This window comes from Scleropages formosus, chromosome 24 (assembly GCF_900964775.1).
Source record: "Scleropages formosus chromosome 24, fSclFor1.1, whole genome shotgun sequence".
Lineage (NCBI taxonomy): Eukaryota > Metazoa > Chordata > Actinopteri > Osteoglossiformes > Osteoglossidae > Scleropages > Scleropages formosus.
In genome coordinates this window covers 5,412,091-5,556,269 of record NC_041829.1, presented here as the reverse complement: position 1 = coordinate 5,556,269, position 144,179 = coordinate 5,412,091, and the positions used below count along the sequence as shown (strand labels likewise).

At 43.6% G+C, this 144,179-nt stretch overlaps 1 protein-coding gene across 3 annotated transcripts; it reads left to right on the top strand.

Moving 5' to 3' along the window:
• The first annotated feature begins 33,580 nt into the window (after positions 1 to 33,580).
• On the top strand, positions 33,581 to 135,455 carry LOC108936599 (IQ motif and SEC7 domain-containing protein 3-like). Of its 3 annotated transcripts, XM_029248846.1 has the most exons (13): positions 33,581 to 34,095; positions 51,113 to 51,190; positions 97,433 to 98,553; positions 104,312 to 104,473; positions 109,258 to 109,380; positions 112,623 to 112,789; positions 116,954 to 117,093; positions 122,140 to 122,265; positions 123,357 to 123,456; positions 124,573 to 124,734; positions 127,296 to 127,388; positions 128,555 to 128,598; positions 133,462 to 135,455. In XM_029248846.1, the coding sequence occupies exons 3-13, from the start codon at positions 97,439 to 97,441 to the stop codon at positions 133,930 to 133,932; spliced, it is 2,703 nt and encodes a 900-aa protein (XP_029104679.1). In that variant the 5' UTR covers positions 33,581 to 34,095; positions 51,113 to 51,190; positions 97,433 to 97,438; the 3' UTR covers positions 133,933 to 135,455. The 3 variants fall into 3 exon arrangements, with proteins under 3 accessions (XP_029104679.1, XP_018611595.1, XP_029104677.1); XM_018756079.2 differs by lacking the exons at positions 33,581 to 34,095; positions 51,113 to 51,190 and adding an exon at positions 85,959 to 86,188 and having other exon boundaries at positions 133,479 to 133,818; XM_029248844.1 differs by lacking the exons at positions 33,581 to 34,095; positions 51,113 to 51,190 and adding an exon at positions 85,962 to 86,188.
• Positions 135,456 to 144,179: the final 8,724 nt, after the last annotated feature.

Sequence of the window (144,179 nt, the reverse complement as noted above, 5' to 3'; positions counted from 1 at the left end):
TTCTGTATATGTGGATACCTGTGGCTGGAGACTTTTGGCACTTGTTATTTAACAGAAAGAACGTAACATCACATTAATCTTCACGCCTTCATTTTTTTTGTCAGCAGCCGAACTTTACGAAAAGCACACGTTAGACCAAATAAATGCCAGATAAAACCTGGTCGGAGCTCTTCTCCGGTTTAGCATGAGCATTAAAAGAAAAGTCGTCGCGTCCTTCGCAGTTTTCAGCCACGTCTAAATTTTTCCAAAACTGCATATAAAACATTAATTGCTAGCATCGCAAAGAAATGAGCCAATTTCTATGCAGCGTCCTGGCTATTAATTTCCACACAGCTCAGAGTGATGTGCACTTGATGAGTGCATAAAGAGCTCCTTCGTTTAAAGCAGCACCAGGCACACGCAATCCTAATTACCTTCGTAATCCCAAGGCTGCTCGACCTGCACCCGCTGCATTCGAACCGCAACGCATCGCAGGGCCGCAATCCACCCGTCGCCAATAAACACCCTTAAAAGTGTTCTTTGCTGTACAAAATTCCTCAGCTAATTACCGCCTCCGCCGTGTTCCTCCCACAATGTTACACAATCGTACTGCGGCGTGTGTTCGGTCGTCTCCGAATTCTCCACCTTGCTTCTCCATCGTCACTTCTCATTAAGGAGCTATATGTGTGTGAAGAATAATTCTATGATATTTTCACTCATAGAGGGATTTCCTCAAGACGTCTGGAGCCCCCTGTGGGGGAGGGGGGGGGGGGTGCTGCCATCAGGTGCATGCTGGGTAATGTCTGATGTCGCTTGCCAGTCTTTGCTCTGGGAAGGCAAAGGGTTCGATGCAGCAGCCAATGGACTTAGATTTTTATTTTATTTCATTGCCCACGATAGTACACAAACTAAAGCTGTACAGACAAATTCTTACATGTTATTCGTTGTCTGCCACTTTTTTCTAAAGCAACTTATAATGGTAAGCTACTTATAATGGTTTACCCTTTTACACAGCTAGGCAATTTTACTAGAGTAGTTTAGTGTAAGTATGGGGTGGCACAGCGAGTAGTGCTGCTGTCTCACAGTACCTGTGCGGTGCGGGAGGATGTAGGTTCAATCCCTGCTTAGTCTGTGGGGAGTTGTTTGCATGTTCTCCCCATGTCTGCAGGTGTTTATGCCTGGTGCTCTGGTTTCCTCCCACACTCCAAAGATCTGCTGTTCAGCTTTACCCATAGTGTGTGTTCCATGGATGAGGGTTGAATAAGGTGTGTGGGCTCATAACACTACAGAGTTCAATGGAAGTTTTTTGGAGTAAAAGTGCCTGGTAAATAAATAAATGTGTGTTATGTAAGTACTTTGCTCAAGGGTACTGCAGCTGGAGTAACCTTCATAACCCAAACCTGTGACTGTTTGGGTTAGCTAGGAGCTTTAACCCCTATGCTACCAGCTGTCCTTTGAAGAGAAAGGCCTCTTCTTTGCCCCAGTCTAAAGAATTGGTTCATGTTTAACATAAAAAGCCCACAAGTAATAGCAAACCAATAAGACTTAACAAACCAGACCTTCATTACAAATGAACTGTCCCCAGTTGTGGCCATCAGCCTGGGAGATGGTGGTGTGGCATGGACTAGAGCCTGGGACATCAATGAATTGAGCAGCCCCAAAGGCAATATCCTGGACTGTACAAGGTACCATACTGGCACTATACTACATTTACATTTATTTTTTCGCCTGATGCTTTTCTCCAAAGCAGTTTACAATGTTAAGCTCCTTACAATTATTTACCCATTAATACAGCTGGGTAGTGTTTTTTTACTCAAGCAATTTAGGGTAAGTACTTTGCTCAAGGGTACTGCAGCTGGAGATGGAAATCAAACCTGCAAGGGTCCAAAGGCAGTAGCTCTTATCACTACACTACCAGCTGGCCCTAAATTGGGACATAATGTACTATATGAGCAGGAGGCATGGTGGTGCAGCAGGTTTTGCCGGGTCCTGCTCACTAGTGGGTCTGGGGTTCGAGTCCCGCTTGGGGTGCCTTGCCACGGACTGGCGTCCCGTCCTGGGTGTGTCCCCTCCCCCTCCGGCCTTGCACCCTGGGTTGCCGGGTTAGGCTCTGGTTTGCCGTGACCCCACCCGGAACAAGTGGCTTCAGACAGTGTGTGCTACATGAGATAGAACTACATTTTTAGGGTATCATATTCTGCAGACTGTGCATCTCAGTCCAAAATGTGAGCAGGGAAACTTGGCATCTGCATCAGTGCTGCTGAAACTACCACCAATGGCATTTCACTGTGTAATATGTTACGTAACTTCAGCATGTGTCTGCGGTTAATTATAGAGCTGGACACTAATAACAGGGATTTGTTTGCAAGTGTTTTAACACCTGTCACCGGCAAGTGACAAAAGCCTTCCTATCCAGCGGATACTATCTATACCCAGTGATCTGGCGATTTAAAAAATACAGCCTATTAATAATTCAAACACACCTGACAAAAAAAAAAAACATCCACCAACTGTTACAGGCTCATTCTGGCTTGTCAATTTCACTTCCGTGGAAGCTGCATGAACTGTGTCTGGGGATGTTGTGTAGGGCAGTGAACTGGGGCTGGATTGCTGCACCCTGATGGCATGTTCCTCCAGGTGTTTTATGAAGAACAATGTCCGAAGTCAGGTTCCGGAGATGCTGGAAAGGGCTGTTTGCTCCCTCAGGGCGTCCGGACCCCGTTGCCTTGGAAACCTCAGGAATCCAGTTTCCACCTAGAATGATGGCTATTGCACCTTGTAATTGTTTCCCGGTTGCGAGGTGCTGATAATGGTTTAACCATGAGAATGACTTGACGTCAACTTAGAATTACGTCTTAATAAGCTAACAAGCGTTAAGTCTTTCAGAAATACGCTTCCTTGGGTAATCACTGTTTTTTAAAATTCAGATTGTCATTTGTTTAGCCAACGCTTCTCTCCAGAATGACTTTCAACGTGAGGTTTGTATGCAAAGCTAAACTGTTTACCAGTTCTTGCAGCTGGGTAATTTTTTTACTGGAGCAGTTCAGGGTAAGTGCAGAGTACAGCATGAGCTGGGATTTGAACCTTGGCACTGCAACTGAGAGGCAACATCTTCAATCACTATGCTGACTGTTGCCTCGTTTCATTATCAATATTGTAAAGCTCTTCTTCATTTATTTCTAGGCAGAGCATGAGAGAGGTGATGAGGAGAACAACGAGTAAGACTTTTCTACCCTTGCTGCGTTGGGTTGCCACGTGCCCAAGTCCGTGCAGATCCGCTGGAGACGACAAACGTGCCCACACATATTGTGCCGCACACAGCGCCTTCCAGCAGGTGGCAGTGGAGAACAGCACGAGGCCCCTGCGCAGCACACGCGTCATCCTGACGAGTCCTCAAGTCCGAACGCAGCAAAAAGTGACGCTTATGCAAGAATCCGGCCCGTGTCCTGCCCGTGAACCTGTGGGCAGGCCTTGCGTTGGCATGGCGATGAGCGACACCCGAGGACCTTATTAGGGGGACTGGCGTTCGCGTTCCTTTCCAGGGCCGTCATCCTCTGTTCACATTAGGGAGGGGTAAGAAACACTTTCTCTGCAGCCTCTCTAGTACCTTCCCCTGCTGGAATAAATAAAATCAGATGATTTAAGTCGGAGCTTACCAACAATTCTAACAGCTTCGCTTTTGCTGGGCAACATTACGCCGAACAAGAATGACACTGTGTTTGGTAGACCCTCCATAGCCTATTTGACCTTGCAGGATGTTCTGGGGATCCACCTGCAAAGTCTCAATGGGTTCCATGAAAAAATTCTATCTATCTATCTATCTATCTATTTATGAAGTGAGCAATTAAACAGATGGAAACTACTAGTTAATCTGTTAGTAATGACTCGGATTCATACTTTTTACTGTTAGTGTGTGGACAGCTCCCAGGGCAAAGTAAATGTTGTAAAGGCCACTTCCTGAAATGCCCATAGATCAGCAACAGTCAGAATCTGAATGAGTATGAGAGTCATGTTAAACGGTTAGTGGCATACCCCCTGGGGGCAATTTCTTGTCACATCTCAGAACCTGCACCACATTTCCAAGGTTATTTACTTCTGAATGTTCTACACTGGAACCATAAAGCACATGGTCCTTGTTGAGACTAGTAACACACCATCAGGCCCTGGGGCTTTTCCCCCTGGGGGCAAGTGCTGCCACCTTCTTCTGTGGATGACAGGCAGTTTGGGAGTTATAACATTACATTTCAGCATGTGCATCTGTTGGATCAGGACTTGGACCAGATTCCTGTGCAGGTCATTTCCTCTTTCCGAGCTAAAGGCCCCTTACTTCCTCATTACGCACACAATGCCTACAATTGCTTGTCCCAAGCGCGGTCACGGCGAACCGGAGCCTAATCCGGCAACACAGGGCACAAGGGTGGAGGGGAAGGGGACACACCCAGGACGGGATGCCAGTCCATCACAAGGCAGCCCAAGCAGGACTTGAACCCCAGACCCACTGCAGAGCAGGCTCCAGCCAAACCCGCTGCACCACCATGCCCCCCTTTTACTTATGTCAGTGCAGTGTTATTATTTAATATACTGCATGTTAATATTTAATATACTGGTACTTACCTGGTACTTCTGACCAATTGCACTCATTTGAACAGGCAGGAGTTTCCACAGGAGCATTTTGTGTGGAGTGCCTTACTGAAGAGCACTACAGCAGTGGCCCTAGTAGAAGCTGAGCCCACGAGCATCATGCTCCAAGTCAAGGTTGTTAATATGCTACACTATATGGGATTCAATCATTCATTTAATGCTTGTTTCCTGATTCTCTGGAGGCTTAATGACAAGATATGGAGGTTTGGATTCAAGAGATATTTATTGCATAGTACTACATCCAACAAGGCCTAATTGAAAAGTTCTAAGACTTGGCTTCAATTCAGAGAATGCTGTACATGATAGAAAGATAGACAGATAGAGTCCCGCTTAGGGTGCCTTGCAATGGACTGGCGTCCCGTCCTGGGTGTGTCCCCTCACCCTGTGTTGCTGGGTTAGGCTCCGGCTCCCTGTATGGGACAAGTGGTTTCAGAAGGTGTGTGTGTGTATAAATTATTATTATGCAATCTAATATTAAATCATATAATAATAATAATAATAATAATAATAATAATAACAGTGCAGGGGCGCGGTGGTGCGGTGGGTTGGACCAGGTCCTGCTCTCTGGTGAGTCTGGGGTTCAAGTCCCACTTGGGGTGCCTTGCGATGGACTGGCGTCCCGTCCTGGGTGTGTCCCCTCCCCTCCAGCCTTATGCCCTGTGTTGCTGGGTTAGGCTCCGGCTCCCCGCGACCCCATATGGGACAAGTGGTTCAGATGATGATGATGATAATAATAACAACAATAATAATAAGAGCTAGATAGATAGATAGATAGATAGATAGATAGATAGATAGATAGATAGAATAAAAACTTATCAAGAGGTTTTTTTTCTAAAGGTTAAATTGTTAGAAAAGTTGTTGGTGAAGTTATTGGCAGAATTATTTTCCCGCAGGTAACTGTGACAGAGGCTGTGGAGGGTTCAGGTGCTGCTAAATTTCACACTGTACAATGAGCTGTTTGCAGATGGAAGATCAGCCCTGAAGCTTCTCTTGGATGGGACACTGGGCACTGGCAGTGACTTTCAAGGGCCATCTGTGGATGCAGCATGGTAAACGTATTTCAAGATGCTGTCTATGCTGTTTCATTCACAGAGCACTGGATGCTGGAAATTCCCGAAGAATGAAAAACGATGATTTGGAGGTAGAGGATTTTCTTAAAGGGTCTCGGTTTTTTGGAATAATGCATCTGCCTATGTCTGGAAATCACACTCTCGGTTTCCAAGTGTGAACATATTTGTAGATCTGTGAGCAGGACTGGAACAGGAGTCTGTGACTACAGAACCTCCTTCTGTCACCCTGCTGTCAGTTAGCCAGTACCTCCCTGAGTGGACATGGTCAACAGTGAGGTGGAGTGATCCAGTACCCCACTCTCACTGCTTTAATATGTTACTGCAGTCCATAAGAACTGAGGTTCAATTTTCTGTGCTCCTGCATTTTATTTAGCTCAACGCTGCTGAAAAAAGCACAGTTCTGTACACAACGGCTACAGACTATGATGTTTTGTTGGGCTTTGCCCCAAGCTCCTATGTGGAACACAGGCATCTGGGAATGGTGAATGATTTGTTTGCACTCCATTTATCCATCCCCGCACGGAGACTCCATCATTTTACATCGTCATCTGCTCTTTATTTGAATTTATATATGCTTACAACACATTAATTTATACTAATTATTTACTAAGATTTTCCTGCTGTTGCACTTGACTGCCTTGTTTCAGAGGTCAGAATAATTTTCACTTTTTCCAGCAGCAGCAAATTGGTTTTTCTGTTTATTCCCCTTGTTCCCTCTGGACAAATGCTCAGCACTTTGCTAATTCGTAAAAAAAAAAGTGCAATACGAAATAAAACTGCACTGACTGACTTAAAACACGCATCCACACACATCATAGGACATTAACGGACCAAAAGTCATCTCTTTATTTTATTGTACTGAATTGTCTGGGTGGGAGGGGGCGTGGTGGCACACTGGGTTTGGCTGGGTCCTGCTCTCTGGTGGGTCTAGGGTTCAAAGCCTGCTTGTGGTGCCTTGTGATGGACTGGTGTCCCATCCTGGGTGTGTCCCCTCCCCCTCCAGCCTTATGGCTTGTGTTGCTGGGTTAGGCTCTGGTTCACCATGACCCTGCTTGGGACAAATGTTTTCAGACTGTGTGTATTGTTTATTGCAATGTATTTGTACCAACTCATTTATGCAGAATATGACAAGATGAGTTCTCCAAACCTATGTAGATCCTGCTTTCTGTAGAATACTTAATAGAAATGCTATTGATGATCAATAATGCAGCCATGCTAGTCTAGTAGCTGGAAAAATTCTCATGGGTCCATGGAGGTGTGAAACTATCAAATGCCAAAGGCTGTTAAATGGAAACAAAGGTAGAAGGTGAGGATTTCAAAGCTGTGTCTAAGTCATAGTCGCCAAACATCCAATGGTTGGAAGAGAATTTTTTGCTGCGAATGACGGATTGGTTGTCCGTTGATGCGTCTCTGGTGAGAGGGTGTGTGTTTTTGTGGGGTTGCCTCCCCCCCGTACCTGGACATTAGCAGTATGGAAGAGAGATTATTACAGTAAGCACAATGATGTAAGAGAACAGCTTAACATGGCATTTGTTACTAATCTCCCTGTGCGCTCATGAGTGTCCAGCGACATCGTTGCAGATGCGCCAGGCGGTTACATGAAAAGTTGACACAGCAGGCTTGCCTTGGTGACCCCCTCCAACCCTACACGCCCTCCACTTCCCTCCCCAATGGAGCAGAATGCAGTTCTGCCCCTCTGCCCCTCCCAGATCACTGCAATGATGTGAGGGAGGAGGTGGTGGAGGTCAAAGTGGCAAATGTGACAACCAGCTAAGACCCCCCCCCACCTCCAGCCCATCTGCAGCATCCAGGTGACAGTGCATACTTCACCGCTGCGTGATCAGCTGCGTCTAATGCAGCAGCTACACGCCTGGTTGCGTTTCAATCCCAACCGTGACAACACAACGTTATATGACATGACAAACAAACAACGGAGGCCCTACTCATACTACTTCTGTATTCCACAGACGTGTTATTGAGCTGAAGGCAATACAGGAAACAACTAATCTTCGGCAAACAAAAGTTACCCAAAACAGACTAAGATATAACAAACGAGTTTGACCAGAGGGCTCACAGAGGACCTGAACGCTGCTAGATGCCTCAGCAAACAGTCTAGGAGACAGATGAAATAAATGAGCTCAGTGTACTGGTGCGAAAGGAGGGACTGTCTTGTATGCAATGTATAAAGTGACACGATGCTGAGGGCCGACGAGCGGAACAGAGGTTGGAGGTGAGATCTGGCTGTCTGCATGTCTTGGGATTCTCTGATGGACGGATCTCTAAAGACTCGCCCCACATGCTGACTTGCTGAATGAGGGTTGAGGCCCAGCTGAAGGGAGTCGGGGGGCAGGGCTGAAGGTCAGGATCAGCTGGCAGCTCGGCCCCGGGGTAGTTTGACTGGGTACGGCGCACTCCTCATACACGGCCCCGAGACCCTTACAGAGGCCCAGAATCAAGTCAGTCATGAGGGACTGCTGTGGGATTCCATGTTGCCAAACGTGTAGCCTGTATGGGAAGAAGAGTCAGCACATTTGAATGAATAGAAATAAATTTTATGTATGCATTTAGATTTCAATTTGAGAGAAACAACACTATGGGTACTTGTGCTATTAATGCTTGAGTTATGAATTTATGAAGATGTATATATTTCTTCTCTTTGCATATTTTTGTTGAAGGGGAGATGTGGTGGCACGGTAAGTTTGGCCTATGCCTTCTGTGTGGTGGGTCGAGGGTCGAGCCCTGCTTGGGGTGCCCTCCGATGGACTGGTGCCCTCTCCAGGGGGTGTTCCCTCCCCCCTTGGCCGTGCATTGCCGAGTAGGCTCCAGCTTGCTGCAACCCTGCCCAGTAGAAGTGGTTCTTGACAAAGGATGGGTATTTTTATTTGTATTCTCTTGTGTATTAAAAAAAAAAAGAAAACTCTTGTCGGGGAGCGAATATCACTTGCATTTCCGCATCCAGCCATTAGTTGGCGGTAAAATGCACTCAAACTGACTTGGAGTGTGAAATGGGATTAATTCAACTCACTTACACAGTGCTTATTGCTCATGTCCGGCGTTTCTGATTGAGGCTGACCAATAACAATACGAGAAATGTAGCACAATTTAATACAATAAATCAGTCAAAAATCATGATTAAATATCAGTTTGAGGAAAATATTTGTTTTTATTTTTAGTGATTTTCAGTTTCAATTTTAATTTAGCTTAAAGTTAGAAAAAAAATCACTGACAGAATAAATTTTAATGAATCATAGTTTTATCTGAGAATTTAAAAGAGCCTTGCCAGTGAATAAATCAAGAGACATCTGAATTATTAACTTTTGACTGTGATGTAATGTTTCAATTTATGAACACGTGCCAACTGTGTTTGTAAGTTGAGGACTCATGCATGGTATCTATTTATCCCTATTTTTACTATTTAAAGGTGCTGCATTCCTTTTCACTGTGGCCATCAATCTCTCATTTCCCCTCCATAAATCTAAAACAGGGAGGAGGTCAAGAATCTATCTAACAGAGCTTTAGTATCAGCATCCAGGCCTTTGCGCTGGTGATAAAAAGGGACAAGGATTCTTCTTTCAAAGACATTATGTGTGGACATGCAGGTCATTTCACAGCAAGACACCGATTCTTCTACCAGACAGCTTATGTTCAACCCAACATGAAATCCAGCAACAACCCAAGAGTATGAGTTAAGGGGATAGCTGGTAGTGTAGTGGTTAGAGCTGTTACTTTTAGACCCAAAGGTTGCATGTTCAATCCCCACCTCTGGCTCTAGTATCCTAGAACAAAGTACTAACCCTAAATTGCTCCAGTAACATTTCCCAGCTCTGTAAATAGTTGGAAGCAAATTAATGTTTTAAGTTGCTTTGGAGAAAAACATCAGCTAAATGAGTAAACTGAATTCAGTGAGGCAGCAGAATGTAGAATAGCTGAAGCCTATCAGTCCCACAGTGGGACACTGCAGTTGTGTCCATGAGCAGCATGCTTAACCTGAGGTTTTGCACTGAGAATGCAAACAAAAAATGCAAAATTAAGATGGAAATGTATGTAAATTGTCCTTGATGGGGCCTTGTACGAAACACAGCAATAGTCAGATAAAAGGTATGATAGATTGTCTTCTGGTCCTTAAATGACTCTTACTGCCTAACCCTAACTCTCTAATCCCCTAATCTAAATTGACTAAACCTAACCCTAACCTCCTAACCTTAATCCATTAACCCTAACCCGAATCCTAACCCCTAACCCTAACCCACCAAACCTAACCCAAATCCTAACCCCTAACCCCCTAACCCTAAGTCCTTAAGTCTTACAATATATCTGTAGGTCCTTCTGCTGTAAAATAATTTTCTAAGAAAAATTGGAAATATTGAAAGAAAAGTTTTTTCCAACTTATTTTTGTTTTCATTTTTTGTTTCCTAATAATTTCTTTATTTTTCAAATTCTGCAGAAGACTTTTTACCAATATCTGTGGAATCTTGCTGTTCTGCATGTGTGCTGGATGGACAAATGGACCAATGCAGTTCAGGTAACCCTTTTCCTTCTGTGTCCAGCATTAAGAGCAGCTGGCGCCGTTGTCGACGCACGCATCCGTACCCTGCGGAGGATCCGCTAGAGTCTGCATTAAGTGCAGACGGCTCAATGGAAGCAAACTGGAACTGCTGTCTTTTACTTTCTTTGCGACTGGCCACATCCCTGCTCCACACACTGCCCAGTGAGGCTTGTTGAGTGACGTTTCAACCCTAAGGGTCACAAATGCCTCTCTCTATTCTTGTTCCTGCTGTTTTAGATGGTGAAATTCCTAGAATTATTATTAAATGCTCGATGTGTCAATCTACACCTGTTGGCAGGGATATGAGTAATTCATATTTACACACTTTTCTCCAAAGCGACACTACACACACTTAAGTGTCGATTCACCTTGATTCATTTATCTGTTGCTTTTCTCCCGAGTGACTCACAATGTTAAACTCCTTACAACAATTTACCCATTCAGACAGCAACTTCAGGATAAGTACTTTGCTCAAGTATACTACAGCAGTAGGCGGGATTCAGACCAGCAACCTTTGAGTCCAGAGGTAGGAGATCTAACCACTGCACCACCTGCTGCCGCCTCTGAAAAGTGTCTGCCCATCCACATAACAGAGCGATGTAACCTTCTCACTTTCTATTAAACATCACACCAATATGAATATACACAATATATCTTGTAATCAGTGTAGTATAACAAAATATTATGATAACCTCAGTTTCATCATATGCGCGTCTGCTGAGATTACTGCCCTGATTTGACCCAACATGAATTTTCCTCGCGGAGAAACACACACCTGAACGAGTCTGAAAATGCATTGCATTCTTGGTTCTTGGGTATTTTGAGTCTTTGTTTTCGTAAATATGATTTAATCATATTCTCATCTCTCCGCTGTCCCTTTTCCCTCTCTTGTCTCTCTTTTTCCACCTTTTTTTCCACATCTGTTTTCAGGCAGGCAAAATTGCCTGTGATTCCTCCAGCTGTTGCCATGGATACCAAGTGCATGGCTTTTAAAACTCTATATCACAACCAGTGGATTAACATTTCCGTACGTTCTCCCTCTATTTATTCTGTCAGTTATATATATAGCAAATGATGCGTGCCTCTCTAAATACACGCGCGCACACATGTTACATAACTATAACAAGCCAAGGTTATTATCCTCTCTTGCAGGGACAGGGTGCATCATTTGCTGACGTATGCTGGGGTTGTTGTCAGTGAGGTGGGTCCAGTTTTTTTTTTGTACCTGGCTAGCGCTTCAACCATGGTATTTGCCGCATTTTCTCGCTTCAGCTGTGCCCGTTCCAGTTCAGCCGTGCGGGTGAACAAACAACACATCCGTTACGTCGGCATGACAGTCATGGTTTGAACCATCCACAGTCTACTAGGTGTCACTTTCTGATTAAGTGTTCAGATGACACATTTCACATGCAGTGTCATCACATGAAATGGATGTATGGCAATAATGACTGTGTGCAGTTATAAGGATGAGTGTGCTCGCTTATTTCCTGTGAAGGTAATTGCTTTACACATATGCAGGGTGTTAGACACAACTCTGGCCCCATCCATTCTCCACAGAGCTGGGCAGATGGAGAAAACATGTTATTAAACACAGAGCGTAATACATCGAGTGGTGAGTGAAATGTCCAATGTCTTTGTCATGAACCACAGTGACCGTACTTCCAATGATCCCCTCCTGAGTTCTACTTGTCCTATTGTACTACACCCCTGTCTACAGTGCAATTGGAACGACCTTCAAAAAGGAATCCTGGATCAAGAAGCTCGCCGCAGAACCTTGTTTGTTTGCTTTTGCTCATAGTATTCTTGAGTCCGGGGGGGGGGGTGTGGCCGATGCCTGCTCTGTGGTGGGGCTGGGGTTCGAGTGCTGCTTGGGGTGCCTTGCAATGGACTGGCGTCCCGCCCTGGGTGTGTCCCCTTGCGCCCTGTGTTGCCGGGTTAGGCCCTGGCTCGCCGCGACCCCGGGTAGGATAAGCGGTTTTAGACAATGTGTGTATTCTTGACTCTCAGTTTTTGTTGTGTCTTTTGTCTTAAGATCTCTCTTAAGGACAGTCTTAAGTTTTTGGAAGCACCTTCTGCAAACAAACCTTTGCACTTGGAGTCAACTTCAATTTAGCCGTCTGCGTCATTGTAAGGGAAGTGATTCCCCTACTAAAGGTGAAAGTGAGGGAAAGGCAAAGGAAAAATAAGCGCTCGGAATGGGTAACGCTTGAGGTTTGGGTCTTAAAATTACCCAGCTAAATAATACTTAATTAAAATTATACGTACCTTAACGTAAGTCGCTTTGGAGAAAAGTGTCAGCTAAATGAATAAATGTAAATGTTCCTCACAATCCACCCAAAAGTAGCCGGACGAGTAGCTTGAAGTCATGCTAACACCATCTTGATAGTTCGGGGATGCAGAAGGATTTTTTCATTACTGAGAGGAATGCAAATTACAATAGTAATACAGTATTATGTAACAGATGAATACAGCCCTTTGGAACAACCATCACATGAATAGAATGCTAATATCTCCACTTAAATTCAGCTGAGATTATTTATTTGGCTGGAAACAGGAACATCCCAGAGTAAAGCCAAAAGGAATGAAGTAGAAACGATAAGGGAGATTTCTTTTTATAAAGGAAATGTATGCAGATGTAATGGGGGGGGGGACACAAAATGAGGTGGTCCCCCCGCAGCCTTGGTGGCGTTGGGGCATTTCACCCACAGGACCCTCCGGGAGATGTTTGCAGCCATGCGTCACAAACAAAAACGTTGACTTGGCCGACATGCGCTGTGATCCGCGGGGAAAAACGCAGACCACAGTTAAGTGAAATCATCAATCATGGCATTAACTGTCGTACCGCCGCCACACCCCCCTTTCTATTAACTGCCCTAGGATGAAAGAGCTTTTTCACTGATGGGTCTCTGGCCTGGTTTTCCTCATTTGTTTTCCTTTTCTACTCGAAAATGCAATTACGGGGCCACGATTCTGCCGGGTGCTCGCAACAGCTCGTCACTGACGTCAGGAAGTGTTCAAGGCCTCTGTCAGCCTTGGGTTTGACCGTGCAACACCGCTCTATGGACCTGCCATCATTTATGTGTGGGTCGGTGACCACACGTTCATATTTATATCCCAAGGTCCCAGCTACTGTTCCACAATCAGCGGCATAGTTACAGTAGCTATTAATTCTAAAACGTTTAAGAATTCTTTCAAGTCGAACTTCAAAAAGGTAGCAAACGCCGTTTTTCGAATGACTGTGAAAGTGCAGAAAACCAGGGCTTCCACCAAGTGACATGAACATCATAAAAGTATGTTTGTTTTCCCAAAAAAGTCTATTGAATAAAAAATTACGCTGCTACTTTGCCGAAGACGACCTTCTGCTAATTTAAGCGGAGCATTCTGCAGTATCAACGTGGCACCTCACCCCGAAGCAATTTTCCGAAGCAAAATAAGAAATCCACGTTAAACCGTTAATAAGATTCTACCGCAAGAGGAACCTCTTTCACCCCTTCTGAAAAATATTCGCAAGCCAACAAGCGAGCATCTCCTTAGCTCCTGCGTTTAATTCGTTTTTCTATTTGAGCATCGTTAATTCTCTTGACCTACACTCAAAGGGTTAACCGTTTCATTGTTGCTGGTTTTACAAAGTCTCATTGTGTCCATATAAACTGCTGTAGTTGTTTTTCCATAAAGCACACACAATATGGAAGACACACAGCGGTTGAAGCCACATGCCCTGAGGGGGGTCGCAGTAAACCGGAGCCTAACCCAGCAACACAGGGCGTAAGGCTGGAGGGGTAGGGGACACACCCAGGACAGGACGCCAGTCCATCACAAGGCACCCCAAGCAGGACTCGAACCCCAGATCCACCAGAGAAGAGGACCCAGCCAAGCCTGCTGCGCCATCGTGCCCGATAAGGAAGACACAAAACACAAATTTCTTTCATGTATTTACACTAGTGCAGCTTGTAAAACATACCAACAACCTTTGTTCAGTTCGGCAGACAGGCAACATTTAATTAAGTGCATCATTTTTTGCACTTTTCGTACGCAAGATGGGACGTCATATATTTAAGTGCATATTTGTAAATGCAACCTGCAGCAGTAAACCAGGTATCTCAGGGCATCAGTGCATCTTAAATAAATCATTTATTGTTGACTTCATTTGCTTGCTAGGGGGAAACACAAGTGGAGCTATGTTCCATGATCGAGGGAAACCAAACACGGTGTTTTGCATAACCACAGACTCTTCAGATCTCTCCTGGAAAATTTCATCTTGTTCAAAAAGGATCATGTAAAGGGAAAATATATCACCTTGGGACCTTTTCTTTCTTTCCCCTGATGCTCTGGTTACAAGTGGTTTCCAAAAGCTTATGGCTGGGGCACAGTTTCAAGATGGTCTTTGATGTTCAATATGAAATGTGAGGCTTGAAGATGCCTTTCAGCTTTGATTCCTGGTCTATTACTGTTCAAGACTTGTATAGGCTGTTCCGTTCTCAGCTGACTCCTTGCTCACACTTTCTTTGACACCGAAACCCTCCAAACCCAGTGACACCATACCCCACACCTCATGATCGAATGCCCTACAGCTGAAATAAATGCAATGCTCTCAGGTACGGAGGGTGAAATCTCATGTTGAGGGCTCTCTAGAACCACACCCAAATGAAATACCCAAAGTAAATGCAGTTTCCTGCATTTTTCTACTGGAAAATGGCACAAAAATGTCATTATCTCTGGTGTGAGACAATATGGGTTTGATCCCCACTCAGTCTGTGTGGAGTTTGCATGTTCTCCGCATATCTGTGAGGGTTTCCTCCGGGTGCTCTGGTTTCCTCCCACAGTCCAAAGACATGCTGCTCAGGTTCCTCATAGTGTGTGAGTGACAGAAAGAGTGTGTTCCACGGATGTATGGATGAGTGACCCATTGTAAGTAGTGTATCTAGCAGTGTAAGTCACCTTGGTGAATAAAGTGTGTGGGCTAGTAACACTACATAGTATCCATTGTAAGTCAATTTGGAGAAAAGTGTCTGTTAAGTGAATAAATGTAAATGTATTAGCTCACAACTGTTGTTGAAAACTCCCATAAAAAGTTGGCTGTATTCCTCAACCCCTGGAGCTGATGTAGATACTCCAAACCAAGGTGTTGCTGTAGAGGTCTTAATTTATCAGGTCTGGTTTTCAATTACAACCCGGTTGTACATAAAAGGAGCACAAAGCCCATATATCCAGTGATATCTCTGCCGTTGGAGTGGGATATATAACACAAAGGGTAAAATCAACTTTTTAATTCTGCATCCCGAGAAGAACATTTAGCTGAAACATTGTTTAGTCTGGCTAGCCAACAACAGCGAGTATCAGCAGTTTCGAATTTTGGACCCCCTGAAATAATATTTATCTACCACCCCCCTTAAAATACACACACACACACACACACACACACACATTTTCTGAACCGCTTGTCCCAGACAGGGTCGCGGGGAGCTGGAGCCTACCCGGCAACACAGGGGGTAAGGCCGGAGGGGGAGGGGACACACCCATGATGGGACACCAGTCCGTCGCAAGGCACCCCAAGCGGGACTCAAACCTCAGACCCACTGGAGAGTAGGACCCGGTCCAACCCACTGCGCCACCGCGCCCCCCCCCTTAAAATAAAATTAATTAATTACTTTTGCGATGTTTGTGGGTCTTCTCCAGGTGTGATCCCTACAATCATTACCTCTTATGCATGTGGCAAATGTGAGAGGACAATTAATGGCACCGGTCAAGTTCCATTTGGGTCTCAGAAAATGTAGTGAATTATAGCCAACTTTGTTCAAAATCTATACCTTAACAGCAAAAATTCATCAAAAACATTACAGTCTCAAGCTCTTGTAATTTCTCAGTGTAGAATCAGTTCATATTCATTACTGGATCATTCTATGGAGTCATTGAATTTTTTTTCAAAGAAGTTATTAAAAATGGCTATAAATATACATTTGTGCGAAAATGGATATTCTGTAAAATTAGCTTTTGGAATGAGTTTGTAAAGCAAAGAAGAGGAAATAGTCAAAAAGATCAGTTAATGGTAATTACTCAAGAAAAATGTTTTCAGCTTTTTAAAATCTTTGCGGTAGGACATCCAAAGACAAACTTCTGTCGTTCCACAAAGTATCCTCATGGATATTTTCTTCATGTAGTCCTTCCATTGATTTTCAAGACAAAGCTCAGGTGAAGTAGTCCTTTGGTATTGATTTAGTAGACCAAGTAATAAAATCAGTTATGAGAACAAAGGGCTTAGCAATTAAATTATTTATTTTTTGGCCTGGCTCACCAAAATTATACATGCAATGTTTTAAGATATAATGCTGTTTTCTTTCTTACCGCAAACTCAATTAAGAATCAATTTATTCAATCCAATACACTCTGCAAAACATATTTTGATGTCAAGCCTCTTGTAGCATTGTATTGGCTTTAAAAATAAAAAAAATATACACAGTGTGTGGAGATCATTCAAACTCTTTTGCCCTCAGTACTCAAATCTTCTGAGTCATACATTTTTCATTCAGGTGCTTTCCAAGGTAAAAGTTGACTCAATTAGAAATTTCTGGAATAGGTATCGTTTCTTCTGGCTTTTGAAGGTCAGACTTTGTACAGAATTAATCTTACTGGTTTCTTCAGTTAGGGTTAATCCAGGATTCCCTTGAATGCAGTGCTTGGAATTTAGTGGTAATTTCAAAAGTCAACATAACCATGTGCCATACAGGCTATGTATTTGGTTTCAAAGGGATTGACACACAGCATGTTGGGTGTCACAGAGACTATCAAAGCTAGAACTGAAGCTGCTGAGGTCTCAGATAAACAACCATGGGTCAGGAGAGGTGAGTCATAGGTTCAAGGTAGTGCAACCTGGAGTCAAGCTGGGGTCTCATCTGACCCCGGTTGGCTCACCCAGGTGAGGTGTCTGATGTCAAAATTCTCAGCGTCCCCAATTTACATCTCTAATGATGCGGCAAAGTATGTGCCAAATGCAATTAATTTTGCTTTGATATGATTTAGTACATTATGATTAAGCCAAACCAGGGGTAAATATGGATTAAGACCCCACCACCAACACATGCTATCATTTCCTATATTAAATCCGCTGCTTTAAAATGAAGCTTATTATTTAAATTTTACAAAATTGTGCCCTTCAACTTTGTCCATGAGAGGAGATCACAAATTTGTGGAAAGCATTTGTTTGTGCACCCGAAGACTCCTTTACCATGTGAGCCTCTTGCCCGAAACAGGAACTGCAGGATTTACTGATGGGGATAATGAAATTTTACACTGGTGACCTTCCATGGTTCTGTAATATGTTATTCAGCTCCTTCAGAGTGCAGTCAATAACATCATTTGAGCCCAGGACCTGTAAAAGTACAGGAACTTTTGAGGAAATGTCAAACGAAGAGAAAAAGAACAGACATGGGCAATGAATAAAACATGTTGTTTTCTTCTGCTTCGAGTATATGCTCTAAGAACATGGGAGGGCATCTTTGAGCTGAAGAAATATGCTGAGAAGGGATTCTTCCATTCTCTTATACTGCAGGTTCTCTCCTGGGACAATTTTAAAATTTGCCCAGCTGGCTGTAGATGTGATGTCAGCTCACTCTTCTGTTGGAACATCTAAGACTGCGGGAGGAGTTATGCTTTAATGCCAATCTTAGTGGCTTTTTCTCAGTTCTGTACCATGGTACTCTGCTACATTCTGAGTTCCAAGCAGCAGACACCCACTGTGACATCATGTATCATAAGATGATAGCAGATGCCTGAATGATCAGTCAGGTTGGGTTGAATGTTGGTGGAGCCTTTGCATTGTGGGCTGTGATATCAAATGCTTTTGCTACTCGAATAAGGCAAAAAAAAAAAAAAATGAACGCAGATTTTTTCCAATGAGTTACTAGAAATTTAAATGGAAAAAAATTTTATCAGCACAATTCTGCAGTGGGTAGAGCTGGACTGTAGTTTCAAATGCAGGTTCGAGTCCAACTCTGGCTATACTGAGTTTGCATGTTCTCCCCATTTTCATGGAGGTTTTCTCCCACAGTCCGAAGACAAGTACAAAAGAAAGAAAACCAAGGTGTCTTCTCCTACCTTGAACACCACATCAACGGTCCACAAGAGTCAACTTTAACTCAATGGCACCAACCCTGCTATTAAAAATGCAGATGGTTTGGTTTTTACCATTACTTCAGTTCAGGTAACAAGTTTGCTCATTTCCAGACAGTGAATATCGCCCTGTAACAGAGTACTACATACTTAATGAAGACTAGTTATTAAAATCGGTATGGGATCTGAAAAGACCAAATAAAACCATGAGTTGATGATCCAGCAACTAGGGAGAAGCGCGAATCCTCCAGCAGGTAAGACTGAGGTTTGCTAAAGAGCTGCATAGAAACCAGAGGCAATTACTGACGCATCGACATTCAAAGATCAATCATAGAACAAAATAAACTAATGAAAAACTGGAATTTGAAAGCAAGAAGAAAATAACAACAAAACAGCACTCGGTACCAAATCAATACAAGAACACAACCGGCAATTACCATTCTTGGAAATGCAGGGATCCCACACGAGCAGCCCATCTAACAAGTTCTTAAGTCCGATGAGGATCCATTGTTTAAAGTGACATTATTGACTATATTTCACATACGGTATTTAAATACTAGGAAACACACAAGGAGGCCATTAACACAGCAATCAAGAAGAATTATAGGTGGCAAGGCTACCATAAACACCATATGGAAATAAGCAAAACAGCAAAGTAATCAACCTTAGTGGTGATCTGAATGTGTAATGACCCTGCTTGGACCATCAGCCTACTTTCAAAGTCAGCAGGGGTCAATCAAGTGAAAACTTCAGAGTGGATAAATTACCATACTTAGAAATACCGAAAAATGTATCGTACAAAAACAAGATGACAAACACAAGCTAATACAGACACGCTGAGAGTAATATAATTACATGGGTAAACTCAAATCCCGATAGCTTTTTGTGCGTTTCAGGGAAGGTGTAAAAAACGCAAAGAATTTTCCTGAGAAACACCAGATTTCACTTAACGCACTTTCCCCTATGGCCCAACATACCGAGTCAAGCTATCCAAGTCAAGATTTTCTTTGTGACATGTATGGATGTGAGAAGATATTAAATAAAATAGAAAATACGGTATATACATTAACTGTCTTTTAACTTTTTTTTCTCAATTTTCATGTAGAAAATTTCTGCTTTAGTATTTAGTACTTTAGTCATTTTTGGATGCACTAGAATACGGTACCACCAGCAGTCTGGTCTGCGACGGAAACAACATGGGAAATTGGCGAAAATATTGACGAGCCGACGGCCAGCTGTCCCGCCCATGTCTTCAAAAGTGACTTAATCTCAGAACACCCAGTCCACTTTTTTTTATCCTGCAAGAGTTAATCTGCGGCATGTCAGTCGTTACCATGACCCAAGCTTCCTCTACATCGATTTCCACAGGCGAGGAAATGTAATTGCTATTGACCAGATCATAGCTAGCTCTTGGGTCATGGCGACCAATCCATTACACCTCCCTCACAGTTTAAAGTGAGACCAACCCCCTTGGCGTTGGGTGATCGGCCCAGTTTTCCCTTTGACATGTCTTTGTCCTTTGCGCTGTCATAGTTTCTTCATCTTATTTAAACTCCAAATGCTGTTGAAATGACTCCAGCAATTTCACTGATGCTCCCTCTCAACGACAAAGTTGTGGTACAACAGGTAACTATCTAAGTATTTCTTAGAATGAAAAGTTTTAATCCCTATCTTGGACAACTATGACAAGAAAAAAAGTTCTTAGATATTCCACAAACAACAGGGCTGAAGTGCATTGAAAAAAAGGTTATTCCGTGTTCTTTGCAGACAGCCGGTAGAGCGGTGGCCTTCAGACCCAAAGGTTGTAGAGTCAAATCCCACCTCCACCTTTAATACCCTTAAGCAACACACCCAGGACAGGATGCCAGTCCATCACAAGGCACCCTAAGCAGAACTTGAACCCCAGACCTGCCAGCCAGCAGGACCTGGCCAAACCCACTATGCCACCATACCCCTCTCTACACAACCACCATCACAGATATAGAGCGAAATCTGTATTCTTCACCCAAGCAGGGTTGTGGTGAGCTGGAGCTCAACCTGGCAACACAGGGCGCAAGGCTGGAGGGGGGCTGGGACACCAGTCCCTCGCAAGGCACCTTAAGCAAGACTCAAACCCCAGACCCACCAGAGAGCAGGACCTGGTCAAACCCTCTGCACCACCTCCACCCAAATACTGCAACACATACAATAATAACAACAATGCATTATCATGCGCGATTGTTTAGGGTTACAAAAATGAGCTGATACTTGAACTCAAAGTATCAGTTAAAATCATGTTCAGTTCATGACCTTCATAAGTAGATTTCTTGTTTTAGTGGTAAATGTTCAGATATAATAAAATGAACCGAGCTCTCGGAATAAGACAAGTATTAATGCGTACACAGCCTCATTGAAAAGGATTGATGACAAAATAGATTTTCTGCTTGCTGAACATACATAATCTGGTGTAAAAAAGAATTATGAAGAATGCCAGTCTGGTGAAATCAGCAGTCTTGTAATATATTTGTAATGTATATACTGTACGAAGAATGCTTTACACCAGCTCTGGATAACATTCTTTAAGCAGCCTTTTTTGTTCTCAGACGTAATCTATGTATTTTCCCTCCCTTCAGAAGAAAATGATCACCTTACTAAAGTTACCTTCGATACGCACTTGTGTACCTTTATAGTTCTAGTTCACCCTAAAATAGAAAATTTACAGTCATAGAGGTTTTCTGTCATCGGCAATATGTATCTGCATCAATAGATTACCTCACATTTTTGTTGTTCAAAATTAAATACCAAAGGCACTTTCATATTTTGGGGCATTTTTTTCATGTCATAATTATTTATTATACATTTCCTGCAACTTAACTTTGGCTCATATTCATAGAAAGGTTTTATGACCTCTGGTAAAAATGCATTATTTTCTGGCTCTTGTTTTTTTGGAAGTCAAACGTTCACATAATTTACAGCAGTTTTTGGACGAGTTCCTTGGTTGAATATACAGTGTGATTTTTTTATACTTCCTTCTGCCAACTCTAAGGTCATTTCGGAACAAACCTTAATTGATCACTGAGCTACAGAAGGACTACCTGTACAGAAGACACCGTGGATACATGACAACATTAATTACACCAGAATCTCACAGTTACATTACATTTAAAATTTGTTATTTATGTTAAGGGGGTGTGGTGGCACAATGGGTTGGACTGGGTCCTGCTCTCCAGTTGGTCTGGGGTTCGAGTCCCGCTTGGGGTGCCTTGCAATAGACGGGCATCCTGTCCTGGGTGTGTCCCCTCCCCCTCCAGCCTTATGCCCTGTGTTGCAGGGTTAGGCTCCAGCTCCCTGCAACCCCCTATGGGACAAGCGGTTTCAGATGGTGTGATGTATTTACATTTATTAATTCTACTTTTCATTTGTTTATTCTCTTTTTCCAAAGGACTATAGAACCTAGAAGAAAATGGTGCATTTTGGACTTGTCATGAATCGTCACAACTCTGATTCACAGCACAGTTAGTGTGTCCTATACTGCCATTTTTACTAGCGCTCGAGTCGTTGCATACTGTACTTAACTGAGTATGAAATACACAGGTGACCATGAGAGATGGTACAATGCAGATTTTTAGGACCGTTAGGAAATCAGGAGAGAAGGTCTGAAAGAGATGGATTTTGATGCCATTCTTAAATTCTGAAAGGGATTCAGCAGCTCTGAGGGGCAGAGGAAGCTCATTCCACCACGATGGAGCCAAAACCGAGAACTCATAAATTTTAAATTTTGGACTCCTCGTGAGTGGACCCAGCCACCGAGTGACCAGAGGCGGAGTAGCAAATCTTATTGGAGCGTAGGGCCCTGTAGGTATAGCGGTGCAGATCCATCTTGCTGGCCAAAACCAGAGTTCTCACACTGCACAATGGCCACTACATGACCCCTGTCATTAGGTGCAACTGATGCACTGCTTGCCCGCAGCTGTCCCAGCATCCAGCACAAAATGAGCTTCCTAAATGTGTCCAGTGGACAACAATACTGTGTCACATGCCGTCCCAGCTATAACAGCAGAGAGAGGAAAAGGCCACAGGCACCAAACAAATAAATAAACCGGAAGGGAGTTACTGAGAAGTATATTTCTGGAGAATTCGGAAGCTCAGGAACGACAGTGAAGTCAGATGGATGTTTTATAGCCTGGTTAATGTGATGTCATCTCGGTGTGTTTAGGAAAACGTACAGGGGAGGCAAAGAGATCCACCCGAATTATAAAACGGCACAGTCATTGCATTTGAAATCCCAGGAATTAATCACTTTCTATTGTGTTTCTGTGCTGAGCTACATCTATCACGCAGACTTTCCATAACCGCCCTAGAGGTCAAGCGCGGTCTTCTCAGAACGCCTTTTTTTTTTTTTTTTCTCTTTTCATGCAGTTCTTTTAAGATATGAAAATTGCTGTTGTTACACTATTGATTTTTTGTTTGCTCGAATGAAGAACAGGCCCAATATAAAAACTATTAAAATGCCTATAATGTGAACTTTCATCCAAACAAAAATAACCTTAAAAGCTTCTGACCGCGCTCAGATCTGTTCCCGAAGACACGCCGGAGTACTGCAACCCATCACTGTTAAACCGAAGACTTTGCTTTACCTTTGAGCCCAGCAGGGGGTGCAGCAGTTAAGGACATGGGTTTGTTGGTTCGTCTCAGGTCAGATCATCCTTACTGCTTTTGTACCTTTAACTTGAATCACTCAAGGGAGGTATTTGGCTCAGTTAGAGTTATTTATTTAGTCATAGCATAACAGTTGGTCATCCACAGACGGAAAGGAAAGACACCAGTCTATTTAGGCAGGAGCGGCACTGAACGTGCTGCTTGGACTCTGTTTCTCAGGATGGTGTCTGCACCTTGGAGCAACAGTGGCCTCATTGCCGCACAGGGATGTGGTTAATAACCGCGCAGCGCGTATTCTCGGACTGTGACTCATCTTTACTGGCAGCTTTCGCAAACGTGACGGCACATCGTTTGAAATGTGTGGTGCGGAGACCAGCGGCGTAAATAAAAGCGGCGCAATCCAGGCAAAAATGGAACATGCAAGCTGATGTGTGGTTTATCCTCAAATACCCCAACTCGAGGTTGCAGGGAAAAAAAAATTGGTTTAAGCACTTATGACAGGTTTGTATGAAACTATGTTTTGTTCTGGGGGAAAGAGGTACATTTGTAATTTTAATTGAACATAGATTAGACTACAGTGGTCTGATTCACCCTGATTGGGTGTGGTAAAGGCATGGTGTTTTTGGCCATCATACCTGTTGTCATATCCTGGTTATCATCCATAAAACATCTCTTGTGAGGATTTGGCATCACTCTCAGGGAGGTACATTTCAGTGCCTGTTTACAAGAAAATTCTTAGTCCTTCCAGTTAGGTCTGCGTTTAGTCTAGCTTAGTTTTGTTAGGTCTAGGCTGAGATTTTCATCACTATATGTTAAGGACTTTTTGACCTTAAAAAAACCTAATGGCTGAATGTAAAAAATCATTACTTGAATATCAGGTCAACACCTGTTTTGTAATGAGCGAATAAGTAAATATAAATATTATATGGAACGGTACATTTAAAAAAAAAAAAAAAGTCAAATGTTGGATGAAGCAGAATTTGTGCATTTTTTAACCTTGGAGAAAATCACAGAAGCTCTACAGAGTATTTGACCTTGAATATGAAACCAGAAGGCAGCCGGTTAATATCCCTGGTGGGACACTTTTTGTCCCCCGCGAGCAAGGTAAATGAATTATTTCAGCAGGTACCCAGCTGTACAACAAAAAGAATATCAGTACAGAAATAAACAAGGTTTATTTAAATGTAATCGGCACTTCAACATAACTAAATGCACACACACCATCTGAACCACTTGTCCCGTGGGGAGCCGGAGCCTAACCCGGCAGCACAGTGCGTAAGGCTGGAAGGGGAGGGGACACACCCAGGATGGGATGCCAGTCCATCGCAAGGCACCCCAAGCGGGACTCAAACCCCAGACCCACTGGAAAGGAGAACCTAGTCAAACCCACTGCGCCACTGTGCCCCCTAGCTAGATGCAGCCCCACCAAACAACACAACAAAAGACATCAGTCAGAGCTGTGATTCATTCAAGGGACAAAACCAGCAGCTAGTAGTACAGTTGTTACAGCTATATAAAGGTTATAGGTTCAAATCCCCAAGGTACTTGCCCTAAACTGCTCCAGTAAAGTTACTGAGCTGTGTAAAAGGGTAATAATTGTAGGTACCTTACTATTGTAAGATGCCTTAGAGAAGAGCATCAGTTTAAGGAGTAAATACAAAGGACCATTTCCAGTAAATAGTGGAGATACTGGGTATGATGGGAATTAACACACGCTTCTATCCGAAGAGCATGCTGCACACAAGAAAACACACTTTGGTGTTGAATCTGGAGAGCGGAAAAAAAGGGAATGCGGACTTCTTGGCACCTTACAGACACAAACGGGTGGACATGTCAAAAGTGATGCACTCATCACATTTCACAGCTGGCATCAGACCTTGTGAGTTTTTATCACCCTGTGGCTTTTAAAATAATTAAAACCTTGGTTATGCTAAAGACAGGGGGTGTGGTGACGCAGCGGGTTTGCCTGGGTCCTGCTCTCTGGCGGGTATAAGGTTCGAGTTCTGCTTGGGGTGCCTTGCGATGGACTGGCGTCCCGTCCCGGGTGTGTCCCCTCCCCCTCCAGCCTTGCGCCCAGTTTTGCTGGGTTAGGCTCCTGTTTGCCGACAAGCGGTTTCAGACTCTGTGTGTGTGTGTGTTATGCTAAAGAATAATTTTTGTTCAGTAACAGGAGCTCAATGCCAGCATGGTTCAAATGAAGGCAGTTGTGTTCCATATATACTGCACATATGATTGTGATTAAACTCTTTCCTCTTGCAAAGTACTTTCACCGAAAGGGTAACAGTTCGCAGCGGGTTGGACGGGGTCCTGCTCTCCGGTGGGTCTGGGGTTCGAGTCCCGCTTGGGGTGCCTTGCGACAGACTGGCATCCTGTCCTGGGTGTGTCCCCCCCACCTGCCCCCCAGCCTTACGTCCTGTGCTGCCGGATTAGGCTCCGGCTCCCCGCGACCCCATATGGGACAAGTGGTTTCGGATGGTGTGTGCGTGTGTGTGTGTGGGTAACAGTCTTTTTAGCTTTCGCGGTGATCCGTCTGCACGTCAGATATTGGCATTTTTAGCTCGCATAGCAAACATCAGCTGTTTGAAGTGAACCCCATGACACAGCTGTCAATAGCAGTGCAGACCTACTACCGTACTTAACGGTGGGCGCCGGACAGCACGGCCAGCCTTCCTCTGACTTCTCCGCAAAAAATTTTTCGCTTTAACAATTCAGCTCCATTTGCTTCAGTTCCAGCAAGATTAATACGTTTCTGCTTTCAGCACAGCAGACGTGCTGAAACTGCAGGAAATTACGGTCACCAAACGGAGCTGTTGATCAGAGAATTTCTGCTCGACAATGCAGTCCTGACAGCTCGATTGCTGCCCTGAGAGTTAGCAGAAGAAAATGTCCCCCTTCCACAAGCCATCCATAATAGTGGCGAATCTGAAATTTGCTTATAAAAAACACACACACACATTTTCGGAACCGCTTGTCCCATACGGGGTCACAGGGAACCAGAGCCTACCCAGCAACACAGGGCATAAGGCCAGAGGGAGAGAGGACACACCCAGGACGGGATGCTGGGATGCCAGTCCGCTGCAAGGCACCCCAAGCGGGACTCGAACCCCAGACCCACTGGAGAGTAGGACCTAGTCCAACCCACTGCGCCACCGCACCCCCTTATAAAAAAACATTTCATATTTAATATTGAGAGAACACATAGAAACAAGTGGAGTATTTTGAATAAACAGTCACTAATCAGAAAATAACTATGCATACAGTGCAGCTTGAAAGCATTGTGAAACCCCTTGTGTCTCTTACTTCTACCACAAAATCATCATGTTTCTCAAGTGACATAACAGGTGTGTAGTGACTAGTTCCGTATGTTATTTCAGAGGAAATCATGTGCAGTAGAAACACGTAAAAGTGCAGGTGGAAAAATAAGCGAACCCAAAGTTGTATGGTTACAAGTAGGTCAGTATAATCAGGTGTGTAAATCATAACCATTCATTCATATATTAATTTTAAGATTTACACACACACACACACACACACACACACACGCACACACGCACACACTTTCTGAACCGCTTGTCCCATACGGGGTCACGGGGAACCAGAGCCTAACCCGGCAACACGGCGTAAGGCTGGAGGGGGAGGGGACACACCCTGGACGGGACGCCAGTCCATCGCAAGGCACCCCAAACGGGATTCAAAGCCCAGATCCACCGGAGAGCAGGACCCGGTCCAACCCACTGCGCCCCCTATTTTAAGATTTAGATTTTATTAATTTATTTTAATATTTTATACAACAACAATGATCATTCCAATAGGTTCCACTTATGCTAAAGCAGCACTGTATATCATATATGTAACACCCAGCTATAATTTGTGATAACTTCAGTATTTTTTTGTCTTATTTGTTGCAATAAGTCAAAAAAAAATTTCAAAATGTTTAGAAATAAGACTCCAAAACATTAGTTCTTCATTCAACCCATTTACCAAAAAAAGAACAGAATGGCCTTTAAATTATGCCTCTTCGTCTCCTTGTGCTCTCGTTAGGCACGACACTAAACCTGCTCGATTTCTAACGGCGTATTAGTGGATTAGTGGCATATGATTGTGGCTGAATATTGCGCTCATTTTCAATGCTTCTGCAACGCTGCTGCTTGGACGTGATCCTGATTTAGAAGCATTTTTAAAGAATTGCTACGCAGCTCAGCAGCAACATAGCTATGTGGTTATCACAAACTAATGAGGTTGGTTGGGATTTAGCAGCATATTAATATGATACATTAAACCACTATTGCTTTCTTTTAAGGTCTTTTTGATGTAAAGGTGAAGTATACCATGATGAGGTATTTGGGACCCTTAAAGGCAACTTCTAGGACTTAGCAATGGGGATCCATAGTCAGAGCTGCTGACCTCAGGTTCAGATCCTACCTCCAGCTGTAGTACCCTTGAGCAAAGTACTTACCCTAGTTTATTCCGTTAAAAATACCCAGCTGTATGAATGGGTAAATAATTGTAAGTATCTTTGGAGAAAAGTGCCAACTAAACAAGTAAATGCAGTAAATAAGAAGCTCCAGTTGAGTTTTGGTTCAATTTAGGAAAACACAAGGAATATTAAACTGATACCCTTTGATTTAATATTTCTACACTATTGGTGTACTCAGTTTGCTTTTACTCCCATCTGTGTTTTACAAAGGTCAAGGTGATATTCATAAAGTTAACATTTATGATTTTAGTTATCATTACAGGTCCTGAAATAAAACTACTTTAACTTTGGGAAAAGAAACCAAGTTTAATGCAATTTTCCACAATGTGAATTTATCTTTTGTTCCATTTCAGCAAGAAATTATCTCATGCTCTGCTCAGTTAAGGCTGTGTTTGTGATAAGAATGCCTTTGTTTCGCTGGTTACTGAAATTAATTACCAGTAATCTGCTCATGCAGAATGTGAGGATGCTTTAAATTCAGAAATACTTACCTTGAATGACTAATTCAGTGAGACAAAGTAATACATTGGAGAAGCCTGGGAGCAGTTTGTAATTGTATCTTCTGTGAACTATGAAACCAAAGTTTTTTTATGGGTTTACGTTCTTGAGAAGTAATATCTATTAGCAATGTACAGCTCTGCAAGAAGGATTTTATTAAAAAAAAATCTCTCATCAATTATTGCTGTCTTTCCAAAATAGTAAAGCTTCACTTTTAACTTTCATATTAACATATTAAGTTAGAAATGCACAGATAGTTTTTGTTTTTCTTTGCACCTCAGTAATACTGTCTCAACACATTTTTAGTTCAAAATAATAGGAATTCCTTATAATGATCAATTTGCATACACACGCATACACACACACACACACACACACACACATTTTCAGAACCGCTGGTCCCATACAGGGTTGCAGGGAACCGGAGCCTAACCCGGCAACACAGGGCGTAAGGCCAGAGGGGGAGGGGACACACCCAGGACGGGACGCCAGTCCGTCGCAAGGCACCCCAAGCGGGACTCGAACCACAGACCCACAGGACTGTGGTCCAACCCACTGCGCCACCGCACCCCCAATTTGCATACAGCATAGTGAATAATTTGTTTAGGAGATAAATATCGTATCTAACACTAAAAAGTTAAAGTTGCATAGTTTCTGGCGGATTACCTACATTTAGGCAGGTAGCATGTAGTGTAATGTTTAAAGATATTAAATTGTAACCTGAATGCTGACGGCTGAGAATATTTACCTGAAGCTGGCCCAATAAAGGGGTGGTGTTGGACTGTGTTGGACTGGGTTCTGGTCTCCAGTGGGTTTGGGGTTCTAGTCCCGCTTGGGGTGCCTTGTGATGGACTGGTGTCCCGTCCTGGGTGTGTCCCCTCCAGCCTTGCACCCTATGTTGCCGGCTTAGGCTCTGGCTCCCCGTGACCCCGCTTGGGACAAGTGGTTTCAGATGATGTGTGTGTGTGTGTGGTCCAATAAAAACACCAAAAACAGTATAAATGGATAAAATGCTACAAAATCCTCTGACTAAAGCAGCTATACAAGGAAACACAGATATGATATGGTAACCAGACTGTTGTTCTCATTTAAATCATTAGGAAGAGTATAAAAAAGGATATTTGGGAAAAAAAAAAACCCAAACATGTAATGCACACAATTTTCACTGTACCGCCCCAGAGGACATTTGTGTTTGGAGTCTTGACACGCTGACAAGTCGAGGTAAGAATGTTGAGAGTTTAAAAAAAAAAAAAAAAGACCAAGAAAGTGAGGGATTTAGCGGTGGAAATATGATAAAAATGACAAAAATAAAGTGAACCTATTTTTAGTCGGGGCCTCTTCTTCAGAAGACAGTTCCGAAGATTGGGTTTCAACATCGTAATCTATTTTGCAGGTCTCCTCTATATTTTATCCACACTGATGCCAGTGCATAATAAAAAGCACGGGGAAGTGCTCAAGCCCAGCTATACTGACCGTCGTCAGCTGTAAAAACCCCCTTTGGATGCAGGACATCTTCAGACCAGCTGCGTTCTTCCGCACAACTCCATAGATGAGTGTTTGGTAAGTCTGGAAGGGAAGAGAAAGAAAAAAAAAAAAACACAGGAATAAGTCAAACAATTCCCAGGGGCTGCGAGAGATATTTTTTTTTATTATTTTACTGTAGTTTAATTTTCAGACACAAAAGGAATCTACGATGTGTCCGAGCCCATTTCGTAATAATAATGACATTATTATAATTTTAAATGCTTCTCAGTTGTGCTGTTGAGGGCCTTCTGCCTTTGTTAGGTATCTTTACATGAAGAAGGGATCTCACACACACACACACACACACAGTCTGAAACCGCTTGTCCCATGTGGGGTCATGGCAACCCAGAGCCTAACCTGGCAACACAGGGCATAAGGTTGGAGGGGACACACCCAGGACAGGATGCCAGTCCATCGCAAGGCACCCCAAGCGGGACTCGAACCCCAGACCCACCAGAGGGCAGGACCCGTCAAACCTGCTGCGCCGCTGTGCTGCTGTGCCACCGCACCCCCTTTTGAAGAAGGACCTGAAAAAGCTTTTTCAAAGCACGATTCACGTCGCCACCCACAGCCCCAGGGCCGCAGAGGAAACGCTGATTGTTTTCTCCCTGTCCATTTCGCTGGGGACAGAAATGAGAGTCCCCACGCAGACAGAAGCGGAGCCTTTCTGGAACCGTGAATGACAGAGCTCGTTATGCGAAAGGAGACGCGAGTGCCGTTCGCTTTGCCCCGCCGACGCTGAAAACCACCAGTTCACGCCAATCCCGGTGTCGCTCACGCAGGCGAAATTGACAGGTTAATGGACCAAGGACGGCGACGGACACGCGATCCTATCAGAGGGCCAAACAGCTTGACAATGCAGAAGAGGAGTCTGTGATTAAACCTTTTATACTCTGCTTAATGGGTGCAGGACTTTAACTGCGGCTCCCCGATCAACGTCCGTTGCTTGTCAGCCAAATTTTCTCCTGCACATGAGCAAAATTAACATGCATAATAAATCACCAAAAAAGGCACACTTTGGACCAGTTTAGCTTTTCTGGGAGATATAAATAAAATATCCTCAGCAGTTTGTTGTTATGCTGTTCTCACGACTACTACATCACATTTCTGCCTCTTTTATTATTTATTATTTTTTCTGACTTACAGTTTGGCACAGTTATGCAGCTGGAAATTTTAACAGAGCAATTCAGGTTAAGATCCTTTGTTTAAAACACCGCGGCAGGATCTCCGGGGATGGAATCCTTCAGGTTGTAAAAGCACTTTGTTACTACACCCTGCCTCTGTGCACTTTCCACTTTGCACAGCGGTGAATGTAGAAAATATTTAAAACAGTCCTATGAAGGATTGGTAAAACAATCCAACTCTGAGGCTTTGAAAATGCTCGTTTGAGTTAACGAGTATAATCTATGGAATTTTTTTTTTTTTTTCATTGTATCTCAAGAATATCTCTTGCTTTTCCCACCATAAACATCTGGCATCAAACAAGCGCAGTCTATTTTTATAGGTTTCACAGATTGCGCAAAGTAAAAAATAGCCTTTTGCTCTATATAGCTGTCAGCGCATGTCAAGTAAATATAGCTGATTACGTCATTTCCAGGTCATCAAACGGTAAATGAAGTTTAATTGAGTCACTGGGTCATTAGGAAAGGAAATCTCATGTTTTTGAAGGTTCGTGTCGCTCTTAATTCTGCTGCTAAGCCGCCCTCAGATGGGCTGTGTTTCAGTTCCATGTCGGGCTTCCGGACCTTCTTCCGTCTCCCTTCTTTTCCAGAATTTTCAGTTTTTCTGCGGCGGCTTTCAGGGACGCTCAATCGCCCGCATGCTCTCCACGTCATACGTGTGTGTCTGTGTGAAAAACATTTAGTAGGAGGACCTGAGAAGCAATAATCTTGCGCGAACTCACAGCAGCTCTCTTGCTGGAGCACTACACAGCTCATGAAACACCTATCAGGGAAGTGCTGCAGTGGGTTTCTCCAATTGCCTGTGGGCTTCAGAGAGCATAAATTGATTCCCCCCCATAGAAAATAACCCTGCATTCAGCTAATATGTTTGCTGTAGAGTTTAATGGCACTGCACTTAGCAGCAGCGGAAACACAGACAAAGGCGGTGGATAATGGAGAGAGAATCAGAGACGAGGTTTGTTAGAACTACTGCCAGGTGGTGTCGAGGTTTCGGTTATAATGCGAAGAACGAGGATGTCTGTTGGAGGAGGTCACCTTCGCTGTTCTTGAGCCGCTCTCGCGCACCCGCTCTACCGAGGAGGGAAGCGACAGGGTTCTTCGACGCTGTTGGAACTGCTCCTCATCGCTGATCAGCAGTGTAGGAAGTTTGACAGATTCATAAATCTGAAACTTTACAGCTGTGTTTGACGTCAGCGCTTCCCCTGTCTCGTGGTCCCCTGGCGGTCCTGGATTCGTCACCTCTCTGCGATGCCTCTTTCGAAACTCTCGGGGCGCAACACCGAATAACACCTTGTTCACCTCTTCATCCTGTGTTTTCAAAAGCCATATTGTGTAAAAATATTTAAGCATGGACCTCCAGGACCTTGAAAATGTAGCAGACAAACACTGACAAATGATCAGCCAAGCATATCATTAAGTACACAGAATGAATAAGTATGAGTAAATAAATGACGGTTATGTAATATTAATAAAATGGTGAAACGGTGTGACACATTGGAAAGGGACTGTGCAGGAAGCAGTCGTGGGTGGGCCATGTTAAAACCTAAATAAAAAAGTAATGTCAGAAAACTATCACAGGCAGTGCAATCAAAATGAAGGAAACTTTTCGAATATGCAAATATGTCATTATGTGTTTATTCCTATACGAATATTCAGGTGTAATAAAACCGAAAATTTAAAATCTATGGTATTGCTAATCACTATTACAACAGGTGTGACAGTCTCTCTTTTTCAGGATTTCTAACTATAATATCAAGAAAATGCTGTGCTCCGGCATACAGTGAACTTAATTTGTGAATTTGCCCAGTTTTGATCTCCATCATATGCATGTATTTCAGCCCATTAGCGGAATATTACATTATTTCAAAAGAATGCTTGGTTTGTGTGTTTTTCATTTTAAAATGTAAAGGCTGGAAAACGGTGTTTCAATTCATGGCTTAAAACATTAATTAAAGGTGTTTTATGCTGTGCGGTTACATGATAACTCTTCATACAGCTAGTGCCTTTTAATAAATTTGAACTCCGGTATCATTTGAAAACAGCAAATTAGCTGCAGAGTAACTGCGATGATTTGCAAATTTGTTCAAAATTGTGTCAAAAGGCAGAATGTATTTCAATACACCGCTAACTGCGTTTAACTGAAAATATGGACACGTAGCGCAGGATCTAAGAGTCCGATTTTTAGGAATTTTATATTTATACTGTAGGGATTTGTATACACACTGGTATGTCACTGGAGCTGAAATCTTTTTTTTCTTTTTTTGAGACTGTAGAATGCAAATATGAGGATGTGAGAATATGAAGATATGTTAAATAATTAGAAAATGAGAATATGTTTGCAAAACCCCTCCAGTGACCCAGTACCATTCATACAGCGCAGCACTTGATAGGTCCAATATACTGTATGCGTGCATCCAAGTGCAGTTTTACATAATGCCATTGCTATATAATTTCAGAGTTTGGATGCAAAAGTGTGCACATTTTTCGCGGCGGTGCCGCCTGACAGAGGACGGAGGGGTGTGTGACGAATTCACACACTAAGAAAGGCAGCGCGCAGTTTTCCTTCGCCACATGCATACATCAGCTAAGAGCTGTCAGTGCAGAAGGCGGGAAGGAGTTAATATTTTATATTAGTGGCACGCTTGGCTGATGTAGGCGTTGACATCACCCTTGTACTCCAGCTCCTCTTCCAATCCCAGCTCAGCGCATCACTGTAGCATCAGGCGCATTTGGAGCATCTCCAGCGGGTGCGCAGGAGAAGAGGGGCAGGCTGCTCATCGCATCCTCGCAGTCATCCACCTTGAGGAGAGGACAGCTCGAGCCTGCACTTAGGCGACCGGAGCAGAGACCCCCCCCTTCCCCTCTTAAATATTTTGAAAAAAGTATGGAGAGCCTGTTGGATAACCCCATGAAAGCTGTCCTCTACCTGAAAGAGCTCACCACGATCGTGCAGAACCAGCAGAGTCTGATCCAGACCCAAAGGCAGCGCATAGACGAGCTGGAGAGGAAGGTGGAGGAGCTCGTCGGCGAGAACCGGCAGCTGAGGGAGCCGCTCCTCCTCCAGCATCAGCATCAGCATCAGCATCAGCACCAGCAGCCGCCGCCACCGCAGCAGCAGCAGCAGCAGCAGCATCAGCATCAGCATCACCACCACCACCACCACCACCCGTCCCCGCGCACCGCCAGCCCGCAGCCGCCGCTTCTCGTGCACCCGCACCCGGCTGCCAAAGCCGCGGCCGCGCTCCCCGCGCACGGGCAGCCCGCGCCGCCGCATCCGCAGCTGCAGCTCGTGCCCACGTCGCCGCCGTCCCCGCAAGGCGCGCAGTCGAGCCCCGAGTCGGCGGACGAGGACAAGAAGAGCCCGTGCTGCAAGTCGCTGGTCCCGCAGACACCGACGACGCTGTGCCGCTCCGTGGGACTCGCGCGGAAAGCGGAGTGAGTCCGTGATTATTCCCCCCACCGTTCGCACCCGTAGCGGAGCGCGTAGGTAGTTCGAAAAAGGCCAGTCCCGCAACAACAAACTTTTCCCGCCTTTTAAATGATCGCTTCCATGAACCCTTATCATCCGCAGTCATTGTCTTGTTCCCAGATCAGTCCGTTCCGCGTGTGAAATGTGAGCGTAGTTGGCTCTAATAGGAAAATTCTTAACAGGATTCACATCGACACTCACTGGGGGGCAACATTCATAGGAGGATTCATAACAAAAGGCTAAACGTGACTAATATTAATGCTCCGAACAGGGGTCGTGATGAAACACTTGTTGGGGGTCTCTGAGCTTCATCGCTCTTCATGGAAACACTGAAGCGTAATAACAACTCATGTCTTCATGAAACCATGCTGCACCTTTTTAGGGAATTATTGTTATTATGAGCATCTTACATGTGCCGTGTGAGTGGAAAGGACCGTCTTCGGATGGAAATTCTTCTGCATCACTGTCATTATGAGCACCGATGAAAGAAACAGGCCATTAGACCATTCTCTAAAGTGTGCTAATGTCATAGCCATGGCTTATTATTTCTCTTATAATTTGAGCCTCTAATCCCCTCTTCAAGTATAAATCATAAGCCTTTGACCATTAAACTCTTCTATTATTTTCCTCCCTAAAAATCTCTTTGAGTAAAGCAAAATTATAAGAAATATGAACTTAGATTTAAAAAAAAAAAAAAAAATCAAGCAAATAGTAAATAAAAAAAAAAACATCCATCAAGATAAATCACGATATATGTTCAAATAAAATACATGACTAAAGTTACAATTCCAGAATGAAAGAGGGATTCTTAGCACAATTAGGCATATTTTTACATATATGTATTGCTAAATCAGCATTTCTTGTTATCCGGTGTAACGAAAAGAGTACATTATATACAGGGCCCAAGATATAAAATTGTGACGTGAAATCTTTTGAGTTTTGCAACTTTCAGCTCTCTTTCCGAGGGCAGATAGACGAGTACATGGTGACACGCGGTCCCACGCAATCTCAGGGGCTGCTCCAATGAACAAGTCCTTCGGTTCTCTTTCACCAAGTCTCTCCTCAACAAAGAACCCTTTTTAAACTGCCAAAGTGACAAATGGGTTTTGAACCAACCTTGGATGCAAATGGAAACAGGAGAGGGCAGAGCGGGAACATTTTACGTTCAGGCTGGCGTTAACGATTAAATCATAAATTTTGTTTTAGGGGTTTAAGAAGTTTTGCGCTCCTCTGCTTGAGTTCTCAGTGGTTCTCCGTGTCGGAGGGAGACTGCAGACAGTGGCGTAACAAAGCGTGGAAGCACATCTCATTAGACTGCCTCTTTGAAGGTCCTGTCGTGGAGCTGAGCCATGCCTCGGGCTCTCTGGTGGAAGAGGTTTATCATAATCCTGAAAAAAAGGAGGAACATTCCTGGAGAGGCCATATGGCTGTTTTTGCTGTTCTCTGACACTTCAAACCTCAGACCACTTATCCAGGTTGGGGTTACAAATGTACCGTACGGTTGCATGGAATAGCATTGACTCATTTTAACACACCTTCCCTTTCCCTTTTGTCGAGCCCTTCTATCGTTCTTTATCTGGAAGCATTCGTCTTAAGTTTCAGGTGTCACGTTATGCAATTATTATTATGATAGTATATATTATTTTAATCATTTATGCTTGACACCCTTGTAGATTTCTTTTATCCTGCATAATCTGGTCATTAATGTGATTTTTTTTGGCAATAATTTGTGGTCTTAAGTCATTTGATCTGAAACTCGTTGTGTTTGTTGGTCGTCGTTGCCTTTATATTGTAAAAAATACAGCGAAAGCTCATAAGCTTGTCTCGTAGGACTCGTGGTATTAAACATTAATTCCGGAAAAAAAGTGTCTGTGTGCAGACAGATGGAGCAGATATCTCCATCCATGAAGTTTTCCAACACGTAAAAATCGTTTGTTTATTGTAACTGGCCTGACGAGCACTGCTGTTCCTAAATTCGCTGATATCACGTGGAGACTGTTTGTGTGGAAATGAGCCCCAAAGTCTATACATTTTTAGCATTATTTTTAATTGTATCCCGAGATTGCCTTATTGTTAATGCTGATTAATATTGGTGCTGGGGGTTAAGAGCTTCATGTTCCATTCAGTAATTAAATACCCGAAGCTATAGTACTAATTTTTAGGGTTTCAAAAATTCCTGTTTAAAAAAATCCTAAATCTCCTGCAGTAGCTCAGTGCCCAGTGTTCACACATTATATGCTTGCTCTCAAGGTTTATTCTAGATTCGAAATACAGTCGAAAGAAGGCTTACCTTGAAAATGCCAAACAAAACTATGTGTTGGATGTAGAACAATAACAGTACATAGATACCAGCAGGTTGTGGGGTCGAATTCTTTGCTTTGGTACTCACTGGATGGACCACGCAGACCTTCACCTGGGCTCATTACGAATGCTGACACTCTTCTGCTGCTGCGTGACTCCCCACATTACCTGACAGGTCTTAGCAAGGGTAAAACATGGGCACCGGCAACGCAGAAATGATATATAATCTCAGTTTCCCACTGGCCAGCATGGTAGCGTACATTTATTACACTGGTACGGGTCACTGTTTTACTGCTGCTGGCCGCACGTCTGTAGACTGAGTATACATCAGCAGATGGTACGGAAGCACAAAAAGATGAATGTATAGACCTTGACGTCCCTGAAGAAACAACAATGTTGGTCAGAAATGTCATTTGCGCTGTGAAAAATAATTGAAAGCAAACATTTAACTATAATAACAATCCTTCTTTTTTTATGTTTAGAATGTTACGGGATGTAAATCTTGTCTCCTGACACCAGCCAAGCCGTAAACCTTCGCCCTCAGCACAACACATCAACACGTGCCGTCAGCGTCAGGAACGTTGTTTTACACTTGCTGCTCGCTTTGATTAGCTCCGTCAGTATGGGACGAAGTAACGGAGAGCGCACAGACCCGTGGACCTTCGGGGACGGGTTCCAGTACCAGGGAGTGCCATCGATGCTTGAATCCTTCTGCCGTGCAGCGGTGCCTGTTTAGCACTTTCTAAGTTGGGTGTTTGTTGTAAAAAACGTCCTTGTCATGAATTTGCCCACAGGTATGTTGTCAGCATCAACAGGATTTTATTTTACTTCATTAAACCAAAAAAGACTTACTATGGGGGTATAGGTGTGTTATTAGGGGTAGCAAGTTGTGTGCTGGCTAAGGGCATTGAGCTTTAACCTGCAGTTTGCTGGTTCAAGTCCCTCTAATAGTAATGTTATAGTATTACTATTAGTGTAATGCTAACAGTAACACTAATATGTTTTTTGGTCTTAACTATGGCAAATGACTGCATATGAAGACACACACAGACTGAAACCACTTTTGCCAAGCGGGGTCACGGCAAACCAGAGCCTAACCCAGCAACACAGGGCACAAGGCTGGAGAGGGCACACCCAGGATGGGATGCCAGTCCATTGCAGGGCACCCCAAGAGGGACTTGAACCCCAGACCCACCAGATAGCAGGACCCAGCCAAACCTGCTGCGCCACCGCACCCCGGTCACAGGAAGACACTACAGATATATTAATGTTTGAAGGCATTGTATTCTGTCCTGCTTCAGATCTTTGTCTCTTTCAAATGAATTTTCCTTAGCAATAAAAATTCATTCGTATGAAACAGCCTATAAGGAGATGGAAACGGGTTTATTCTACATCAGGCTTTACACTTGTGTTCGGGAATATTCCATTGTTTTAAGAGGCGCAAAATAAATATTAATTGGTTCCAAGTGAAATGGCCTTTGAGGACGTGTGAAGAAACACAGTGTTCCAAGAAGAAGTTTGGTTTGAGGGGCTGTATAGATGAGATGGGGGGTAGAGCTCTGAAGGAACCCTTCATGGGTTAACCGTATGTCTTAACGGAGAAGCCAACTCCGAGAATCCCTATTCCCCATATCACACCCCCTACTCCACAGGGGTAGTCTCTCTACTCTCCCCAATTGCCCCCCACGCCCTGCCAGCCAATCCCTACCCATTTCCCATGGCGCTCATCTTCCCTGACATTGAGCTCCAGCCAGAACAGCCGTGTGTGTGCAGACTGGCTGCACCCGATCCGTCTCTGTTCAACCGGATCTGGGCCTCGGCTCCTGTACCCCATCCAGAGCCGGCGCTCGCCAACTCGCACCATGTGCCTCCACTGCTAATCGGGACCGCAGGGTTCTCTCACTCCTCCGTTGTGTGTCTTCCAGTAAAGCACACCTGAGGTGGCCCAGAGTAGACAGGGAAAAGAAAAATACATTGATAATCATTCATGTGTTTAAAAATGCGATTATGGGTGGGTTGTTCTCGCTAACCTTTCTCGGATAAAAAGCTGCCCCAACCATGTTCTGTGCTTTTGTAATAGTGAGAAATGAAAAATCCATCTTCTATCCCTTTTATTTCTTTTATCCTCTATCCCTTTTATTCCTTTTATTTCTGCCTTATGCAGATACTCGTGTGATGAACGTCGGTTCATACGGTGGAAAGAAACTAACTGCACTTAAGAATCGCACGTCTGCATCTAAGTCTCTTTCTCTTAGTGTGAAGTACACGTTGTATTTTCTATGAGTTGTACGTCGCTTTGGAGAAATGTTCAGTCTGTTGTGATCTGGGCTTAGAGGCTACAGGTTGAACGCTCGCTTAGTACCCTTGAGCAGGGTACCTACCCTAAACTGTGCCAGTAAAACTTACCCCACTGTAAACATGGGTAAATCGGTGTAAGTAGCTTAACGCTGTAAATTGCGTTGGAGGAAAATGTCAAAAAAAAAAGAGTAAATCTAAGCCGTCGCGCAGTTTGCTTTTGATTAAATTTCCCCTATGTGTTGTGTCGCAGTGTGTTTTAAACTGATGGAACCGGAAATTAGTTCATTATAAAACATACATTTATTCCATATGTATATGCACAAACCTTGTTTCTGAAGGTATGCACTTTAATTAAGACTTGGCGGTGAAGGTGGAGGAGATCCGTGTCGGCAACAGCGCTCTGGAGAGGGGAGCTGGAGAGCCTCATCTTGGCCCAGAAGGGGGACTGAGGGACTTCGTACAGATCATTTCCCAAAGTTAGGGCTTATCCGGGGTGGACGCTTCCAGTTTTTGTGCAGGCTTTAGCATAAACATTCAATTAAGGATTGATTTCTACTTGCGACACTAATACTGGAGAACTGGGACAAAATGCAATGTTTTTATGCAGCATCAAGACCGCATTTATTCGTAAAAATGAAAAAAAAAAATTGTAGAAAATATAGCGAGTCCCAAAGAGACACATGTTTCATGCCCCAGTTAGCCTCTGAAGCGAGCTCTAATCGGCTACTTTCCAGAGATCGTGGTGAGATGAAGGGAGAGAAAGAAACGGCACTGCTTGCCGGCCGCCGGGGTCCCCGGTCGAACCTTAGCCTGTGCTAATATAAGAAACTGCCATTTCCCGTAGCGGTGGTTTTGAACAACCCGAGTGTCCTTTCGTGTGCCTACCGTACACAGCTCCGTTTGGCATCACTGAGTCATTTGGTGGCACATCATGAAGGTAATACAGTTCTTGACCAGAATTATGCTGTTGCTTTATTACTACAGGTAACTCCATTACTGCGCCATTATTTAAGATTACCCCAGCCCCTATTGAATTCAAACCGTCTTTCCTGCTATTATTCAGACTGCTAACTCAGTGCCATGTTTTACAACCTCATGGGTTGAGGAAACATGTCTTATTATTTACTTGTGTGCCCTGGAAATTTCACGTGCAGATTTGATTGGAATTTTAACAACCCGCTCGAATGTCAACCTGACGACAATGTTGTGAAGCTGGTGTAACATCTCATCTCAGTTCCAAGGTTTTTTTTCAGGTTAACTGAGGAAATTGACATAACCGATCAGAAATTCCTGATTAAACACTACAGAGTTTTTTTTCTTAACTTTTATTGAGTGAGTAGTGCATGGTGGTGCAATGGGTGATGCTGATGCCTGAGCTGCAAGGTTGGGTGTAGGTTCAAATTTGGTTCAGGGTGTGAGGAGGTTGAATGTTTTCTCCATACTTGCAATCCAAAGACAAGTGAAAAAGGTAACAGTAAACCACTTCCGTACCCTCCCTTACCATGAATACCGTGCAGGTGGTTGCATGGTTGAATCCAATTCGGTGGCACTTTCCCTGTCATTATTATGAGACCTTTTACACTGTTAACTGACATGAGCTACAACTGTCTGTTGTCCCATTATTCAAGCCATCAATATCATAGATTCAAGACTTAAAGCAAAGAATGTTATTTGGAAACAACCGCAAAGAGCTTGTGAAATATTTACAGCATATGGACTCAGTCATTGGTGCTTCTTGACAGTTTGCCAAGTTTGCATTTATCTTCTGTCAGATTTTCAAATGCATAAGGATTAGAATTTAGGCAAGTTCTCAAAGTTAAAAAATGCACAAAGAGTTGCCAGATATAGAAATAGAACGCTGTAATGTAAGCATATTTTACCATACATAACACTGATAGTAAGTGCAATGCCCATAGTCCATTGGGACTCCGGCGTTGCATTCGTAAACTACTTTGCAAGCGGGACGTTAGGAATCTCATCATCGGTCATTGTTCTCCCCATCGCCCAGGAAATGTCAAGTGTTATAGCATTTTGACCAAGACAAATGGCAAAAATCATCTGCTCAACACCACTGTGCAGGACGAGGTGATCGGAGTAGACAGGAAACGTCCGATCCACTATTCTTCCAGCCTTTGCCCCCAAGTCAAGTATTGTAGGGGCCTTTTCATTCCATAGCCATCAACACACATTGAGTGTCCTGTCAAAAGCCTGGAAAACTGTAACTGGGTGGTGAAAAAACAGTATGGCTCGTTGTTGGCGGTCACGCAACCATTACGGAGTACATAAGGGATTATGGGTGAAGCAGCTGGCTGTGGGAGGAGGGGCTACTGAGCGTGGTATACTCATGCCCTTGGACACATATCTCAGTTATTCATACCTACGCACGCATCTCTGCCAGGCTGCGCCACTCCGGCTTGAGGGCACCTCTCGTAAACCCACCCCCCCCATCCTCTGAGCCCTCCCTGTCGTAAGATCGCGTGGGCGGCCGTTACATCATCGAGGGCAGTGGGAGGGACCCGGCCTCTTAGCGGCTGACGCTCTGCAGCGGGAACATTGTTTGGATGGGATGAAAAGGGCAGATAATCCACCAGGATCCACGGGCCATTGTACGCGACGCTTCCAAAGGGGGCGGCTCTGCGAGACAGGCGTCCGTAATCCGTCCATCCGGACCCGTGTGCCGCGTGGTGTCCGCCATCCCCAAGGGAGGTGCTCGGAACATGTCCACATTGCCTCATTTGAGTTTCCTCCTGTTCATATTTGATGTTTGCAGCGGCCTCCACCGCAGCAGATGGTCACAGCTCATATTCCAGGAACCGACTGATATTTATTTCAACATAATTTCTAAGAATATGTAAGAACAGAAAGGGTGACCAGAAGAGCGAGACGGCTCCTGCTTGTTCCTTTTGCAGAAGCCCGTAGAGCTCGTTTTCGGCTTTGTTTTTAAACATTAATCACTGAGTGAAAAACATTACCGAAAGAAGTGCAAGAGTGCCGAGGTCGCGAAAAACAAAACAAAAACAAAAAAAAAAATTGGATTGAGAACATTTTGCATAGGAACATTGGTGAGCACAGACAGACCGAGTGACTAGTGATACCTCAGTGCTCCTCCTCAGTTAGATGCACCACTTCCCGACCATCATCTTTCCCATAATCCTCCTGCGAGAGCATCAGAACAGCAATAAGGTCAGGCATCAGCTGTGGGATGAAGGATAGTTTCCTGCTTCGGTGGCTCCTCCTAGCGTCCCCGAACCACTGACAGCCCCGCCCACTGTGCCCCAGCAGCACCCGACAAGAGAATAAATCAGTTTAAGCCCCTCAGGCCTGCCTTAAAGAGCCCATCTAATGACGGCCTCCTCCAGCCTGCCAGCATTAATGACCAGGTCTGTTCCCCCTGCGCTGGAACAGCTGTTAAGAGCGAGCAGGGGTCAGGACCGAGCTCTCGCCTACAGTGATGTCAGCCATAAAGATTTCAAGAAAGCTCAACTCAACCCTGGGTTCGAGAAAGCAAGGAAGGGGCAGCTCACGCGTGCTGTGTTACAAAGACGTGAACGAGGGGGCGGCCTGCCTGGACGCTGGGACAAAGACCGGTCTTCTTGGGAGACGCTCTACAGTTGAGATCATTTATCGAAGGACGTGGTTTGTGTCATAATCAGCACAGATCGCCTGAGCTGAAGGCATGAAGTACAATACAGTAATACCTCGCCCTACGTCGTTAATTGGTTCCGAAAGGCGCGACTTAAGCCGAAAAACGACGGAAAACGAAATTACCCCTAAAAAACCAATTTAGACCCCCTATAAACCCCTAATAAGCATTCCCCTTAAGTGTATACACTTAAATTAATGGTAAAGAAAAAACAAATAACGCGGCGGAACTCGACTTTATCGAATACAATATATTATTTTATATATTTTAATGTTTGTTTTTATTTGATTTTACACTTTTTTATTGTTTTTAAGTGATTTTTTAAGTTTTTAACAATTTTTAATATGAAGACGAATTGTATTTTTCCATATATATTTAAGAAAACACAGACGTAAAGTGAAAATCGACGCAACACGAAACGACGTAGGGTGAGGTATTACTGTATGTAAGATGAACTGGACGGAGGGCGAAAAGAAGAGCTCAGGAATTATGATGAACGCAGACAAACTGCAACGATCCATGAAATGATCCACGCAACCGCAATGAACGTTGTTTCGTTTCACTGTGTGCTGTTGTACATGGTCCAAATGACAATAAAGCCTCTTTTGACTCTTGACTCTTGGCAATGAAAAATAATCTCAAGGTTTGCGGTATCATTTTATCAATTAATTATATTGACCATTCGACCCAGAAAAAATGTCATGACTTTGGTGCTTAATGTCGTTTTGCCCTCATAGAAATATATCCTGTAAAAAATGAGTGCGTTCATTATTTTAATGATGCAAGAGGTGCTCTCTCATTTATTCTGAGCCAGTCTTGTTGGGCCTGATGTTGTGGACATTTGCGCTGTTCCCCTCAGTGAAACAAAAACATGGAATGGTTCTGCTTCTCAGACACATTGAATTCTGGGATCAAACTGGGTTTGATAGAATGTCTGAAAATGGAAAGCATTTGAATTTGTTGGAACTGTATTTTTTTTTTTACAGCAAGAATTATCTTGCCGTTTTTGTTTTGCTTGTCATTGTCCTGAGTGGAAAATGCTTAAAATAGATGCTTTAGTGAAAAATATGCAAATGGGGAAAAAATGAGGAGCCTTTGGTGCTTCGTGTTTTGACAATATTCAACGGAAAATGCTTCTGCTGCTAAGTAGAGCAGACTTTTCTAGAAAATCACATGGATGTTCTAACATTTTTCCAGCGATCAAAAAAAATCTGTGTGGATAGTTATAAAATTCCTGTAAGTTAATGTCACCACCATGCAATTTCTGCCACTGAAATAAATACATTAATTAATTCTGTATTCCGATGTCCGAGGAGACCAAGCAGACTTTGATGCAGCGATAGGAGGAAAACTGTGTTACCGCAGAGCTCTTGAAATGCACGATAAAAAAGCAGATAAACACAATAAACAGGACATAAAACACTATAATATGAACCATTACAGTAAAAACGTACGGAATCATGTTATCAAAAACTGTAATAATTTCCATCGATAGGAATGTCAGTAACCCTTCTATGCCTGATCCTGGAGAACCTTCCTCCTGCACCAACATTGGACGACTTTACATTTAACCCTTTAGCAGACTCTTTTCTCCAAAACAATGTACAATGACTATTAACTATCATTTATCTTACACCTTTATCTTCAGCACGTTTACCTTTAAAAGTCTCTGACAGTGTTAGATGCGCTGCCGTAAACTCCCTACAGTGATCCATCCATCTGCAGTCACGCACACGCAAGGGGACCAGTTAACCTGATGTGCATGTGTTTGGACTGTGGGAGGAAACCAGAACCAACCCACAAGAACATAGGGAGAACATGCAACATCCACACAGATGGAGTCAGCTTCGAACCCCCGTCCAAGTGTACAGCCCAGCTGTTGGGGGGCACCAGCCTGCCCATGGGAGCTGTCTGCTTCTGCATGCAGGCTGACAACATTTAGACACGGATGCGTGGTGTCTGGTTGAGGTGCTTCTCAGGAGGGTGGCGGTGTTGCCAGTCACAGAAGGGCTGCCTACGTGCTGCATGTTCCATGTGTTAATATTCAGGTGCCGTGTCTAATTCCGACTCTGCAGCAGGCCCGCGGCGGCTCGGCGGGGTGGCGGCAGCAGCTCAGACCTCGGGGCTGGAGGTGGGCGGCGATGCAGGCTGGAGACACAGAGGCCAAGCCGGCACATCAAGCACGGTGCCCTAATGCGACGCCTACGATGGTCGGCAGTCTGGAAAAAGCACTCGTTTGATCGCTTCAGTAAAAGGAGAATAGGTTGCACTGGTGCATGGCGTCAGTTCCACCCAGTCACTTCCCATAGGAGAGCGAGCTGGTTTATAAGCGTGGAAATAACGTTGTCTAAATCAAACCCCCCAATCCAGCCTGATCCCCGGCGCGCAGTGCTTTATCAGCGATTATGAGCCTTTCCTTAGTCTCAGTCTATCCTGCTGCCTGGTGGATGTCTCTTCTTGTATGGAGGGGTGTGGTAAGAAATAGTAGAGTGTTTGGGGGCAGCAGGTGGCATAGTGGCTTGTAGGGTTTGAATCCCGCTGTAGTAATGGTCCATTCTTGAGCTGCATTCCAACCAGCAAATGCCAGTTTTGCCTCCATCCTTCTTTCGGGCAGCAGGGGGCGCAGTGGTTGAGCTTCATAAAGCAGAATATTCTAATTCTAGGGTGGAGAGAACATATACAGTACTCTGCAAAAGTCTTAGGCACTTAGATGTTTCAAAAATATTTGTTGCAGACGGTGATTTAATGTCTTCCGCGTTAGTGTCAATGGGAAAGAGCATATTTTAGATTTCGAACCATTCCTTTTGCGAAAACTTACACTATTACAGGAAGGGTTTTGTAGGCTGTTGAAGAAAGAAATCACACACACAGCCAGTCCGCTGCAAGGCACCCCGAGCGGGACTTGAACCCCAGACCTGCCAGAGAACAGGCCCCGGCCAAACCCGCTGCACCACCACACCCCCTTCACGTGTGGCTTACAAATATAAATAAAAAATTAAACAGTTCCTTGAAGTCTAAAGTTAGCATCCGACAGCTGCAATGAATTAAGAGAAATAAGGATGACAACGGATTCAGGGATTCATGAAAGAGTAAAAAAAATCACAGACAGGCTACTTGACTTATTATTATGGGGTAATGGAAGAGAACAGTTAAATGATCGTTTATGAACACATGTCATGCTTTCTCACTCGGTGCCCATGTTCTTAATTTCAGGAAGTCAGTCCATAAATAATCCACTTAATGAAGAAAACTGACACAAAGCCAAATGAATAATGTCCATCTTAAAAAAAAAAAAAACCCGGTAAAAGTGGTGGCCTCAGAATTCCAACGGCTGAAAGCCATTCTGCTTCCCTTATGAAATTATTAATGTCACCGCTTGCCTTTAACCCTAACTGAAGAACGGCCGCACCTCTCCACCTTTTAAAAAGGCACAAATTAAACAAGACAAAAAATAACTAGTTCCCTCCAGTATAAGGACGTGTTTGGGGCAGATGAGCGTAACGGGGCATGCGGAGATGTGACGCGGAGAACGCTCGGAATGCAAACGCAAGGTGCAATTTAAAAACGCAATTTGTTTTGGAGTGATAAAATTTCAAACATCCCAAGACTAATGCTGCTTTCATGTGGCTCTAAATGATGTATTTTTGGCTCTACAGTGTTTATTAGGTTGTTTTACCCTGCTGAAGTTAATGGGATTTTTGATGAAAGCTCCGCCAATTTGTAAACAAATTGCATTAAAAGGCCCGACACCTCCTCGGCGCGGTCCGAGGGCTCCTGCGGCACATGCCAACCCTGGCACCGGCCAACTCAGTATTCCAGCACCGCCGCCAGCGTCCTTTACCTCTAATTATGGTACGGCAGCGGATCCGGCCATCACGAGCTGCACTTTCGAATTGTGGCACGTGGCTTTCAGCCTCCCTGCATTTTACATTTATTCCACTTAACAGACACTTTTCTCCAAAGCGACTTCCAATGAGCTCTGTGTAGTGTTATCGTCCCACACACCTTATTCACCAAGGTGACTTACACTGCTAGATACACTACTTCTAATGGGTTACTCATCCATACATCAGTGGAACACACTCTATCACTCACACACTATGGGGGAACCTGAACACCATGTCTTTGGAGTGTGGGAGGAAACCAGAGCACCCAGAGGAAACCCACACAGACACAGGGAGAACATGCAAACTCCACACAGACTGAACAAGGATCAAACCCATGTCCTCCTGCACCACCCAGGCACCGTGAGACAACAGCGCTGCTCGCTGTGCCACCGTGCCGCCCATATTGTGCTTTTTTTTTTTTTTTTTTTTTTTAAAAAGACGTGCTGTTAAAAAGCAACTTTCGGACAAGCTTTCCTTGAGTGTTGGCTTGAGCAGCAGCCAGGACTGCAGGACTTTCCGTGGCACCATTAACAAATGCATAATACAATGAGGCCTGGCAGATTAGGGGCTGATGTACATCTCCTGTAATGCCGGCGAGGAGGTCGTTCGGTCCGCGCCCCGCCGCTAGATGAGTCTCTCTAATGCAGCGCTTAAGCTCCTGATGTAGCTGCAGTGACTCTGAGTGCTGGAGAAGAATAATGAAGAGTACGCTGACATTGTGAGTCAGGAGGAGCACTCGATGCGGGCTGTCCTGTGCACTGAGACTGTGGGGCTCAAGAAACAGTGGCTTTCATTTTAATACACTTCATATTATGTGCCACACGACACGCTTAATATGACTGAACTTTATAGTCAGGCTCTTCTGAAATTTGTTTCGCACCACAGCGGCTCTATCCTTCACACACGACGACCCATCACACATCAAGGGCGAAAAACACAAAGGTATAGGGGAGAAATTATGAAATAAACACTCAAAGACCTATTTGAGAAATGTAATTGCTTGGGAAACAACAGAAGTCTTAAAGCTATCGAATCCGGACCTTACAACTCCAAATCATCTGTTTGAAGGCATAACTAAGTATTTGCTGCATGGCTCATATGAGGAAGAAGAATATATAAAATATAAAGCTATTATTTACATAATTTATATGTATCTCACATTAAATAGGGGGGCGTGGTGGCGCAGTGGGTTTGACCGGGTCCTGCTCTCTGGTTGGTCTGCGGTTCGAGTCCTGCTTGGGGTGCCTTGCAATGGACTGGCGTCCTGTCCTGGGTGTGTCCCCTCCCGCCTTATGCCCTGTGCTGTCAGGTTAGGCTCCGGCTCCCTGCAACCCCACATGGGACAAGTGGTTTCAGATGATGTATGTATTTTTCCCTCAAAGACCTTCATCATGGGATGCCTACAGAGCAGCCAATCAGTTGATGCCATAACGCCGTCTCGGAACACCGATCTAAGGTCACTGCTCCGTGGCGACTGGTTTGGATGTCCTACTTGTTTTTAAAAGTGCTTCTCAGTCTTCTGACCTACAAATTACCTTGTCAGACTTGCATTCACATCACAGGTAGTGTAAAGAGGTTAAAGCAAGACACTTTGGTTCAGAACACTTGTACACCTATTACACAGGTAACAGGATTGTTCCTACTGTACACACTACAGACGATTTAGAGTCACCACTTCACCTGAAATGCAACTTTTAACTGGGCGATCGCAGTTAGAACCTGCAAACTCTACACAGATTGATCTGGATTCAAACCCACACATAAGCATCCCATAGACTATGAGATGGCAGTGCTACCTGCTGTGCCACTGTGCCACTGTAGTTTACATCTTCAATTAAAAATGTTACATGTTGCTGTTCTTTTTTATGTTATTTTCATTCATTCACTCATTCATTCATTATGAGTGATGTTTTAATACACATTGAAGGTATTGAATGACTTGTACAAATTTTTATTAACAACTTGCGATTTCTCTGAACTTGCAGAGTTAGTAAATATTGTTTGCTTAAGCAAGAAAAGGGGATATAAATTGTAATAAGGGTTAGTGTTCATGGAAAGGAAGCCAAACATCCTCACAGTTGATGTGAGATTGAAACGGAGCTCAGATGCCAACCAAACCTGTCAGCACAACATTCTTTCTAAGCTGAAGGAGAATTTCCTTAACTGACATCCCACTTAAAAACTGGAAACATCACCGGAAGAGAGAAAAATGCAGCCATGACTCTGCACTTTCCTAATTTACCAAAGCATTAATACAGCATTGTTGTAAAATTCTTTGAATTGATGAAATAAACAGATTTTTTTTTTCTTTTTTTTTTTTGCTGCGTAAACATCATTTATCCCTCACGCAAGTGCTTTTCCGTCACAGATTTATGCTGCTCGTTCAGCAAACGGAACAAAATCCGTAACGTCTCTGTCTGTGCGAGTGCGCCTCGTACAAAAGGCACCGTCGCTGTAAAGCGGTTGATGGAAAAGTTATAATTTGTCAAGGTAAAAAAACCCGACCGTTCATCCAGACACATTTAATGAATAAGTGCTGGAACGACTTTTTTTCCCGTGCTCTGCGAGCTTTAACTGCTGCCATTTGTCTGACGCCCATGTGACTCCGGACACCGTCGACTCCCCCGTTACAATTAAAATCCCATTGTTGTGTCACGGTCATTGGAAAAAACACAATTGCGACCCTCATTAACAACGATAATTAGTTGGGCTCGCCTTGCCGTTTCCAGGTCCGATTGGCCATCGGTGGTTCTTTTGCCAGCGAGAGGGAGCCTGGCTTTATCAGCAGCTTCTGCACTGTGCCTTGGTTGTGGCCACTGGCCATGGACATTTGGGTGTCCATACCCGCACTCGCTGTGTCCTCTCTTAATAAATCCCTCTAAAGCCTACACTGTGCTTGTGACCTGCCTGGTGGGGGAAGCAAAATGTGGTGGTAGTGATGTGGGGGGTCGGGTCATGCGTGGAGCAAATAGCCTTTTTTCTTTGCGGCAGCCTGCTGTCTGTTTTATTGGCCACGCTCCGTGACATTGTGAGTAATCTAGCGAATCCCTCCCAATCCATTTCAGGTCGCTCTGCCGCGCGTGTCAGGGTTCGGGGCTTGGGGGTGGTGTGGGGGGATGCCACGAAAGGACGGGAAGGCCGTGCGTTTTTCTGCCTTCTGTCGTTTCTTCGAAGGACGATGCTTTCGCAGCGGAACGGCGAAGGGCTGCCAGGGCCCACACTGAAGTAAGCACCCCTTTTAGAACGTGGAACCTGTCGTTATTTATGTCTCGGGAAACGAAGCGACCGATTACCTCCGCTCGGAGCCTTGCATCGAGGCGGCTCAGCAGGTGTCCTCTAAACCGGTGCCGTCAGGACCATCTGCTCCTCGCCTTCCTCTCCGGGTCTGGAGATGCTCCAGCGGTCGCTGCGCCCCAGGCCTGCAGGCGGTGGAGAATCCAGCATGGGGGGCGGTGGCGCGAGAGGAGCCACCGCAATGTCGCACATCCACTTGGACGCCGAATCTGTGATGACGCCGGCGTTTCATTTCGACATCCCGGTCCAGCACTTCTTCACCATGAGAATCAGATTCAGGAAAAAAAATGCTTCCAAATTGAGCGTACACCTCTACTAATGTTCCCAAAAAAATCAATTTTGAGCATCCTCACGAAGACGAGATTTAACAGTTATTTTATTATGATTTAACGAGTCATTGATTTACTTTCATAGTAGAAGCGTGGTAATATTTCACCACACTGTCTGCACACAAGAGTGGATTGAGGGCATCCAAGGCGTCCTCAGACAGGAATGTTGGGTCTCGTGATTGGCAGAGATGTGAACTGAAGTCCCCCCTTGGTGACTGGGTGCCTTTTACAGGGTGAAGCACATTCCTTCCTAGGGCTGAGAGACGCGTGTCCTGAGATGTGAGCCCTCCGGCGGTCACAAGGCACATCCGTGTGCTCCGCTTCAAATGCCACCCACTCCTCAGTCTTTCCAAGGTCAAGGTCATCCCTACCCAACTGCAAGCCAGTCCTTGCTGTAAACACCGAGTTAGAGCATTATATTCCCTTCCATCCCATCAGGATTACTGTCATTTTTCTTCCCGTTCTCGCCATGCCGCTGAAGGGTTGCAGTATCATTGAGATCTCCAGTTTCTCTGCAGTCTGGCCAAGCTCCAATGTAACGCTTTGCAAATCATATAAAGGCACGGTCCCCTTTCCTGAATGTCAAGGTATTCATTTTCATTCATAAGAATCTGATATGGTTCTTTCCCTCATTGTCCGCTTCATTTGGCATTCTGGGTACGCTCTGCCTTCCTCGTACTTACCTCCGCTGAAGGGCGGTCCAGACGCTGGAACAAAAGAAAGCAGAAGGTGACCGTCTCTGGAAAACGTTACTGATACAAGCGTATCACTAAAAGGAAAGCAAAGTCTAAATTATATCGCGTTTATACACACAGACAAACATTTTATTGCTTTTATGATCGGCACAGAGTCACAGCAACATATAGGTTGAGGAATGAAGAGTTGCACCGAGAAATTTTTTAATATCTTGCATATAATTTGTTAATTATGTATTTTTTCCTTTTGTAGCGGAGGTTAGGATGCGTCTCTTCTCTACGCCGTTAGAACTGTTTAACGCTAAGTCAGGCTGAAGTGTAAGTGCACAGAGTGCGGCATCTTGCTGCTCATTTGTTTGCAGTTTTCAGTGTCTGCACTTATCAGAACAGTGGCTTGATCCTTGTTACAGTGATAATCAGCTTACCGTAACTCCGCAGCTTAGCTCATTATTCATGATAATAGTCCAGTTGTGCCGATGTTTTATCTCATGGCGCGGATACTGACGGCCAGTCCTTCCTGTTGTGTCCTTCCGCAGAAACCAGACGGTCCTCCATCAGTTCTGCTGCCCTGCCCCAGAGGCTCCAGAAGGAGACATCTCCAGCTGTTCCTCAAGGTAAGGGGGTGATTCCTGACACCGGAACGGCTCAGTGGTTGTCATTGTGCGTCCTGTTGCCAAAAAATGAAAACGTGAAGCTCTCAGCATCGCAACTGCTCTCATTGCATCCATATTGGAGTGGTTGTAAGTCTCTGCGTTCGTTCCCCACCCGTGTCTTACCCATCATTCTTATGATCTGCACATGCACACACAAAAATGCGCATACTATTTATCTGTAGTTCTGAAATATGTTAAATAATAATAATAATAATAATAATAATAAAAGCAACAATGAGGAAAACTGCAGATTTGACATATACTACTTTCTTCTTATAGGAATCTTTCATGCCAGTCTTTAATGGCATTAAAACACTCAGCAGTGCAACCTGCTGTTTGTGAAACAGCAATTTTTGAAGGACCCGTATACAGATGGACAAATCCAAGCAAATATTTAGTCAGTTCCTAAATTAAACAAAACCTGATTTTTTTTTCTGGCCGCTTGTCAGGAACCTCGAAACACTGAAGTGTGGAACAGGGACAACGACCACTCAAGGACGAGCGATTCCAGAAATAAATCATTTAATACATCACTTGTAAACTCAGTTTCTGTAATTATGAAATATGTTATTATTTTCCCTTAAACTTTTGCTCCACATAGGGTTAGTTGGAAATTTTTTAATTTTTAAAATATATGCATTACTCTGCTCAGATCTGAAAGTAGTATCTGTTCAGAAATTGCTTCTCCATATGAGTGTTCGTGGGATTTAAAAAAATTGCAAGACTTGCTATACTGCATAATGCCTGCAGTAAAATTGCACGTCCTGCAAAGAAGATTTATGATATAATTTGTGGTAAACACAAACAATGGATGCATCATTAAGACACAATTAAGACATATTGATCAGTATGAGAACCTGCACAGTGCAGTAACTGGAAGGTGAGATATGAGCGGTAATTAAGTCCGTCTGCGTCTGCATTAAAAAACACCTCGTGCGCCATCACCAGCTTTCTTCCAGAAAGGGCCGCTCTGAAGTCTCAGATAAACCGCGCTTTAAAAACAGTTGTATGAGCAAATGATTACTTTTTATGCAAAGAGAGTGACAATAGCCTATTCCAAGGTTCCTGTCTTGGTTTGAGCACAGAAAAAGCTATTTCTTAGATAAGCGCTAGTCGTGCTAACTTATAATTGAGATCCAATGTCCCTCTTTTTGATAGGCCCAAATAGGAAGAGATTTCAAACTCGAATTACTGGCATGGAATTTTCTCCCAAGTTGCGAATGTCAATTAGAATATCCCGTGCGGCTGAGCAGCGTTATATAGGCGGCTATGTCACCTCATCTCCGCTCTGTTCTTCAGGAAGAGTACACAAAACTGAGTTCCTCTTTAGAGGTCAGGAAGTGAGTTACGCACGAAAACGTAAAGTAGCTTTTACCCATGGATGAGAAGCACCGAGTGAAGAAGAACCGAAGGGTGGAACGCACGCCGATCCTCACGCTCAGCCTGGCTGGACTCGTGAAATGATGCGCATTGCAACGTGACCCTAGAAAATGACGGGGATAGAGACGTGAGTGTGCCCAGTGAGGCCGTGCCCGGAGCAAACCACTCCGAATGGAGGACGCCGAGCAGTGTGCGCATTGCCGGTTGCAGTTGCGTCCCCCCCACTCCCACTCCCACTCCCACCCACACCCCACATCCTTTGTCATTGTTGTTTTTAATTTCAGTGCTGTGAACTGTCTGTCAGAGGTTGCAGTCTCCGAGCGATAATTTAGTCGGCTCCTTCACGCCACCACTGCCATCCTTCGCTGTCACGACCACATCAGAACCATCTGAATGCCCTCTAACTCCTAACCCCCTCAGCCCATACACCCCTCCCACAGCGGCGCCCAAGATCATAGATCATATCAGCAGTTGCGGAGGGGGACATATCATAGAATCTTTCATCCCCTTTGAAGAAACAATGTCAGCCAAATGTGGTTCTGACAGCATCCCCACGCTGTCTTCGAGTTCTACACAGGTGCCCCTACTTAGCCCAGTGTGATGTGCTCCTCTTGAATGAATTAAATGAACAACGAATCTGAACAAGTGAATCTACGCATGGCGTTTTGGTGTGACTTGGGGATATCAGGATGATGTTGTTAGTTTTCTGAAGTGTTAATGCTGTAGAAATAAAGCACATGGTCCATCCCTGTGCAATAAGGTGATCTCACAGTGCAAGGAGCCACCAGTGGGTATCAACATTATCAAAGGACACTTGACACTTGAGCATTGTTGGGTCACAGACACGACCGTATTAAAATTAACACTGGCACTGAAGTTAGGTCAAATAAAAAAAAAAAAAACTGTTTTTACTACATTATAGACTAGCAGTGAACATCCTATATCTTCTATTTCCTCACAACTGCAAACAACTGATTTATATATGCAATGCATCTGCTATTTGGTAATGATGAGAGCTATAAAAAGCCCCAGAACCATAAAAAGTGTGGGAAAGATTGAAATCCCTCCTGCACAGAGAAGAGCTTTAGTGAAGAGAACCAATAAACCAGATGAAAGAAACATACATCTCTGAGTATTAGTAATAATTCTAATCTTCTGCCCTAAGGTGTTTGTTCCTTGAATAGCACTCATGGAATAGATTAGGTTCCAGTGAAAATCACGTTACAGTATACATTTCTTTCTTTTGTGTTGGCAGTACATAAATAAATAAATTGCAACCGAGCTGCTGGAAGATTATGATTTGGCGGCGAGCCTAAATAACAACTTATATTTTTTATTTTCTATAATATTGTCCCTCCATGAAGAACTCAAAAAGTAGCAGGAATATACGGTTAGTCCTGGATAGGGATTCTCCATTGAAAACTCTTCTTTTCTCTGAATCTGGTTATGTAATAATAAACTCAGATAAAATTACTCTCATCTCTGTATGAAACTAACTACATGGGATCTGTTCCCATCAAGCAACCCTAATGTGTCCTCCCAATTTCTATATAATTAAGTATGTATTATAGCTAACACGTTTTTTTTGTTCTCCCACGATCTAAGTTGCTATACGTGTTAGTTGCTATGCCACTTGCTATACTGTACGTGATCCCAGTTGCCAAGCGGTTTACAGCGACAAAACTTATTATCATGCCTGTTACTGCATTTTAAAATTAAAAATCAATTTACAGCAAGAGTCCAAGTTAGCAGCAGTAGGTAAATTACAATTTTTCGTAGTCCACTTGGTAAATTCTCATAAAAAAGATATTCAGCTTTTTCCAGTACAAAACAGAGATGAGGCCTCTGGTCAGATTTGAAATATAGTGCATTATAATAAATATAGAATATCCTGAAATTTCAGTGGTTTCTTTCAGTTGTATTTCCCCACTCTCAAGTGCTGGCTTTCTGTGTACAAATGATTGTTTAGAAGGGTACAAGCTGAACTTTTTTGACATGGTCCTGAAGCTTTTGTGCCTATAAATAGACATTCTTCTAAACTGGTGGTTCATGAAAACCAGCTCAAATTGGATCTTATTTTAACTGTAACAGTATCCTGCTTTTTTACCCCACAGGAAGTAAACAGAGCTGTTAAACTGTGTGTGTTTTTGCTTGTCTGCATCATGACTCAGATGCGTCTAATGCTGTTACCTTATGACCGTATGCTTGTTCGCAATAGCCGTTCATTTGCCAAGGTCGGTGGAAAGTCCGCTTCCATTCCATTTGTGATTGGAGGTAGTAGAAAAGACATCACCATGGTTTCTCAGCCCACATGTCTGTCTTTGTGTTACCCCAACTGTCTTTCAGAAATTTTCTTTAATCATCTCGGCATGTGTTCTCTTTGGAGATGGATGAAGCTGCTCGCTGATGGTTGCTTGAGGTCATCAGTTGACAGCCTTGTGTGCAAAAGTTATAGAGTTAGTTACAAGCGTTTCTTCAGTGGGTTAACCTTATTAACCACATGGGATTTATTTTGGGGCTTTAGCTTCATGGAATTATCCACACAGGGTTAGCCTTAGTGGTTTAGCACTGTTGGGTAGGTCTCATGGGATTAGCCTCAGCAGGTTAGCTCCAACAAGTTAGCCTCATTCTCATTAGATACATAAGACTTACTTTAGAGCTATAGACTCATGGCATTAGCCTCAAAGAGTTACTCTCAGGTTAACCTTGGTGTGTTAGCACTACGGGGCAGCCTCGACAGGTTAGCCTCATGGGGTTTTCCTTGTTGCATCAGCCTTAACATGTTAGCCTCAGACTGTTAGCCTCATTAGATTTACTTTGAGATTTACTCAAAGATTTACTTTAAAGCTACAGTTTCACAGGGCTAGCGCCACAGGATTAGCCTCAAGGGAGGTGCTTTAAAAGGGGCATCTGGTAGTATAGTGGTTAGAGCTGCTGCCTTTGGACCCAAAGGTCATAGGATTGAATTGCACCTCCAGCTGTACTACCCTTGAGTAAGGTACTTACCCTAAATTGCTCCAGTAAAATTACCCAGCTGTATAAATGGGTAAATAATTGTAAGTCACTATGGAGAAAACCATTAGATGAATGTAAAAGGGTTCGACTCATGATATTCACCTTACGAGGGGAAACTCTATGGGGTGTGTCAGTTCTCCAGCTTTTCCTTTTCATTGCGGCAAAGAGGTATGTGAGTTATTAACCAGTTGAGCACAGCACAGTATTAGCAATGCACAGTATTTTTTTGTGAGCCCTGCAAATCCTTGAATTAACTTTGGACACATTTTCTTATTCTCTCTTTTGTGCCTCATAAAATCCATTAGGTTCCTCAGAGACCTAATCTTTAACGGGAGAATGTCTCTAGAGATGTAATTGGCTGTGTAAATATGGCTTTGTGAGTTCAATAAATGGCTGTATTGAAATTTGCAGAACATATTCAGTACTGAACGTTTTCTCGTCTTTCTGAGAGTATTCATGTCAAACCGAGTACAGAATATAAATATGTCCTTTTATATTACTCTGTGATATTTGCTTTCATATTTAGTAAAAATTATCGTTCTCTTTAATTGACTAATTGCAGCTGTTGATAGAAGTTTTTTTTTATTGTGTCAGACTCAGCATCAAATTGCAATCTAACTGAAGACCCCTCGTGTCCTTTTCACTGTGACCGTGGCATCGTAAAGACATACTGTACATGGAAAAGCCTCCACTGGGTTGTGTCCTTCGGCTGTGCTCCGGCTCTCTTTTGGCTCCACCCGCCTAATGGAAGTGGATAAGTCAGTAGTATTTGGCAGACATGTACTATGTGTAAACTATTCCCTGATGTTGCAGCCCACCCTCTAGTCCACCAACCCAGGTTGTCTAGCAGATCAATCAATCCAATTTTTCTTGCTCTGCCACTGAAGGACTTAATTGTTTCCTTTGCAAGGTAAATGCACAGCATGCACTGTAGTTGCAGGATTATAGCAGAATTTGGTGTGTGTAATCAGACTGGAAAGACTAGATTAACTGGAAAGGTGGCCATGACTACATTAAGTGAAGGAATATGGCAGTTCTTCTATGTAACATACAAATATCTTATTCTTGATAAATTTATCAAAAATACTGAACATTAAACCTGAATAGGTCTTATGCATCAGGTAAAACCCATCTTCTGAGGGTCTGAAAATGCTCTGAAGTTTTTTTGGACAAATACTTTTACAAAAGCTTGGCTTTATCTTTCATCCTACATATTCCACTAGGAAAATTTTAATTCTCATAAGCAAATGACAATTTTTACAATTTTGTTTGGTTTTGTTTTAAATGAGACCACAAAAATTTAGTAAAATATTTGAGACCATGCTAGCTTGTTCAGTGCTAGGTATTTTACATTAACATCTGTTTGTTAAGCAGGTAACTTCTTACAAACTGAGAATTAGAGAGAAGAATCTTTTGCAGACTTGTAGTAGACTCTTATAGAGACTCAGAGAGTGGCCCACTTCTTTGGACTGCGAGAGGAAACCAAAGAACCTGGAGGAAACCCACACAAGCATAGGGAGAATGAGAATGATTTTATTGGCCAAGTGTGCTGATGTACACAAGGAATTTGCTGTGGTTCTTGATGCTTCCAGTATTTACAGACAACAAACAGCTGACACAGAATTACAGAATAAATTAATACCATATTTACAGAGAACATGCAAACTCCACACAGGCTGAACAGGGATTGCACCCACAGTCCTCACACAGCACAGGTTTTGTGAGGCACCTGTGTTACTTGCTGCAAAATATCTCCAATGCAGTAAATCTTGGGTTACATTTACACAGTTCCAGTTGGTACACAACAAAAAGCCACTGTCTGATAGCCATCTGTCCTTATTTATAGTGAACTGCTGCTTTCAGTTAATGAAGTTTATAGTTACCCAGGAGCCCCAAGTGCAGCTCTGCTAATGAGATCATCTGCAGGAGGTCCACTATGACCTAGCCCTAGAGGAAACTTGAAGGTTCTGGGTCTTCCAAGCCCCAGTGGTCTGTGATGCCATTTGGCCTTGGCATGTTGCCTGTCTCACCCAAGAGGAGACAGCCCCACTCAGTGAGGTCAGTCGAAAGATGAAGGGATAGAACAGCGAGACAACATGTAGGGTTTAGTGTTGATTCCCCTACATCCATGGCACAAGAAACTGATCTTTGCAGCACCATCTCTGACATTTTACAAACCTGACATTTGCTGTCTGCATGCAGGGGAGTTCACTCCATGTATGTGTTTTGCTGCAGTATGCATCAAACAAAGAGAGATTTCAAGAGCAGCCTTTGTTAGTGCAATTACTGTTGCTTCTCAGGATGCGACAAGACTGAATTCACGTTTACGCATCATAAAGCAAAGCATTTTGGAACAAGAATCAGCTGGAACACAAGAAACCGTGTAAACAAGCATTGCATTTCAGGCAGCAAAGGAGAAAAGATGTACTGATACAAAGTTAAATCTATGTGATCTGTTATGGCAAATCACATACAGAGCTTTGCACTGAATTTGTAAACAACACTCTAAAATATGGAAATTAGGGTTTTTTTTGGTTAAATATTCACATTTTCGTTTATTTATCTGGCTGAAGATTTTTTTCAAAGTGACATGTCCATTTATACAGTAAATGAGGACAAAACACCCTGAAGGTCATGGCCTTCTACATGCTGTGATGTCAAAATCTGGCTCCTGTTCTCCTGAGAAAGCTTCTGGTTTCCCACTGACTGATGTGCAGGCCTTCAGCGAATGGATCCCAAGGCCACTTGGATTAAATTTGAGTGTTGAAGCACCAGTCAAGAGCAGCAGCTTTGTTGATAGCTAACAGCAGTAACCATTGTAGCGATCAGCCCGGTAAGATGCTCATGATTGCTTTCACAGGGAAGAGATTGGGTCTCTTAGCTCCAAATATAAACAGACAAATAACAATGGCCATTGTTCCCAGCGATGCATCATCGTAGTACATTTCCAACTAATGCACCTTTTTTATCTCATGTCATTTCGTTTTCATCTTGTAAAGTGCATCTCAACAATATGTGGTATGATAATCAGCTCCTGCTGTTTGGTGTAATGACCTTAATTGCATTTTAGAATCAATCATGCAAAATTAGTCATTTATGCATCCTGTTTTATATTTATTTCAATTAACAAAAATGATTTCATTTGCCTTTGCAGTTTAGTTGTGTTTTCCTGCTGATGAATTTACAGTTAGTTTTGTTTTTTCCAAGTAAAAACTAACATATACAATTTCTTGTGGTAAGTGACAATTTTATGACATTTTTTTTTTTTTTTTCTTATCAAAAATAGCATGCTGAGAAGGAATTTCATCTTCCTGGTTGTCCTGAGAATATTCTGTATCTGTTTTAAAGAGGATATATAGTGTGTATAGTGTACGTACAGTTTAAATACACATTTCTCACGCGCTGTTAACTGTTTTCGTTGTTGTTGCTCATGGAACACTCACAAGTAATAAAGCATGTGGATTTAAAAGGTGAGATGCACTGTAATTCCTCCCTGCATTACATTGTAAGTGCTGTAAAAACCTCCTGCTGACATTTCCGATTTGAAGCAAGTTGCATTTTATGCTGAGATGGTTCTGAACTCTTGAACCCTTCAGTCCTTACCTTTAAATAAGAGAGTGGCTCCTAAGAAACATGATGTCTTGAAAGAGAGGAAGAACCTTTCTTTTAAATGTAAATTCTAGAGATTTCAGACGTCTCTTTGTCATTTTTGACATTTAGAAGTTTGGGACAACTCATCTGACAGGCTCAGTTTTTGAACGTTTCTGTCCGGGTCTTGTTCGATGATCACACAGGACACTATTTTAGAGGAAAATCAGAGTGTTTTGGAGGCAGCCAGCCAGTCTTCAGGGTGTGCACTGATCGTTGAGGAAGAGTGGCTCAATGTAGTAAAACAAAGTATCGCAGAGATCAGGAATGTGGTCTAACCCCTGGAGCAAGTTGGCGGCTTTGACTGAAAAAGCATGGTAGCCGAAGTTTCCTTGAACCTGAGATCATCTTTCAGAATGAAGCTCATTGACAGTTCTATTAGCCAAGCTCAAAAGAAGCAACTTGTCAGAGGGAAGGTCCAAGTCTGTTTAGGAAGAAAAGGAATGAAAACAAATAGTCGCTGCTGGCTGGAATAAAATAAATGAGCAGGTACCAGAATTTAGAGAAGGCTGAGTGCATTATAAGGCCTCTAACAGTTTCTCTCGGCTGACATTCCTTTAACCTCTATTGTGTTATATATAAGGCAAAGAAGCAGAGAAATGATAAGTTAACACATTACCAATCTTACTCTGCCCCTATGCTTTTTGTCATTATTCTTTACCTGTAATAAAAAAATCTTATTTATGAGGAATGAACCATATGCCTATACTATATTTTGAGGACTATCAGATCTGACAAATGATTGAGTCAAACACAGTGTAATGAGTTCTGTTTATGGTTTTACATATTCAGGACTGTCTGACTAAGCGACTGGAAAGTCTTCAAATTTAGAGCAGCCTATGGCCTTTTGGATCCAAGAGAGCTCAGTTTTAGCAGCAATGCCAATGGCTTAGAAGAATTGTAGACATTTTGGATGTATGGCCAGAAAATGAGCTGAGTCCCATTTCTGATATATATATCAGAAATATATATAGAAACATATATAAAATAAAGGGGGTGCAGTGGCGCAGTGGGTTGACCACATTCCTGCTCTCCAGTGGGTCTGGGGTTCAAGTCCCGCTTGGGGTGCCTTGCGACGGACTGGCATCCCGTCCTGGGTGTGTCCCCTCCCCCTCCGGCCTTACGCCCTGTGTTACCGGGTAGGCTCCGGTTCCCTGCGACCCCGTATGGGACAAGCGGTTCTGAAGATATATATATATATAAAATATAGTATACCGTCTTTTTCTGACGTTCCATGAATTTTTCCATGGCTCAGATATAATATTAAAATCTAACATAATTTTGAATGTATATTGTCTGTTGTCATATGGGAAGAGAGAGAACCGGGACGGCAGGACCCAAGTGCGAAGTTGTTCGTCTGGATTCAGGGGATAAGGCAAGTTCTCGGAGTCAGGGACAGGCGAATGGTCGGTCAATTGGTGGTCGGAGTCAGAGTGAGGATCCATGGACGAGGTCAGGGGACGAAGCAAAAGGTTGGTCGGTCTGTGGTCGGTGCTGGAACGAAGATCCGTGGACGTGGTAGGGAAACAAAGCGAAGGGGTGAAAACCGGAAGATGAGAACGGAGAACAAATGTTGAGTGTGCACTGGACGTCACGAAGGAGGGAGGTTCTCTCTGACGAGATTCCGCAGAGGTATGGGCTGAGGAGGGTCTTTTAAAGGTTGAGCAGTTAGTCAGGTGCTGGACCAGAGTCAGGTACTGTCGGTTGAGTTGTGGATGTGACAACTGTATAAAATCATGAAGAAATTCATTTCAGTTCTTAATTGTTTGTGAAAGCCAAATGATTAATTAATTGAATTATATTAATTAATCAGTTTGGTTGGATCAACAAATGTCCATGGAATTCAGAGGAAATGAGGCTGAGTGGGGTTTGGTAGCTATACTAGGCTGCTCAGCAGTGTCTGGTCTGCCACATTTTCCATCTAGTCTTGCAACCAGGAATGGTTCTGACCTCCCAAAATATTATATGTGACACAAAGTGTTGGCAGGAGAAGCTTGTGTGTTTTATCTGGTCACACCTCACTTTTAGTTTCCATCTACCTCACTCGCCTGTGTTCTTTGCTGTCACCTCAGGGCGACTTTGGTGTGACGATGCAGCCGGTGCAAAATGACCTTGACTTTCCCAGTTGCGTTGTCATGGAAACAGAGGAGGTGGCCAGGTGTAGGCAGAGGTTCAGGCAGCTGACTGCAGAGAGGGTGGCTTTGGTAGTGCCTTGTGCTGGATTGAGATGGGAATTGCCAGTGGTTGGAGGTGCTGGTGGAATCAGCTGTTCACCAGGACTGGTCTCAGTCTATGCCAGCCAAAGCAGCAACTGCCTCTCTTTTGTATTGGTCATGCGCAAATGACTCTCTGCTTCTAGCACTAGCATGGGCATTCAGTCAGACTAATACATGTGGTTACCATGGTACCTCACTTGCCGTTAATTGACAGCACTGGGACTTAACCTTGATAAGTCTGATACTTAAAACCCAATTATTCATACAGCATTACTTAACAGTTAATGACAATGCAAGAAATTCTCTGCCCAGTTTTTCTTCCTAAATAAATCCATATGCTGTATAGACAGTATAATTTTACTGCTAAAGGGAAACTATGTTTTTAATTGTTGTGAATAATCAAGTGGCACAGATATAATAGATAAGGATATCTTTCTCTGTGACTGGTCTGTATAGTGTAACACTTGCATCATAGTGGATACACATTGCTAGGAACATTGTGTGGTTCAAGTTGGTGGTAACCGTTTGTGACAGAGGAGAGATTCCTCTTATGCTCTGATGTCACTGGAGTTATGAATCTTCTTCTGAAACCCAACTCTCTGCTTTATACTGTATTTGAGTGCCTTTTATATTTAGGGGAAAACTGTTTTTTACCCACTGTAAATTATGAGTGAGCATAATATTTTTAACTGACACATTGGAGACGTTGTTATAAGAAAGATATTTCTCCAAACCTTTCAGTTGAGTTAATAAATCTTTCATCTGCATAACTTCTTTCATCTCATCTATATGTTTTGACAGATTCTGAAAGAAAACAACTTCTGTTTAAGAAATTAACTTTTGTAGAAGTCTGATATCTGATGCACAGGTCAACATCCCTATCCCTACACAGCAAGACAACCTAAAAACTAGTCTAAAAGGACAGCATCACTACTTGTTGTTCAAATGGTTGAGGACAAAGTAGAAGCTGGTTCATTTTCTGCAGCAGGTTCCTTGCCTTGATGGAAGTCATGACACATTAGGGAACATCAGAGTGAAAATCTTTTGAAAATGAGTCAGAGCTGTTCTGATTTTATTTTGTAAAATAGTTTTTCTTTTCTCCCCTATCACACACCAGTATGCAGCAGCCTTATTTAAAGTGGGATTAGTCTAATGCCCAATAGTGTTTGGGCTGGAGAACTTGAGCCAGAAGTACCCATAGACATTAAATGCCTCTAAATGAAATTGCATGGTGGGCAGCTGTGAGGCATCTTTGGGATGGTGGAAAGGTGTGGTGTATGTTTGGCATCAATGGATGGATTCTACTCTCAGTGGTCCTTTGCAGGGCTTCCATATGTTACCAATGAACATACAGCCAGATCTTGACTCCTTGCACTGCCAAACTCATCCTTTGAAGAGAAGACAGGCATCTGCTGCCTTCCCATCATCCAACCTTTTCTCAACCCCCAAACTCCCTGCCAGGCCCCTTCCTATGTGGCCCTGAGTGTTTCTGCACGTTCTGAGGAGTAAGTCACAGAAGGTTAGAGTTCTGTTACACTCCCCTATCCGGGGATAACACAGTGTTGAAGGCCTCATGCATGGGTCAAGCCCAAGCTTGCAGAGGCCCAGCTGTTTTCAAGCAGGCCTGGGAAGCCATGAGAGCCCTGGCACACCATGGGAAGTGAGGCTCGGCCAACTCAGAGCCCAGCCAGCTGCACTCCACTTAACTCAGCTGACACAGTGTGAAGCTGACATTAAAGCAGATTACAGTTTGTGGACTGTCAGGTATAATCCACCATATCATCAATGGCAAACATTTTGATTTCTTTAGATAAAAGGTAAATAAAAGGGACAATGTGCACAGGTCTATATGTAAATGTGTTGTGAGGTATGATTGCACCATTATATAGCAGTGTTCTCACTTTCACTGTCATCGATGTAAGAGGTGGGCGTGATTTAACATCTCGCCCTACCTGCCTTCCCCACACAAAACAGGCTAACGCTAGGCCATCTATCGCTGCGATTGGAGACTGTCATGGAAATAGACTGGAGACCCACAGCATGTGAGGTGGACACAACAGTTACAGTGTCATTGTTCAGTGTTTTAAGAATCACACGTGCATCTATGTCTCTTTTCCTGCTAATGTAATGCACACATTGTATTTTCTATGAGATGTGCGTCACTTTGGAGAAAAGTGTCTACTAAATGAATAAATGTAAATGTAAATGTTCTAAGGGCATTACAATGACACTTGCAAAAAACAAATAGTCAACTGTGACTCCAATTTGAACCAGGCATTTGCTATTGTGTTTACCTTCAGCAATTCCTGAATTTCTGCCAGGACAAATCAACTGAAAGAATGATATCACTGGGGAGCAGATTGATGAAGGAAATGGACAAAGAGAAAATTTCATCCAGCTGAGCATGTCCTTAGATAGCTGTGAGCTCCTAGGACATACATGAGGATCAGAAATACCTGTAACTTTCAGAATGTATCAGAGTATAACATTGTCATACTAATTTATTATAACATTTATTCATTATAGAAAACTGCCTACTCCAACAGCATAATGCAAACAGCAGAGTACACCCTGGATGGAACACCAGATATTCACTCACACATGACAATCAGATTAAATCCACTAGTTAATCTCAATTGCATGCATTTGGGCTCTGGGGGGAAAAAAAAACAATAAAAACAGATACACCTGGAAGACCCCTACACAGACCAAAACTGGACAAAAGAATATAAAATTCAAAATTTTGAGAAAAACTGTAAAGAATAACCATTCTAATAACTAAAAACTCAAGAAATAATTAATCAAATGCTAGAATTAGGAGGCGAAACCTATATTGGGATTCCATCTTCCTTTCTGTTATCAGTCTGCATTTATTAAAAGAGCCTTTAGTTGGTATACAAGACCAAACCTGGTGCTGATTTCTTCTAGCTTGGTTTTGGAACAAGCTTTATTATTTTTGAAAACATTTCAGTTTCTGGGCTCCTCAATCAAAGAGCACTTCATTGTATTCATGTGTTCTGGAATATACTGGGCTGACAACAACATCACCTCGGATTAAGGTCCAGTTGAAAGCTAACCATTGTCTTCCTTTGTGTTCTGCAAACACCTGATGAATATTATTTTGTTACATGTAAGTCACATCACAAACAAGGGCATCCCTAACCAAACAAGATGATAGATGCATATGCATTTGGACCCCTGTCCTTACCTCAAGACTGCATCACAGCTTTGGCTTACCTTTATTTCCTGAGCAGTTTTATTGAACAAACCTCCCCAGCCCAGATGGGCAAAACAAAATTACGTATCATGCATATATGATCCTGTTTGGCAGTACAATAAAAATCTGCAGAAAAACACATTTAATAGGAAGCTAATGATGTGATTATGGAAAAACACCATTAGAAAACACAACCCAGAAGCACATTTGTTTGAGATAGGTAGTTGCATATCATCATGTGGAGAGGTTGACCTCCCTGGAAATCTGACATTTCATTATGGCATCTGGTTGCTGTGGTCAACCACAGAATATACAGGATGATGTCCTTGGTGCCTTTGAAGTAAGGAAAGGACCAGACCACAAAGTGCAATCTATGTGTTGTTAAAAGTTCATCCAGTAAGGGGTCTGTGGAAGACAGACACATGGCCAAGATAGGTGGCTCATTAACTTAGCTAGTTAAACAATACCTGGAGGTAATCACACAAGCAGATATTGTAGAATGCATGGTATGGCTCAAAGCCCAGTTGAAAATGGGGCAATATGAATAATCTGACAGTTTCCTGGCTAACAGTTGGCATGACAGGGGCTTGATAAACGGCACTGCTGAATTCCAGAATTTGCAACAGGAGTTCTGGAGCCTGGGCATCTCCCTCTGGCCAAAGGAGAAGTTTGCGGGGAGACTTAATTAGTCCAGGGACCAGCAAGGACAGCCCAGTCTCCAAGAGAAGCAGGCTGCATGCCCAATATTAGAGCTGTACTGGATCACTGTGTGTTTTGCCTTACTATTTTTCATTTTACAGCAGATCCAGCACAATGAAATGTTGCGAGGCACCAAACGTTTGTGTATGTGCGTGTGTGTGTGTTTGGACAAATTTGAGGCAACAGCAAATTAGTCTCCTTGGATGTGGGCAGATCCTAATCGGGACAAAATTTTATATCTGGAATAACTGTTTTCGGAACCAGGAAATCCTTTTTGCAGCATCTGTCCTGTGAACGACTCTTCCCCCAGGACAGCTTTGATTACGGGGGACGCAGGAGGCAGGATGAGGTGTGTGTTGGGCTTTGAATGTCAACATCATCTATAGGAAGCCTTGGATACCAAGCCCCTTGTGTCCACTGACTTCACCACGTTTTGGTGATTCTGCCAGTTTTGTTCCCCTCATGATCAAAGATGGAGTCCTGCCCGTCTTTTAGTCGTCTTTTTGCCGGGCTGCGCGTTTGATGGGGTTTCCTCTAGGAACAGATGTTACACATCTGACATTTTGTTCATTTTGTCCTGTCGCTTTTTATGTGGCTCGTACAGATTTACATTCCTCAAACATTGTGTTCATGTTGTCCTTGTAACGTTCAGTGTCCTAACTGGAAATGTTAATACACACTGGACACATTTTTCAGTGTTCTTTTCACTTGACCCATTTGATCCTAGAACTTTCAGTGTTGTGCAGCCTCCTGCTACAGAGGTAGACATGAAAACAAGGTCTTAATGTATGATTCAAACTGATCACTGATTGCACCTCTTCTGGACTTGGAGAAATATGCCTCTGCAGTGTCTGGATTGTCCACCACACTGCTGAGAGATTATCAGAATCCCAATTTTTTGGAGTGGAATCAAAGGTTATACGGAACATATAGCAGTGTCCAACTGCAGGCTTTCAGGCTTTTCTCTTTCACTGATGTGTGCTGATGCCCCATCCTCCAAGTGGAGGTGTCACAGTGATAGAACTGAGGTTCTGCCAGCTGGTGCCTTGGGAAACCTGGGCTGGCCAATCAAACCATATTTCAGATTTCAGGTCTCACAGGTCAGTAACTATGTCTGCAGATTGAACCCCCCGCCAGACTGTTTCACTTCCGGACTAACTCATAAATCACTAATGTCTGAAGGAACACTGAAGGGCAAGTGGGACCATCGTGGTGCATAATATTCCACACTGGATAAGCACAGTTTTCACAGAGGGGCAGTAATATGACCCCAAGGCTGTCTGGGGGTGTGGTGGCGTGTACCATAAAGTTTTACCAGGCTATTTGTAATGAAAAGACAGGACCACAAGTAGTATGTGAGAAGCAGGAAAGTGTATTTAATGTTTATGTGTGTCAATTTACCTAAGAGCGGAATATATAAGGAAACCACAAAAAAGTCGGTATAAAAATCCTGATGTACAAAAATAAACCTAACTAGTATAATCCTTCAACTGGTGAAGTCTAGCTAACTAGCAAGCTTGGAAACAAAAAGGCTGTCAACACCAAGATAAAATGATCAGCAACTTAACTAACTACTCTGTGCTTACACATCCAAAAAGAAAACAAACGAGCAAAATAGCAAGCAACACTAACATAGAAAAAAGAGGCAAAGTATCGTTGACTGAATTACAGTCAAGGCCAACAATGAGAGCATTGTTCAAAGAGAAATCAGGGAGATATAAGAGAGATATCAAAGAGAGAGAGCTTAAAGAGAGAGCTTCCACATCCCACAGGAAGTGAAGACCCACCTCTCTGGTTCTCCAGCCAATCACATTCATCTTCCTGGGTCACAGGTGATTGACAGGTCTACTGTCTATTTCCAGTCAGGGGCAGGATGATCTACAAAAAGAGATATAAAAAATAGATGCCCCAGTGGACGTAATAGGCAGTACATGAACATCAGAACCATTCCAACTTGGGCATGAAGACAAGGGCAGTCTCGTTGTGATGGACATGAAGATTTGGACCATTTCACTCTACCGGATGTGATGAAGGCCATCTCACCGTAGTGTAGATACTAATGAAGACAGAATGAGGGCTCACTGCTGGATGTGAAAACGAGAGCGAGGCTCGACATGCCATGAATTGGATGTGGTGCCAACAGTCGTTTTACCATATTTTACGAAGGAATGAATGAAGACAAGCGTCATTTCGCTCTGTACATCGTGTCTATCAGCACAGTCAGTCTAACCACACATAAAGCCTTCAGACCTTGTCTTAGTAAATTAATCCCTCAACACAACAGTTAAAATTACATAGTTTAGTTACATTAGTAACTAAGCTTACATAGATGCATTAGTTTAGTTTAATGCTTTTATTTCCATTTTTCCAAGCCTTCAAGGTTTTATTTTCTTCTTTAGAATGATGTTTTACTTCTCACATTTGAACGGTCAAATATAACTTATTTCATCCATCCCGGCGGAGGCGCCGAATGTGTAAACAGCTGAATGAGTAATTCCCCATGGGGGCGAGTCTGCAATTTGCAGCATATGGCCAGAGACTTGCGTCTGCTTTGTGAGGCACTGGCGCGCAATGGGCCAACCCTGTGGGTTTTTGGCATCTCAACTTTGTGGGTGTAATGGGACTTTAAAGCCAATGGTTTCTCCAGAGGTATGACACGTTGTTCCTCAGAAAGCTACCCTGTGCCCAAGACTTTCTCTGCATGCTGATGGCGTGCAGAATATACTTAAGCTTCAGATGCCCAACCCCGTGTTGTCGTCCACTGAGAAGCAAGGTGCCTGATTCAGTTGCCGGCACGAGCCAAAGGACTTCGCTGCGCAATATTTCTGTCAAGATTTGTCAATATAAAGAGCAATCGAGCAACTTATTCAAGTGGAGAAAATGTTAACACAAGAAAGATTGTACACCATAAATATAAATGCTGTGTGGTAAACTGATAGTAAAAGAACTGTTAATTTTCATAGGTTACTGAAGATTTGCAAACAGTTTCTCATCAAAGTCATTTTGAGCTCAGTTTGTTTTTACTTTAAGCCAAATAAGTTTGTAATTTCTCATGAGAACCCCTCAAGAAATGTATGGAAACAGAACATTCTGTCTGTTTAATTCTGCAGTGTTAGAAGTTAAACAGAAATAAACTGCTTTGTGTTTATTACAAAACACTTTGCATTAATTTGCTGCTGTTCCAGTGTAATTGTATTATAAATAATTCTGCAAGAATTTTTTCACTGCGGTGTCAGTCACAATTACCAGAATTTTGTGGTGTTTTGTAACTACCATCTTGTCAATACATTTGTGATTAGGATTTGTGTTCTCATTATTATTATTGTTGTTATTATCTTAATGAGGGGGGTGTAGTGGTGCAGTGGGTTGGACCGGGTCCTGCTCTCCGGTGGGTCTGGGGTTCGAGTCCCGCTTCGGGTGCCTTGCGACAGACTGGCACCCCATCCTGGGTGTGTCCCCTCACCCTCCAGCCTTATGCCCTGTGTTGCTGGGTTAGGCTCTGGCTCCCCATGACCCCGGGTGGGACAAGCAGTTTCAGACAGTGTGTATGTGTGTTATCTTAATGCTACTCTGGTAGCATTAAAAAAGTCCCACCCTCAAAATTAAAATTATGGACACTTAAAGAAATTTGCTTGCAAAGTAATATAATAATCTATTATGCAGTTTTACAAAGACCCACTTTTTTGGAACCTTAAGAGTCAGAATAACCAACATGTCATGTACATTCCCCTGAATCAACAAAGGATAATACCTGGACTGAAAGGAGCCTTTCCTTAAGGTGCTTGTGGTGATTTAGAATAGCATCTATGGTTGTGTGGCACAATCAGGGCCTGTTGTAAGGCAATCCTACCTCATTCTCTTCTGGCAGCTGATGATCTGTGTTTACAGCCCAGCACTGAACAGAATTAATGTGTCTTTGATTATGGTATTCACAGCTCAAGGCTGGAAGTAATCAATGTTGTGATATGAGGTTGGCAAGCACTAATTTATGTTTTGTGGTTAAGAGAAGCAGATTTCTGTGATGGCTAATTGTTGACCAACAGGCTGCCACAGCAATTTTGCTCTCATTTTGCTTCTCACTTAGATCAGCAGTGACTGACTTTTTAGCATTTGGAGATTGATCTGAGGTGAGGAAGGACACAGGGTGCACCACTGATCGTCTGCTGACACATCCAGTGGGAGGGCAGGGTTTAAAGGACAATGAGTGTTGAACCAGTGTCCTGCCACTTTGCTGACGAATGCAAGGTGAACACTTCAGATAACCCTTGTTTGCCACCCTGGTTTTACAGCACAAAGTCATTCACTTGCAGTTTTACATTCACATATATTCATTTATCTCACACTCTTCTCCAAATTAATCAAATTATTTAATATGAGTTTCCTATTTATACACCTGGGTAATTTTTACTGGATCAGTTTCAGGATAAGTACCTTGCTCATGGGTACTACTGCTGGAGGCAGGACTCTAAATTGGATCGTTCAGATCCAGTGGTGGTGGTTCCACCCACCACACTGCCTACTGCCTCATACAATTTTGTGAAAGCTGACCTATCTGCTACCCTCATTCTGGCCCCCACAATCCAGTGTTTCTCCTGGAGATGGCATGAGCCCTATTCAGATCCGGTGCTTACAGTTGCTACTTTCTTCCAAGACGAGGGAACCAACACTTTATCGACACGCTGTACTCTGTTACGGGTGTGCAGTGGATCAGCAGTCAAAAAGGGTCAGCTTGCCATGTTGTTTCTGATGGAGCTCATTCTGACTTGATCCTGTCCGTTGACCCATGCTTGTGTGGATGCTGTCTGGGTGGGGAGAAGAGAAGAGAAGAGAAGAGAAGAGAAGAGAAGAGAAGGGAAGGGTGTTCCCAGTAGCGCAAAGCTGCTACATGTTTTATTTATGCTTTTGGGTGAGGCTGATATACTGTGCACTGACATGTTTGAGATAATATTTTTACACTGGCTCCTTGGCTGCGATGCGATACACAAACTCCACTTATCTCTCACAGTCTCTGATTCCCATAAGCAGGGAAGGACCAGGGGTCTGATGTGCTACAGGCAAGATCCAAACAGGACACTCCATCAAAAATAGACTTACCATTGCGATTTCTACATTTTCTGGCTTCACCAGAATGTCTTTGACCTTTAATTTAGACTGAAAAAAGAAAACTGCAAAGATCGACACATTACAGTTAGCCTGAAAGGTCAACCAGAATTATTCTCAGACAAATGGTCAATATGATAGCTCACAGCTATCATTAAACGTGTCTCGTTGAAGTATAAAAATTGATTTGAACTTCTCTGGAAGATCATAATTATATAAAAATGAAAACCCATGGAAGGTGTTTTTGTTGGACATGTACTGCTTGCTCATATCGTGGAAAAGGCTGTCTCAAATGCCTCACCCATAGTCCACCTAGACATTTTTTTTTAATTAATTTTCCCTTAGATGCTTTAATTGGTTGGATTTAAGATGAAATTTTTTCTTCGGCGTTAATTGGCCAATTTTGCATGTAGAATCAATGCCTATTTTTTAAAGAAGTGATCAAAATCAAAAGTGTAACATCAACAACTTCAAAGTAATTTCAAAAATAAATATAACCAAGCAATTTATTTCTGAAATTATTATTCTAAAATTGTCACATTTTAATTCTTCTGCGCGCTTTACCACCACCCAACGACCTTTTTCCATATTACTTCCTCATTACTGTTCTGTGGTTGGCTTCCTGCGACATCCGGATTTTCTCTGTCTTTCTTTACTCTGAATTTAACTGTGTGTATAAATACAAACCTGAAAATATAATCAGTTAGCTGAGGTTGCCTGTTTTCCTTCTCTGTTTGACCAACTGATGTCTGTCTACTGCCTGTGGCTGTTGAGTTTCATCGCTGTTGTATCGATTGTGACACCACCACTGGTGACAAGGTTGTGACAAGCAGGCGTCCTGGACACTATGAATAATTTATGGCTCATGTTCAGGCACACACTGTCAATCAGGCGGTTCACACTCCTGACGGCTGCCCGTGCATTGCTGTAGGAAAGAGAGTGGGTGGGCTGATGATGTGGTGCTCATTCCCTGGCTGATTTGTATTTGGTCCATGTCGACGGCCTTCCCGGGCAGTTCGCAGGACTCCATTTCACTGCAGAGAGGAAACCAATTTTCACATACCCCTCTGTTGCTGCCTGGAAAACAATCAAAATTCACTGAATTGTTTGCCCACGTGCTTTTGATAACATGTTAAGACACTGTCATATCGTGCTACAAAAAAAAACAAGATTTAAGAAAGTTTACATCAAGGCTGAAATGAGTTGAGAACATATGAATAATTACATTTAGCTGATGCTTTTCTCCAAAGCAGCTTATCATTATTTACCCATTTATACAGCTGAGTAATTTTACGAGAACAATTGAGGGTAAGTTCCTGGCTCAAGAGTACTACAGCCAGAGGGGATTGAACCTCAAACCTTAGGCTCCAAAGGCAGTAGTGCTAACCCCTATGCTACCAGCTGTCCCAGAGCATCCCTACTTCTCAGAGTAAAGTAAAATATGTGAAGGGCTGTTGGAACTCCCAAAAAGCACTGTAATCCTTCAAGGATCATTGTGTTAGTAGAGTTATGGAAGAAGCATTTCAAAGAATGGTTTTCTCTGATGGAGAAGCAGACAGGGGCAGCCCCTCCAGTTTGGCACAGGTGGCAAGTCACCACAGTGCACCTTCATTATGAAGCTCTTCCTTGCTTTGTTGTCCCAAAGCATTCATTCATGGGAACCATCACATGATCTTGACTGACATGGATGTCTGTGCATTTCACACAGTGAAATTAGCCTCTCACTCCAGTGGCAGCTTTGCTCATGAAACAGTCAAGCTGAATGTTTCTAATCTGGCAGGTGGCAGTGATTAACACTGACTGACAGATGAAAAGTGATCATCAAGGCACGAATGCAGAAAGAACCCACTGATGAAACAACTCACTGATGGACAGTCAGTCAATGAGTTTCCTCCCGCTTGTCTTGAAAAGGCTCATGCTACTATCAGGATGAGCAGACAGACCCAAATCTTCCATTCCCCTCTAATTCTGCAGCTCCTTCCAGGGAATCCCCAGACGTTCCCAGGCCATGAAGAGATATAATTCCTCCAATGTACTCTAAGTGTACCCTGGTGTCTTCTCCCAGTGAGATGTGCCTGGTATAATTCCAGCAGGGTTCGTACAACATGCCTGAATCACCTCAGCTGTCTCCTCTTGGTCCAGAGGAGATGTGGACCTACTCTGAGACATTATATTATTCTTTCTGTTAGTACCCAAAGCGCATGACCATAGGTGAGGATGAAGCTGTTGGTTAGGTGGTAGGCCAAGAGCTTTGTCTAAAGGCTCAGCTCTAGCTTCAGTATCTATACTCCATCAATCCATGTTTTGGACCCCCTCACCTATTTTCCATCAGTTGTGAACAAGACCTTGAGATGCTTAAACTCCATTAGGGGCTACACTGCATGCCAACCTGTAAAGAGCAAGCCACTGTTTTTATAAACTTACACTTGGAGGTGGTGATTTTCACACCAGCCTTTGCACATTTGGCAACAAACCTCTCGAGGACACACTAAAGGTCACAGATAGACGAGGCCAAAGGTCAAGATCAAATGTAAGCACTAGAGATGCCACCCTTAGTCTCACCATTGGAAAACCTCTGAGTTTTGATATCCTGTTTATGAAAATCACAAACAGGCATGGAGACAAAACCCATCCTTAGTGGAGTCTGACAATCACATCATACGGATTTGACTGGCTGCTGATAATATGGAGACAACCCACACTGAGTTCATACTGCAACCGGATAACAACCATCAGCTAACCCAGTAACCGTAATTCCTGCGGAATCTCCTGAACATATGCTTAACAACATAGTCTTATGCCTTCCACAAGTCCACAAAACACATGCAGACTGAATTCACATATTCCCAGGCTTACTCAAATTTGCCAACGAGAAGAGTTAGTCCATGGTTCCAGGACCCTTGCCATGGAAGCTGGGGAGTGTCAACCCCTGCTGGAAAATACCCACCTGTCCACTTTCTCAATGGACAGTCAATAGATCTATTGAGTCATTGATCCTGTTATTGAATCCAGTTTTCTTATGTTCTTATTGCTTATATATTTGAGTGACTATGCATGCCATGCATGAATGCCTTGTGATGAAATGGAGTCTTGTGAATGGCATAATCAACATCCTGCATATTTTTTCTTGGATTGGTTTTGGGTTGTTAGGAACTTAGGCTCTTGGGAATGGATGCATTGGATGGATAAAATAGATACATGGATTATAGTGGAAAAATTCACTCTTGTGTTCTGGTATTGTTGGCACCAGGAGCATGGATGATGCTAACAGACAAGCACGCAAACATTTTAATCTTACAAGGTGTTCATCAGGAATAACACGATCCCTGAACTTGTGCTGCACATAAACACTTGAGGCACCACAGCTGCCAGTTACCTGAGGTGGCATTTCATACCTCTTATTATGATGTTTCTTTACCTGAGTACAAAAGGTGTTTGTACATCTATGAAGCTAATAATGTACTGTACCCTTTCTCATTGAGCCCTGTGGGGAAGAGACTGTACCCCTATCAGCGGTGGTTCACTGGTGCCTTCACCCATTCATTTTGACAAGGAGATCAGGTAGTATCGTGCTTAAAGCCGTCTAATGTGCAGTGATTTAAAATAGCTCAATTTACCTTACTCATGAATTAAACATGCCTGGACCATAATTGTCTCAAAGCAAAATATATTTTCTCTATTTATTTATACATTTATTTGGCCTGCCTGTCTTTTTGGAGGTTATATAATAAGGGTGCTCAGATTTAACATTTTTCCCGAAAACAAAATTAAGGAGCTTGTTTAAGGGGCAGTGTTTGTCAACGCACCCTATATTGCCAGTTCTCCAATGAACATATGCCCATCAGCTTGGGATAAATGTGTCATGGTGTGTCGTTATGTTTCTTGGGAAAATCATCTGGTTGTTTTCACACCCATCTCTCAGCTAGCGAGTGTTGTTTGTCCCTGGAGCGTACCGTTACCATCAGCGCGAGGAGTGTTGAGACCGCTTCTGGGGTTTCAGGTTCTTCCGGATTTTTCTGGCTTTATTTCTACCTGCAGTGCCCCTTCTGTGACTTCAGTTGACCTCAGGTACCCTAATAGATTCTTAAGAAAGGTGTGTTTTTAATAAAAAAAAACAGAATTATTGGTTCTCTAATAGAAAAACTTGATTTATTTGTTATCGATATTTATGAGCTAATAAGATAGAAGCCATGAGTCTGACAGTTCTGGTTCCAGCCTGGCTTCGCTCACTACTGGCCAGCACTGCTCACGGGTCAGAGGCACTGGTCAAAGGGGGTAATTAAATTCTCTGCCAGCTGGCCACTGTAATTGCACAGCAGATCTTCCAGATGCCTCCCAATACCACAGAAGCTGCCTTTTCCATCCTTAGGCAGGAGGTCACGTTTAAATTAGTTCTTGATTTCCCTACTCAGAGGGATAAATCTATAACCAAACAAACTCTCAACCGAAGGAATCTATTACATATTTGTATGATGCATTGAACTTGAAAGATAAATATTCCTATAATTTACATGGGGATTTTGGGTGGACAAACGCAACGTGTTTATTCCTTCTGACTAAATCATAGCGCTGAGGCTCATTTGGGCCACGGAGAAGTGTGCCACTCTTTTTACTTTCCTCACTCTCTCTTGTGCTCTGCTTCTCTCTTTCTCTCGCATTTGCTTTTTCAAGGTGCCTTCGGGGCACGGCACAGATTTTTTATTGCAAGGCAATGAACAAACAAAATTATTACCAGTACAGTACATAGTTTTGCAGTAATTAGAAGCACAGCAACTTTGCTCAAATAGCAATAACAATAATGGCACAACATTGGTGTTAATAATAATGGTATTTGTAGTCATTATCAGCAGTATTTTTCTTATAGACGTTTTTACACCACAGAAATGAATGCAGGACATGGTGCAGTTTCCATCCCTATAATCTCTCTCGGCAGCTCGATCCTTTGTTATACAAGCTAATTTTTCCCCAGACGCTGCTGTGATAATCCACTATGTATTGAGCTGAGACCTAGCGATGCCGTCCTGCCCGCGTTCGCACACACCAGAACTGCAGAGTTCATTCTCCCTTTTCGCAGGTTTCGTTCTTTTTTTTTCTAGTGACTAGTCCAATTTTACAAATAATTCATCCCCCCTTTTCCGCACAGTTCATTCCCCTCTTCCGCGCAGTTCATTCCCTTTTTCCACATAGTCATTTTCTACGTTTTCAGCAAAGTTCATTCGTCTTTCCTACAGGGTTCGTTCCTCTTTTCTACAGAGTTCATTCCCGTCTCCTGCAGAGTTTATTTTTCAGAGTTGTGGTCCCTGTATTCGAGCAGCAGGGTTCTCATACCAGCATCACGTGCGTGCAGAAATACACCTGAGTGCTCTGGCCGGAAGGTCCCAGGCCACAGTGGCACTGCTGGAACGAGACCCCAGATGCCCCAGTCCCCAGATATCACTCAGCCGTCACACTGCAAACATTCTCCTTAGTTTCTTTTGCTGGTGAGAGGCAGGGCTGAGATGGACGAGAGAAAGCAGAGGCACTCACTGAAAGGGGTAAGGGAAGCACACGCCCACGCGTGTCGTGCGCCGCAGTGCACTGCAGTGGGAGAGGCAGGAAGCAGAGAAGGAGGAAGAGGAGGAGGGGCTTCACACAGACACCAGGTGGGTGGAAGTGATCTGGGATGGCGGTCAGAATGTGCGGAAATTCTGCCACCGAGCAGACAGTTCCACTACCCAAGTGGGAGGCACAGCGCCCCTTAGAGGAGGATCAAAGACAAGGACAGAAGGAAGTGAGGAAAGGTGACACTGATGAGTGCTTGCGCTCACTTTCTGTGCCTTTATTTATTTATTTGGTCAAGGTTTTCATGGGCCCTGGAGCGCTGTATGTGACACGCCTCTCTCTGGATCATCCCGTGCTGTTCAGCCAAGGGTTATTTGGTTGTGGTACTTGGATGTGGAGATGATTTTTTTGTAGAACTGCGCAGGTCCAGTTGGCATCTAGTTGGAAGGAGCAGGATGGCAGGGAACATTGACTTTAAAGAGTTTAAACACAATAATGCCAGCAGGGGTTTGGTACCTGTCGTGGTCTGGCTTTGAGCTGACCACCTGGCTGTGTGTGTGTGTGTGTGTGTATTGCATTCATGGTACAAAAAAATCCCAAAGTGCCATTTGATTTGGCTTTGACAGCCCACAGCAGCAGAAGAACTCCACCTCCAGAGGCCCACCACGTCATTCATCCCCCCAAGGTCTCACACACACCTCCTCCCCCCATTTATAACGCACCACATTCCCTCAACGCCCCATTTCTCATATCTCCACCATTCAAGTGTTGGGAAACGATTTGACCTGCAAGGTGTCAAAGTTTCTTAAAGAATGTCTGAGATTCTGCTGCCAAACTAAACATGGGAAGGTCTTGCGGTTCTTTCAGTCCTTAATGATTTGCATTGTGTCTGAATTGGTATTGATATGCGAGCGGTCTGTTTTTTGTGCTGTCGGTGAGGATGAATATCGGGTAAAATAAAAGATGCATTCCATTCTAAATCGCCAAATCCGAAGGAGCCTGAAAGACATAAATTGTAACTTGAAGATAAAATAATCAGCCGATCGATGTTTGAGAGGGTTTGCTTCACGCTTATGTGTGGAATAAATTGATTACATTTGATCAGCTTGCTTTCGGTCTGTTTGCACTGAGGAATTAAGTGAGGTGTGCGGACGTCTTGATTTCAATCTGTCACAGGCCACTGTAACAGCTGTCATCAGGGTGTCAGTCCCTGCTGCCACGCTTTCCCTACCCCTGCTCAGTGCCGAGCTAAAACCAAACTGAGACAGACTGAGCAGATTAGCTAAATTAACTATCACACTGTTGGACCTTGCTGGTTTCAGTGCAGATTTTTATTTTATTTTATTTTATTTTATTTTATTTTCTTACCCAGTTTCTTGCTGCATGTTAACTGCAGCCCTAGGAAACAGTCTTTTGTTCAAATTCCCTTTATATGGTTTCCATCTTGGTACATTGGAACAATGCACAATATTCTCTTGGCCAAAGCTTACAAACACTATATGTAAAGGAAATGCAAAGAAGGCAGAACCACGAAGAGTGCAGTGAGAAAAGAGAAAGAAACCATGCAGAGGAATTACAGTTTGTCTATTATATTTATTTACCGCATTCTATACATACAGGAACGGTAACCCATGTTATACACGATAGCTTCATCAGTTTAAGGGCTTTTGGTGGATATTGATTGCTAATTTCAATGGAGTGTCAAATGTATGGATTCCAAAACCCCTCTGTGAGAAAAGCTGGAGAAGGAGAGCAGGTGTTATGTGTGCCGGACCCAATATGTCTCAACGACATCCTTCAGAGCTGGTCAGACGTTCGCAAGGTCAGACGCTTGCAGAGTGGTCTGCGTGACAGCAGCTCTGGCAGTGGAGGCAAGGACAGACGTGCACTGACAGCAGGACCAGGTGTAACGCTGCATTAGGAAGATGTTGTTAAAGACAGGTCTCATGTCACAGGGGTGTTTTTTTTTAAAATAAATCATCTTCTTCTGCTAAATGGCGCCTTCGTCTGACTACGTAACGTCATGTCAGAGCGACTGCATGGGATTTAAACTCACATCGGGTCATCTCTGGTGTGTGGATTTTGCATCTTCGCAGGCAGCATTCACACCCCTCCCATGTCGCTGGGTTTTAGCTGCTTGTTTTAGTACCTTGATCAACGACACTGCAGAGGGAGGTGGGATTGAAACCCGGGTCCTTTGAGTGGAAGCGACAACTCCAACTATTAAAGCACCTGTGGCCGCATACTAAACTCTGATTGGTCTACAAAATACTCAGATCACCAAAACTAAACTCTGATTGGCCAAAACTAAACTCTGATTGACCAACACTGAACTCTGATTGGCCAACACAAAACTCGGGATCACAGCCACAGTAAGAGTTACACATCTATTCAAGTCATAATTGCCTTGTCCTTCCTAGGGCAGTTGGCAGTGCAATGGTTATGCTTCAGCGGGAGAGAGACTGTGATGGATGTGCCTTAGCCACTCTCACTTTTGTCTCCTTCATTCATCCCCTCATGCCCTAGTTGTTGGCAGGTACACTTGAACATAATATCCCCCGCCATGAAGGCATCTGTTGAGCACATGGCATTTCAGGCCCCTCTGACGTAGAACGCTTTTTCTCGTGCCTTTCCCCAAGAGATGTGTGCAAAATCGTTTTCCCTTCGCAACTGCGCTCCATTTATTCCTGCCGTTACTCAACAGTCGGTGATAAAAGTCTTTTCTGCACTGGATCTGTGACCCCAGGGAAATAACGAAACATATGACGTCCAAAAAAGAACAAAAAAGAACGTGTCACTATTTTCTGTTTTCTGGCATGATTTAAAGGAGAGAGAAAAAAAAAGGGTCTTAATTATTCTCACTTGAGTTGTGCAGCTATTCAGTGAACCTCCGACTGGCTGAAGGCTGAAATGGGTGACAGATATCAGGGGCTTGAATGTGCCAAAGAGCTGAATGGGTAGGATTCCCAGCAAGGTGAGAAAGTGCAATGCAACGCCTTTTCTGCTGGAGCCAGAACGTGGGTGGTACTGCCCTGATGGCAGGGTGGTCTTCATCATCTGTACTCCGCATAGAACAGAAGACGGTGGTCCTCCTGTTCATACGCAAATCTCACGCGCTGGCCATCGTGCAGCAGCGTTTACAAGCCGTGCCGCGGCCATCCTGTTCTCACTTTGAGCACAGCAAAGCGAAAACATACAAAGTCGTGGCTTGCCCGAGCATAGGGTCGAATGCTAAATAGACAAGCGCCGTGTGCAGCGAGGCCTCGAAATGAATTCCATACATTACTCACAGCTCCGTACGGGAAAAAAATGCCTATTTGTGCGGAATCAATTCAGAATAACTTTCCACTCGTCTCCTTGTGTCCTGCTTGATGAATGGATTAATGATTTCTTCATGGGCCGAGTCGCTGAGTCCAGAGGAAATTCAAAGGGAACTATGCCGAGCTCTTGGGTGCTTGGGGAGAGATTCAGAGAGCAGAGCTAAGTGAAGATCACTGATGTGGACTGGAGCCTCGGTGGTGCAGCGCCTACAGCCGAGGACTCGGTCACTTCTCAGAGAAGAAGGTGTTTGGTAGCGGTAAACAAACGCGAAGTTGCATAACATAAAGTGTCAGTTAGCTTTGTCACTTGCTTTGCATCTATGTGTGAGCTTGTGTATTGTGGGTAACATTTACCACAGGAAGGAAATGTGAAAAAAAACAATATGCCAGCCTATGTTTAGAGACATGCTGTGAGGTGTGAAGGTGGAATGACAAGGAATCTCAAAGGTGATGACTGCAGTTCCTCAATAGAGAAGAAATGGTGCCCTACAATTAATCAGCATGCTTTTAAATGAACTCTGCGTGTTTAAGCCCAGTGTGATCTCATGTACGTGAAAGGGTTTTTCTTGCTTTTCTGAGTATGACTAAACCTGAGAGTTTCTATTTTTTACTATGAATACCTTTTTGACCTTACCTGACGGGAGGGAAAAGGTGAAAAAATGATGACTTGTGCAAACCACTTTGACTGTCACATTCAATCTGTTTAAAGGAACGATGTCAATCAGAGGACACTGGCAGAAAAACAATGCACGGATGAATAATTTACCTGGGGAGTGGGAGATATATATAGCTAATACTGCAAACCAGTCAATTAAGGCAAAATAGTAAATGAGACACCAAGAGCAAGACATTACATCTTCCCTTTCACCATAAAATGATGTCATCGGTAACACAGTTTCCATAGTGACATCTCTTTGTCAATCGATACTGTTAATTAGCTCTTGGATTTTGGGTTAATTGCCTCCTTCGTCTAAAGATTGGTTTTATTGGTGTGAACTGATGAATGACGTGCATTTCACGTAATTTAAGGCTGGGTCCTGGGAGAGGTAAACCTGTGCGTTTGAATGAATTATTAATAATTACGCTGGTGTAACGGGGAAAAGCTAGCCAAAGGCTATGTCTCTGATCAGGTCTGATGGACAGTCTTAATAGTAGGGTCCAGCAGTGTAATCCCACTTCATAGGAACAAACTGGAGTTGCTTTCACCAAAGAGACCAAAGGAAACGTTATTACTTAGGGCTTGGTGCCTCACAAGCAAAAAGTCTCATCTTGGCTTCTTAGCTTGCCAAACCTCAGAAAGAGATACACTGCATGTCTGAGTAGAAGAAAAGAGAGGAAGGAAGTTTGGGAATCACTCACTTCTGCAGTGAAGTCTGATTTGGAGTGAAGGAGTAAAGAAGACTGCTGTTTTTCTTGTTTTTAGGTGTTTTTTCCTCTGAAAAAAAGTCCAGATTTCAGTCTCCGTGGTTCTCAGTTAAGCCTCTGATGCGGTGTGTTGAGTTCCCTCTGTCCCTCAGAACTGCCGAATCCTTTTCAGCATTTAAGCAGGGTCTTAAAAGCGGACGCTTTTCTGACCAGCTTCCCTATTAACATCTCCAGAAATGCGCACCACAGCATCGCCTTGATCATCTTTATACCTCCTATCAGACTCCGTTTTATATGCAGCTACTTGTGTAATGTGCGTTGCCAAGAAGTCATGTGGCTCTTTGATTGTGAAATGTACTTTTGTTTACTCTGGGTTGCAGGTCGTTTTGGAGAAAAGTATCTGCAAAATGAATAAATCCAAATGCAATGTAAATGTACAGTAAATATCAGCCAGGTTTCCTGTGTAGATTCTATATATCTATAGAACGACTTTCTCCGCAGTTTCTCATCAGCAATGCAACTTTTATATCTCATGGCCTGTAAAAGACCGTGCTTATAATTTATTTTTCTGTTCAAGGTGTACAGTAGATTCGTTCTCCAGATTATGATGAAATGAGAAGGTAGTGAAAAAAATCAATATTAAGTGGGTGTCACTTGGGGGAAGGTGTTCTTGACTGCAGTAGGAATGTGCTGGTCCCCTTGCTGATGGCAGCTCTGGCCTGTCACGTCCCTCCATCAGCACCCCCATCAAGTGAGGGCGCAGCAACGTGCTTGGGCTCTGCGATGAAAGATGGGAGCAGAGCGCTGGACTGACACAAGGAGATGGTGAAAGAGGCAGGGAGCAGGTGAACAACACTGTGTGCTGAAGGGCGGATGGATGGAAAGTTATGGGCAAAAGGGGGAGTGGCCAATGTGGGGGAGCAGCTGTTCGAACGATCTTGTCATTGAGGAGTTTTCGTTAATCGTGCTGATGATCAGGGTTGACAGGGCGAGATCAGAGGTCAGCATTGATAGATGACAGTGGTGCAAAGAGTAGAGATGAAGCCTGCTGGTGCCAGAGACACAAGAGGAAGCTAAACGCGTAGCTGCCTCATCCCCATGCTGTGTTCTGATGATAGAAGTGGCCATCAAAGCGACAGAGGGGTCGGAGTTGGGGCGTGGGGGAAGAAGGTGACCCCAGCCAGGCAGGCCACACCCTCCCCCCCACTCACAGCGCACACTGTCTGCGCCTCTCTGTAAGCGTGCATGCATACCAGCATCACCCTGTGCGTTCTCTGCATGTACACGCCCGCCTGTGGCTCCTGGACTGTATACCTCGAGGCGTATACAGTTTTGCCTTATGTGTTTCTGTTTTCTGTTGTCCTGTGTTTCACAGCCTTAAAAGTGTATGAACAATCTGATCTCTCTGACTTGCAGACATTACTCATCTTGCTTAGGGAGCGCATTTACGCAAGATAATTCACAAAGATTAAGATGTAACGCATTGATCCGGCCGGGGAATCGCCGTAGACTAATCAGGTTGATCACCTTGCTCGAGGCTACAACTGCTATTTTGCTCCGAAGATTTAAATTTAAACTTACCGGTCCCGAATGCAGCTAGTTGTGAACATCTCAGCACTCTTGCCCAACATGCCGTTTCATATGCTTGTCTTCAAATGTGCTTTTGCAAAAAAAAATAATTTACCGATCGTTATGACAAGCACACAACTTTGACATATGCTTATCTGACAGAATAGTACGTTACTAAATTGTCTTGCTATAGAGGAAGACCGTGTGTCTCTTAGGGTTATAGGGCCCCCTTATTTTAATACACACACGCACACACACACACACACACACACACACACACACACACACACACACACACACACACACACACACACACACACACACACAAAAGCACACATCAAGGTAGCAGTAGTACCCTGCAGAAAGACTTCTAATGGCAAGCCGTTCTTTCGGTGGAAGGAATTTGATTTAATTCTCAATATTGCTCCAATCATACATATGTACTCACACACACTCAACACACACACACACACACACTTGACTGCCTCACTTTGCAGATCTACTCCGCCCCCCTTGGGGTCCCCTGGCCTCAATTTTCAAGGCTGCCTACACTTGCTGCAATGTGCCTATTTTGTGCTCGCTGACTCGAGTCACACTGCCTCATCCTGTTTAGGACAATGCTGACGATCCTCTCCTTAACACACAAGAGGAAGGCTCAGAACAGAGGGGGAACATCAACTGTTGACTCGTCGTAATCATCTAGCTTAATTTCCAGCACGTTCCTTTCTTATCAAGGCAAAAACAATTTGCTTGTAGTCGTTGGAGTTCCATTTCTTCAACGAAAAATGACGGTTAGAAATGTCGGTAGTTGCTAGAGTTCATTATTATGTGAGTACTGCAGCTCTTATTAACCTCACTAAGTTCATTTTAGATCTCAGTTAATGTGAACTGAATAGCACAGACATATCTGCAGAGCCCTTTCAAAGGGTTTACGCCCATTATCATTTCTAAAGTGTCTGCAGTGTGACGTTGCCCATACAATTTATTTTTGATAGAGTAAATATTTTATCATCACAAAGCACACCCCTTTTATAACTGCCCCCGCTGAGGTTTCTGGCACCTTTGTTGAATCTTCTGCGACACGAGCGTGATCGACTCAACGAAGCAAGCCTCATTCCCTGAACCCCAGCCCATGAAACGAAAATCAATAATTTCCTGTACACTTTCAATCGAATAAATTTACCTTGTGGGGTGACTGGACAGACAACGGGTAACACCTTGTGTTCCTTCAGCAAGATGTGTGGCCTAAATGTCTTAGAAGAAAAGTTTGGAAAAGTTGGGAATAAGCCTCTTCGAAGGAGTAAAAGGACTTGGCCTAGTGGCTGCTGCCCACATTGTCCTTGCCATCATAGTTAATCAGGAAAAACCGAAACCTTAGATTCATCCTTGCAGCTCAGCTCCATTTTGGGGATGAGAAGACTGTCCAATGTGTCCTTCAGCTCTTCTGCCACTCGCCTTTGCACAGGACATCTGGAGATGAAGAATTTAGCAGGCAGCCCTCCTACTTTGCTCAATTTCCATGTGATCTGTTCCATCCCTCTGAGCCAACTCCAAGCCTTTCTGCTGAGGATTAGCTCCAGAGAAAAGCTGCTGCAGTCCTGGAGGCTTGGCATCAACCTACATCTATGTATGAAGACCTTTTGTGGAAGATTTAGGAGAAGCCCTTTCGCATAAGCTTACCCGTTTATTCTTAAACTCTGTCTAGCATCAGATCTGCAGATCTGATCCTTGTGCTGCTCTTTTAGAGTATATTGCATTATGTTTTATATCAAAATGTTAAATAATTCAACATTTTGATCAGCACCAATACTGCTGTGGAATGTTGAATAGCACAATGATATTAACAGTAACAACCATATTTGAAACCTCAACTTTAACACCTTAGGTAGCCTTTCCTGTTTCAACAGTGATGATATTTTCATGAGATACAAGATTGCCCTAATTTAATTTCAGGCTGATTAGGCTGTTTATTCAAGAGCTTCTTCAAAGCTGTGCGGTCCCCTTTGAGTCTCTGAACCCATGTAATCTCATGGCATTGCTGACTGTACCACCCCCCAATCCCCCGTCTTTGTCAGACATCTAATTGCATCCCAAGATGATACATGCTAAAGGAGATGACACAAGACTGGGAGGGGAGATTCTCCCTCCATGCAAAGTCTTTCCATCCCAAGAGACTACCCGGTTGGGAGTAGGAAATCCACTCCCATGTAAAGTCTCTCAATCCCCAAAGACCACTAGACTGGGAGTAGTAGATCCACACCACATGCAAATTCTCTCCATCGCCAGAGATCACCAGACTGGGAGTACAAGATCCACACTTCATTCAAAGTCTTTCCACCTCCAGACACCACCAGACCAGGAAAGGGAATCCAACTGCAGATTACTGGATGCCATCAGAGAGAAAAATAAGATAGCTCATACTCTGAAGAACATAAAAAGGACAATTGGGGCAAAGGAAACTTCTAAGAAGATGTCATAGCTCATCTAATAATGATAAACAGCTGAGCCATCCAGTTAATTGATACCAAGTCTTCAGGCAAGCACAAAACTGGAGAAAAGCAACCCAAAACCCACAATGAAATGGAACTCACCTAGACAAATTTAAACACATAATCCAAGAATACATTACTTCAGTGGATGTCTGAGTCCTATGCATTTTTAACCCAAGATTAGCTTTACAAGGATGTGGCTAATAAGCAATATGCTAAGAATTTGGTCTATGTATGAGTGCTAACCATGAGTAGAAAGACGAGATGGGACCCGAGACAGGCCATGAAAACATGCTGGTCTCAAGACTTCAAGAAATGCCGCCAGTTACGTATAGTTTAGATTGTATGCGGGTTCTCCGGCTGGACTTCCATGCTTAAAGAATCCTTAATTTTGTGAGCACTGGAAGAACCAAAAACTGTAAGTGTGGTTTCTAAGGATTCAAAGTAAATGCCTGGAGAGCTTGAAAAATGTACAATACCATTCAGACTGTATGTGCTAAAGTCTAGTTTACTTTGCTCGAGAATTTAAGAGGTGAATCGACATCAGGCAGACGTGCTCAGCTGAAGTCAGCTGCCATTAAGCCAGGAGGGCCTTTGACAAAGACGCTCAGGAAATCACAGCAGTACAGTACCTGTGCTGTAATTGAAGAGCTCAGCAGTCCCACATTCATTTTCACTTGACATTTAGGCGCTCTGGTCCTCTTCTGCCATCACAGCTGCGTAGAACCAGGAGGAGAAATATGGGAGCAGGGCACCCTTGGTGATGACCCAGGGCACGGTTCAGTCCAGCAGCAGCCTTTGCCTGCTCGCTCCCATGTGTCCTGAAGCCCACAGCGCGTGAGTGTTTCGCGGATGAGTGTCGGACGTCTGCTGTCACATCCACTGTGTGGTGTCGCCGTCGTCCATGCGCTCTGACGCTCTGAATGCCCTGTCGTGTTTGCACATGCACAAGAGGAAGGCTGAAAATTATTGGCACGCCTCCCCCACACCGCCTACACACGCAGACACACAAACAAGGTCACGCACGGCACCCGACAGCCCCATTTACAGCCAGCCACTGCCCCTAGGTGACAGAGCGCAAGGGGGACAGAGGTTGGAGGATGCAGCCTCACACTGAGTTTTCTCCTTTTCACAGCGACGCCCACCCGCCGAGCTGTGCCCCGGGGGAAGCGGGGGAGCCCGAGGGCAAGGGGGAGGCACAGGATGGTGCGGGGGCCACGCCCAGCGGAACGGAGAAGGAGGAGGAGGAGGGCGCAGGGGCCCGGGGGGGCGCGGGGCAGAAAGCCAGCCTGCACCACACCGCCTCTCCCATGAGAGTGCCGCGGAGCAAGGGGGCCGGCGCTTGCTCCCACTCCTCCACTTCCGACTACGAGCTCTCGCTCGACCTCAAAAACAAGCAGGTAGGGGGCACTCGGCGCGGGGTGCTCAAGGTCCACTCTCCCCCCCCATGATGGGACAGGGGCATGTGCAGTCAGGATGGTGGAAACATGCCAGCCCTGACAGAGTCACACAGAGGACAGGGGCTTTGAGCAGACATAGCTGGGACCCTGATCATGCTGACTGTGAGCTAGTTCTCTATGTGCTGTTCCCTGAGGCCCCCGACAGCCATCACTGCAAATCTGTGTTTTTTAAACGGACAGGGGTCCCCTGGAAGTCTGCAGTGTCTCTTTCGAAATGTAGTCTGTTTCGCGCGCCCCCCCCCCCCCATTCGTGGCAGTTACCAGCTCTGTTTTATCGTGCTATTTGCTACTTTTAGATTGCTCTCACGCTATAGGGATTCGAGCTGATGTGTAACTTTGATTTGAAAAAAGGTAGAAAAATCAAGTTGCTTGTCCTCTGCTTTTTTTTTTTTTTGTTTTGCACACAACTTGCACACAATTCTGAGAGGCTTGGGAATAACCTCAAATATGCTGTCTTGCTCAGCTGGCTCAAATGAGGCTGAAAGATGATGCATTGCCATGGTAACAGCAACTGCTAATATTGTTATTGTATGATTTCAGCTCACTTTTCACTTTTCAGTCTCAGACTGGAATCTTTCCTCTCTTCAGCCTTCATCCTTGCTTTTGGCTGGAGATACCGGTTCCTTCATTCTTTTATTTTAGTTTCTTCGTGTCAGAAGACTGCTGTAGAAATAAAGGCTTTGGAAAGATTCTCAGGACACCCCTCAAAAATCAATGCAATAAGACCTTTGCTTGACAGACTGAATGACTTTGACGATATTGACATCTTGGCTTCTTTGGAACAACCTGTGTACATGGTGAAAGTGTGTGATTGCAGAAGTTGCTTTTGGTGACAATTTTGACATTGTGTTGGTCTTGGGATAGTTGTTAGTGAGTTTCAAGTGGACTATTTTTTGACCTGAGTTCTTTGAGCGGTCCTATGTATGATGATTCCTTGGATTCCACAAAAGCATGGGAGATGTGTGGTCAGATAACCTTCGTGCCCATCAGATGTCTAAAATGCTAGACAGTAAATGTAGTGTCATGGTCCTCACTGGCCTTCGCATGAAGAAACTCCATCCTGTTTATGTGTGTTTACATGGTTCTGAGGGAGATGTTGACTTCTCATTTGCACACCATGAAGTCTTATTCCACACATACTAGGGAGTTACGGAAATGGCTGAAATCCCCACCTCTTCTCTGCTGGTTCTCATGGTTCACTATGATAGGGTCAGCCAAGTCCACAACTGGCAATCACCTTGTTCTTGCTCCTCATCCTAGAAGCTTGCACTGGAATAGATAGCTCTCTTACCAATCACCTGCAGTCTCGCCACCTTGTACTGATTAAATAGGTTCAGTCCCAGCCGTTGAGACTTGAATCACTGAGCCAGACATATGTAGGATCTCTCGGTCTTGCTAGTGCAGGTAAAGCAAGAAAACAGCTCGGTAGAAGCCAGATGACTTTGAAGCTGAAGCAAGTGACATGGACATTGAATTTCAGAGGAGGTGATTAGGACAGCCAATGACTTTTAAGTTAATATGACAGGTGCCTTTAATGTGAGGTGAGTCCTTTACCCTGGCAATTACCCAGAGAGAAGGAATAATTGGTTTTTCTATCACAGACCAGGCTGTTCAGCTGTGTGTAAGTGTGCATCTGCAAACTTTGATCCACTAGCACTTGCTTTAAGAATTCAACGTCCAATGGCAAGTCTTTAACCCTAACTATTTATGGCTCAGAGTTCATTGCCATTGCATAAAGCATTAAGTTTTTTGCAGATCCTGGGTCAGCGCGGCACATTCAATCCACCCTATGGAGCTTTTGTCTAATAAAGCATATAGCACATGTGCTTCCATTCCACAGATTCAGGTATACACTTGGCTGCTTCATTGACATGTTCCCAGACTATTGCCAAAATGATCATGTCAGAGTCGAAAACCCAGTTTATTGTGAGTTATTAATGTAGTTTTACTGCAGTGGTTTCAGCATCAAAATACATTATGTATCCAATATTCTTCATTAAAGACTGGTAACTAATGTTTCATTAGGCTTTATAATAAATTCACTCATGCTGTAATCGAATGGCGTAGTTTGATATTTATGCCCGTTCGGGGGCTTTCAGAATAAAATACAATCACTTGTTCGGTCTTCCGCTGAACTTTATTGGATTCTAAAAAAAAATTCCATTGGAGAGTCTAATGGATGTGTGTGGAGGTGCATCATAGAGAAAATGTGGCACTGTGTGGCATGAGCAGAGATGCAAGTTATGTGTCATGTTCAAGCTCTCCAGAGGACACCTTATTCTGCATCTCTGTTTCAGAGACATACTTGCAAACTGTGCCACCATCTTCATGTAAAACAGTGAAATCAAGCAGAATTTATTGGTTTTTTTTCTTCAAATCGGTCTCCATTGTCATGTGTTGTATTAATACGCTTTGTGTTTCTGACAAAAAATCAAGGGGGGGGGTTCAATTACGGTGCTAATGAGTCCACTTTGCAATTATTGTCATGGTTATCCACACTGAGATGCCATTTTGCTTTTGTTAACTTTTGGCAAGAACTTTCCGGTAAAAAAAAAAAACATGGAAGTTATGTTAAATGAATTCACCAACCCAGTTCTGAACTGCTGGAGCTCGAAAACGAAGATTAAGAAACACAATAGTAGTGCCCTTTAGTCCTTTATTTTTCTGTTGGTTCAGTATCATAAGATTCCGATGGGTTACTTCAGTTTCGTAAAGTGCTAGATTTTACGAAAACCTACAATAGGTAAAGAATTATTATTTCCCTTCTGTTTTATTTCCCTTTGCTGAATTTTGCTCCCCCTTATTTCCGTGTAGTCTCTCCCATGAAGCAAATCACCATAGCCATCCCATGCTATCTGCTCTTATCGACCCTTACTCGGTGTCATGGCCATTGTCACCAGGCAGTTTGCTAATTATGCCCATACGTCTTCATTGAGTGGATTTATGGTGAACGTACAGATCCAGAATGGTCACCGCAGAACAGAAAAGCACATCACACACTAATACAGATGCAGATGACCTTAGATACCCTCTCACTGACAAACCACTTCTGCGTTGCGTTCATTTTCATCGTGATTAAGCTGAATTTATCATTACATGGTGAGGGCATGAAGCAGAAACTAAAATCCCTTAGGCTGCATTGTGTACAAGCCTGCCATGAGATTATTGCATTATCAATCATACTTATGCACGTGTTTCTGTGCATTTTGCTGTCCTCCAGTTGCTTTAGCTGCTTTCAAGGGATTCCAGAACACGTTCTATGGTTGGTGGTGGGAGCCTCAGAGAAGCTGTCTTAGCCTCTCTCAAACACACAGTCATGTGTTACACAGCATGTGACTCCTTTGAGCGTGATGAACATCACAATCTCATGTGGTCGTCTGGATCTGCCCTGTCCCCGTGATGGTGGATGTTAGCGTCTGCGCTTTTCAGACGAGATTCTTCCTCTTTTTATCGCTGGCATCTCTAATCAGCTCCTCTCTACCTCATTAAATGGGCTTTGATAAGGTGATGAGACTCATGAATACGCATATGCAGCAAGATGTAATTTAATGCAAAACACAGTTTATTTTTAAAACATTTGTTTTAGTTGTACATGCATATTTAGACCTACCATTTGTGTAAATAGCCCTAAAACACTTGATGGGTATTGTGTTCTAAAATGTTCTGCAATGTATTTTATTTGGAATATGATATATTTACATTCCTTTACAAATGTTATGCGTGTTCTTATTTTCGGGTCATTTTCAAATATTTGCATATTTCTAAAAATTGTATCTCGCTTCTCTTCAGTATTGCTAGATCAGAACTGGTATCTGCCAAGTTTATTTGTTTTCAGACACATTTGGTTTTTACACTGTTAATTACATCTATTGTGCTTATTTTACCCAGATACCGTGAGCGTTCTTTTATGTTTTGCTGCGGTGAGGGTGTAATATAATTTCCGCTGCATTTGCACTTGATCAGCTGCGCTTCATTCTCACACCAGTCATAAAAAAAAATTATCAGTTAATTGAGTCTCCTTAATATGTACAGAATTTATCCTCCAGATGACTGAACATGAAACAGTTTTTCCATCTGCGCTGTCACTCGTGAGCGGGTGTCCTGTGATTTCAGTGTTTAGAATTTGTTTCTGTTGGATGTGTCAGTCAAGGTCATTATTATAAATCAGTTCGAAGAAGAATATGAAAATACACACACACACACACACATTTTCTGAACCGCTCATCCCATACAGGGTCACGGGGAACAGGAGCCTACCCGGTAACACAGGGCGTAAGGCCGGAGGGGGAGGGGACACACCCAGGACGGGATGCCAGTCCGTCGCAAGGCACCCCAAGCGGGACTCGAACCCCAGACCCACCGGAGAGCAGGACTGTGGTCCAACCCACTGCACCACCGCACCCCCAATATGAAAATATATCTTAAAAATTAATATTTTTTTTAAATGGCATGCTTTATAATGAGCTGCATACAGTTTTATTTTGCCTTCCATTTGTGTGTTCACTAAAACTGTATGGGGCTTTATATTTCATCTGATCACATTACATACTGTGCATTTCATACACTTCATGTTAAGAAAAGCTCAGATACAGTCAAGGATAATAATCAGATACATTTAGGGTTAGTGTTAGGGTTTGACTTTACCAAACAATTAGAAGCGTATTCAATAAAACCATTTTGCCCAAAAAGTACAGGTTTATTCAGAATTTTGGGTCTGCTTATTAAGGAATATACACAGTTCAATGATTTACCTCTTAGAACATAACCAATGGGCTTTAAGTGCAGAGCATTATAGGTAGGATTTCTTAGACTTTTAATTTAGGATGTTTCATAGTATCCTGCCCCTGGTCACTCAGATATACTATAATTCATTATGGGTGAACTGGTCATTAATTTGCAAGAAGAGCAGCATCTGGTATCATGGATGTCAGTGTTATGTACAAATATTATTAATATAGTGTCCCAGGCTGTTTCTGTGTTGTTTATCTCATTCGAAGAATACCTTGGCAACCACATCAGAATGCTCACTTAGTTACCATTTAATGCCAAAGGCTTCTCTGCCAACCTCTGTTTTGACATTTACAGAAATTCTAGCAATGTATTACAGATGAGTATGAAGAAGGGAAAAGGGCATTTGCGGTCTCTTGCGATCACCGGGAAGAATTCAGGGTTGATAAGCTAATAAAAAGAAATGTTTGCAATAAACAGGGGTTGACCTTTAGTTCCATTGTGTTTCATCGACTCCGCGTCGTTTCTGCTGAAAAGACGTCCCTGACTTTGCTGTTTCTCGCTTTGATCTCTGAATCCTACAGGGATGTAAGATGACTGTGCTTCCAGGTCAGTGTTGACCAGTCTGTACCGCCTGGACCGCAGTCTGTTTGCGCTGCCTGGGTACCGTCTATCTCAGTTTTCCATTATTTACGCTACAGAATTGCAGGGACGTGTTGGCTGCCGGCTTGACCATCTGCTGAGACAGGGCACTGTTCCCATTTGTGAGATGCTCAGAGCATCCCTGGGTCATTACAATGTGGTGTCCACGGCGTCTGCCAAGTGATCTCCCTGCCGATGTCCAACGAGGTGATCAGAAGGAGAATCGACAGTCGGTTAATAGGAGAAGTCGCATCTTCGGATGGAGCAGCGTGACTCTCACACTCTGTTTCTCTCTCTCTCTCTCTCTTTGCCATCTTCCATACCTGGCCTGGCTTTCTATCCAAACTAATCCAAAGTAGCACTAACCCTAACCCATACCTGTAATCCCAGCCTTAGTCCTAAGCTCTACCTGTACTCTTACCGCAACCCTATCTGTACATCTAACCGATATCCTAAAACAAACATATAGAGATATGTATGTGTGTATGTGTGTATGTGTGTGTGTGTGTGTGTGTGTGTGTGTGTCTGTGTGCATTTGTGTATGCTGACAGTGTCATAACTGGACCTAAATTGGTCCGTTCACTGTCTCTGGAAAATCCATAGCGAAGAAGGTAAGACAGCAAAACATCTGCTCTTCATTTAGCATCCAGTTGAAAATCCCTCAGTATTTTACATTATATTCTAAATACAGTTAAAGCTGCATATCATCCCATTTACTTGCAGATAATCTTTGTAATGAACCTCGTATTTGAAGCACGGGGGCTGGCAAACGTCGGAAAATATGCTTGCAAAATCGAGACGAAAGTAATAAATTCACAAGGCGGATATGATGTAGGTTAGAAAGTTCAGATTTCGGTGTTCGCTTTTCTCAAATGAAATTTCCTATTCGTTCAGCTTTAATTTTCTCGGAGTGACTAACTTCTTTGGCGGAAGCCTGTGAAATCGAATCTGAATCCAGCTGACGAGCAACTTTCAGTATCATTTAAAACAACGCTTAAAATGGCCTCTGCTCATGGCAAAATTTTTAAACTGGAATGGCAGGGATTGTATCACATTTGGCCATTCTCATGAGTATTTAACCCGGTAATGTTTTTGCTTACTCTTTGCTTATGCTAATTCCTTGTTCTGTTTCGGCGGAACCGGTACCTGGATGTGGGCTTATCGTTTAGGGTTGATAAAATTACACTGCCCTCCTTCCACGCCCTCCTCATATACCCTCGAGAAGCATCTCAAGTTACAACGCTGAAAAGCCTTATTTCTACCCTCTAATTTTTTTAACTCTCCAAAACCTCTTTAGATTTCACTCTAAGTGCAATCTAAATATTTGATCTTTCAAAACATTCGAACAGTTCAATGCCGCTAATGTGTTTACAGAGTGCTGCTGCTTTACCATGCCCCCTTGATTAACTCATAAATCATAATCCAACAAATTCCCTTACATGGGGAGTTCAAGAAATGTCAGTGAGCTTTCAGTCAGCGCCTTTCCCCGCTGCAGCAACAGTGTAATAACCCCAACAATCCAGAAAGTGGTCCTGAGGATGTGCCAGATCTTCTTTACATTTCTCTGTAATGTTCATAACTCTACATTCACCCCGTACAGTGAATTAACTTGCAAAAGAAGTACGTTAGGTCAGCATGGTGGTGCAGCTGCAAGTCCTGGTGTTTTCACAGCTCCTGTGCTGTATGTTCGGATCTGGGTTTGAATCCATCTCATTCTACGTGGAGTTTGCATTTTCTCCAAAGACGTGTCTTAGGTGATTTGGAGATTCTTTTCTCATAGTGAGTGTATGTGCGAGTGAACAAGTGTGTGTGATTTCCCAAGCAATGCACCGGCATCCCATCCAGAGTCTACCTTATGTGACAACCTATGCTTCTGGGGTTCTAAGTCACAACAACCTTGTGCAGGGTAACAACACACACACACACTGTCTGAAACTGCTTGTCCCAAGCGGGGTCGCGGTGAACTGGAGCCTAACCCGTCAACACAGGGCGTAAGGCTGGAGGGGGAGGGGACACACCCAGGATGGGATGCCAGTCTGCTGCAAGGCACCCCAAGCAGGACTCGAACCCCAGACCCACCAGAGAGCGGGCACAGGCTAAACCCACCTCTCCATCACGCCCCCATCAGAGTAACAACAAATTAATTAATTAACTGAAGCTGGCCAATTTTTGTCTTAAATTTCTGGAGTTATAGTCACATATTAATCAGTTAAATTTTATTTATTTTAACAAGTTTTCATAAACAAATTGTCATAGTGCGGTGTACAGGTAAGTGCGCAAGTAAGAGCAATGTCAAGTGAAGCACACAGTATGTCAGTGGCTATGTTCGGCAATAGACAGATTAAGGGCACATATTACTTATTAATAATTCATTTATTACCTATTTAATGCTAGACTTCCTTCACACTTATTGAAGAAGCCAAATGGACAGTTACCCTGAGCTGACATAGAGTGCAAAACAACAGCAGATGTCATTCCTGTCCTCCAAGAGGAGTTTTTAGTTATATTATTGTAAAAATGCATCAGAAAGAGAACAGAATACACACTGGAATGGACATTAGGCAACAGCCAAAATTCGAACTCTTTAAAATGATAACAACTGGAATACAGGCTCCTTTCTGGACTGCTGTGTGAGGAAACATATAAACATTTCATGACTCCAGCAGTGACTGACATGTAGCCTCCGTACAATGCGGCCCGATGAAGGGAATTCACATTTAATGGAAATTCTCCTTTGCAAAATACATGAGACTTCATAGATCAGCAGGCTAGATCGCCAAAGAGAAAAGGCAGAATAGCTGCTATATACTGTGCAAGGCCACTTCTAGATGGTTTTTAAGATGTTTTTGTTTATAGCTAAACATCTTCAGGTGTTTGTTGTGCACAACTGATGTTTTTGCCAGTGAAGAGGTCAAAGTATTGGAATGTGAAAATATAGAATGCATATAACCAAAGCCCGTTTTGCAGCTGTTACTAGGACCAATGAGCGAGGGTTAGGGTTAGGGTTACTTCACTCCTCAACAAACAGGCAAAGGAACGGATATAGCCATCTTATTTCTCCAAAGCTGATTCTATAGCAAAAAAATATTCTATATATTATGAATTCATTCTCATTATTTGGTTATTGTACCTGATTAATCTTTTTCACCATAAACCATTTTGAGAAGCTGCCCTCTAAAGATAGATAGATAGATAGATAGATAGATATACTTTATTCATCCCACAAGGGAAATTATGTTACAGCAGCAGAACACAACTCAGATAAATACTTGCAATATAAAAAAAAAAAAAAAAAAAAGCAGAAGCTCGTTAGATCTATCTAAAGCTTCTAGAACAAGGAATATGTTTAAAGCTATTACATTTATTCATTTAGCTGATACTTTTCTCCAAAGCAACTTATGATGTTGAGGTTACAATTATTTACCCATTTAGACAGCTGGGTAATTTTACAGGAGCAATTTAGGGTAAGTACCTTGCTCAAGTATACTACAGCTGGAGATCAAACCTGCAACCTTTGGCTCTAAAGGCAATAGCACTAACCCCTACTCTACCAGCTATTCCTTAATATCATTAATATAATTAATACACAAAAGGGTCCAAGCTATTCAATCCTATAATAAAAGCATATTCCTAACATACTATTAATAACATGTTCTTCACAATCTGCTTTGTATATTATGGATGTTATGGATATTGAACAACATCCAAATTGAAAGCGGCATGTTCTGCTGAGAAGCCGCACGGGATGAAACAATGAAACAACGCAAATGGTTTGGTAATTCGGCGAGGTTTGGTAACACTGCTAAGTTATGGCACCTCAGGCATCCTTGGTGATAAAACATGAGTGTGACACAATCCTTCTTGGACCTGGGCTGTTGAGGTGCATGTTGAGTACCAGCGGTATGTGCTGTACAGCTGGGCTTTCAGCTGTTTGGTTCAGGAAAATGAGTCTCATGACATGTTGCCAAAATATTTCCATCTGGGATGGCTGCTAATTTAAAATCACTTTTTGCCAATTATTCTCTTCACTTTTTTTCACTCTGGCAAAGCAGCAAATTAATCTGGCACGACGAACCAAGGGAGTTAAACTTTCAGTTCAGAAGAACGTCGGCTCTCGGTTTAAAGTAGACAAAGTGAAGGAGATGGCTCCACTTACAGCCTCCGGTTCCTACAGAAATCCCAAAGGTAGTGTTTGCCCTCTTTACAAGTGAGATTTATGACATTATTCAGTTTCTTACCCAGTGCCCTTATCCCCCATCCAAAAGCCTGTGACTGTATTTTTACTGAAGTGTTTGAGCTTGTGTGTCTGAAACGTGTCTGAAAATCGTATCTTTTGGGACTCAGATTCATACTTTAGACAGCTATTCCTTCAATTCCTGCAAATCTAATAGTGTACTTCTTTTTTTTTATTTTTATAACATTTCTTTACTTTAAAATACCATTATTTTAACTTAGGTTTCACACCACAACATGTTCACATTGGTTTATATTCCTTCTCCATTGGTATTTCAGCAAAAATGATCTTGCTAAGTCTTCTTCAATGAGCTATGAAGTATGGACTTACTATTATCTGGTGAACAGAATAAATTGTCTATGTCAAACCAAAATCTAAATGTGTGTGTAAGCCAAATAGGTAAAATAATGATAATGCATCATAGAACAACTCTTTTTTTTGTCTGCAACTGTATATTTTATGTGGTACATCTGACAAGGTCTGATGTTACATTTTTGATTATTTGTTTCACTGATTTTTTTTTTTCACTGCATGTTATAATGCTAGGTATATTGCTTAAAATGTTTAGAATTATTTGCGCATTTATAAAGCTGAGTAATTTTTACTTGAGCAATTCAGGGTAAGTCCCCCTAGGAACCTAAAGCAGGGGCTATAGTTTGAGTGCAAGTCAGTCGGTCTAACCATTACTCTACCAGCTGCTCCTTTCATTGGATTCATCTGTGCGAAGGGAACAAATTTATTCCTTTGGTTCGTATCCCATATTGAAAAAGTTTAGAAATTGACTGTGGCGGAATGGAAAGAGCAAAGGGCACGGAGTGGATCTGAAACACATGACAAACTAAACATAATGCGCAGGAGGAACTGGTCCAGGTCCACGTTCCCCTGCAGAACGGAGGCTGGCCCTGCAATGTGCCATTTCATTCCGGGTGCCTGTCGGCCTCACTTCTGGATGCTAATTTCTTCCTTTCTTGCTACCTCACTCACCATCCCATTTTCCCACAGTCCCGATATTTATCTTCCATGCCTCGCAGATCTTGGGGAAAAGCAAAGATTGAAATTGTAAAGCCCCAGTAATGAACTAGGCACGCAGGCCTCTATTACTCTGCGGCAGCAGTAAACTGAGAGGTTTATTGATCTTCGAAACGCTCGACACAGACTTCTGTTTGCATTCAGACTCACTCTTGTGCTCCTACTGCCCCTTTTCACAGTGTCAACAGACTGAGTCCAAACTGGACAGACCTTATGGTTATAATCCTTTTACCTTTAGAAGTTAAATTTTCAGAAAGTATGACTTTCACTTATAATAATGAAATTGTGAAATTTACAATGTATCTCAGTTTGCATACAGCAGCTGGTACTGTTTTGGAATTGAAGCCACAACCATATGCTTCCAACCCTCAGAATGTTTTTCTTGTCGAAGTATGTTTCTTGTGTTATGCTGGATATTGTGTTAAGTAGAACGTCTCTTGGCCCTCTCTGTATTTTTTCCTAGTGTACGAAATGACTTCTTCCTTATGTTCCCTCTTTTTACACGAAGCTGATTAAATTCATTTCTTCTCGTATTGTTTTCTCGTTGCCAGATCGAAATGTTAGAGCATAAATATGGGGGCCACCTGATCTCGCGCCGCGCCGCCTGCAAAATCCAGACTGCCTTCCGCCAGTACCAGCTCAGCAAGAACTTTGAGAAGATCCGTAACTCCCTGCTGGAGAGCCGCCTGCCACGGCGGATATCCATGCGTAAGGTGCGCTTGCAGAACACCGAGGGCTTCTCCGCTGAGAAGGCCCTGGTGGAGGGCTACAACTTTGTGGGCATCCCCCTGGTGAGATCTCCCTCCTTGCCAGTCACTGTGGGTGGCACACTGACTGACCTGGAGGACTCCTTCACCGAACAGGTGCAGTCCTTGGCCAAGTCCATCGATGAGGCCCTCAGCAACTGGAGCCTGAAGACCATGTGCTCCCTGCAAGATGGAGGCACCTATCAGTTCACCGAGACCTTCAGCACGGGGGCAGCTGGGGTCCCAGGGACAGGTGGCAGGGAGCTGGGGGTGGACCCTGCCACCCTGCAAGAGAGCACCCAGGGGGATGGACTTGAGAACCTGCCTCGTAGCGCCAGCAAGCTGATGATGGCCTTCCGTGATGTGACAGTGCAGATCGACAACCAGAACTTCCACATGTCCTCCTCTGTCATGGAGTCAACCTCCGTGGCTCTTGCCAACTGTCTACAGCAGGCTGGCGCCGAGACCCCCCAGGAGCCCCCGGAAGGGGTCCAGGAGACCCCCCAGGAAAGGGATCTGCCGGACCCTGAGGTGAATGATAATGAGTTTCCTGACCCTCCTCCGAGTGAGGAGATGAGTGAGGAACAGCAGCTGGCTTTGGAAAAGCTGGAGGCCATGCAAGCGGAAACAGAGGTAAAAGATGCAAAGGAGACTGAGAAGGAGCAGGAGTCAGGGCCAGAGGTGCTGGAGGCCAAGCGCACCGAGTCAGAAACGGCCGACAACAGCTCAGAGCAGATGAGCAGCAGCAGCACCTCCACTTCAGCGAAGTCGGCTTCCGAGGTGTCCTCCAAGGAGGCCCTGCAGGCCATGATTCTCAGCCTGCCCCGGTACCACTGCGAGAACCCTGCCAGCTGCAAGTCGCCCACCCTCTCCACTGACGTTATGCGCAAGCGCCTATACAGGATTGGCCTCAACCTTTTCAATGTGTGAGTAGCTTTAAACTTTTATTCTTTGCCAGCTGAGCAGTCATGTGCTGATTTCACAGCCCTATAAAGCTGGGTCTGTTGAACACCATCACACCAAGCTGCACTACAGTATTTATTCATTTGGCAAACACATTTCTCCAAGGTGACATATGACTCAGGAGGTGCAAAAGCTCATTTATCAGAAAACCTTTGCAGACGTTTCTCGGGTAGCTATCCACAGAAGTGAAAGTCAGGAAGCAAATAAGGAGAAGATTGTGGCTGTGAAATGCAGCACATGATCATGGTTGTGACCCTTCTTGATTGTTGGTATGGATTCAGCAGTGCTGAGTGCATTGGGCAGCATCACAGCAGGACTGAAACTGAGTACTATCAAGCTTTTCTTATGTGGCCATCTGTTTCACAGGAACGGTCGTAGAAAAACCAAGCTATGGTCTGATCCCTTCATGCCACAAATGAGAACTGTCTGGTGGATTACAGGTCTCCACAGCTCTGGGAGAGGGGAAGACGCCCCATCCAAACTGCTACCTTCTGTTCGCGATTGTATGTGTGCTGAAGGGAAGGTACTGGAAGGCAGGATTGTGTATGAACTTTGATGGAGGAATAACCAAATCTAAATTATTTCTTGGTGCAGATAAGCAGGTCTGGAAAGTCTAGAAATGCAGCAGATCCTGGAGCAGGTGGAACCCCAACTTATCCTCTGAACTGAGGCACTATGAAACACAAAAGACCCTTGTTCAAGGGGAGGACTTTGTGTGGAGTGAAGTTTACATATAATAAACCTTGTGATCCACTATATTACACAGCTTGTACATTATTTGATTGACTCATTGAAAATGTAGCTTAATGGTAATACATGTGGTGTAAATATGAAGGAATGGAAAAACCTTTTGCCATTTGTAAAGCAAAATCTTTATTTTACTGAAGCATTTTAAAGCATTATAGGGGTTTGTACAACATATATAATATCACCATGAATACAATTTCTGTCAAGGATTTAATAAAAATAAATGATAATTTAAGAAACGCACACAAATGCATCACATTTACTTGTCAGTATATATGTAATTATAGTGATTAACATTCAAACGCAGCGTAAGAAATGCCCATGCATTACAATTTGTTTCCAGAATACCTCCGAGATCATGTCCATTTTTATTGGGATCCCTGCAAATGTGACATCAATAAACATAATTTAAACAGATTAGAATTAATATTCAACGGATATTACCCCATATATTGGGAAAGCTGCTCATTCAGTTAATATAATGCATATATATGCTCTGTTTTGTCCAAACCCAATTGTTTTTTCTGTGATTCTGTATCTGTATGTTTTTGTTAATAATGTCTTTATTTTCACTTGTTTGTAGAATGTTTCATAGTAGATGAGGCTCCTGTAGTGGGGTGTATTACTCCAGTCTTGTTGCTAGCACCCAACCCAAAACCCACTTCCATTCTCATTCTGCTCAATCATGCCCATCCGCTAATGGATCTGGTTTTTTGTAAAGGCAACACTAAGTTTGTAGACAAGTGCGTTGAAGATACAACGGCTTCTCGGGAAGTGTTGTCCGTAAAGGAGGAGACAGGGCAGTTAATGGGTGTGGATGACCTTCCCCATCCAGGCGTTAAAGGAGCGGCACACAGCACACTTAACCCCAGCAGCATACACACACACACACACACACACACCCATACACATGCATATATAAATATATAAGTGAACCAGGGACATTAGATTCATAAATCCTATGAATCAGAGTTAGGAATTAATGGCATATTTAAAATGATCGGGCCTTAATCAGGTTAGACGGATGTCTTTGAAATCCGTCTGCAGGTCTTAGCATTAAGGTGTCATGTTAATTTAATGTCATTGATTCTTAAGAGCACGCTTAAATGTAAGGGATTAATCTGGTTCTCCTATCTCCGTTATTTTTTGCACAGATGAGCATGTCTGCTGTGTCATCTACCGTTTCAGGTCTTTACAGAAGCATGCTACAGTATTTTCTTTTATTTTGGATTATCAGTGGAAGGATCTATTTCCAGATTTTGAGCCAAACCCTTTTTCCATTTTTTTTTTTTCGTGAGTTCTTCAGCGGGCACACAGCAGCATCTTGTCTGTTGTTACAAATGATGGGGGCATTGAAAGCCCACCAAAGGGGCCTCCAGGTTACTTCCATTAGCCCTTCAAGTGGAGCAGAACAGCCGCAATATGCAGAGCAGTATCCAAAGGCTGAAGAAAGGAGCCAGATCGGGAGGCTTTCCATGACCCCAGTTAGAGACAAGTTTGGGGAAACCATTTTTTGTATTGATTTGCTTATTTTTCCGGGTTGTTTTAATTTATTATTATTTGCATTTTTTGACAGCTTGTTTTCTTTTCCTCGTTTAGCAATTTTCAATGGATGTGTGTAAGAGCAGAATCTGGGAGGATTCTGTGTAAAGGAAACGGATATGCCAGACAGCACAAAAATGTTACTCTCATGAATGTAAAACTGGCAGGACGCTTGCGGTGTGGGAGGCACCGCAACTCAGTTTTCCTCTGTACCAGGAATAGCATTTGGCAGCCATGCTACGGTAAAAATAGCAATCAGTGAATTACGAGGGATTGTTGGGTGGAGATGTAATTCATTCATGTCACACAGAAGCTCCTTTTTTCTCCACACTGTCATTGTTCTCAGCTTCTGAGAAGTTTCCACGAACAACCTTCCCCGTCCCCTAAAACTCTTTGCTGTGCTTAGTTGCCTGTCCAGTTTTTTACATTTTTTTTCAAACGGGAGAGATTGACAGGTAAAAGCATTACCTCAGTGCCCTACGAGCAAGGAGACCTTATTAGTTCCGCCATTTCGTTTCCCTAAGCTAATACCTATGACTCCATTCTGCATTCAGAGCAGATTTCGGGAGGCAGGTGGCGTGGCGAGGCATGCGGGCCCCTCCTCACATTGCAGCAGCAGATTTATATTCAAGCTGGGTTGAACTGTGTTTCCTTTCCCGAAGCAGGTAATTAAGAAAGATAAGTTGAGCTTGACTCATTTCACCCGCTAATGCACAGGGGGTCTTTTTTGGTTGTGTGTAGCCGCTGGGGAGAGTGGAGAGGCGGGGCTAGAGGAGCATCCCAAGAGGAGATGAACCCTGGGAGGGCTTTCCAGAAAGGGAATGTCTGGGATTGGAGAACTCTTCACCCAATGGTGGATCATGCTGTATAGCATGAAGAGAGGAAGGGAGGGCAGGCCGATGTTGGACTTTGAGCATTTGGTCTGATGCAGAAGCACTACAATGAGAGTTGGAGACTCATTGAATGCTTACTGGCTTCTAACCATTCTGTTATATTTGAGTCAGCCTTCTATTTTTTGTAGTCCCATCCAAAACCGGGCGGCCCACTATAATTGTTTATAAAGCAATTGTAAAACATTGAAGATCACCTACTACTGTGTAATGCCTTTTAACCAACTCCATTCCAAGTCATTACCACAAGTTCTCAATTTCTTTTGGAATTTATGGTCCATTATAGCCCATTTATTGCCCTAACAGTATTATGGTGCTTTTGCAGTCATAGACCAAAGGCCACACCAGAGTTTTCTATCTCCATGCTTTTGACTCTACACTTAGGCCACCTCTCCACTTGTATCCTTTAGCTTCTTGGATTCAGAGCATGATTACAATGTCCCTGGAGTCTTGTCACATATTGACAGAGGTGGAAAGAGGCAGGGCCCAGTGTTCTCACACATGAAGCAGCGTACACCTTTCCACTCAATGGGTAAACCATAAGCCAGAATCAGCCAGATTTTGCTTCAGCCCTCTTAATTAGCATAATGGATAAACCCAGCCCCCAGCCCAGTTTAAGCGGGATCTGAAATGAGCTCCTCTGCCTTGTGTGTCATTGGGCTGTGACAGGGAATGGTTACCTTCAGCTGGGGCCACCATGGAAAGATAAAGAATAAAAATACTGGACATGAATTACCTCTTGTCATTTCTGAGGCTCATTTTCAAGAGTTTGAGAGTGGACAACTGGTTCTCTAAGGGGAGCTGTGATTGGACCCGGGGCATCAGGAGCTTCTGGAGCACAGAGAGAGAGGTAGCGAAGTAGGCATTGAAGAGATCAACAAACCCAGTACGGGTCCCATGTAATAGTTGTATCACAAGCATGTAAATTTACAATATACAGTATGTATCTCTCTGAAAAAGCAAAAGTGAAATTTTCAGTATAGTTCTGGAGTATGAGCTACTGAAAAAAACACCCCTCTGTACCCCTACCCCTCAAACCACACCTCATGATACTTGGATGGGTCTCATCTTTCTAGGTAGGCTGGTTCTCAGTACCTGCTGGTGAACCAGGAACGGGCATTCTGCATGCTTTTGCTCAAACAAGCTTTCTAGGGGGATTGTTGTGCTGAGGGTATATCTTTCGGGTGTGAAATCCACTGCTCTGGGGGATGCTGCTGCCATATGCATTGGCTTGTAGGACAGGAGCAATGGACCCTGTTTGCCTCTGCTCTCTTCTTCTAGTCAAGCTTCAGATCCTACTGACAGACCAAGAGAGACGGAGGCGATGAAGCACATGTGGAGAGTAGGCAGTTTGTGGAGGAACAGCCTTGTCTGCTTTAATGGGATTCTCTACACATCTGTCTGTACCTTTTGTAAAGCACATATGCGAGTCTGTCTGTCTCTGTTGATGTAACATATAATCCAATGTTCAAGGCATGCTTGCCCATGGGGGAGATGACATCTTCCTGGGGAAGTAGGATGAAGGAAGCAACGTTGCCAAACACAAACTGATCCGTCTCTTTTGTGACTGTTAAACCTATAAGATGAATGTGGGCACTTAGAAGCACGTCCTACCCCCATGTGAAACACTAGACTTTGATTTTTCCAAACACTCTTCCATGGGCACCCTTGACCCGAGTGCACTTTTGCCCATTTCACCTTTCTCGGATCACCTATCATACACTGAAAGTGATTTAGGATCATCATCAGTGCCGCAGACCTTATTTAACAGTCTCGTAGAGGAGCAATCAGGATGTTGGGCTGCAGGGAGCTGTCCGTTCAGCACCACAGCTGCTGGCGGGATGCATCCGAGAGGTGTGGGAGTTCATCCTGGCCAGCCTATTCGACATGACACATGCCTTCCTTACATAACCTAACGGGAGAAGGATGGGAGCGTCGCATTAAGCTTTCTTGTTTCCTCAAGCACCATTTTGTACTAATGCTTTGAATTGTGCAACCAGATGAAACATTACAGTGAAACCCACTTTCAACGTGCCACTCTACACAGGAAACATAACAGCAGAGAGCCTGTTCCCTGCTTTCGCTGTAACAGCCCCATATATCGTAAATTAACAGCTTTATTTATTTGTTTTACCACTTTATCAGTATTCAAGTCTTTTACTTCAGTTGAACCTTTGTGTTTTGAGTGTTGATTTTTAATTAATGGGGGATCATTTAGAGTAAATGGTGAGGGGCACTGCAGTTCAATAAAAGATGTTGCTGGTTTAATACAGTTAAATAATTTGACATGCATATGAACATGACTGCGCCTATAGAGCTTAGAGCTTCACATAATTAGATAATTCTGAGCTGAACGCTCAAGCTGTGGTTATTTTATTTGAGACATTCATGTTAAATGTGCTTCAGAGGATCCCTTTGGCTGAGAAAATTGTGCACCCCACTCCCTAATCTGTTAAACGGTACAGTTGGACTGCAAAGTGTTTGTGAGGTGGAATGGATGTCAGTGTTATTCACGTCTTTCTTCTGTGTCTCAACACTGCAGGAACCCAGACAAAGGCATCCAGTTCCTCATTTCCAGAGGCTTCATCCCCGACACACCCATAGGTGTTGCCCACTTCCTATTGCAGAGGAAAGGATTGAGCAGACAGATGATTGGTGAATTCCTGGGCAACAGCAAGAAGCAGTTCAACAGAGATGTCCTGGAGTAGGTATCGCTTCACCCAACCCTCGCCCCTCCTTCCTAGACACAGTATAGTACCCAACATCACCTGTCAGAAAGCAGCCAGACTGCAAAAGTGCAACTCCACGCAACTGCAAACCTTCACTGATAGTCACAGACAGAATATGCTTAATATTCTGAAACTGTGTATGAGAGGAAATTAATATTGACTTTACAATACTTCACAACACTGGATAGGGCCCTTTGATTTTTATGCACTTTTGCTTTTGCCTAACAATACTATATGTCCTGTGAGATAAATATATATTTTCTTTATCTGATGCATTGCGGTTGTACCCTGCAGAAGAAAATAACATGTCGGTGCTTCTGAAGCTTTAAACTGTATCCTCTATGGCATCAGTGAGCTCTAGCACATTGCTGGCATCTTTTAATTAAATCTACACCAGCCTCTGAAATGACTTGATTTAAAGCAACACACACTCTATAGGAAAGCAATACATTACCAAGCTCACAGGTACAGCATGGGGTAAAATCGATGTCAGCAAAGAGAAGCTGTGCTCACAGTATTGCCTGTGGAATACTGAGCGGTGCGTCTATGTGCGTTTGGACGCGTTAAATGGCAGGGTTGAAAAACAGGACGAAAGGCAGGCATGTGGGAGTTGTGCAGGACAGCGGGACTGAGCAATGCAGAAGGAGAGTGTGGAGTGACTCCCATCCTCCCGTTGGAGATGGGTATTAACCAAGGGAGCAGAACGGTTAGAGCAGTACCAGTAGACTCCAGCTGGTGTTTGCGTCTGGACTCCTTTCATCAGCTGGGTTCAAGGGTTTCATCGGAGGTAAAATGCAACAAGATGAGCTTTTCAGAAATGTTCTGGGGCATTTTTAAAGGCAGGTTTGATCAGAATTTTTAAGATCTATCTTATTAAATTCCCAAGCAGTAAAAAAAAAAAAAAGAAGTGGTAAGCCAGACTTACACTTAATGTCCCAAACATCATTTCTTTTCGGATTTCTAAAGTGGGAACAGTCAAGCCCATCCATTACAGGTCAGTACAACTGATACCTCCTAATCCCTCTCAAAGGTGGCTGTGACAAAACATTCCCCCCTCTGCTCAGCAGGAGGACAGATTGGCAGACCTCTTGAGTCAGAGCGGTCATGCTTCATGTTGTCTCACATTTTCTTCTGAAGGAGGTTAGGCGTAAACTTCAGTGCGTGCTCTCGAATGAGATCAAAAGTGCCCCAAGGATCATGCCGTCGTCTGTTCTTACACGAAACACCGTAGGGGCCAGCCGAATCTGTCTTGCGTTCTCACGTGGATTGCCATGGTAACCTTGGAGGGCAGCTGCTTTCATTCCGTGATCATGCACGGTTCCTCCTGGTAACCTCTGAGACCTACTGCATCCTTCCAACAGCCTTTCTGTCCTCAACGAAAGAACTGTTCAGCAACAAATACGTTTATACTGTCCCAAAATCTCTCCTCTTGAACTTCTGATTTACTCTTAATAAAGAAGATGCTCTAAGAAACATCACATCATGACCTCGTCATAGCTTTATTGTTATTACCTTATTGTGTTGAGGTGTAAAATACAGACAGAGGCATAGCCTGTGCTTTTGCTCAAGGTCTGGCACCTTTTTTAGAAAGAGGAACACAAAACTATGAATCCATGTCCTCCGAACATCTGCAAACACCTGATCACATCCCATAAGGCTACAAACAAACGTTTGGGCAGAGTGCTGAGGTACTATTGGGTTAAGCCAATTGATGAATGTTTAAAGGGCACTGGAGTGATTTGGGTTTGACAAAGCCGCGAAATACTTCATGATGTCATATCTCTGAGAAGGAAATCCAGTGAATAAGCCCTCACATTGTTACATCTGACTTTGCCCTTACACTTCCCACATTGGGTGATTTCCCCTGATAAAGGCAGCCTGTGAGTAAGGCCAGTTCAGATCCCACTTTTTTCAGGGTGGATTGCTGGAAATGAGATAGTCTTCTGCCTTGAGCTCCCTCTGCACTTTAAAATGACCTGCGTGCAACGCAATGTAAAAAGTAATAAATGCAGAGGGTGCAAATGATTTCCTGTTCTTCCTCGGAGCCCCCAGTATATTCAAAATTGAGGCACAAAAGATTGTGTGTTGTGACAGGTGCTGACAGGTATGAGCTGGTAAGCCTGAGTCTTTCAGCGTGTTTCGGTGTGCTTTGGTGCCACGCTTTTCGGTAGCGTTCCATTTGCCAATTCAATCTATCATTTTCTCCAAGAGGAGCCAGAAATTAGGGTAATTAGGAAGTCTGCCATTTCTGAGTGAAATTAATTACAATAATTGTTCATATTGAGCTGCTGCAAACAAATTACTCAATTGAGCTGTAGGTGTGTTTACTGTAGTCCCGATTAGTTGAGCACGCTTATTGATTTGCGAGCTTAAAAAGAAAAAAAGGGTAACGGGCACATATTTTTATGCTTGTTTCTGGAAGGGCAAAACTGTATGCCTTGTTAGCTTCTAATTTCCCCATCAGTTTCTTCCAGCAAACACCAGTCCATATGGGCACTCGTGTTTACCTGACTCGAGCCTTCTGCACATATTAATCATGTTAGAGTAAACACAAGGATTGAAACACGCTTGTACCTGACAGAAATGCTAATTAAGATGTGAGTCAGCCTGAGGTGCAGCCCCCTTTGGTGACTCTGACAGCTATTATGCAGATGTGATTGGGTGACGTCTCCTTTGGTTTTCATTAGAGCGATTACAGTTTAATCAGCGGCAGCAGGAAAGAGCAGTCAGCCGTTTCCTCTGGGAAAAGGTTGTTCGTTTAAACGTACAGTTTCTTCCCATCATGCATTGCTGATCTGCATTGGAGGACGGAAGATCTAACTTTAGTAGGTTGAGGTATTAGCCCTTTCTGATCATCGCATTCTGATGTGGGGTCATATTGATCAACTGTGTTTTGCTCTCCAACCATCTGGACTCCCCACAAAATATCTTGCCGTTCATGTGTTGCTCTCGTTGGATGTTCCGTGTGTTCTGCTCCAGTGCTCACCTCTCTGATCATTTCTCAGTTGGTTCTTCACACAGACTTCGGTATCTAAGAAGAGATGGTATCTTTGCTCAGTTCCTAGTCTAATGTGCTATGTTTGATATAATGATCAGGTAGGGTAATTATCAGGCTTGATTGCTGACCTCTTATTTCCCTCCAGATCCTTCTGCTGTTCAATAAGTGATATTCTCAGTTAACAAAAAAAAAAAAATTCTACCATTTTCTGCAAAGCTCATCTTGAGAGAAGTGACTTTGTTTTGCTCATTTTCTCCAGGTCAGACAGTTCCGTTCCAGACTATTGAAATAAACATTGCATCCATATGAGAATTCGGTCAAGAACCTGGAAAAAAAACTGCTAAAACTGATCTCTTAATACACCGACCTTCGAAACTGTCTAAAAAATCCAGCTGATTGACCCACAAGTGTTTTGCTCTTTTTCTGACAAGGAAGTCCATCAAGCTCAGTGCTGGTTTCTTCACACTGAACTGGAGTGAAATGATAGTAGGGGCACTATAGCAACAGAGACAGATGCCTGGCACCACCAATGGTTATAAACTAAAGGAGATGCCCATATTCAACAGCACCACAGCTCTTGGGTTCTCATCATTCCCATGCAGTCACGGTGTTTTGTAGAGGAGTTTTGCGGCAGGTTCTGCCAAAACCATCAGACTGCAGCAGGGCAGGTTGCTTCTCAATGGATTCCCGGTCATTTCCTTCTTGGAGGGACAGCACTCAGTCTCTAGCTTTCTGCTTCTCTACATCACCTGAAGGCTCCTGGGCATGGAGGACTGGACAAGTGATTCAGTCAAGAATTTGGTTCTTTCTGTAACACATAGTTTTTTATTATCAAGTCCTCTGCTATGTTTTCTTCTACAGTCTGTATTTCTACCTTATTGAGCCAGGGGCGTCTTGGGGTTTCCATGTAGTGTAACACTACATTCTCTAAGAGAAGCAGTGATGCTGCATGTGCTCTCCTTGGTGATGAACTTGTGCTCTTGGAACCATTTTAGTAGAGCGGTGTTTAGATCATACTTGCTACATATACAGCACTCTAAGTTCAATAAGAATGGGGCTGTTGGTAAGTAAGGCATCGCTTTTTATGGTTGCTTCTGTGGAATACTCCCTGGAATTTCTATGCAGATTAGAAATTTTTGAAAACTTTCCCAGTTAACATTCAACGTTGTGCGATGGTTTGTGATGACTTGTGGCCAATTATTCAAATGACCCACTTGAAATAAAAAGCGGCGCATCACTAGGGTTCTTCACGTTGAAGCATCAGTCATGACTCATTTAAACGCATTTAATTTCCGTCAAAGTGAAGCAAATTCTCACTTTAAAAAGAATTTTAACGAAGGAAAATATCATTGTTGAATCAGATGGTCTGTCATCGGAGTGCCAGTCATGCATTTTAAAGGTTGTCACTCTTTCATACCTTTTGAATAGCTTTACTTTTTATATAACTTTAGAAAAACAAGATTTTCAAAGAGGTTTCACTCATTAATATTGAACACAGATTCCAAACGTTTGAGAAGAAAGAGTTTTTTCAGGTCTACATTCGAATGACTGCAGTGAACAATGTTATAGCCCACAAGTAAATTTTAGTGCCCTGGCTTCACTCTGATTCCTCTATTAGTCTATATCGTGACTCCAAATTAGGTTTTCTGTGGATTTTCAGATACAAGCTACAAAGTCATCTACCGAGAGCACTGGACTCCAGACTGTCCAATCTGTTCAGCCCTAGAAATAACATTATTCCCCTTCTTGTGTGCTCCCCAGCTGCGTAGTGGATGAGATGGACTTTTCTGGGATGGAGCTAGATGAGGCCCTGCGCAAGTTCCAGGCCCACATCCGGGTGCAGGGCGAGGCACAGAAGGTGGAGCGGCTCATCGAGGCCTTCAGGTGGGCTGCATGCGACAGCAGGTCCCACACATCTCCTTTCCTCCTTGGCCTGGTCAATGACTCAATCAGGAGAAAATGGGCTAGGCGTCAAGACCGTACCCTCCCCAACCAATGACATTATTACTTTTGCTTTGCTCAGTAGTTATTCATTTTACTTGTTTTCAGAAAACTGTGTACAAATCAGACAGGGGTGCGGTGGTGCAGCGGGTTGGACCACAGTCCTGTTGTCCAGTGGGTCTGGGGTTCGAGTCCCGCTTGGGGTACCTTGCGACGGACTGGCGTCCCGTCCTGGGTGTGTCCCCTCCCCCTCCGGCCTTACGCCCTGTGTTGCCGGGTAGGCTCCGGTTCCCCGTGACCCCGTATGGGACAAGCGGCTCTGAAGATGTGTGTGTGTGTGTGTGTGTGTGTACAAATCACATGCTCAGGGTTCTGTAAAATTAGGCAGTGCCCTGCTGAATCATAATATCCTGCATTACCATGCAAAATGGCAAAAATGCATGTAAAGCAAAGAGAATTTTTAAGCACTGATATTGAAATTCATATCTTATTCTGCATAGGAAACACACAGTATAGCACTTTCAAACCCTGCTTTGGAGGACCTGCTTTGTAATTAACTGATTTATTAACAATCATTCATTTTGAAATGTTTTTTTTTTGTTTTATAACTCCTGCACCGCGTGCGCCGTTGAGAAAAAGAACGTCTAATAAAAAATGCAGCCGGTTTAAAAATAACTTTGGTTATATAAGCGGGGCCTTTTTCAGCAGCTGCTCTCCAGAGCTACTGCCTTTGATGTGTCTGCACAAAATGCAGGAGACACAAAAAACAAGAATGAGGCGGTCGCAGTAGATCTGTCATCCGACGAATATCGCGGGCACGTCCTGTCGTGCAGGTGCTCGTATTTTCTTCTGTGGAGGCGCATCGGCGTTCACCGATTTGCGGATGGGAATTTCCCCGCCGTTCATCAATGCCGTGCCAGTGCCGCGTAAAAGAGTATTAAATCTCGAGAACACACACAGGTGGTTCAGGTGGATGTCAGAACGAGAGGCGGCTCATCATTGTTGGTAAACGCGCAAACACGGTCCCCGTGATGCTGCGTCTCAGTCAAAGAGCAGCATCTGGGTCCGTTTGTCAGTCATGTGATGGAATGAATCACCATCTTGGCTCTTGTGTCTTTGTTAAGTGTCACTACATGCAAATGAAGCTCAGACTGCCAAGCTGTCCTTCTGAACTTTTTCTTCTGACATTGTGGTTGCACGCTGATGAAATCTGAAGAATTGCCAGTGTTTACGTTCAACGAGATTAAGGTGTCACCTTCAAAGACGGTAATTGTGATAGGCTAGGAATGGGATAGCTGGTACCATAGTGGTTTGAGCCATTGCCTTTGGTTCCAGAGGTTGCAGATCTGAGCTCCACCTCTGGTTGTAGTACCCTTGAGCAAGGTACTTACCCTAAATTGCTCCAGTAAGTTTACCCAGCTGTATAAATGGGTAAATAATTATAACTTTAATACTGTAAGTTGCTTTGAAAAAAAAGTGTCAGCTTAATGAATAAATGTAATCGAGTTATGGGATGGACTGTACAATGCCTTCTGTATAAAAAGTTGTATTGCAGTGCATTTAGGTTTGTGAAGCCTACTTGTCCTCATGCCCTAGTGTAATAAGATTATTTATTGTCATTGTATACAATACAATGAAATTTAGGAAATGTCCTAATAGAGTAGGAAATGTCCCAAAAAGTTAGAATGAAACTTTTGGTAGACATGCTGACAATTTCTTTAATATGAAACAAAAGTTTAATTAATAGCGGCCCAGTTGCAGGGTAGAGGTCGGTAGGACAGAAGTGCAAGGCAGCATATTTTCCCAAAAAAAAAAAGAGCCTGAAGCTGTTATTGGAAACAAACTAAAAAAAAAAAAATCTTTTTCAGTCTAACATGTGGACTAAAGAAAAATTAAAAGAGAAATGTGAAGAGAAACCCCAGCAAAGCCAAAATGTCAATCCACGTCCCTGAGCTCCAGGGTCTTTTAACAGCAGCTGCCTCATTGTAAATAGAGGGGGTGTGTCCTCACGACTGGCCGGGTGTCCCCACACGCCGATGCATTCCGACAATACTTGTCCCTACAGTTGAGTGCAGGGCCAGATCCCCAGTTCCCAAGGAGCGTTTGGCATGCATTCTGTCCTCATTACTTTTCTTTGCACTGCAGAAACAGGTGGAACTGAAAGCATCACATTCAACTCTGTCTTTCAGTTTCTCATCCCACACTAGGTTTCCCATTCATTTCTTTGATTCCTGTCTCACTAAACGTGTTATCCACGCCGTAATTTTTGTCTTACAGCCCCAGTGACTCTTTAAAATTCACTTTAAACTGAAGTAACTAAATTCCTGACATGAGGAAAGTCAAAGCACCGCTTGCAGTTTCATTTTCAGTGACAGCTGATTTTAACTTTGCTAATTGCAATCTGCATGTTCTCTGTCGAATATGTTGAATGTTTTTATGAAAATCTATGTGTCACATTTTCAAAAAACTGGCAAACAGCTTCAAGAGGAAGCAAAAAAGTGTTAAATGTTTGGAAATAGACAAAAAAAAATACAGAAAGGAAATAATACTGTGTCGGATATCTGTCAGTATACTGTTCTCCCTCACGTGTGTTTTGTGCTGCATGTTTTCTTGATGTACATCACAATGCAGTCAAGCAAGAGGTTTGCTGATTTTCTTTCAAATGAAGTTCATGTACATGCGTTTTTCATTTTTTTATGTGTGTAAAAGGAAGAAAATCCTCAGTGTCTCACTGTAACTCCTTAAGTGTCTGTAGAGCTGCCCTACCAGTGTGTGTATTCTTCACAAAGCAAAACAACCCTCATTACAAAAGCCATTTTTCTACAGGAGGAATCTCTGTGTGTGTGTGTGTGTGTGTGTGTGTGTGTGTGGTGAGTGAGCTCTCATGAGCCTTATAGTGCCAAATAACACTCGGATCCGTATTTAGAAAACATGTTTGCAAGCACTGTATAAAGAAAAAGCAGAATATGGGCTCAAGTTGATGGATTGTAAAAAAAACCCCTGACATTTCTTAATCTACTTTTTTTGCATAACTATATTTGCATAGTAACTAAGTAAAAATCTCATATGTTGTGTACAGTGTTGAGATTCCCTCAATGTTGAGTTGTGCTTGTTGAGTACACACTCTTCTCTGTTGTACATCAGTTGATATTTCCCTGACAAACGTTCCACTTTTCTGTTGGCAGCCAGCGGTACTGCATGTGTAACCCTGACATAGTTCAGCAGTTCCACAACCCAGATACCATCTTCATCCTGGCCTTTGCCATCATCCTCCTCAACACTGACATGTACAGCCCCAACATCAAACCCGACCGCAAAATGATGCTGGAGGACTTCATCCGAAACCTGCGAGGTAAGTTTTTTGGAGACTTTTGACCTTGTGCAAATGCTGTGCTCACTGAAGACATAAGACCTTACAATAAAAAATGTGAATGATGTAATGGATGGTGACAGTGACTTGGCCACCAAGGTTGCTTGGCAACCACATTTCAAGGCCATACAAAAACTCAAAGCAGGTTCACTAGAGATTCTGTTATTAATTTGTGTTCCTGTTAGATAGATAGATAGATAGATCCACCACTCCAGCATATTGCCCAAGTTCACCCCCAGGGACTTGTTCATCCAAATGACCTACACTTCCATTTCATCAGCAATCAAAAAAATTATTTCTGGACAATTCTGATCACTCATGGCAGGTGGTGCCATCCATTCTGTACATATTTTCTGTTGAAGCTCTTTAACAAAGACTCCTACCTGCATTCCTCTCAAAAGGCTGCTTTGTCGATGCCTTTCACAACCATGTCACATACCCACCTACGTGAGCGGGGGTAGCAGAGTGAAGAGACGGATGCAAATGTTAATGAACATCAGTCATGTGCATACAAACTAACTAAGACAGTGTACAAATGCCAAAGGTATTTGGGGAAGTGTCAACGCCTGACTCAAATTGCCTGTGGCCATGGTCTGAAAAGCCTGAGCCCTGGATTTTCTCATAGATTGGGAGTGTACCTTAAAAACAGGTAGCACGTAAATGAAGGAGTTGCATGTCTTTCCACTGCACTACCCTCCACATGACCGGTGTGGCTTCATGGGAAGACTGCTAAGAAACAGACCGATTTTTAATTTTTAATAGCACCGTTTGCCACACGTGCTTTAAAACTGCTTAAGAAGAAAGGCAATAGAGTCCACTCAGATGGCTATGGCTGTGAGAATTTTGTAGCTTTCCTCAGTTAAACAACATTAACAATGAGATTTACCCAGATTTGCCCAGTTTGTTGTTAGTGACCTTCAGGGTAGTTTCAATATTTTAACATCATATGGACTCAGATATTTATAGGACAGAAAAAGTAATACTGTGTCTTGTAATTTGTCAAGAGACAGCCTTTCCTCACTGAAACATTTCCTCAAATACACTGGTACTTGAAAGTATGTGAACCCTATAGGGATGGTCATTATTCTTGTATAGCATATTAAAATAAACTTATAAAAAGAACAAATGGCTGTGATTTATACACCTAATTCCGCTTACATACTTGATTTAACCAATACAACTTGGGGTTCACTTTTTTTTTTTTGCACCTGAACTACTTTTGCGTTTCTGCTACACACACAGTTTCCTCTAAAACAACATATGGAATTGGTCACTACACACCTGTTACGTCAGATAAGAAAGACTGCTTCTCATTAAATAACAATTTCACGGTAAAACTAGGGGACACAAGGACTTGACATACTTTAAAGCAGCACTGTATTGTAAACCTGTATTTGTAAAACTTCGGTTTCCTACGTTTGGAGACACATGTGCCATCAGACAGCCCATGTCCTCTGCTGCTGAAATAATTTGGATTCTGAAAGCTCTCTGAGTTTCTAAGGCACTGGAGCTCTCGTAGCATCCTCTGCCTATCCGCACTGCATGTGCGATCCAACTTAGCATTCAGGGAGGGGCGTCTCCATGTAACGGCTGGCTGGGAGGGTGATGCAGCTGGAACTCGGTGTGCCAACCTGCCTGCCTGCCTGCTGTCGCTGATCCTGGATCTGTGGATCTTTCTAAACCCAGATAATCTAACCAAATCAAATAGAAAAGGTGCCCTGATTTGTTCACATCCTTCTGTTGCCAACCAAAATTGCACGCCTATCCCCCACCCCCACTAAACGGGAGGGAGAAAATTGCTGAACTGCTTTCAGACTGAACAGAAGACAATATTTTAGATATAGATACAGATATTGGATGTATAGATCATTTGTGCAAATCATTACTCTTGTAAATCTAATAGCATCAAGGATAATGTGAGTTCCTCCTCTTGTCATTTCACTCGTCTCCAAATACAAGCTTGTTTTTAAATATTCAGGGCATAGGTCATCGTGGATGTGTGAGGTCTTCTCAGATAAGCCGTGAACCTCCGTTTAGTGGGTAGGTGTGTCAAGCTAAATCCAAATTTAGAAAACAGTTATTTTTATGTAAAGAATTGTCTGATTTTGCCTTGAATCAAACTGTCAGCACAGCAGGCACGGTGGCACAGTGAGTAGTGCTGCTGTCTCACAGCGCCTGGGTGGTGCAAGAGGACATGGGTTTGATCCCTGCTCAGTCTGTGTGGAGTTTGCATGTTCTCCCTGGCTCTGTGTGGGTTTCCTCTGGGTGCTCTGGTTTCCTCCCACAGTCCAGAGTCACCCATAGTGTGTGAGTGACCGAGAGAGTGTGTTCCACTGATGTATGGATGAGTGACCCATTGTAAGTAGTGTATCTAGCAGTGTAAATCACCTTGGTGAATAAGGTGTGTGGGCTAGTAACACTACATAGTATCCATTGTAAGTTGTTATGGTGAAAAGTGTCTGCTAAATTAAAAAATGTAAGTCACCTTTCTCCATTTGAAGTAAACATGCTGTACAGTTGGCCTAATTTATAAAGAGCACCTTTAACAAAAAATTAGCATCATGCTCAGATCCTGTGGGCCATATTAGAGTTGTTTTCACACTTTCAGTTTACTCATAACATATCATTTAGATGTATTCTGATTAAGCCGGATATGTTGTACACGCATGTTGTAATTAGTCATGGTTTTTAGTCGGTGTGTGAAGTGTGTCTATCCAGCACCTGAAGTCATTTCCAGTCCCTCGAGGGAGTGCGGATGATGTCAGCAGGACACTGTGGTGGGATGTCTGCTCTCCTGATTGCGGCTGCTGTGCGGGCAGCTCTGTGACCTTTTAAGGCGTGCTGTCCGACTCTCCGGACTCGGAGGCATCGCTGTGCCGCACATCTTCATCTAAAATAAGCGCGCAGATGACAGCCCCGTACGAAGTGGCCTAATGAGGTGTTCCTGGCAGAGAACTGCCGGTTGGGCCTGGGTGTTTACATTTCATTAGCCTATCTCCAAAGTTGCTTACCATTATTTATCCATTGACACAGCTAGGTAATTTTTCCTGGTGCAAGCTAGGGAAAGTGTCTTGTTCAAACATGCTAGAGCTGGGATTCAAACCTGCAACCTTTGGGGCCAAAGGCAGCCTCTCTAACTGCTACACTGCCAGATGCCTTTGTATTTGCCTTAGAGAGGCACCACCTATTCCAAATATCCCAGCAGGTGTGACAGTGACACCTGAGTCTTGTCACACGGCTCTGAAATAATCAGTGGCTTGACCAGGTCCCATTCTCTGGTGGGTCTGGGCTTCGAGTCCTGCTTGGGGTGCCTTGTGATAGACTGGTGTCCTGTTCTGGGTGTGTCCCCTCCCCCCGTCCAGCCTTGCGCCCTGTTTTAGGCTCCGGTTTGCCGCAAGCAGTTTCAGATGTGTGTGAGTGGAGGTTGGATATGGATTTGCCTTGTAAGGTCAACACCTATTGGCAGCATCAGTATGTTTGTAAACCTCCTCCTCACATCACCGTTTCCTTATAGAAATCATCCGCAAGGTTACAATTATGATTTTATCTATTCAATTTGCTGTGTTAAGCTGCTTAAAGCTATTTACCCATGTATACTGCTAGGTAATTTTACTGTAGCAACTCAGGGTAAGCACCTTCATCTGGGGTACTGGAGCAGGAGATGAGATTTGAACCCAAGTTCTTGTAATTACAAAGGTGATAGCATTAGCCACTACACCACCTCCTGCCCTTGAAGGTGGGGAGTTTGTGATAACTACAACTCACGGTTAAAGTATGGGTCCGTGGGGTGCCCCATGAACTGTCTCACTGAAAGTGCGTTGAAGACCATGAGGGTTGATCATATCAAAGCTTCAGACTACATCCTGAAAAGCTGCAGCCCAGCTGGCTTTTAGACAATATTTTCTTTTTTTTTTTTTTTTTAATTACCGGCTTATTTACACCTGAAACAACAGATGGAGGTGACATGCAATCTAATAATTGCACCAATAAAGAAATTACAAGCTGAGGTGAAACAGACCAAAGTGCAGCCTTCCAGAACCAAGGTTGGCCACTGCTCTTCTTGGACTAATTTGGCTCCAGGGATTGAGGATGGTGACATCCCAAGAAATGAATCAAATAACACATCTCAGTTTTCTTGCTGCCCAGGTGTCGATGATGGTGCGGACATCCCCCGGGACATGGTGGTCGGCATTTATGAGAGAATCCAGCAAAGGGAGCTCCGCTCCAATGAGGACCACGTCACATACGTAACCAAGGTGGAGCAGTCCATCGTGGGCATGAAGACGGTAAGAATCAGCAGTTCCCGGGGGTGCTGCACCCTACTTTCAACACACACCTTATGCACTGATCTAGCTGGAGGCATAATGCAAATGTACAAAAGTATAATCAGGGTAAAGTGGAATAGTGCTGCAGCAGGTAACACTGGTGGCCCACAGCTCCTGAGCTGCATCTTCAGGTGTAGGTTTGAATGCATCTCGAAGCATACAGAGTTTCCATGTTCTCCTTGTGTTCCTAAAGGCATATGTGGAAGAAGACCCTGGCAAACCACTTCTATTCCCTCCCCTGCCACGAACAGCACACGAAAACCGCATTTTACCCAATCTCACCAGTGATTATAAATCGTCTTCAGACAATCAACCTAGAGCTGTAAGGAAAGTAACACATCCTCAGTGAAGACTAGATTAAAGTGTCAGCGGCTGCCACATCACACCTTTAATCCCTCTCTTCTCAGTGCGGCAGGCAGCCAGCGCTCTACATCCATCTGTAATCCTCCCATTCAGCCCACGACCACCATTAGCCGGAGTCACGCAGTGTGGATAGGATGCAGAGCGCAATGTGGGGCCACTATGGAGATGCTGTTTTAATAATCTTTGTAGCGTGTGGACAGGAGCTGCAATGGTTTACAAGTCGTCTTCGCTGTATGGGCCTGATCTGTGTTGACCTTCCGTGTGTTTGCCGAGCGCTTGTTGTAAGGATTATGTTGCGTCTAGCCGGATGAAAACAGTTTCACTCCGATGGTTGTTCCAAGCGACAAAATCAAAGCTCACATTTAGATGCAGGTGGATGGTGTACAGGAATAAAAGAGCCGCCATAAAGTATTCTTCTGAAGGAAGTTCCTCTTTCAGAACGAAAAAAAGTTTTCGCATTTTGTTGTGCGCGCAACAGCATTCTCGACAGAACCAAAGAAAAAACTAAAGTCAGATATGACGACACACAGGGATAGGATCAGATTTTGTGTTTTATTCATTCAATCTATGATTATTCAACAGTAAAATGTGATTTAAAAAATAGGATGAAGGATTAATGTAGAGAACAACCTACTCTTCTTTGGTCAAATCCGAAAATAAATCCAAAAACATTCTTTGGAAATCGTTACAACATAATGTCAGTCCTTCTTGTAATATTAGGCATGCAGAAAAAGAGTACAGTACATGTCATGCTTTTGGAAACAAAGATATCAGGCATAGCACTGTAACTGCATGTGAAACGGTGGATATTTTACTTGTCACTTTATGAAATGACAGCTGGGCACTGAGAGAGTAAGTTGTGGTAAAACGGCACCGACACAGAGTGAAAACAAGAGTAGATTCAGTGACAGTTTCTCATGACCGAAGATGGTTCCGGACCACTTCAGCCGCCACATTTGCAATTTTATAAATTAACCGTTTTCATGTTTCTTGACCTAGAGCTGAGAAAAATAATCCATTTAAAACGTAAGAAGAAAATGAATGTAAAACGTAATAGGACTGAAATTTTTAATGATTCGTCATCTGATATATCCATCCAACCTCTTGTCCCGAGCAGGGTCTCGGTGGTCCAGAGCCTATTCTGGGATCACATGGCGCAAGTTTATAAATGTATACAGTACTCTGCAAAAGTCTTAGGCGCAAAAATATTAGTTTTAAACGGTTATTTGTCTTCTACATTAGTGTCAATGACAAAGAGCATATTTTAGATTTCCAAGCATTCCTTTTGCAAAAAGCTGCAGTTTTGTATGTTTTTAAAGAAAGAAAGTACACACACTATGTATGAAACCACTTATCCCAAGTGGAGTTGTGACAAACCGGAACCTAACTCAGCAACACTGGGCACAAGGCTGGAGGAGGAGGGGACACCCACAGGACGGGACTCCAGTCCATCGCAAGGCACCCCAAGCAAGACTCGAACCCCAAACCTGCTAGAGTACAGGACCCAGCCAAGCCTACTGCGCCAAGTGGTTGTTGATGATGAATCATTACTAAGCTTTGTAGGAAGTTTATTAATTAAGAGCATTATTTCTGGAAGCATTCTCACTTTACAGCTTTTTTCCCCATATGCCTAAAACTTTTGCACAGTACTGTATATTTAAGGGTTTTGGCTGCAAAACAAACAAACAAACAAACAAACACACACGCACACATTTTCCGAACCGCTTGTCCCATACAGGGTCGCGGGGAACCGGAGCCTAACCCGGCAACTCAGGGCGTAAGGCTGGAGGGGGAGGGGACACACCCAGGACGGGACGCCAGTCAGTCACAAGGCACCCCAAGTGGGACTCAAACCCCAGACCCACCGGAGAGCAGGACCCGGTCCAACCCACTGCACCACCGTGCCCCCTTCTGCAAAACACAATAAACACACACACACACACACACATCTTCAGAACCGCTTGTCCCATACGGGGTCACGGGGAACCGGAGCCAACCCGGTAACACAGGGCGTAAGGCCGGAGGGGGAGGGGACACACCCAGGACGGGACGCCAGTCAGTCACAAGGCACCCCAAGTGGGACTCAAACCCCAGACCCACCGGAGAGCAGGACCCGGTCCAACCCACTGCACCACCGTGCCCCCTTCTGCAAAACACAATAAACACCATTTTCGTAACTTTGGAGATAGCAAAACAGTTATATGCATCAAGTTGCCTTCTTTCCCTCAACTGTAAAAATGTTTGACAAGTTGCGATATTTCCAACAAGATCAAACAATCCCTATAAACTGAGCTTTTTTTGCAAACGACGATAAATGCCAGCCATTCATTTAGGAAAACCACGATAAATCCCAGAGGATGATATCATCGGGATTTTAGCCAATAGCTAATGCACTTCGGCATGACTTCACTAGAGTAAAGATGAAGATGCGAACCTCTATACTTGGACAGAATGGCAAAATCGCATGGACAGCAACATGGTATCATCTGCCCCCATGGACTGTTTAAGCAAAATGTCGGACAATCTTATGCAAATGAGTAAGATCCGACTTTTCAGCGATGCCCGCCCATGACAAAACTGAAACATCACTCATTGTATTGTGGATGCTATTTCACCTTAGCAAATAGACTCCGCATTTACAGATATCACATTTCTTCCCCGTTTGAGGGCATTCATTTTTGCCTGCTGATGGTGTCTTTGGAAAGGCTCTAAAGCGGCATCACACCATACTGACGCCAGATGATTACTATGCCATTTTGGAAAAACAAGGAAAGCTTCACATTTATGACAGGGACTAGTATACGCAGGATTTTAAATCTGCAGTGTTGTCAGTAATCAAAAAGACAAAAGACTTTAAAATTTCGGAAGCTAAAGTCCCAACGATTCAACTGGATCAGACAAGGTGGGGCTCAAGACTGTCTACCCTAGCGAGGGGTGCCTTCACAGTCTTCTGAAGAAGGGGTAAAAGTGGGCAAATCTTGCCCTTACAGCATTTCCAAATCATCGACTGTATCAGAAGCCAAGAAGAGTGATGTCACCAAGCTCTTAGATGCCATAGTGGTAGATGAGGAGACAAGGCAGTTTTATGAAAGAGTGTTGGCTGTGACTGGTGAAGATGAAAATGAGAATGATTGAATAATGATGTTATGTTGCCTTGAATTTCCTTTCATGAAGTATTGTTTCTCTAATTAAACTTTTAATACTCTGAATAGTTTTATTTTTCAAAAAGTTTGAAGGGAATATTTGAAAGATGTTTGGATTTTTAGCGTTTTGAGAAAAAATGCTGCTGGATTTATCTCATTTTGCAAAAAAGAAATGAACAAGCAATTATCTTTTCCCAAATTTTTATTCCAGCAACATTTTTTCAATATATGCTGATTGAACAGGATCAGCACAGCTGTTTGTTGAGGTGTTTTTTATGCTTACTGCTTCATACTAGGTCAAAGTAGCATATTAGGATTGTAAAACTGGGTTTTTCTCAAAACAATCAAAATGGATTTACCTCATTTTCCAGTCAAACCCCTCGTTTATATATGTTTTTCTGATATACTCATGTATATTTAGATAATGATAATCAACAGTATTTCTCTATCCACTCATGTAAATATGTTTGAGGATTTTTGATTATATATCATATGGCAATTAATTTTAAATTTAATTATGACAAGAGACAGTTGAACAAGCAAATTTATGAAAAAGGACAACATGGAAAAAGGTTACGGTTAGGGAATCTTGCGGAAGAGGGACAATACGGAAGAGGAGAGTTGGGGGAACAGAGAAACTTGGCTCACTGGGCTGTGATAAATATTACACATTTGGTGAATGGAGGGGGAGCAAACAGCTAGGTGTATGGAAGGAGAAGGACACCTATCTCCCCCCCATTGCACCTAGTCTATTCATTATGGTACTGGGGCGGCTGTTCTTTCAGACTTGCTTGGTCATCCATTTGCAACCCTTAAAACAAGCTGGATAAGGTCAATAAAACTCAGCCAGAGTAAATGTACGAATGCTACGCGGCACTGTTTGCACAAGGGCTTAACGCCTGAACAGTGAAACTGCCAGTACATCAGTCTCCGCTCCTCTGTTTCTCTTGGCAAACGCTTAATTAAAGATTGGAAAGCAGAGCGGGGGGTCTGGGAAGTGGAGAAACACTCGACTCGTGTTTGCCGTGTACCATCAGACACTCCGGATTGTGAGATCTGAGCTCCTGCTTATAGAAATCAATGTAGCAGCAAGCAGTCAATTGTCAGCAAGCCAGAGAATTGCCTAGGAATGATTCCTCGTGTTCGAGACATATGGCACCGGGTTATCCGCATGTGTCTTCACTGCTTTGAGAAGCAGTGTAGCAACAGTAAAAACAAAAACAAATTACAGAGGGTAGATATGAGAATGTGAGGCTGCCAGCGTTTCTGAGAACATCCAGTACTACCAAGGTAAAGATCTCTGAAGGTCGTTAAGTTGGGAATCACCACCAGCCCTTTGTCACTGGTTCGTGTCATTGTCAGATGCCAGTGGTTGTTGCAGGACCACAGCTCCACTGCTAATCCTGTCCATCGCAGATCCTAGGAGATGGAGCTTGTTGAGCACCAGCCAAACACAACCACAACAGCAACGGCGAACGGGTCTTATGTCTTTGCTGCTCAGGTGCTGTCCGTCCCTCACAGACGACTGGTGTGTTGCAGTCGACTCTTTGAAGTAGCCGATGTGAACAAAGCCCAGAAGCAGGCAGCACACCAGAGGGAGGTGTTCCTGTTCAACGATCTCATTGTGGTAAAGCTTCCGCTCGCATATAACGAAAACAGCTGGTCATGCGATAGTGCTTTCAAGGCACATGGAGTTCTCTCATGACAAATGTACAATAGCAATATCATTAGAGTAGATACCAATACCATTAGAGTAGAACACCAATACGAAACCAATATCAACGCCTTTAGCTACCTGGAGTACAATACCAGCACAATACCAATATCGATATCATTAGCTTCTTGGAGACATAGGTGTGTCAAGGAGGTTTGTGATGGTATGACTTCCAAACAGTATTCAAGCAACCCTGTTATCTAGCATCCAATGAGTACCACTGTGGATATTCTAAGTTCAAGTTTAAACTTATATCTTCATGGCAAGAAAATGCATTCAATTTACCTTTTTCAGCTTTGGGAATGCACCACTGAGGTCAGGAGAAAAGTCTTACATCAATTAAAAAGCCCATGAATAAGTCATGTGGTCAAAGTCAGTAAAAAGGTAACAAAATTAATCATACATTTCAGTAGTATAATTAAAGTCACTGTTAGACTGATTTAAAGGTAGTCTTTGGGAAATATTAAGCTTCTCTGATAATTGCACTGTAATCGTAATCATTATTAAAAAGAAAGAAGAAATTAAACATGCCCTTTATCTCCACCACTAAAAGTTTGTACAATGTTATGGGGCCATTTTTCAATGTAGAAAAGCGCAAAGCTTTAATATCGCAATGAAACATTGTTTGATTTGAGCAGTAAATTTCTACTTACTGAATCCAATAAATCTTATTCCGAAAATTTAAAGTGAGAAAGTTTTTGCACACATTTCAGAAGGTCCAAAGAGGTGTAACTATTTGAAACTTTTCTCTTATTACTGTGTCGTGGCTGAAATTTTTACTCTCTGGAATTCGACTGAGGGAAATTTTAGTCAGAGTGCATCATTGGCACTTTGCTTATACCATACAAGGATGAAAATTCAGAATAGCAGCTTCAGAGTGCAGCAAAGATACCGGCTGTTCCCCCCGTAACTGTCAGCCCTGTGGTGTCGCTGCTGAACGGATTCTCTCGTTTGCTTCCGTTTCCACGGAAAAAGAGTGACATCAAATAACACTTTGATCCCAGATCCTGAAGCTGTGTCCGAAGAAGAAGAGCTCTGCTACCTACACGTTCTGCAAAGCCATGGGGCTGCTAGGGATGCAGTTCCACCTCTTTGAAAATGAGTGTAAGTGCTCCTCCGCCTGCTTTTGCCTCCTCTTCCACAGCCATTTCCTCTCCCAGCGACTGACTCCCGCAAGGAGAACCCGGTCTGTTCTGGAAAGCAAAGGTAGGAGTCGATAGAAAAGCAGAACCGGCATCTTTAGAAGTGTGGCTGCGGTGCAGACTGGTGAAATTCCACGGCGTTCCGGCGTAGTACTCAATGCAGAGGCGTACCCTGTACAAAGACGTGCATTACAGCGCACAATTGAGCTTAGCTCTCCCTTTGGACCTGGCTTGGTTTTTTCTGCAAATCACAGCAAAAATGAAATATTGACTATTTCAGGTAAAGCAGGCAGGATGTAAGATGCTGTCTAAAAGAGTCATTAACTGAAGAGTCATATGTCCGTCGTGTTGTTCATTGTGTTGGCGTCTACCGACAGAGGCCTAATTAAGGATGCTCTTTAAGGATCAAGCTCAGATTTGTCTTCGTGGCGCACTGATGGATCATGTTATTAAATTAGGAGAAGAAAAATCACATACAGTATACTAGTCATTCCCAAACTGTATATTCAGGATCCTCATCCATTGCATGTATTTCTTCCTTCCTCTGCTTGTATTTCTAATTCAGCCAATTAAGAATTATCAAGACCTCAGTTATTTTGATATGTTGTGATTGTGGATGGAGCAAGGAAAGACCATGGGTCCTCAAAAAGGGGTCCGAGAAGTACCGCAGTACACAACCCAGTATACAACCAATCCTAGAACAGCTGTGGGCTTCTGTATACGGCATTGCATAGTTCCACTTTGGTATCTCTTTGTTAGCTTTTCTTTACACTGTGCACCACAGTATTCATTAACTGGTTAAGACCATACAACATGCTGCCTGATCATTTTACATGAGGCTTAAAAGAAGTTGCTTACCATATTTAAAATAGGTCGTATCTACCTCACAACATGGTTAGGCAGAGGGCAGTTATTGATGGAGTTATGGCGAACCTTTCTAACGATAGCAAACACTGTTCTGTTTCTGGGATTCAAACACACTAACATGTTCACTTAGACCCTTTTTCTCCTTACACACAATGCCATCAGCTGTGGTTATGTGATCCTAAACCAAATCGTTTGCTGTGCTTTCTACTAGACTACCCACATGGGATCACCATCATATCACCACTGTCTGGTTCTGACAAGAAGCAGGTTCTCAACTTCTGTGCTCAGAGTGCAGAGGAGCTGCTGAAATTTGTTGAGGACCTGAAGGAGTCTATTGCTGAGGTGACGGAGATGGAGCAGATACGCATTGAGTGTGAGCATCCCATATTTCTCTTCTTCTTCTTCTTTTTCTTCTTTTTTATTATTATTATTATTACTATGTTGATGCTGGCATCCTGTTTAGGTTGTACCCCCCCGTCTTGTACTTGGTGATTCTTGCTCTGGTCCCTCATGAATTTGATAAGGATAAGCGGTTGATGAAATGTGATGGATGGATGGATGGATATAATGCTGATTTTTTGACAGATTGATTGACTGAATGACTTCACTGAAATAGGCCATTTGGCTGTTGAGGAAAAGAAAACAAAAACTCCTAGTCAAGGAAATGGGAGATCAATAAATACTGTAGTGGACAGTGGGTAGCATAGTGATTAGAGATATTGCCTACTACCAAAGGTTACGGGTTCAATCCCCCATCTGGCTGTAGCACCCTTGAGCAGGGTACCCTAAAATTGCTCCAGTAGCATTACCCAGCTGTATAAATGGGTAAATAATTGTAGGTAGACTAACATTGTAAGCTGCTATAGAGAAAAGTATCATGTAAATTAATACATGTAAATAAACCTCCGGGGCGGTTACCTCTAAAGATGCGGTTACTCACAGTCAGAATACTGTCCTTCATTTAGCAGTCTGCTGCCTTCAGATGTTGCAGCTGAGAACAGTTATATTTTATGACAGCTAACACGCTCAAGAGAGGCCACGGCAATCAAAATATAGATGCGTTGATCGAGGTCCACAGCTGAGAATTCTCGCTGATCAACATGTAATACTTTGTCCCTGCATGACCCGGTAATCTTCTTAGAAGGCATCAATCTCATATGACACCTTTCCTCATATTACTCCGGCGTAATTGTTGCCTTTGCGTGTTCTGAGGGAACATTCACTGCCAAAAAAGAACGGCTCGAAAATACGGAATCTTTTAAATGTTCAATGCACCGACTCAGGGGTGTTGCTCAGGATTCAAACAGCTGGAAGCAGGGCTTTGGCATTACTACAAAAGCCACAAAATAAAAGCACTCACTCTGAATATTTGCCTTTTCCGCCTGAAGGAGTGCTACCTTAAGTATTTGAGGTTCAGAGTCATTTCAGTACACACTTCATTTTAACTGCCTAAGGACTTGGTTTTTTTTCTTTATGAAATGTATGTATGGGACATATTTGTCTAGAAAGACCTTTGTAGGTTTTGCTCTTGGAGTTCGTGAAAGAATAAATCTCAACCTTCAGGGAGTAGCAGAACAGGGAACTGGGGCCTTGATGGGGGGCGTAACAAACTGGACAGATTCCAGCAATGTGACCCTCTCTTTGGTGGGGCTTCTCACCTCATAGGTTGAGTGGAAATGCACTGCGCCCCACCTGCAACCCACTTACAGCACATTTATATTTATGTATTCGGCTCACACTTTTCTCCAGTGTCATACACGGCTAATTTAGTTACACTGATTTACCCATTTATGCAGCTGGGTTATTTTTACAGGATGAATTTATGGTACATATCTTGGGTACTAGAGCAGAAGGTGGGATGTGAACCTGGATCCTTCGATGCCAACGGCAGCTGCTCTAACGACCGCACCACCCCCTTGTTGTGGTGTTCAGAGTGACAGTGGTGGAATCTGGAATGCGGTGGATGATGAGGCACGTGGTGGTCTCCGTTGTGCGTAACCTCACCTGCCGGTGCCCATGCAAACAGAGCTGCTGCCAGGACACAACCCCGGATTTTGGGCTCCGGATTTCCACAGCTGATTCGTTTTACTGACAGCTCAGGATTAAATATGCAGTAGTTGACCTATGAGGTTGTGCAACCCCAACCCCACTGTGCATTGCATTATAACGTAAATATATTTTTCTCTTAGAAGCCGGGGGGGTTAGCTCTGCTGGCACAGTCGTGAGACAGATAGATGCGCGCGAAGCCATAGGACCTCGGCTATGGTGTCTCTGCGAGAATACGAGGGAGAAGTGGCGAGATTAAGTGCACGCTCTGGGATTTCCAAAAAGCACACCCCCTTCCCCTGGAGGGATCGCCACTCATCACTGTCCCAGAAAAGGGATGAGGTTCAGAGGCGCGGCGCCACAGAGAGGATGAGCACCAAAGAGATCTTCATCCTTCCCGAGAACAACGATTTCCCAGCGTACATTTTTCGTCCCCTGCCCGGATTACTCCCTAATCACGTGGAATTCATTTCAGTTTTAACATAGATTTTGTTATTAATTACTAACTAATCATCTAACGACATTCTTGTGAATTACGAATCATTTGTGATTTGATTTTGTTTGGGATTTATTACATTATTTGAACATCCGCTGGTTCTGAACTTCAACAGTCTGAAACCCGGAACCCATACTTGTCATGCAACGATACTGATACTACTTGAGTGTTTAAATTTATATCAGTTTAATCCAAAGGACATTCTGTCATGTTTATTTGAATCCCTAATTGGGAACGGCAGCCTATTACTTTCGACTCCAAAACCCAATTAGGGAGAACTGAGCTGAGTGTCGGTGGCTAATTTTTAAGAGTGCGGAAATGCAAGGGATGCCCGGAACCCGTGACATACGCCCTGACTCGGGTGCTGAGAGCGTCTCCTCTATGTCCTGCAGGGGAGCTGGAGAAGCAGCAAGGGGCCAAAACGCATTCGGCCAAGAGCAACGGGAGCCAGCTGGAGATCCGAGGAAAGCAGGGTTCTCCACAAGGTACGGTGCTGCCACCAGCGTCCTCCCACCCCCTGGGCATGAACCCTATCCTGACTGGCAATAAGGAATAACTCATCAGGTCTATGACTTGTTCTAAGTGTCTGGCTCAGCATCTGAAGCTTATGCCCCCTGAATAAAATGCAAAATAAATACATGTACATTTTAGAACATGTGCTTTATCCAGACAGACTTAGAATGATTATTAACCGACACACACTGACTGAAATTGCTTGACCCAAGCAGGGTCACAGCAAACCAGAGCCTAACCCACCAACGCAGGGCGTAGGGCTGGAGGGGACACACCCAGGACAGGACACCAGTCCATCACAAGGCACCCCAAGCAGGGCTTGAACTCCAGACCCACCAGAGAGCAGGTCCCAGTCAAACCCATTGCATCACCGCAGCCCCCTCATTATTATCAATTACTTAACTAATTCTGAACTATTAAGCATTTGATCCCTGATCTCTCTGTGGCAACTTGCAGTGCTAGATGCGTTGTGCTAAGCTCCTGACACTCAGTCACTCAGTCGTACAGCAGAGCAACGCAACACACAGACACACACACACACGCACATACACTCTACAGAGTCACACCGATGGAAGACATGTCTTCGGACTGTGGGAGGAAACCAGAGCATCTACAGGAAACCCATGCAGATACAGCGAGAACATGCAGCCTCCACATTCACTAACCTGGATTCAAAGCGATGTCCAAATTTCAAATTTACAGTCCAGGTGCTGTGAGGCACCAGCGCTACCCACTGTGCAATGAAGGGAAATAGGAGAGTTGCTTTTAAAATACAGCTAGCTGGCAGGGACACGAATTGGCGGAAACACCCTTGAGCTGGGCTGTGCAGCCGAGGGTGAGAAACACTGATTTAGAAATGACTAGCAGCGGTAAGAGAAATGCGGGAGATAAATAAATTAGCAAACAAACTATCGCAAGAGCTGCAGGCGGCTGAGGTCTTTTCCTCTTATCATCATGGCCGTGGAGCAACGCGGCGCCACTAATGATGTGTTCGGAAGACACTCGTTGTCTGCTGGCCGCTCTTCCACAGGCTTGCAGGACCCACAGCAATTCCCCGCCTTATTCCCAGCTTGCCGTCCTGTTTCTCTTTACTTATTGATCTGGTGTCAGTTAATGGTCTCTTCTGCGTGGTTTCCAGGCAAGCAGGACCTCGATGGGAAGCCTGGGAATAACACGGTTGAGGTAAGTATTCGATGTTGTGGAGAAGAGCAAATGCAGGTAAGTATGTTTGTTTATTCTCAGAGGAGGAAAGGTTCAGGTGCATTAGCTGTTAGCCAGATACAGCTTGTGTGCATAGGTGTGCGTGCGTGCGTGCGTGCGTGCGTGTGCGTATGTGCTTTTAGCTGCCCCCTTGTACAAAAGCATTTGAAAATCCATTTAAAGTCTCTGAGAATAAAACCGTTCTGACGCAGCAGAGATTTGTTAATGTAATACTCCACTTTTTACTCATTTTTCATTTCCTGTTACACACTTACACACTACGCGCTGCACGCATCTGCCCGGACACGGAGCGCAATTGTAGTAGGGTGCTCGAAAGATTAATGAATATAAAGCTGAAACAAGTTTTTTTCAAAATATTACAGTAAACTGCAGGTTTTGTTTCCAGAGGTGCCGAGTACAACAAAATTTTCATAATGAAAATATAATTCCTTCACGTGCATTTTGGGAAAGGCTACCCTTTCTGTTTTAATCACATAGACGAAAAGCCTTTTTATACTCAGCCTTTTTGCTGTGAAAACTTTGTTTCCTCGCTTGTTTTTCCAAATAGATCTCAGACAGAGAAATGTCCGAGTAGGACGCTTATCCATGCGCCGATCTAATGGGAAATGAGCTCGGCGGCCTGTCGTGTTTCAGGGTGGATCTTATTTCTAGGAAACGTGTCAGGTCCAAGGTGCCGAGGCCGATAACGTGGCGACGTAGCAGATACAGGGCAAACGGAGGAGCTGCGGGCCATGAAGAATAGGAGGGGAGGCTTCTGGGGTGCAGGTTGGACCACCTCGTTTGCTCGGGTTTCATGCTGTTTACCCTTAGAAATGTCAGTCCATCACCTTTACTGTTCTGCAGCGTGACTCTTGTTCGCCACTAGCGGACGGTCCGGAAGATACTCACGTAAGAAACGTCGGGATTGGAGTTAACTGTCCCTCGTGGTTCTAATTATGAACCGCACTGACGCACGGTAAATAATACTGACCAGTTTGGACTGAAAAGAGGCAAAGATTGGGAATTCATGGTGCAGGACCTCTTCAGTCAGACCTTCCGACGCCTTTCTCTTGAGCTGCCCATTTATCCAGCTGGGCAACTTCATTGACACATTTGCTCGAGAGTGCCACCACTGGAGGGGGGGGGGATTCAAACCCCTGACCTTGGGTTGAAAGGCATGAATTTCATCCAGTATGCTACCACCTGTCCACTGAACAGCTGGCAAGTTATATCTGTGAAATTCCTCTACATTTGAATTAATAGACCCTTTTTCTCTTAATATTTTACGTGCAACATTTCCAAGGAATTTCGAACCGATTGAGTTATAAAAACAACGGTTTCCTCGGGCTTAATGCTGTACTTACAAATCAAGCGTTAAATACAAAAGAAACACTGGTGCAGATCCAAAGCTCTGCGCTTATTGTCCTTGAGCGGGTCACGTGGCTTGTGATAGCCTCCGTACCATGTTTTACCAGCGAGAAAATGAAACCCAGTCGGAGGCTCTAAGGGGATTTGTAAGCGAGGGCTCTTCAATGTGTCTTCGCCACCTCTGCCTGAAATGTGTCGAACCTTTTCATTGTGGCACAATGAAGACCTCGTCATCGGCGATGCTGCCGCTTGTGGCCAGTCATGACGGAACTACAGTTATAAGTGGATCCGTGGAGAGCAGATTAGTGCAGTCGTTACCCAGGTAAACACAGGTGAGCTGTGTTGTTAGCCTCATGTGAGGAACACCGTAGTATTGGAGGTACTATAGCATATCTCAAGGTCCCCTTAGTGACCCGGTCATGTTGGATATGCGTAGTGGTGAAGAAAATTCAGTGGACTCCACATTTGAATAGAAACCTTCTTAACTGATCATAATAAACAACAAATGATCGAGGGATCCTTGCCGCCTGTCACCGTGAGCCAGTTTGTATCGGGCGGCGATTGCACTTCTCCCTTCGGAAATGACGACGGCATGGAGCCGCTGAGACAACAGAAGGGTTTTCTCGGGGAGGAACACCTGGGTAATAAGCCATATTTGTCTTTACGGGAACAAACGAATCCCTGTGGGTTCGCCGTGAGCGTGCGGTAGCTCTCAGGTAAGAGGCTTCCCCGAGGAGGAAGAGCAAGTTCTGACTTAACAAAATCGATGGATTTTCTGGAGCCCAAACTGGGTAATGAAATAAAAAAGTTATTGGTGGCAAGGATTCGAACACATGGTCTGTTACCTGTTTTACCAGCATTTTACCAGTGAAAGAGATTCGTGCTCCTTTTTTAAAATTTGACCATTATCGTGGAAAGAAGACATTATTAAAATTATTTCATAGTTCATTCAATCTTTTAAAAATGTATTTTAAGGTATTTGCACCAACATGCATACAAAGAGATTGTGACAATTTTCTTCATTGTATGATTTTTAGATTTGCTGCATTTGTGGGATCATTTTTTTTTTTTAATTATTATTTTATTAGAGGAAATATACTGCCTGAAGTATACTCTTTGAAATATGCTACCTTTAAATGTTTGAAGATTTAGATCTAAGTACAGCAGTACCTTTTTGTGAGATTCTACGCGAGTAGAGGTTTTATTCATAATTTCTTGCCCTGCCATCTGAGCATGAGAAATTATGCTTGAGAAAGGAACGAGCAGGATTCATTATGGCACCTCAATTAATGTCGTTCCGTGATTGATGACAGAGGGCATATCGTACCGAGTGCATATTGTTCTGTCCTGTGTCGCGGTCCGTGGCACTGACCGTGTGGGTACCTTAGGCTACTGCCTACTGCCACAACACTGACCATCACTTTGGAGCCCGAATATCACACCTTTCAGGTCTCTGAGAAATGACACTTCTTTTGATGCCACTCTACAGGCATGGGGAATAATTATCAGGATTTTCCTCAAGCACACTCACTGAACAACATATATAATATACTTTTTTTTTCCGCCGCTCACATTTCTTTGAGCGTGATCTATTGCCAATCGCCTTATATTACATGGTTTGCTCATTCTAATGGATTTTTGACCTCTTCCCTGACTGCTAGTAGCCTAACTGCTTTTCCTTGGGATGAAAAAGCCAAGGATGGATTAGGAGGAGGCACCTGTAAAAATCACATGAGTAAGGAGGGGTCCAGTAGTGTTCAGCAGGGGGGAGGTCCCTATGCCTCGCAGGTCAGCGGACGGGAATGCATGGGTCGGAGAGGTCGGTCATGGTCATAGTTCAGCAAGGCAAGCCCTTCCCCCACATCCATCACCCCCCATCACCACATGTCACATCCCTCCAGCTTCAGAGCCAGTGCAGTACATCCGGTTCTCAAGTGTCCATCGCCACAGGATGCATCCCCCCCAACAAAAGCTGCTGAGCCCCTCAGCCAGTGCAGTTCCCATCAACAAGCGCTTCCCCCGCACTCCGAAACGGCATTCGTGTCCAGCAACACACACTCAGCCACCAGCTGCTGTGGTTCGGGGCGCCAGGCCGGCGACCTCAGAGGGACCTTTGGAGTTCGCCCTCGAGAGTATCCGCTTCGCACTTCCAGGACAAAGCTAGAGGAGCGACGTAGGACGTAGATAGTGTGGACAGAGCAGGGTGTTCTTTTACATGTGGAAACCAGTCGGAATCTGATTTAGACTGCTTGAGTCTTTATTGTCACATCCTGAAAACCACTGTTCGTGAGGCTTGGTTTCTCTTGTGCTTCATCGTCTTGTGAAGCAGTAGCTAGAATACCCAGCCCTTTTAATATGAGGGGCGAATTCATACATCTTTCCAGTTCCAGTAAAGTGGAGCCGAACCTGGTAATTTTAGTGTAAAAGTCGGAAAACATTTACTCCTTTCTCACCGTCTTTTCAGTCACACGTGTCATCAACGGCACGTTGCTTCAGGTCTCTGTGGGAATTATACTGAGATCTTCTAGTGCCGTGTCTCCTTTGTTTAGCCCTAATTGACCGTGAAATGTCCAAGATGAGATTGTCATTTCAGAACTACTGTAGTATCCCATTAACGCAGAATTTTGCTTTCGAGCAAAAGATCTCGACAGGCTGCTTCCATACTTTGTCTTTGGACGTCTGCATCTAGATTAATATTTCACGGGATCGTGCCACGTGACACAAGTTACAATGCATTATTTCATCTGTTATGCTTCAGTCCACAAGAAAAGCCTCAACTTTATGTGGTTTCATGATATTTCAGTAGAGCCCAAGCCAGTTTTCCAACAAATCAGCTCCTACCGAAGGAGCCTTCCGAAAGCCTGGCCGTTTGTCACGTTGCAAAAAGAAACATGTCCGCGACCTAGTGTGTTGCTGGAAAGATAACGCACTATGTGGACTCTACCAGGCTTGCTGAAATCTCCGTGTGCTCTGAAGGCATGCATTCTTCTGAGTGTTGCCTGTGACGTCTGTGAAAGTCCCTCTCTTTGTCTGAGCACCACTCCTTCATCCCTTAGACTCCTCCCCCCACCCTCGTCTTCACTCGCTCTCCTAGTCACAGTGATCCCTAGTTGTGAGTCAGCCGCTCAGATGCCCTCGTGGACCCGACCTTGGAGCACATGCTTTTCCCTTAGTGCTTGGTTGGTTTGGGTGAGACGAGGCCCTCGGTGTCCTCTTTTCCGTCACCCCCACCCTAGACAGTGACCGGAACCCCGCCGACCCCACCCTCCCTCTCCCTCCAGCTCCCTACAAACCATGCCCTTCTCACCAGCACCTCCAGCACCTGTTCTTGACTGGCCCTGCATCGTGGCACACCCCCCCCCCCCCCCCCCCCACCAGACACGCATGCCTGTTGTGTTGTTGACACCAGAGGGCTATTGACTTAGAGGAGGAAAGTTTTATAACATTTAATGCTGTCTCTGGCTGTTTCTAAACTAGGTGTCAATTCACAACAGGCTTCAAACGTACCAGCTCAGTGCATCCCGGAGCCCCGAGAGTGGATCCCTCCCGGGCGCCCTTCTTAACCACCAGGGGGAGGTCTACTACTCGCACCTCCAGCCGGGGCCGGGAGGGGCGACTCCGGTCCACATACCCGCCGTCGCCGAACTGCACCCGGAGACGCTCATCCAGTGCCAGCAGATCGTCAAGGTGATCGTCCTGGACAAGGGCGGGCGCGGCCGCGTGGAGACCTTCCTCAGCCAGACCCCGACGCAACAGCTCATCCAGTCGGCCATCTCCACCCCGGTGAAGTCGACGGAAGGCGGGAATCAGGGGACGCCCTCTAAGAACACCCCCCAGCCTCCCCTGCCCCCGCCGCCACCTCCCTACAACCACCCCCATCAGTTCTGTCCCCCCGACCCCGTTCTGAGCAGACGGAGGTACTCCAGCGGCACACGCAGCCTCGTGTAAATAAAGCTCCGTGAAAACCTCCACCCATCTTTTATAGAGAAGATCCGATCCATATATTATGTACAGTACATATGTATATACACCGATTAAAAAGACTGCTATATTTAAGAAGATAAAAGTACGATACAAAAAATGTGAAAAAGCTTTCGGTTACGTGTACCGAAATGTGAAGTAGTTTTAATAAATTTCTATAAAAAGTCAGTTTACTGTCCAGAATAGATAACTCTGCTGCCTTTTTTCACTCGATCTTTCCTGAACGGATTTAGACGTTTCCTCTGTATGTTTCTCACAACTGACTGGCCTCTGGGGGGCGAAAGAAAAAGCATTGATTTTGATTTGTTTCCCCCAGTCAACAACTAAATGACTCTCTCCAATGTGGTTCTTTACCCTTAATACTTTTTTTTGGGTTCTTTTGACTGCGGTTACCTGCGACTGATGGGGAAAAACGTACGTGCCAAAAAGAGGCTTCCTCCGCAAAAACGAACTTTGCAATCGGAGAATATTAGGGCTAGAATTCTCTTTGTGCTTCTGTGACACGTGATTCAGTTTTTTGTTTGTCGTCCCGTTCGACTTCAGAGTCAAGTTCAAGCAAAAAAAAAAAGAAAAAAAAGTTGGGTAAGGTAAAAAAAAAAAAAAAAAAGAAAACCAGCACCTGGAAGTTTTGTAAAACTGTTCGAACTCTTTCATGCCGCTAATTTATCGCATAAAAGACGGACTTGGAAAAAATCTTGGACCCGGTTTACGCGTCCTAGTCACAATTATGTCATGTGGTGTAGTTTTCTCTGGTTCGTTTGCGACAAACAGGCTAAAGAAGGCGTCTTGGTGAAGAAAAGATGTTGGCTTCAAGTCTGAGAAGGCCTATTGCAAATGTCCTCGCTCTTTAGCTCAGGAATTTTAGGAGTATTAGACGTGGGAGAGGAATTTGTGTCGATGTCCATACGCATCTCGGTGGAATATCGAACGTCACGAGGCATTTTAACCGTCCTCCGCAGCTTCGCAAAAGCCTTCAGAAACGATTCTGTTTATAACGAACAATTGTTGTGGTTACTTGTGCGGTTTTTTTTTATCACTTTCGCAGTTATCGGCGACCTCCACTCGTGCTTCTGTATTTCGTATAATCTCGCATCCAGAAAAACACCTGCAGGACGTGTGGTGGTTTTTAACCACGTGTTTCATCCGGTTTATGTGGATCTTTCTGACGGCCTTTCCAAATCTGAAGGATGATTGGAAAACATGTTTGGAGATACACGTGCACAAAGCGCGTACCGGTCACCCTACAAATGTTTTTGAGATGGAAAGTATCTTTCGAAACCTGCTGCCACTGCTTTGGGTTTGCACTCTGTCTTCGGGAACTGCTATTCTAAATGTACAGAATGTGCTCTGTGTGTGTCACCGTTTTTATTTGCGTCTATGTGTCACCTCTGTAAGGCGCAGAGATTTATAACTTCGTTCCCTTTCATGCTGGTGTTTGTCTCCCATGGCAATGAATCTGCAATTTACTCGGCCCTTTTAACTTGAAAGCCTTCCGTTTATCTAATGTATTAATTTGGGACGATTTAGTATGAATTATTTATTTTTGGTTTGCAACGATTGCCCTGTCTCTTCGCCGCCCATGTCCGACTGTACCGTACACCACGGATAATGGATCCTACAGTAAACCTGAGAGTATACCACGTTCATACCGCACTCTGCTTCTTCGCAGTACACTACCTAGCGCACGTACTTGAAGAACTGAAAAACGTTTAACGGAAACACTTTAATCAACGGTAAAACTGTTTAATGTATTACGGAGATTAATAATAATGCAGAGTTACTTCCATAGTTGTTATTATCTCATCTCACCATTTATTTAATTGTTGAACCGACACTTTAGAATTTTCCAGATTTCATGGCTTCATAGACAGGTGGCAGCGAGCGATCTGCCTTCATCGGGGAGGCTTTGCACAGCACCGAGGCTGTTGAAGACGTGTGGAAGGTTCATTCTCGGGGGCGGCTGTAGGTATTTGACGTCACAAGGAACGTAGGATTGAAGTTACGCATTTCCTCTGTCTTGTTTCAAGACACTTGTATTGGAATTACCGTATGAGATGTTCACCCACCCAACTTATTGCATCTCATCACACTTGGAGTACATGTCCGAGTGCATTAAAACCCGTTCATGGTTTATCCATTCACATATATGGAAAATTTGGCAATGACAGAGATTCTTCTGCTTATGTGTTCATAGACTTACTCACTAAAGTGGTGTTCAGTGATTGTTCTGCCTTGGCCTCTTTCTGCCTTTGGTGGTTTGAGCTTTCGCTCTTGTGTTAGCACGCTTCGGGGTGGTGTTCCGCGCGTCTTTCTAGCCAATTAGGCAGTGGCTTTGAGTGCAAAGAGCCGGACCCTCAGACTCCATCTGCCATTTCCCTGGAGTCGCACTGATGCTCTGGCAGAATGCACAGTGGCCCTTTTTTAGAGCCTTTTATTCACAGTTTCTAATGGGGGGGAAAGGCACCAGTCTCATCTTTTGGTGAAGCTCTTCTTTCTTTGCCCAAATTAGTTACGTTTGGGAGACTGGTTTATTTAGAAAAACAATTTGAACAGTTACAGCACTGTCCTTGTTGTCCTCTTCCCTGTCCAAATCAAAATCTGAAATAGGGGCATTTCAATTCACATAGCCTTTTAAATTTAGTTTATACATTTATGGTATATTAAAGGCTGACCTCACATAATGGCTGTGATCTTTATTGAAGATCTGCTTGTAAAGTGAATTCTCCAAAACTTAACTCTTCGTCGCCATTACTTTCAATGAAAAAATGAAAAGAGAATTATTCTATCGCTCTTTTGAGGCCATATATATTCCTTCTTTGTTACAAAATGCTTTGAGAAGCTGCTGTTAAATGCACTATATAAAATAAAGATTGTTGTCAATATTATTATTATTATTAGAACAATAAGTAACATGGCAATGCCATAATGTAGGTACTCCGATCATTAACAACTCCTCATAATTACTCGCAACCCCTCCGTGTCTCTTCATCTGAAGGTGTTTCTCGTAAGTGTGAGTTGACTCCTCATTATGCAAATTTCAGTGTACAAAATTACATTTGCTCTTAAGTCAAAATTCTCATAAAAGGAACCTTCGTTATATCAGGGAAGCCTGTATATCAATACTGATGAGATTTTTTTTTTTATTTATTATGTGCAAGTAGAAAGTATAAAGTGAAGGTAGTTATACTTAAATCCGCATTCAAACGAAATGACATGAAAAGTGTTTTGATGATGTATCTGAATTAGCGTAATATACTTGAGTACAAAGTCATTGCATCAGTGTACAGTAGTACATGAACAGTAAGAGCACATACTGTAACAGTGTGTCCCTTTGAAGGCGAGGAACAGCTTAGCAACGGCGTTTGAAAAGGAAACTGGAATCTTCTGCATTAGTTCTTGAGCGAAGACTAAGATACGATATTAAATCCACGAGCCTTTAAATTTCAGAATTAATTTGTACAGTCTGAAGAACTCTCCGGAAATGTTAGGCTCCGGAATTCAGGCCGGCTGGGGCTTCTTATCCTCTCCGCTGGCTGCAGTATAAATGAGTACCAATTATTTCAGAGCTCACCTTTGAAACCGCGACGGCCGACTGGGTGACTGTTTCATTACATTTGGTCTGTCATATTACAAGGAAAAGCTGAAGACTTTTCAGCTGATTTTTCCGATTTATTTTTCTCAAGGAACGAATTATTGTGACAATCTTTCAGGTGACTTGTCGAATCAGCTGTGAAATGTGGGCGACTTTGTACAAACTTACATGTTTAAATGTTCTTTCCCTGTATGTGTGTGTATTTTACTGCGAGAACCACGCCAAAATGTGTTCCATTATTTGTTAATGACTGTTTCATGATTTATTAATTACGCGCGTGTTGTTGGGTACCGTTCGGATGGCTGAAGATCAAGCAGATTATGAAGAATAATGGGTAAAACTTGGTGGAAAAAAATGTATTCGGAGTTAAGAGGAGATTCAGAAGCTACTTATATACGCCATACACTGTGAAAAGCGGACTTTGCAATAGACATGTTAAAGAAAAAATGCAAGACCAAATGTACATAACCATTAAGAGCTGTACTTCACTGCACTGCTAAAAATGCTTAGTTACAAGATATATAAATTATTTATTTATGGATTACATTGTATAATGATAGCTTGTTGTGCGCATTGGTATTTAAATTTCAATTATATAGATTAGCTTGCCCATCACTAAACGACCCATGCATTCACTAAATGCTAGTTTTAGAAATATCTATTGATTTTATTATTCTCGAGAATATATTTAGATTGATGACAGTTTTAACAAAATACTGATTTTCCTCAAAACTCTGTCTGTCATTTATTTTATTCCGAATGGATAAACAGAAAGGACATGTTGTTGGACATCTTGAAGAATGAAAAAAAAAAAATACAAATATCCATCAAACTGACAGCGAGACTGAGTCAGTCAGCCTCCCGTTATTGTTATTGCAGTCGATATTTTACAACTTCTGAACTCAAGAGAGTGGAGGCTGTCATATGAGTCAATCAGGAGGATGGGCATTGTGGGATTTGTGTGCCCCGAGAAAGGTGTGTACTTCGAAACCCCACTTAAAACTGTGCATTAAAAAATAAATGACTGAAAAACGAGTCTATGCTTCCAAGCACGTGTGTTTGTGTGCAAGTGTGTATGTTCTCCCTTTGCTCCTGATCTCCTTGCAGTGTCTGGCATCCCCTGTCACACACACACACACACACACACACACACACACACACAGTAGCACTTAGAAAAGAAGGCTGCTTTCTTGATTATGGGAGATGGATGGAGTAAAGTTGTAGGGGAGAAGCGCCGAGGCTGATTTATGAGATGATTTCTGCCGGAGGAGCCGATCACCCTCAACTTCTGGACACAGATGTATGTTGCTTGTCTGTGACTGTAACGTTTCTGCAGTATTTTGTCCCTTAGCGCTGAGGCCACGGAGCCTGGAGACGGTCCCTGAGACCTGCGTTCTCTTAGCCGGAGGAAACTCGCACAGAGACGATTTGATTTTTTTTTCCTGGGAAATAAATTCACCGTCGCGGACTTACATTACATGTCAGTTAGAATAACATTTTTTTTTTTAAAGTGGTGCATTAGTTAATTGCTCTAAAGATATAGCGACTTGTGACAACTTGAATTACCAAGTAAAAGTACTGAATGGCAATTTTAATCCATATCGAGAAGGGCTGTAGAACTTTGCAAGGTGTCTCAGTGGGAACTGAGTTATTTTTCATGTAAATGCGTACATTCAAAGTGGCATCTGATCTCCCAGCGCCTTTGTGCCGTCATTATTTCAGGTTTGCATCGCCTTCCCTTCCGGGTTTTTCCATCCTAAGCTGGGACTGACTCTCTTGCACAATTTCAGGGACGACCCCCCCACCACCACACTCCCCGAGTGGAGTAGGCGATGAGGCTACAGAGACTACGACTAAATCACCGCCATTATGGGTTGTTACCTCTGAGATCATGTAGAAAAAAGTGAGGACTGCCGACAGTTCAGTGAGTCATTTCAGGTTCTCTCTCGTGCTTTCGCTCGGAATTTTCCAGCTCCTCAGTGGGATTCTCTCTGATTTGGACATGAGGTCCACAGTGGAGAAAGTCAGTCTGGTGAACATGCAGGGCTGCGGCTCACAACGACACGGCGGCCCTGCGGGGAACTGGGTGGCACCAGCCCCAGGAGCTGAAGTAACCCCACGTTGGCATGATGCTCCTCCCACCGAGACAACGAATTCATATATGGACAAGCATGATTAAGTGTGAAACCTTTTTTTTATTGTGGTTCAGGGGCAAAGGGCTCGGAGAAAGGACCAAATAATGTGGACGAATAATCGGGAGAGGGCAGGTGTTGGGCCACTTTGCGGTCCTTCTTCAGATCAGTCTTTCACCCAGCTGCTTTCATTGATGAACAGGGTGAAACAGACAATAAGGATTCAGTATAATCTGAGGTGACCCCCCCCCCCCCCCCCACACACACACATTCAAAGTTCCCAAGGCTACAAATACTGCAGCTGGTTCTCAAGATTTCTGGCTCTAGATGATGGATGTTAGAGGTACCGTTGAAATGAGCTGCGCATTCGCAAGTCCAAGCTGAAACAGCGGAAGATCTGAGCTAGAGATACCGTAGACACACAGTAAAACACACAGAGACAAACACATAATGTATAATGACACTATTTGTTCCACAAAAAAAAAAAAATGTTTAAGTAGCAGTAACATAGCCCAATCATTCATTCCTCTCGCTGAACTGAGGCCAAAACCTGCGTAAATATGTCCCAAGAGCAGTGTGAGCGGAAGGAAAATAAGCACATTCCACAGCTAAAAGACACCGAGTGCGATAAGAGTAAATCCAGTTCTCCCACTGCCCCGGAAGAGCGTCGCAGATAACAGAGCTCCGATTTAACAAGGTACTGGCCTTACTGGTGCGATCTTAAATTGGATGTTGCCTGTGGCTACACATAAAAATAGGATGAGCACCATGAAGTGTGGCAGCGCAGCACAGAAAGAGAAACTGAGATTGTGAGAATGGGGGGGAACGACAGCGTTCTGTACACAGAATTAAAAAACAGGCATAATTGTTATGGGACCACCTGTTGTGCCTAATATATCAACAGCACTTTCGTAATTAATTGTGCAGTTTAAAGAAAATCCTCTCCTCCACACACACACAGACACGGGAGCAGGAGGGTGGGCTGCACGTCAACAAGAAGCAATGTTCCCTTTTCGGACTTTTTAGAAATGATCACGTAACACTGTAAAGTGCTACTGCTCCCCACAGTTTCACCACCTTAAAATTTCACACACTTTTGTTAATATTCTTCACTTTAATCCAGAGCCTTAATCAAACTAGCCGAATATCAGTAGGCAGGCATCAATTCATATTTCTTCAAACAATCTTCATAAATCTGTGATGCTTTTTCTTCAATTTAGGTAACGCAGTGATTTGTACAGCGTACCACTGTTATTGCGAAATTCAGCGATGGCGCTAACATCATGGGAGAAGTGTTAGGAAGCCGACCTGTTGCATCTCAGCTAATAGCATCACGTATTAAAAAAAGGCTTCTGAACACTGAGAATTAATCCACCCCATACGATTGCTGGCATTGATCTTTTTCGGAAAGTCATGCTTCTTTGGCGTCTCAATAATGAGGCACAATAAAGCTTAACAATGGTTTGTTAGAGTTCTCAGCACGCGCTATCCGTCACAGGTCCGTGTTCCTTGTCGTTTCGCATTCCCCAGAACTCCCTTATTCCTGCTGATACCTAAAACAAAGGGCATTCGAGATCTCCTGCATCCAATCCCATTAAGTGGAGTTTCCCAGTAAGACAGGTGCCTGTGATCTAGAACCTTCTACAGCAGACCGTACCACCAAAGAGAAGGAATATACATACAAGTGATATATAAAGGGATAATACACTAAAAGACATAAAAGGACTAAGAAAAAAATAAGAAATTAAATTATTATCATAATAATCAAAATAGTTACAAATGAATAATATTCTGGGAAAATATGATGACCAAGAATACAGCTCATCCGAAACGGTGAGTTCCTCCTCTTACCTTTTTAGCAGAGGCATGAATTTCTCAGTTTTTAAGATTTAGTCCACTTAAGGTGAAGGGCTGACAAGGAAGGCATAAGGGCGTGAGGAGAAAGGAGACCCCGGACGGTCAGATGCTCAGAAGCTCAGAAGAGATGATCAGAATGAATTGCTTTAATGCGAGTTGACCACCATTGTCACGGGCTGCTCTCGCTGTCTGGGGTTCCACCTGTCCCTCGCACGTCCAGCATGCAAAGGCACGAACCAGACAGCTTTGAAGAATCAGGCCAACACCCTTGGGTTTTCCTCACACCAGTGTTTTGGGCCAAGACTCTGCTGGGTGCTAATAAAACATTCATCAATTTTTGAGCGCCTTCCTGCCAACTGCCCTGCGATGCAGCCCCGGGGAAGGATCCGATGGCTTCATCGGTTCCAAGAAGGGTCACGTTGCGTTTCAAAAAAAGGTGATGTTTGAAAGCACCCGGTGAAAAGTTTTCAGTTTCAAGGGGTTTACAAGATTTTAACAGGATTATAAGCGTGAAGAAGGACATCGCTCCTCTTTACCACGGTTTACAGGCTGTCACTGGGGTGGTGTAAAAGAACTGGCCGTCCCCCCCGGAATGCTTGATCATACATTATGGAGCACGATTGCAGCTGCTCTCTCCCTTGCGCCACTATTGCAGAAGTAGTTATGAAAAAACCTTCTTACTTTTCATTACCTTCTTATCTTCTCAGGGATACAGCAGTTCCACCGCAGCCTCGTGAAACCGGCCCTGCAGATATAGTGACAGGACCGTACAAATTCCCCATGGTGATTTTAGAAATGCTGCCCTGTTATCGCCCTACAACAAAAATCCCTGAAACAGAAGAAAAAAAAAAGAAAAAAAAAAAGAAAGAAATCTGAAAATCCTCAGTCCACTTTGTAGAACACGGAGAACAATCGAGTGCTTGCTGTAATCTTTTGGCCACAAGTAAACAAAACAATTTTGGATAAAGCGGCACCCATTATGTTTTTATGTCAGGACAAATAGCTTGCTCACAATTTGCCAGGTGCCGCAATTTATGATGTCCTGTCCCCGCTCACGCCGACTCGCACCGAACACGCGAACATGCAGACGCACACAAAGAGTGAGAATGAAATTGAGCGCAATTTATATGGATTCGGCGATTTACTAGTTGTTTTTAAACGAATACAAGAAATACGAGAGACCACTGTGAGATATTGTGGAAATACGCGGTTCTGGCGCCGTGGGACGCTGCTGTGTTTGCAAACTTCCAGCACATGTGTGTTTCATATCGTGATATAACCAGAGCAGGGACACGTGGCAGCCAGTCCTAGAACTTATTGACTGCACCACCTATATCCTGAAGTACAGAAGCAATACAGGACTTTCACTTGCTAATGAGGGAGTGAACTGAGTAGAAATGCTAGCTCGTCCTTGTGGTGTAGAAAAAACACCCACACGGTATCAGCGCTCATCTGTGGTAAAAATCACAGTGACCTGGAGGAAAACAAGCCCATCTCCCAATTTCACAGCGAGAACCGCAGCCCGACAACCCAAAGGGCACCTGAGAGAGACAGAAACATCATTGCAGAAACAGATGGAGCCTAAAACAGCATTTTACCCTTATTACCATCCTCCATGTTGTCATAGAAACAATCTGCACCTGCAACTTCCTCATTCTGCACAAGACACATCTGAACAGCTTTAAACCTACGTTTCATCAAAACAAGAAGTTTATGAAACTTGTTGAATAACTCGACATTTCAGCCACAAAACACAAACCAGTTGTTCTTACTGTCCAGTCAAAAGCATATGAATAAATAAATAAATAAATAATGGTAGAGAAGATTGATTGTGTTACTAGCTCGAGTTGTTGATTGGGGTGTTCAGGTGTTCCCCTAGCTTGGCATTCAGACTGCAAACGTTTCATCACCAGTCGATGTGACATCATCATCACTGATGATGTCATCAATCACCACTGTCGCCACTGATGATGACATCATCGCTGAGCAAAACTGTCAAATGGTCACGCTATTAACGATTCAGTGACAACAAAGCGCTTTGTGGCAAGCCATTAAAGTGACACAGGCAAGCAGTGCAGACGAGGCCCCTTCAGATCCAGTGCCCTAGGGGCCCGGGAACGTACAGGGTGCACTTCAGTCCTGCGGGGCTTCGCGCAAGAGCAGAGGTTCAGTGACCGAGGAAACGGGAGCGCTCAGCCCAACAAAGCGAGGACCCATTTCCAGAGCGTCAGTCTTCAAAGCTTTAAACCATGATGCACATTGGTGCATATGGTGCAGTGGGAGAAATTAACTGTGCTTTAGAATCACAGTCTCTCTTTCTGTTGATGTACTCAATCATTGTATTTTTCCCTGAGATCTACGTCACTTTGGAGAAAAGGCTCTGCTAAATGAATAAATGTAAATGTAGATATAAACGAAACCCCACGAGAGCATGGTCTGTTATTGTCATGAGGATCCTCCAAGTGTTTGCACACAGCAGTGGCGCCGTGTGGATTTAACGCACGTTTTTCTAACATCATATCGGGCCCTTCAGTGTCTTCCAAAATGACTCATCTTCTTATTTTAACTTCCATGCAATTTTCAGGAAGATGCCCTTACAGGAGCAGGTGGTGCTTTAGGGGTACGGAGAAAAC

Excerpts from the sequence above, each read along its gene's own strand:
- LOC108936599 (XM_029248844.1), top strand. The coding sequence starts at position 86,099 with ATGAGAGTGCCGCGGAGCAAGGGGGCCGGCGCTTGCTCCCACTCCTCC. Across the intron at positions 109,381-112,622 it reads CGGCTCATCGAGGCCTTCAG|CCAGCGGTACTGCATGTGTA; the intron begins GTGGGCTGCATG and ends TTCTGTTGGCAG. Across the intron at positions 124,735-127,295 it reads GGAGCAGATACGCATTGAGT|GGGAGCTGGAGAAGCAGCAA; the intron begins GTGAGCATCCCA and ends TATGTCCTGCAG.